This window comes from Arvicanthis niloticus, chromosome 15 (genome assembly GCF_011762505.2).
Source record: "Arvicanthis niloticus isolate mArvNil1 chromosome 15, mArvNil1.pat.X, whole genome shotgun sequence".
Classification (NCBI taxonomy): Eukaryota; Metazoa; Chordata; class Mammalia; order Rodentia; family Muridae; genus Arvicanthis; species Arvicanthis niloticus.
In genome coordinates this window covers 886313-1008940 of record NC_047672.1, presented here as the reverse complement: position 1 = coordinate 1008940, position 122628 = coordinate 886313, and the positions used below count along the sequence as shown (strand labels likewise).

Here is a 122628-nt window from a genome sequence, read left to right as displayed (position 1 = left end):
TGTTGTTGTTGTGTTAAGGGTTTTTTGTTTGTTTGTTTGTTCTTAGTTTTCGTTTTTCATTTTGTCATTGGGAAGAGAAAAGTAACTCTTACAACCTCTCTCCTACAAAGAGGGTGGGAGACTCAAGAGGCCAGGACTACCCTGTCAGCAAGGGCTGAAAAAGACAGACATGCCAACCTTGTGCAGAGGGTATAAGAAAAGTCAATCAGTGCCCATGGTTAAGAATCAGTGTGAGGGCTGGGGAAATGGCTCAGCAGTCAAGAGCACTGACTGCTCCTCCAGAGGTTCTGAGTTCAGTTCCCAGCAACCACATGGTGGCTCACAACCATCTATAGTGGAATCTGATGCCCTCTTCTGGTGTGTCTGAAGACAGCTACAATGCATTCATATAAATAAAATAAACAAATCTTTTAAAAAGAAAAAAAAAAGTCAGTGTGAGCCAGACCAGGTGAGAGCCCAAGGCTAGAACAACCCAGAACCCAAGACAGGCAGATGCAACGGAGCTGAGCTCAAAGGTTTCATATCACCTTTCTCTCCATTCTTCTGCCTTTTATCCCCACCTTCCTCAACAAAAGAAGTGTCTCTTTTATAGTGCTGAATAGCCAGAAAGGCTTCCTCAATCACTTCCAGCAAAGGCACCCATACAATTATGGAGGGGTAGAGATGCCCCGTAGAAGATGCTGGGGGTCATCCAGGGAGTGAAGCTGGAACCTGAGGTGAGAAGGGATTGCACCAAGAATGGATGGGAGGCCAGAGCCCAGGATGGACACTGAGGATCAGAGCAGGGTCAGCACCCAGGATGGACACTGAGGATCAGAGCAGGGTCAGCACCTAGGATGGACACTGAGGATCAGAGCAGGGTCAGCACCCAGGATGGACACTGAGGATCAGAACAGGGTCAGCACCCAGGATGGACACTGAGGATCAGGGCAGGGGCAGCACCCAGAATGGACACTGAGGATCAGAGCAGGGTCAGCACCCAGGATGAACACTGAGGATCAGGGCAGGGTCAGCACCCAATGGGCACAGGAGTGATTTTGTTGCTCTCCAAGGACCAAGCCCTGCTTTCCTGGACAGAGGTTGCCTCCAGAGACCCCCTGAGGACACCTCATGCCAAATCTCTAATGCTTGTCTCTATCAGGTTCCTTTGGGCTTAGGAGTGGGAGGTTGTATTTCAGGAATAGGAATCAGCAGCCTCCCTTGAGGTCACAGACGAAGGCATGTGGAGCTGACTTGGTGATGGAACCAGTGGCAGATGAGAAGGAGCTTAGGGTCCCGGCTCCAGTCCTGGTCTGGGATAAGTTATCTGTGTGTCCCTAGGCACAGCCTTTCCTTCTCTGGAACGTTTTTCCAGAATATGAGGCAATGGCTTGGACAGCGCTTCAACCTTGATGTCATTTCCACCCCCCCTCTCTCTGTCCGGAAAGAGCACTTCCCCTAGGTACTGACAGCAGGGTGCTATTTACAGCTGGCTGGCCGCGCCCTTGCTCCTCCCACACTGGGCTTCTCCTGGCTGGGGCCCAGCCCTGCCTGCACAGTTCAACTTTAGCGTGGCCTGCCTTGCTTCTTTGGCTCCCTCTCCTAGAAAGCAGCCATGCCCAGGGGAAGAAGCTCCCCTCCCTACAGGAGACACAATCTGGAGTGCCTCCCCTCTTCTCCTACCTGCCAGATCTGGAGATCTCAGACCTTCCCAACCCGGAGGACCCCTGGGTCATCACCACTGCTGTGCCGTGACATGGCTCTGCAAAACGCATTGTACACTGGGGATCTGGCAAGGCTGCAGGACCTGTTCCCCCCACACAGCACAGCCGACTTGCTGCTGGAGAGCCGGACAGCTGAGCCTCGCTGGAGCAGCCACCAGAGGGGTGAGATGACAGCTGGGGGTGGGAAAGCCTGAGATGGTAGCTGGGCTGACTGCCTCAGGAACAGAGGTCTCAGGGACTGAGGGCAAGTTGAAGTCCCTAGCTGCTGCTCACCATACCAAAACTTTTCCAACAACCTAGCCCTTGGCCCAAGATAGAAGTCATGTGGAGCCCAGAATAGCTCCTGTTAGACATCGTGGCCAGGTCGGGCTCCAGCAAGGGACATAGGACCTCTGCCCCCTCTGCTTATTGTTCTCTCCTTTCGTTCTCTCTGCCTGTAATCTCTTCCTCTTTCCTTCTGACACTATCCCTTTCCCCATATGCTCATGAGTTGGTTCCCAGAGGAGTGCAGGGACCAGGGAGAGCCTCAGGGTGACAGATACAGCCTCTGTGCCAGGCTGGTGGAGCAGCCTGACAGAGGGTCTGAGGAGCACCTTGAGTCTGGCCTGGGGCCTATCAGCATCCGCACGGCTTCAGGACCTGCCCTTGCCTTCTGGCAGGCAGTACTTGTTGGGGATGTGTGCTCTGTTTCTCAAATCCTCTCGGACTCCAGCACAGATCTGGCACCAGATTCCATCTTTGATACCAGCGACCCAGAGCGATGGAGAGATTACCGCTTCAACATCCGTGCTCTGAGTACGGGCTGGGGCATGGAAGGGTCTGAGTGGGAGAGGGGAGGGCTGCAGACCGAGCTCTGGGTCCCTTCATTCTGCCTCTGTCAGTGTCATCCCCTTGACTGGCAACTCTTTACTACGCCTTAGGATCTGAGGCCTCTGACCCTCTCTTCCTAGGACTCTGGTCTCTGACATATGAAGAGGAGCTGACTACTCCACTGCATGTGGCAGCCAGCCGTGGCCACACTGAAGTCCTTCGGTTGCTGCTGAGGCGTCGAGCAAAGCCAGACAGTGCCCCCGGGGGCCGCACTGCGTTGCATGAGGCCTGTACTGCAGGTCACGCTGCCTGTGTCCACGTGCTGTTGGTGGCTGGAGCAGACCCCAACACCCCTGACCAGGACGGCAAACGACCTTTGCATCTCTGCAGGGGGCCTGGTACCCTTGAGTGAGTGACCTGTTATCCTGAATCCACTCTCAAGGGGACAGGTTGGGCTGGTAGTGTCAATATGTAGTCACTTCCAAGACATCCACCTGGGTCCTGGGCAAGAAACTTCTGTTCCACTGGGGGATAGTGGGTAGCTGGGGCAGGGGCCCAGCCTCGTGGCCCTCACTGAGGGCTCTGGTCAGCTCCACAGTGGAAAAGATGTGTTGTTGTGCTGTTTTAATGCTTTCTGCACTCATTGATGTTACCTGCATGTGCTATAGTATGCTCCTACCCTCAGGGAGCCTGCTATCCTATAGCCCAGACTATAAAGGACTAAGTCCCAGTGTGTAGGGTAGCAGGTTGGATTCTGGTATCATCGGGGTGCATTCACATCCATGGGCTCAAAAACAGCTTAAGAATCAGGCCTGGTGATGAATGCTTGTAATACCAATATCTGAAAGATGGAGACGGGGGTTAGGAGTTAACGGTCATCCCTAGCTGCATAGTGGCTCAGTGATGGGATGCTTGCATAGTCTTCCCAGAGCCCAGGGTCCTATCCCAAGCACAGCACAACAGGAGAATGAACTTAAGCTCATTAAGAAACTGGTTGACACATGCATGTGTGTCTGTGATTGATCTTCTATAGGGAAATATTCCTTTGCATGCCCTAAGTTGTTATGACCAGTGATCCAGAGCCCCTGACATGATGAGACTCCAGTCACCACTTTGTGGTCACAAGAGAATCTGAGCAGAAGGGGCCTTGGAAACCCCAGGAACTCAGGCCTATCCTCTATGACTGCATGATATGATTTGCAGAAAGGGCAAGCCTTCCTTCTTGAGTCCCCTTCTAAGGACCTTGACCCCTTGTTAAACTCATTGTGAGCTCATCACAATGGGGTTTGTCATGTTACAGTTGAAGACATGTTCTATACCCGGGGCATACTGGTATACACCTATGATCCTACAGGGGTGTGAAGGCAGGAGGATCTGAGGTTCAAGGTCACCCCTGGCTACAGAGTGACTTTTAGGATAGTGTAGGCTTCGTAGCAAGTTTCAGGTCAAACCCTGTCTCAAAAACACAGAGACGGAGAGAAAGAGAGAAGAAATAAATCATGCCATGTAATTTAGAGTTTCCTGGAAGCCCTACTGAAAAACAAAAACAAAACAAACAGGCAATTGCAGTAAAATACATATAATACAAAACTTTCCATGCCAGGCACGGTGGTATAATACGTGTGCAGGGAACCAAACGAGGATCTTTCGAAAAAGCAGCCAGTGTTCTTTTGCTGAGCTCTGTTCTTGCAGCCCCCGTGACCTCTGAGATATGAGATTAATGAGAGTACCAGGGACTGAGGCTGGGTATCAGAAGAACATGTTCCAACCACATGGTAGCTGCTTGTGATTCATACTCTCGTGAGTCCCCTACAGAGGTGACTCAGGTCTGTGGGGCTTTGTTTTTTATTATTGTTTAGTTTATTTTATGTGTATGAATGTTTTGCCTCTGTGTGTGTGTGTGTGTGTGTGTGTGTGTGTGTGTGTGCATGCACATGCACACCTGGTTCCTAAGGCAGGTCAGGAAAAGGCTACAGGATCTCCCAGAACTGGAGTTTGAACGTTTGTAATCCATCATAATGTTGCTGTGTTTTGAACCTGCGTGCTCTAGGAGAACAGCCAGTGCTCTTAACTCCAGCCCCTCAGTTTGTTTTTAAGGCCACTGTGTTGGGGCTGAAGAGGTGGCTCAGCAGTTAAGAGCACTGATTGCTCTTACAGAACAGAGCTCAGTTCTCAGCACCCATATCAACTGCCTGTAACTCCAGCTTCAGGGGATCTAACAATGCCTCTAAACACATACACACACACACACACACACACACACACACACACACACACACAGAGAGAGAGAGAGAGAGAGAGAGAGAGAGAGAGAGAGAGAGAGAGAGAGAGATATTCTTAAAAGAATAAAAATCTTAAAGCCCAGAAAGCTGTCACCATCACCATGGGCTGTAATGGCTGTTGCCTGTAATCTCAGAACTTTGGAGGCAGGAGGAGTTCAGTAGTAGTTTGAGAGCAAGCACAGGGGATCCATTGTGGATTCTGCCTCTTGTTTATGGGAAAGCCCGGATAATAGGAGGATGTAGGACCATGGGTCCACAGAGCCCTCCGCGTGTTAGCTGTGCTCAGACCAGCAGCCATGCTGCACTGTTGCTCTCTGTCCTCACCCACTGTCTCTCCTGATTAGGTGTGCAGAATTGCTCCTGAAGTTTGGGGCACAAGTGGACAGTCGGTCTGAAGATGAAGAAGAGACCCCTTTGCACATAGCTGCCTGGCTTGGCCACGTGGAGCTAGCAGATCTGCTTCTGAGATGGGGTGCATGTCCTGATGTCCGCAATTCTGAAGGCTGGACACCATTGCTGGCTGCCTGTGATGTCCGCTGTCAATCCCCAATGGATGCCGAGGCCACCAGCAACCGCTGTTTTCAACTGTGCCGCTTGCTGCTGTCAGCGGGGGCAGATGCTGATGCCGCCAACCAGGACAAGCAGCGGCCCCTGCACCTGGCCTGCCGCCATGGCCACTCAGCTGTTGTACAGCTGCTCCTGTCCTGTGGCGTCAGCGCTAACGCCATGGACTATGGAGGACACACGCCTCTGCACTGTGCTCTGCTTGGTCCGACTACAGCGCTGGCCCACAGCCCTGAGCATGTGGTGCGAGATCTACTCAATCACGGTGCTGTCCGAGTCTGGCCAGGGGCACTCCCCAAGGTACAGGGGCTGTGGGGCAGGGTGAAGGCAATTACCTGTGTCCTGTGTGTTTGCATCTCAAAGCAGCTTGGGGCACTTGAACAGATAGATGGGTTTCTTCTTCCACGCAACAAGTGATCAAATGTAAGGGAAGGGATACAGCAGCGTGTAAACAGGTATGTGTGTGAGTACACATGTGTGTGAATGCACATAAGTAAAGTGGACACTGAGGGTACTGGGTCAGTTACAAAGGATCAGAGAAGGACAGAAGAGCCAGGACCAATGAGGGCAGCAGTGAGGTTTTAGGGGCCTTCTTCAGGCCCTGAGCTGAGGAAGGTAGAATTTGAAAAGATCTGCCCTGGACATGGACGAGCCTCCCTGAGGACAGAGCTTGAATCTGCTCCCCAAGGCTCAAGGGTTCTGAGCATCTGCGAAAGAATATAACCCTACTTTCTGAAAGTTTAGAACCCCTACCTCCCAACCCCCACTAGCTGTCACTACCCTCTGAAAATACTTTTGACTGTCATCTTCCTGTTTCAATCTTATATTCCCTGATATGCATTCAACTCGAGATGCTGGGCTAGGGTGTCCTGGGACCAGGGCCTTGTTCCACGCTGAGTCGAGCTACATTATAACATGGAGGCTTCTGGGCCTGGCATGGGGACAGTTGTTCTCCAAGGGGATATGTCAAAGCTAAATTGGCCTGGAAGGGTAATGGTTCTGGGCAGGTCCCTGCTAGCCCAGCCCCCTCCCCCAGCCATCCCTGTTATCCCTGCCTCTCCCCTTTACTCACAAACGTAGCAGCATCTGTCTGGATTCCTAAGCAAGACCAAATAATTAAACAGCCCGAGAGTTCGGCAGATTGGTCTCCCCTTTGGGAAAATACAAGAAAATCAACAATTAACACTAATTAATCTCCTATTAACACCAGATAATTAGGAGACGAGCAATTCCCTGTAATCTGACTGCGGTACTGACAGCTAATGATTTCCCCGCCAGGCAGGGCAGGAAGAGGACCTGGTACAGCAGATAGACATCCCAGAACCCCTGCCACCTCTACTCCTGAGCTAGCCTGCTCTGGCCTTTAGCTGTCTTGAGGGAAAGGGTCAGAGTAAAGGACACCGTTTCTCCCTTTCTTACAAACTCAGCCCCTCCAGCCTTGGCTAGAGTCCCAACCTCCCAGCAAGGACAACTACAAGACTCACCCATGTGGCAAGCCAGCCTCTGCAGTTCTCTAGAAACCCGATGCATTGGGCTTGATGCTGTAGAGACCAGATGGGGGTCGGACTTTGACACTTGTTCCCGTGGCTGACTGTAAGGGAGTCTCTGAAGGTCTTTGGCTCCCAAGTTCCTAGCAAAGCATAGCCTCTGCTGAAGGACATGGAAAGTTGTAGCATCACAGAGAGGGCCAGTGCCTACCAGACAGTGTACACCAGCAGGTTGTTCAGCCTGACCATAGCCTGTAAGCCTGGTGACCATGAAAAGAGTAGGCTCTGTCAGGCAGTGATGGTGCAGCGTTTAATCCCAGCACTAGGGAGGGAGAGGCAGGCAGATCTCTGAGTTCGAGGCCAGCCTGCTCTAGAGTGAGTTCCAGGACAGCCAGGGCAACACAGAGAAACCCTGTCTGGAAAACAAAACAAAAAATAAAAAAAATAAAAAACAAAACAACACAACAAAACAAAAGAAAAAAGAAAAAATAAACTTTAAGCTCTGATGCAGGGTACCTGTGTAAATTGCTTAATCGTCCTGTGCCTGTATCCTCATTTGTAAAACAGGGTTCCCTGCATCCTAGGGTTAGTGTAGGACATACAGTTCACACGTGTAACTTAGAACAGGCCGTGGCCTATGCACGGTGCTCAGGGTGTATTGGCTAGTGTTCTAGAATGAAGCCGATACATGAGAAAGCTCTTGCTAAGTTGTAAGGAACCACAGCAACAGAAGGAGCCTGGTAGAGGGCAAGGCTAGCTGGCATAGCCTCAGAGAGGGCCTAAGGACTGCCTGGGCTTCCTGGAAGTGGAACTTAGCACGAGGACTCCCTGGAGAGAGGGAAGAAACAGAGCAGGTATTTCCAGCAGAGGTGTAATGTAGTGCCCCTGGCAGGCTAGGCTGACCCAGCTCTGATCAGTACTGTGTAGAGACAGGGAAGGAAATGGAGGCACTGGGCACATAAGTTCTGGCTTCAGGAGCCCCCGTGCCAGGACGAGATCCTTCCACCTGCCCAACTACCCACTGCATTCTCCTGGGAAGCAGAGTTTTCCAGATGCTGGTGTGTGCAGTGGTGCCTATGATAGGATGGGTACAGGTTACATGTGGATACGCTCCCCAGGGATGTAGCACATAGCAGTTCCGTTGCCTCTGAGTGCTGGGATTAAAGGCATGCATAATTTTTTTTTAACTTAAAACATTCTCACATATGTGGGTATTCTGCCTTCAGGTATATCTGTGCAGCGTGTGCATGTCTGGTGTCTACAGAAGCCAGAAGAGGGCAGTGGATTCCCTGGGACTGTAGTTAATATTGTTGTGAGCCTCCATGTAGATGATGGGTCCGCTTCAAGACCAGCAAGTGCTCTTAACCACTGAGCCATCCTTCCAGTGAGGGCTTCTGTTTTTATGAGAAGAGTCTCACGAGGTCTCAGGTAGCTCAGATGAGCTATGATGGCTGATCTGAGATCTGTGGCACTTACAATGGACTCAGAGGCTCCAGGTATGCTAGGCTCTGCTATATCAGCTGTAGCCTTGGCTCCAGTTCTGATCTTCTTAATCTGCTAAGGATCCCACAGCCCAACCACTCTTTAGTCATCAGGAAAGCCCAGGACAGAGCCCTGGAGAGGCGAGTGGGAGGGCAGATATTGTGGTAGGCGGGGGTGAGGCGTTGTTGTGCTGGGCATGCCTGCTAGAGCTGGTGGTTTCTTACGTTCATTGTGTCTCAGCTTCCTTCCCTCATGAGTTGAGGACAATTGCAGTCTATAGAGATGAGGATTAAGGGTCTGCACCTGAGAAGTGCTAGGAAAAGAATCTGGCACAAGCTATGTGGACACTAGAAATACAGTTGTTGATTTTTTTTTGGCTCCCTTCCAATCAAGTACCACAGACCTGTGCTTACAGCCACACAAGACTTGCCCTCCCAGTGTTGAAGCCTGGAGCTAGAAATGGAGGTGCTGGCAAGATGGTTTCCTTCTGGAAGCTGTGCTATACACCTCTTTCCACATTGGATAGAGACCATCCTAATGACTGTCAATTTGGTTGAATCTGCAAACATCCTGTTTCCAGACTGAGCGTGATGATGCTTTCCTGTGATCCCAGCATATAAGTATTAAAGGTCATCCACACTGCTGGCTCACAGCAGCCTGTAAATCTGGCTCCATGGGAATCTGACCCCCTCTCCTGGCCTCTTCAGGCACCCACAAGCTAGTATACATGCAGACACATAGATACATCTTTAAACCCAGTGTTTGGGAGGACAGGTTGATCTCTGTGAGTTTGACGTCCTCTTTATTTATTTGTTGAGAAGGCCTGGAGAGATGGCTTGGGAGTTTAAAGCACTTGCTGCTCTTCCAGACCTAGGTTCCAGAGAACCATAGCAATGTGGGTGCCGGGACTCAAAAACCATCTCATAACCATCTCTAATTCCAGTTTCAGGAAATCTAACACCTTCTTCTGGCCTCCATGGGCACTGCACATGTATGGTGCACAGACATACATACAAGCAAAACTCTCATATACATAAATAAATGTAAATTTAAAAATCTTTAAAAATACATAAGCAAATGAATGAAATACAAAACAGAATCAAGTAAATAAAACCTCATTTTCAAATGAGATCTCACACATATCAGCTGTTGGATCTGCAGTATATTTAGGGGAGAAAGTTTACGGCTGCCACTCCAGTCATCCAGTCACCCCACATGGCTTGTCAGGATTTCCTAATAAACCTCTTCCTCTTGCAGGTGTTGGATCGCTGGTGCATGTCCCCACGGACCATCGAGGTCCTGATGAACACATACTGTGTAGTACAGCTTCCTGAGGAGGCCAAAGGCTTGGTGCCACCTGAGATTCTACAGGTCAGCGTCCAGGACCCTGAGCACATCACCCAGCTTGGCCCTGAGAGACAATATTCCTTGTGGGGCAGCCTTGTCTGTCCTCTATAGAAATAACTCAACAGCCCGCTCATATCTAGAAAAATATACCTTGGGAGTGAGTTTTGAGAGTTTGTATGAGACTCTTGGAGATGCTCCTAATGGTTACCTTCCTGGCCCTGTTAGAAGTGGGTGGCGGCTTCCTAAGGCTGTCCTCACCAGATCCTCTCCTCCTGTCTCCAGAAGCACCATCGATTCTACTCTTCCCTCTTTGCCTTGGTGAGGCAGCCCAGGTCGCTGCAGCACCTCTGCCGATGTGCGCTCCGCAGTCACCTGGAGGGCTGCCTGCCCCACGCACTGCCACGTCTTCCCCTGCCACTGCGCATGCTCCGCTACCTGCAGCTGGACTTTGAGGATCTTCTCTACTAGGTGAGCTCTGGTTTCTGGAGGCAGCTACTGTGCTCGGGGGCAAGCCTGCTAGCAGGAGGCAGGAGGGTTGGAGGATGGTTCTGGCCTGAACCAGCTGCTTCCATGGCCACAGGAGTTCCTTGATCCCTGTCTCTCCTTCCAGATGTGCACTGCCCTGTGAACAAAGCAGACTCCCCAAGGGGCACCTCTCAGCAATGAATGACTCAAGGCGGGTCATTCCCAGCACAAGGTCCATCTTCAAGTCAGGAGTGGATACCTTGATCCACACTTGAGAGAAGAGGCCACATCAGCATCCAGCTGGTAGTGATGCAGAGAGGGCACCTGTGCAAACCTGTGTGACCTGTGTCTGCATTGGAAATCTCTAGGCTGAAGCCCAGAGCAATGGTGCAGGTGTTATCTAATTCCTTGGGAGGCAGAGGCAGGAGGGTGGAGAGTGGCCAGATTGTGCTACATGGTGAGACTTTGTCTTTAAAAAAAAAAAAAGTCTACAGGTTGTGGGATTTGGTACTGTCTCCAACAAGCCTCCATCTGCCTTGATGTGACTCCCTCACACAGAATCAGGGTAGGTTACCCCTGCCTCACCTCTCCAGTATCCAGCAGCAGGTCCCAGGCCAGCCTGCCTCTCTCCTCACATACAATGGTTACTGGCCTCCGGAGTGAGAGCTTGTCAGAATAGGTCGCCTGAAGGGTAGGCAAGGCAGAGGTGTGTGTAAAGGGAAGCTGGCAGCCAGGGGCTGGAGATGGGAAAGCCTCTTGGATAGGGCACATAGATGTGGGAGAGAAAGTATGAGGGTGAGCGCCAGGGAGCCAGGTTTAGGAAAACAACCATTTTTACCTATTGCCTATGTCACCTGTAGGTGTGAGAACATCACTTGGTGCACATCTGGCCCTTGTTCTTTTTAATCTGCTTTATTTTTTTCTATATAAGAGTGTTTTACCTGAATATATGTGTGTGCATACTGTCATGCCTGGTGCCCATGCAGGCCAGAAAAGAGAGTAGAATCCCCTGGAACAAGAGTTACAGATGGTTGTGAGCTGCCATGTGGGTGCTGGAAACTGAACCTAGGTCCTTAGAAAGAGCAGCCAGTGCTCTTCTTCCAAACCATCACTTCAGCCCGGTTGATCTGCTTCTTTAAATGTAGCTTTGTGGTGGCAAGAGTGTGGAGCTGTCACCAGATCTGGGTTTTGCTCTCAACTCTGCCATTAGCTTGTTGTGGAGCAAAAGTCTTCTTCCTAGACTCACATTTTCTTGTCTGTAAGATGATAAAGTTGGGGCAGCACTGCTCACACTGCTGTTCCAGGATCCTACAAGGCAGAAGCTGCGACAGCCCCAGCAGCGGGCAGGGCAACCAGTATCCTACAAGCCCGAGTCCTGGGCAGCCAGCAGCGGACAGGGGTGGGGGTTGGGGGAAGGAGCGGGAGTCCAACTGCCGAGCACCAAGCAAGTGGGCTGTGGGCTGTGCTGTCAAAGGTTCCTGGACCAAGTTCCCAGGATTCAGAGGACTTTCCAGCTGGCTACAGGCATCCAGACTATGTGGGGCAGGGCTTGGAGTTAGGGCAAGTAGGCCGTAGAGGCAAGTGGACTAGAGGTCTGAACTTGGCTTTAACATAACCTTGGACAGACCTGCCAGCTTGGGCTTCAAGTGCAAGGACTGGAGAGAGACCTCTGGTATGACCAGAAGGCCTAAGGTTTTTCTGCACCCTTAGCCATGGAAAAGCCTGGCTGTCTGGTCCCTGCACCTCACAAGGATAAAGGTTGGGGTCAGAAGATACTGATGTACAGGGAACTCACGCAGAAGATGCTTCGCCATCCTAGGCGGGTCTCTCTGGAGATGCTGTCTCAGCCCTGAGGTAGAGTTCTTGAGGATGTCCTGAGTTCATTTATTTGCCCATACCTGTCTCCTGCGTACCAGGCTGGACAAGCGCGTGACTGCAGGGGACACCCTTCTGTCTCCCACTATGCTGAAAACACTAGGCACACAAGAAAAAGCTGCACACAGTAGTAAGTGCAGAGACAGATGAGAGCAGCGATTCAACGGCAATGGGGTTAGTTTGGATTTGGTGATAGGGAAACCTCTTTGAGGAGGTTGGCATTTAACCTGAGATCTGGATGACAAGGCGGGGCCAGCATGTAAGGAGAATGGGAAGAGAGGTGGAAGAGTGACTGGCCAGTGTCCCTCAGCCTGCTTAGCAGTGAGTGGCTGGGTAGAGGAGAAGCACAGAGAATCCACAAGGTCGATTGGAGGCTACAGCAGCCATCCTGAGATGAGGGGGATACAGGGGGACTAGGCTTGGAATTTCTTGGGTGGATGGAGAGTGCTTGCTGATGGACTGCTACCTGCCGGATCTGCCCTCACAGGGTTTTTTACTCTATTTTTTATTTTTATTTTTTGGCTTAAACAACTAGGTGGATGGAGGTACTAATTACTAAGGTAAGGAAGGTGAGGTGGAGAGGTCTGTGTTAGCCAGATTAACCTGTCAGACATCTTGAAGAAGATATGCTCAAAGGCCAGATGAACCAATAAGATTGAAGTACATAAATCTGAAACCCTTTTCAAGAGGACCTTATGGCCTGGGGCACGACTTTCTATGCATCCTGTTTACCGCTTTTGTATGTGCTTCTGTTTGATTCCTTTCCACACTGTTCATTTTGTGCTCCCTGACTGCTGCGATTAAGGAAGCCATGGTCCTGTCCTCAGAAAATTATCAATACAGCCAAGCAGCCGTCGCAGAACACATGTAAGCTAGTTAGAATACAAAGAGCAAAGTTCACGTATAAGGTAAGAGTGGCTGAGAAGGCTCCACAAAGGAATTGATACCTCAGAGGCGCCATATCTGGGGAATACTGGGTGTGGAACTCCTTTCCAAGGAGTCGAGAAGGGAAGACAGGAAGGTGGTGAGAAGGGTGCCTACCTTCATGCCTTGCCCCTTAAGTAAGCAGCATTAAGAAGGCCCTTCCTGGGGTTAGACATCCAGACACTTGCAAGCCAGGGAGCCTCCTCCCCAGCCTCCTGGCTGATGGTCCCGCGGGCCCAGAACCTCTCCCTGGTAATTGCTTTCCATAATGTGTTTGCTCCAAACCAATTTCACGCCTCCGTGAGGACTCCGCCCTGCACAGGAGGCGCGGACCTCCCTACTACCAACCTACAGCCTATGAACGAGTGGGCTCACACATACCACACACATTGAATACACCGAAAGTTGCACATGCCTACATACATGCACACTAAACTTCAAGACATTCGTGAACAATCCCCACTCTGAACCTCTCACTTACTGTGGAGTGAGAAGCTCTCTGAAGCTTGGACCTCTTGCCTGATTCCAGTTCCTTTGCCCTTGGCACCTCTCCCGACTAACGCCAGGGGGCTCTGCGGCACTCCATGCCTCCCTCACGTAACTGTAGTTGCGTTCTAGTGCCACCAGAGGGTACCCGCGGACAGAAGCCGACGAGGCCCACGGTGGGAGGACACTCCAGCCTGAGTGAGTCAAAGACGTGGACCTGCTGGCTTTAGAACACTTTGTCCATTCTTTGTGTCTAGATGTAACTGCCAGCACATGAAGGAGAGGCCAGAAAATGAAGCCTGACGTAGGACCAAGCAAAAAGAGTAGATCAAATGATTTATCCAGTTGTAAGGTGCATGCCGGGGGCGGGGGGGTAGTTATATCTATGAGTTTTAATCGGGTCTGGTTTACTGGTCTATATACAAGAATTAGACCAGCCAGGCCACGTAGTGAGGCCCTGTTTTTTGTTTTTTGTTTCTAAAACAGATAAGTAAACTATCACATTTAAGACTCTCTCTCTCTCCAACAAAGACATAAAAACAAAACCAAAAAGAAATTCCTATGCAGGAGCATTTCCCAAGGCCATGTGCCACAAGACTAGCCCAACTCAGAGTACACAGCTCCATTTATTTTATTGCTTATTTTTAATCTTTTAAGATTTATTTTTATGTGCATGAGTGTTTTGCCTACATATGCATATGAGTACCATGTTCATGCCTGGTGCCCAGGGGGGTCAGAAAGACGGATTCAGATTCCCTGAAACAGATATTACAGAAGGTTGAGAGCTACCACGAGCATGCTGGGAACCGAACCCATGTCCTCTGGAAAAGCAGCCAGAGCTCTTTAAGGGTAGAACCATCATTCTACCTCCTGGCTCCGTTTTAGGAAAAGCCAGCTACTAGACATTCAGAGATTCAGTAACAAAGTAACCATTTTCTGCTCTTTCAAATGTGATGGGCAATGGCATCTGTCCTTGGTCCTAAAGTGCTGCTGACTGAGAGAGGTGGGTCCTTGGGCAGGTGTGCCCTTCCTTTGTTCCCTGCAGGAGAACTGATTAATAGGAGGTAGCCTCGTATTCATGAAATACTTACCTCTTAACTAGTCAGAGTAGACAATATGCTCTCTCTCTCAAACACAGAGAAGTCAAACAGAGGCCATGGCCGTGTGGCTCAGGGAGGACCAAGACTTTTTCCAACTATTTTTTAATCCTCCCTCATTTACAGTGTGGTCTGAGTTTCACCCCAAATAAAAGGGCAAGGATAGAAAGTGGGCTGCAGCAGTCACCCCTGAACATGTGATACTAGCTACTGAATATCAAAGACAGAAGTAGGCACTCTTATGACCCCAGCAGGTCAGGGGGCTGATTGAAGATATAAATGGGTTACAGAGCTCAATATCTGGCACACACGCTGGGTCAGCACAGAGCCCCTGAGGTCTTGCTTAGTTCACTTGCGAGTGGGTTGCATGCTGGGATTTATTGGTACCAAAATATAAACCTCCACCTCCTTACCAACTTGAGTGGGGAGTTTACTGCTCTGAGTTTTAGTGCTATACACACTCTTGGCTTGAGGTAGATGACATACATTTTTGAGATCAGAAGGTCTTTACCCTTCAGACCCCGAGAGTGCATGATCCATTCTGTGCCACAGAGAATGGGTAGGCTTGTTTAAGTGTGCATGTACTACCAGAACTTTGGGACAGAGATATTTCGACATATATCCTTTTGAGCTTTTGAAATTTTGTTCCATGAAATGTTATTACCTATGCAAAAAAAATGAATGCAATTACTTTTAAAAATGGCTCTTCTCCGTGCGTTATTTGATTGGTGCGGAAGCTGTTCATACAGCTTTAATTGCAGTAATTGTAGCTCAAAGTTCCCTCCATAATTCATCAAGTCAATAAGCCTCTATTATGTATCCAACACTGTAAAGCCATCAAACCGAGCACTTGACCTCTTCCTTCTTAAGTACAATACACTTTTGAAATCTGGTCCTCATTATCAGTACCGTGGAAGGCTTGGTTAACTTAACAAAGGTTGCTCAGAAGATCTTTAGCCAAAGATGAACCCTAGTTGTTTATCGTGAGCTGTTGTTCCCAGACCTAAGATAAAGCCCCTGTGTTTTCTCTAAGGTGGCATCTCCCCAGTGTAGTCTCTTGTGTCCACTGGAAGAGTGTAGAGCCCAAAGTAGATCAGGACTGCACAGACATGACACCATCTTCTTTTCACTTCTCAGATGAATTCTGAAGGCAGGATCTCCCTCCTCCTCTCCTCCCACTGGTAGGGTCTCACTGTGTACCCCTGGCTGCCGTGGTCTCAGGTTCAGACTGGCCTAGAACTCCCTAGGTAGCTGAGGATAACCTTGAATTTCTGATCTTCCTGCTTCTGAATATCAACAGGAGCTACCATAAAACCAGCTCAAACCTTATCTTATTTAATCCCGCTTTGGTGCAACCCTGCTGACATCAGCGTGGCAATAGCTCTACTCACTAGCTAATACAATACCTCTGCTTGGGACAAATGTCAGAGACCCAGTAGTCCCTTCGGTCCAGCTCTGTCCTCTGTGGGAGCTCTGTAGGTTTTCCTCTGTATCTAAGTAGAACCACTCGCACTCCTTAACTGCACCCTGTTGACTTGCCTGGCTTTGCTATTGCTCGTTTTAACTGTTAGGCTCTTCCTGACCCCACCCGAATAGTTCTCTAGTCCAAAGGCTGCACTTTTGCTGGCTAGGCTTGCTCTCCATTTGCAAGTTTGAGCCCCTCTTCTTCCTTGTCTTGTTCTCACTCTCTGACCTGAGGTGCTTATGCAGCCAAAAGCCAATGACTTTTGCCTCTAGAGCGACAAGTCTGCTGCTGGGAATCAGAGGAGGGGGACAGTCAAGGCGGAATGGGGGAGGTGAGCAGTCATCTGCAATTAGCAGATAATTAGCGCTGCTGACCCTTGGGGCTCATCAGCGCTCCTGGGGCCAGCCCCCGGCAATCAGCCCGGGCAGGTCGAGAGTGTCAGGCCCGAGAATGAATAGGGCTCATCAGGCGCGCTGGAGCCAGGGAGCCAATCAGGGAAATTAATGGAGAGAGAGAGAGAGAGAGAGAGAGAGAGAGAGAGAGAGAGAGAGAGAGAGAGAGAGGAGAAAATAGATATATTGGGATAGAGAATCCAAAACAGAGAAATAGGAATTTAAAAGGAGGCTAAAAGAGAGGAAAGAGTGACAGAAAGAAAAAGAATGGAAAGGGCGAGAGAGAAGAGGTGGAGGGGGAAAGGTGAAGGAGGGGGAAGGGTAAGTACTTGGCATTGTGTGGGCACCCAGGAATTTCCGCAGAAGCGAGAAGTCGAAGATAAAGTAGAAATGAGGGAGAAGGAGCTAGAGCCAGTGCTTAGAGAATCTAGTCCCGGGAAGAGAGTGCGAAGGGACTGGGAAGACAGCAGGAAAGCGGTCGCCCACGAGTGGCCCCGGGCCCCGGGGCCCTGGGCGGAGAGCGCGCCCCCTGCTGCCCCGCGCCACTTCCCGGCTCCTAGGGATCGCCACTCCATGCGCCCCGAGTCACTCCTGGCGTCCCGCGCACCCCGCCCCGCCCTGCCGCACCCCTCTCTTCCTTCGAGCCGCGCCGAGCCCGGGCCGCGTGGGCTGAGCCGGGAGCAGGTCCGGCCGCGGGGAGGGGACCTGGCCAGCTGCCGCCGCCGCCTCCTCACCCGCTGCAAACTTTCACAAAGCGGCGGGTCCGGCCTCATCAATCTGCATTAATAATAGTTGGTTGGGCCGCGGGGGGCGGGCGGGGTCCCGGGCCGGCCGGGCCACTGGGAAGGAGCGGGGCGCGGGGCGCGGGAGCCGGGCGCGGCGGCGGGCGGAGGGAGCAAGTGAAGCGTAATTTGAGGAAGATGGATGAGTCCGGAGGGCGACACCCCCAGCCCGCCCGCCCGCCCCCTCCCTCCTTATGAGCGAGGGAGCGCGGCGCCGGAGCCACACTGCGCCGAGCCCGCGCCCCGCCGCCACCTCGGCCCGCGCGCCCGCAGCGAGCCCTGCGTGTCCGCGCGGGGCGCACGGCGGGGCCCGGGCAGCGCCATGCAGAGAGCGGCGGGCGGCGGCGCCCCCGGGGGCAGCAGCGGCAGCAGCGGCGGCCCCGGCGCCGCCGTCTCCATCGACTCGCTCATCGGGCCGCCGCCGCCACGCTCGGGCCACCTGCTCTACACCGGCTACCCCATGTTCATGCCCTACCGGCCGCTCGTGCTGCCGCAGGCGCTGGCCCCCGCGCCGCTGCCCGCCGGCCTGCCGCCGCTCGCCCCGCTCGCCTCGTTCGCGGGCCGCCTGAGCAACACCTTTTGCGCCGGGCTGGGCCAGGCGGTGCCCTCGATGGTGGCGCTGACCACTGCGCTGCCCAGCTTCGCAGAGCCCCCCGACGCCTACTACGGGCCCCCGGAGCTCGCCGCTGCCGCCGCCGCCTCCAACGCCTCGCGAAGCAACCCGGAGCCCGCGGCCCGGCGCACGGACGGAGCGCTGGATGCCGAGGAGCTGCTGCCCGCGCGCGAGAAAGTGACGGAGCCCCCGCCGCCCCCGCCCCCGCACTTCTCAGAGACTTTCCCGAGTCTGCCGGGTAAGTGCTGGGACCGACACGGGTTGGACCGTCAGGAAGTCCCACACCCGGGGCCGGTCCAAAACTCCCGCCATCTGCTTGGAGCCCTGGAATGCCGGACTCCAAATCGTACGCGGTGTTCAAGCCTGAACATCTTCAAGTCCCAAAGCCTTGCTCTGGCCCCGGAGCGCCGTTTCTCACGGCATTATAGTCCACAAGCCTTGCCCTGTCTCTTTTTCACAATCCCTTCGTTTTTCTCCTCTCAAGGGTCGTATTCGGGAGGGCCCCAGCAGGACCTTGGGGCGACAGCATGTTGGGGTAACTGTCGGTTTAGTGCGTGGGGATATGTTCTGAATCGACTCCTCAACACTCAAAGGGTGGGCATGGGCTTTATGGATGCAGGGCACAAGGAGGGCCTGGTGAGCCTGTGGCTTCACCTTAGTAGAGGTCGCTTTCGAATTCTCCTTTAAACTAGATCTAAACCTTGGAGAACCAGGTAGGGTGCTGGACCAGGGCTGGCCAGGACTGCAGATGTTAAAGGCTGGCAGAGTTGGGTGTGGCATAAAGACTTGGAGTTGAGAATTCTGCTAAGATTCAGCTGAGCCATCATTTAAGAGCCTTGGGTTCTCCCTGGGAGGATGCCTTCTCCACAGAGACAGGCTATAGTAAACAAACCCCCGATCAGACTCCACTCCCTTGAAGCCCTCTTGTCCTGACCTCAGTGTCTACCCTAAAGCTTTCTCCTAGCCAGGCAGAGCCAGGTGTGCTGAGATCAAGGCTTCTGCAATCTAGTGAGTTCTGATTAAGGAAAATAGCCCGTGCAAGGGTAGAGAGCTTAAACTTCCTTCGCACCAGGATGAGCCCACTTCTGCTCCACAGTTCATAGCACTTAGGTTGGGATGGAAAGGACTGGAAGGATTTGGGAGCTGGCCACAGCACCGGCAAGAAGAGGGTCCAAGAATCGTTGGTCAGGACAGGCAATTTCTGATGACAAGTCCCTGCCGTGAAACTGCCCTCAGCGGCGCTCACTCTTTCAGATGCCAGTGGCTGTCAAAACGCCTGCTTTCTATTTTTTAAATTTACTTCTGGACGTTTTGGCTGTGGGGAGTCATCTGTTAATTCCTTTCCCAAACTGGTTGCCTCAAGAGGACCAGAAGTCAGAGCTGCATCTCCTCAGGAGGACCTTAAGCAGAAGAGAGCTTTGGGAGATAGGGAACAGGGTCTTCAGGACCAGAGAGCAGAGCTTGGAGGATGGAAACCAGCAGGCGGCTCCGAGGAAGGATTGGAATAGTTCAGACACAGGGAAGAGAGCAGGGCTGGGCACTGAAGAGATGCTTTGGAGGCTCCAGGGTAGAGGCAGCTCCAGGCACACGTAAGAAAGCCTAGAGCTAGAGGGAGGTGGGAGAAACCACAGGTGGACCAGAACTGAGAGGGTGTGTCCTTACCACGGGAGCACGATCCTCATCCCCACACTGCCAGTGTCCCTCTCTTCTTTCTCTCTATGATGGAGGTTCTTTTCTGAAATAAACCCCACATGAGCACTTAAACCAAATATATGGACAGAGAGGAAAAGGACAGAAGAGAAACACTGAGAAAGAAGTAAGGAAAGATCTATGGTGGGGGATGGGGTCTGGAGATTTCGAATAGGGCATGGACTGTTTGTGGGAAGAGGAAGTCGGGCTGGGCTGAAGGAAAAGTGAGCAACATCACTGAAAAAAAAAGTGTGCGAGGACGAAGGGACGAGGAGTTCTGTCGTTTGAGAACTGGGAGAAAGCTAAAGGAAGATGCCGGGCCAGGATGAGTTTCTGTATCAGTTCTAAGGGTGGTTGGTGGCTGGAGACACAGAGACAGTGAGGAAGAACACATCTCCTGATCTAAAAAAATGTAATACACACACACAAACAGAGAGGTGTGTGTGTGTGTGTGTGTGTGTGTGTGTGTGTGTTTGTGTGTGTGCGTGTACTGCTGTTGAGCACAGAGAGAGGGCTTTGTTGGCACTATAATGGGAAAGAGACCTGGAAGCAGTTTTGTCATCTATGCGCTGAAGGTCATGCCCCACCCTGGGATGATCTATAGCAGCACCACTGTGGGTGCTACAGGAGCAGTGAGGAAGGCAGGTATCAGAGGAAATATCCGAGGCTCACAGGGGCGGGGTCCTGGCCTGTGACTTCTCCCTCAGTATGGCTGTCCCAGCCTTTGGACAACCACTTGCCTATCTTCCTAGGTGTGAGTTACTGAAATGTTAGGCATAAAATCTGTCCAGGTGATGAGAACGGCCACTGAGGGTGATGAGACATGGAGCCTTTATGGTGGATTGTCTTGGAGGCTGTGGGATTGGGCAGATCCCTGCTGTGTGTGATGAACCTCCACAGAACAGAGTCTGGGAGCAGTGCAGTCCTTAAGGTGACAGAGGAAAAGTTGCTTTCCTGGTAGGGGCAGGTGGGTGGCACTGGCTAGAATTATTGGTCACCCACACTTGTTGAATTGGAGAGCTGTGTATGGTGGCACCTGTAACCAGGATGTAGAGGCCGGCAGATGAGAAGGTCAAAGTCAACCATAGCTATGTATTATGTTGGAGGCCAGCCTGGGTTACTTAAAACCCCATTTTTAAAAAGAAAAGAAGAAAAAACTCATAGTGAAGATAGGCCAGTTTGGAGAATGAAAAAGTTCTATTCTTTGGGAATCACAGAAAAGTGTTTTCAATTAGTTAAGGATTAAGAAAGATGTCATTCTCTGAGAAGTGGGGAAGAAAGGGCCCTGAAATGCATTATAATTTGAGTGTAGGGGGGAAAGTTACCTTAGCAATGAAAAGAAGACCTAAGTGAAGAAGTGATGGATAGAAAAAGCACTGAGTGTGGTAGATTCGAGAGTTTGAGGCTTGGAGTGGGGGTGGGGCAATGTGACTTATGGGGCAGCCTTTTAATAGGAGGGGGGAAGACAAGAGGATTTGAATGGGTAGCGGGGATTAAATGGGTAAGCATTTTACTTCCCCAGCCTAGGGTAGGGTATTGAATTCTGTACATAGACAGTATACACACACACACACACACAGTACACACATGCATGCACAGCACACACATACACACACAGTACACACACGCATGCACAGCACACACACACAGTACACACAGGGCACGCACACAGACGCACACACACATGCACACACACACACACACACACACAGTACACACACAGTACACACACAGTACACACACAGTACATACACGAATGCACAGTACACACACGGCACACACATACGTACACACATACACACACACGCATGCACTGTACACACACACACACACACTAACCCACAGGCACATGCCAACAGAAGAACCCAAAGTAGTTCAGCTGACTACTAAAGATATCAAAGAAGCCATATATTACTATATATAGGTTACAGGTTTTCACTAGTCACATTAGAACAATAAAAGGATTCAAAGGGCAATAACAAACTTAATCAAATATGTCCAAAATACAGCTTCAGCGTTAATCTGTATGAACATTTAAAGGACATATTTCGTATCCTCTTTTTCTACTGTTTGAAACCCAGTGTGCTACTCTCCCCCCTCAGCTCTCCTCAGGCCAGCCATGTTTCAGGAGCTGATGGTGACCGTATCAACACATCCTGGGGGTCTGAAAGGACAGGCTCATGAAGGAGATGGAGGAAGGAGATGGGGAGGTAGATCCTCAGCAACCCAAGAAACACCCAGAAGACTACAGGGAGCTCCCAAGGACAAGAGCAGATTCAGCCCCAACTGGGAGGGTCTGAGGAAGTGTGGGAGCTCTGACTGAGCATAGTCAGTCACAGCTAACCTGTGGGCCAGATATGGCAGGGGTGTGCAGCACTCAGTTGATGACTAGAAAGGATGCTGTTTTCTGGGGAGTGCTGGGGCAGGGGGGAACAACTGTCTTTTGGGGAAAATGAGAGAATCTGGAGTGTTCCACTGGAAGGTTGGACGCCTGAAGGCTTAGACGGCAAGCGGGGGTGGGTACATAACCATTAGATGGGAGCTGAAAACACAAAGAGAACGGCTGTGACGGGACACCACGTTGGATGCTGAACAAATTAGAATTTTCGTAGCCGGGGTGGTGTAAAGGGTGTCAGATCGTGAGGGACCAGCCCGAGAGATGCCACTGTCATTAGCACCATCTTTTAAAAACTGAACAGGGAAGGATTTGTTAATTTCCGAAAGGAGATTGCAGTGATAATGTGGATCACAAAGGAGACCAGGAAACTTCAGAGGAGTGTGCTAGCCAAGGGCCGATTGCTCTAAGCCGAGCACCTGATTGTAGCTAGGGAGCATTTTTAGATGACCATTAATTAATTTCTGAATAGGTGCCCATTATGACTGTCACATATGATATTTACCTGTGAGAGGGGATGGGAAACACTGTGCTGTAGAGCTGCTCAAAACAAGATGGGAATGTTTTGGTTTAGGTGACAAAGACCCAGAGTGTATGTTCCTAGAACTTTCGAGAAGCTGCACCGATAGTGATTGTTCCGCTGGCTTTTTGCCTTGATTTGTTTTGTTTTTAAAAATGGTTTATCATTCTGTTTCCCAGGCTGGCCTTGCAGCAGTGCAGACTTCTGCCTGAGCCTCCCCCCACATGTGTTAGGACTCAGGCTGTGAACCACTGCGCTCAGCTTGCTCCGTCAACCTTTCACGTTTTATTTTATCTCTCTAAAATATTTTAATTTTTATTTGTAAATTATGTATATATGTGTGTACAAAAGCCAGAGGAGTGTTGGGTCCCCTGAGGCTGCAGTGACAGGTAGTTGTGAGACGTTTGACATGGGGGCCGGAGGAGAGCAGTCTGTGTTCCTAACCACTGAGCCATCTCTCCAGCTGTTTTTGGTTCTTATTTTGAGATAAGGTCTATGTATCCTAGGCTTGCTTCAAACTCACTGTGTGCAAGACATCTTGAATTTCTGATGGTATAGTCAGACAACTCTCCACTGACTCTTTTTTTCCTCCCTCCCTCTCTCCCTCTCTTTCTCTCTTTCCTTTTTGTTTTTTCAAGACAGAGTTTCTCTGTATAGCCCTGACTGTGCTCTGTAGACCAAGCTGGCCTCAAATTCGCAGAGATCTGCCTGCTTCTGCCTGCCTCATTCAGAGATTAAAGAAGTACACACCACCATAGCCTCCCCTCCCCTCCCCTCCCCTCCCCTCCCCTCCCCTCCCCTCCCCTCCCCTCCCCTCCCCTCCCCTCCCCTCTCCTCTCCTCTTCTCTTCTCTTCCCAAGACAGGATCTCTCCATGTCGCCCTGGCTAACCTGGAACCAGGCAGACCTCAGCTCATAGAGATCCTTCTGCCTCTGCCTCCTCAATGCTGGCAGTGATGTTGTCCCCATGGTCAGAACTCCATTGACTTTTAAAAGAAGACAAATGAGAGGTGGCATCAGCTCTTGCTATCAAGAGTTTTAGTCCTTGGGACCTACACGGTGAAAGGAGAGAACGCGCTCTCAAAAGCTGTCCTTTGTCATCTGTGCTCATGTCATCTGTGTTCATGTGCTCATGTACACACATGTCATCCATGCTCACACACACACGTCATCTGTGCTCATACACACACATGTCAGCTGTATTCATGCACACACATGTCATCCATGCTCATGTACACACCTGTCATCTGTATTCATGCACACACACGTCATCCATGCTCATGTACACACACGTCATCTATATTCATGCACACACATGTCATCCATGTTCATGTACACACCTGTCATCTGTATTCATGCACACACATGTCATCCATGCTCATGTACACACCTGTCATCTGTATTCATGCACACACATGTCATCCATGCTCATGTACACACCTGTCATCTGTATTCATGCACACACATGTCATCCATGCTCATGTACACACAAGTCATCTATATTCATGCACACACATGTCATCCATGCTCATGTACACACCTGTCATCTGTATTCATGCACACACATGTCATCCATGCTCATGTACACACATGTCATCTATGTATACACAGACACACTAAATAAACACTGTAATTGTAAAAATTAGAAAAGACGAATGGTGCATTAGCTTACTGTGTCTCAGGAACGTTTACTTGGCAGCTCTGACACAGGCTCCAGTCTCAGCTTTGTCACTATTTTGCTGTGTAACTTTTATGCTATGTTATCGTATGCCTAGTGTAGGCCATGTATGTTTGTCTCATGTAGACACTCTGGGAGAGCCACTGTCACATAACTTCTCTAGGTTTTACTTTCCTCACCTAGATCAAAAGTTTTCCTTGAGGTGCATGTGTGTGTGTGTTTGCATGAATCTATATGTAAGTACATGTGTGTGCATGTGTATGCACGTGCATGTGTGTGTGTGTGCATGTGCACATGTGTGTGTGTGTGTGTGTGTGTGTGTGTACATGCATCTGTGTTGTTTGGTTGGGGTTTTGTTTGTTTGTTTGTTTGTCTGTTTTTGAGACAGAAACTCATTATACTGGCCTGGAACTTGCTGCATAGTCCAGGCTGACCTTGAACTCACTTTCATCCACCTGCCTCTGGACTAAGGGTGTGTGCCACACCCAGCCAAAGGAGGGGCCTTTCAAGTTCCTTTCAGTTCCTAGACCAAGGGTTTAAAGTAGGGATCTGAACTCCAAGGATCTCCTGTCAGGAATCTGTCAATATGGGGGACTTAAACATCATGGCTCTAACTGACTCCTAACCAAAAATCAGCATGTCCTTTAATTTGTGATTGTGGAACAAAAAATCATGATTGTCGTAGCAATACAGGAAGTTTTTGTCTGGATAGAAACATATTTCATGACATTCTTTGGAGACTCTGCCTCAAGCAAAAAAAAAAACACAACATATTTACAACATAATGAAATAAAAATAAAACAGTTTTATTTTTAGTGACATGTATATGTGTGTGACTATGTGTGAGTATCTGCACATAAATAGGGCCTCTGAAGGTAGAAGAAGGATTTGGACGTTTTGGACCTGGAGTTATAGGCACTTGTGAGCTTCCACACGTGGCTATAGAAACTGAGCTCGGTCCTCACCAAGACCAGTAAACACTCTTAGCCCCAAGCCATCCCTCCAGCCCCCACCACTGTGTTTTTTAGTGTAAAAGCGTACCCTGCTTCATAGCTGAGAAGGGGCGGCCTTTATCCACTTTCCAGAGAGTTCGTGGTAAAGATCATTAAAGAACCAGGAAGGAGAGACAAATCTCAAAGTTCTGGCAGCCCTGGAGACGTTTGCTGGGGGATTGGAATGGCTCTGTGGTACATGGACTCGTGTGGAGATGAGCAGCTTCTGTGGTGGCACACACAAGTGTGGAGGTGTATATTACAGAAGATTAGGAAGAGAATTCCTTTCCTTCATTTGTTTCTTCCCCCCCCCCCCTTTTGGCTTTTAAGGACAAGGTTCTCTGTGTAGCCTTGACCATCCAGGAACTAACTTTGTAGATCAGGCTGGGCTTGAACTCAGAGATCTGCCTGTCTCTGCCTGGGATTAAAGGCATGAGCCAACACACTCCCAGTTTAGGAAGAAAATTTTTCCTCTCAGAGTAATTAACGGGCAGAAAGACTGTACCGGGAACAGTGGGAGGAACCAGCCAGACACTGAGGGAGGGATTCCAGGCTATTTTTGTTCTCGAACAAGTTTGATGTCAGCCTGGATTACATGAGACCCTGTGTCAAAAGAGATATGGCTCGAGAGGAGGGAGGAGAAGAAAGAGGATGAGGAAGAGGAGAAATAATAATCATAATAACAATAATAAAGGCTGGGCATGGTGCTGCATGCCGTTAATGCTAGCTCTCCAGAGGCATAGGCAGGTGGATCCTTGTGAGTTTGAGGCTAGGCTGGTTTACATAGAAAGTTCCAGGCCAGCCAGGACCATACAACGAGCCTGTGTCTCAATGCTGCTGCAGAAGAAGAAGAAGAAGAAGAAGGAGAAGGAGAAGGAGAAGGAGAAGGAGAAGGAGAAGGAGAAGGAGAAGGAGAAGGAGAAGGAGAAGGAGAAGGAGAAGGAGAAGGAGAAGGAGAAGGAGAAGGAGAAGGAGAAGGAGAAGGAGAAGGAGAAGGAGAAGGAGAAGGAGAAGGAGAAGGAGAAGGAGAAGGAGAAGGAGAAGGAGAAGGAGAAGGAGAAGGAGAAGGAGAAAAGAAGAAGAAGAAGAAGAAGAAGAAGAAGAAGAAGAAGAAGAAGAAGAAGAAGAAGAAGAAGAAGAAGAAGAAGAAGAAGAAGAAAGTATTTCAGTTGGAAAGAAGAGAGGATATAATAATATTATAAGCAAAGTGCTTTGTGTTGCATTAAAGACTGCTCTAAGAAGCTGCAGGCAAGGGCTCTCCCTCAAAGGTAATAGAAGAGTCGGGTCTTTTCCATGAGCTGACTTGACATTAGGAAATAGAAATCAGGTGTACAAAGAGAGAGACTTATGTGGGTATGCCTGTGTGCACAGCGGAGGGGCAGCCTGGGTTCCTGTTGCACAGGAGGGGCTGGTAGCCTTTGTCAAACTCTGAACATGTGGGAAGAGTTACCAGCTTGGAGGAATTTGGAGGCACTCTTGACTGTGGGGGCTGCTTGAGAAAAGGCAGGTTAAGGGAAGGAGGTGAACAGGTTGAATTCAGGTGTCCTCAGAAGTGACAGCCCCATGCTGGTCAAAGCTACCAAGTACAGTCTCACTGGCCACGGGGAGATAAGAATAGAAGGTGTCCTGTAATGGGAAAACATCTATATGTGAGTTAGAACCAGGCAGTGGGAACCGTGGGCACGAAGGCCACGAGCAGAAAGCAGAAAGCAAAGGGTCAGACAAACAGAAACGTTTCTGACCTGGGTAGCAGCAGCAGATTTCTGAACTGTGAGGCGCAGAAAAGAGGGATGAGAATTGGGGTTGTGCAAAGCTGGAACTTTCAGGGAGGCTGTGGGAAGAGACTGTGCAAAGCCCTGAGTGCCAGAATCCTGTGTATTATGCACAGGGGCACAGAACATTGAGATGTTGGCCACATCGCCTCTCTTCTTCATCAGTAAAATTAGGGCTTTGAATTAAGTTATTGTTAAGGTTATCTCCATCTGTACAAGTGTTTGGTTTTTTTCTTAATGTGCTTTGAGATTATTGTTTATTTGTTTGCTTGTTTATTTGTCTATTTATTTAAAAGATGAGGTGGGTCTCACAGTTTCAGACTGGCCCACAGCTCATAATTCTCCTGTCTTAGCCTCTCAATTAGCTAGGGTTAGAAGTGTGAGCTACAAAGCCTGGTTTACAACTCCACCTGATCCTTAAGGATATGTTTATTGGTGAGCTATTCTTTTCTTAAAGGGGGTGGGGAGGGTGGCTGGAGAGATGGCTCAGCTACTAAGAGCACTTGCAGCTCTTGCAGAGGACCTGGATTCAGTTCCCAGCATCCATGTGATGGCTCATGACTACCTGTAATTCTTCCAGATGACCTAATGCTACTTCTGATACCCATGGGCGTGTGTGTGTGTGTGTGTGTGTGTGTGTGTGTGTGTGTGTGTGTGTGTGTGTATGTGTGAGTGTGTGTGTGTGTGTGTGTGTGTTTGTGTGATATTTAATATATATTAAAGGTACCCTGAACAAGGAGTCTGAGAATTATGTACTTCCTAATGTGGAGTGGCCATGGAGAAGGCAGGGGCAGGCTGATATATATATATATATGCTGTGTACATATATGGTGCTGTGACATCAGGCCTGAGTTTGACTGGGGAGGTGGAACCAGGCTATGGCTGTGCAGTTGAAAACTGGATGTGGATTTCATGTGTTCCTGGTGTGGATGGAGGAGGGCAGCAAGAGCAGGGGATGCTAGCTGGGCTGTGGAGTCCATGCCTGGCCATTCTATGGTTGCCTGTCCAGTTTGTTCTTTATGTCAGATAACACTGGAATGTCATCTCTACACAGAGTGTTAGCAGAGACCAGGCAGGTTGTGCCTGGGAATGATGGGCTCAGAGCCAGTGTTGCTACTTCTCTGAGGAAGACAGTCAAGGCTAACCTGTAAAGCCCCAGTAGCCTTTACCAGGGAAATGAGGGGGCAGGGACAGTGGTGTTATCTCACAGGTACCAGGCAAACAGGACGACCCTCACGCTGAGTCTTGGATGTAAAGGAAGTATCACTGAAGGGCTACGGATGTAGCTCAGTCAGCAGATTGCTTGTCTAGCATGTATAAAGCCTGGATCCAGATCCCCAGAACCAGGTGTGGTGGTTCATGCTTTGAATCTAAGCACAGTGGAGATACAGACAGGAGGATTAGAAATTCAAGGTCATCCTTAACAAATAGTAAGCCTGAGGGTTTGAGGCCAGCCTAGAGCTATATGAAAACCTGTAGGGGTGGGTGGGGGTGCTGGAGAGGTGGCTCAGCAGTTAAGAGTACTAGGTTCACCCACATGATAGCTACAACCTTTAGTAACGACAATACCAGAGGATCCAGAACTGTCTTCTGGTCTCCGCAGGCACTAGACGTGCATGTAGTAAACAGATATTCATTGAGGCAAAACACCTATACACAGAAAAATAAATTAAAATTAATTAATTAAAAGGAAAGAATCATCACTGTCTTAGCTCTTAAATGGTAGCTTTCTATAACATTCTGTCGTGAGGGTTTACTAGGAGTGGCATAGAACGAGGTAACATTTTTTTTTCTGGGGTGATAGTAGACACAGTGGTTCGAGGACTTTGTAGGAGACAAGCAGAATGGAATATCACACTGACTCTAATACAGGTTCTAATTTGCCTTTGCCTTTCCTTGCTTTGTGGGGAGGGGACAGAGACTGGCTTTATAGGCCAGGCTGGCCCTGAGCCATGGTCTTCCTGCCTCAGCCTCCCAAGCACTGCAATTACAGATGCAAGCCATCGTGCCCACGCATGTGTGTGTCTTCCTCTCTTTTCTGTAGGCTTCCTAGCTGATCTCCCATTCTGGAATCTCGCTCCTGTGCCCGACTAGGACCTGATTCCTCCTCCTTTCCAGCCATTCCCTTTCATCAGAATTCCTATGCTCTTTCTTAGGTGTGTGTTTCAGTTTGGTGCTATTGATTGGATGACAGTAACTCATAGTCTGGTGAGTTATGGAGAGGTTTAAAGTCCAAATGAATTCCAGATGAGTGGCATGCTGAGGAACAGCTCCAGGATATGGGGCAGGGTTGTTTTGGATGGAATGTTGTAGGTGTGGGATGCAGGGCTCTTCTGTCTGTAGTCTGGTGATGTTGCTTCTTCTGAAAGCATCCTCTACCAAGCCCCACCCCACTTCACCCCACTCCTGCTCTTAGACAAGTTTTTTTCTGTGTAGCTCTGACTGTCCCAGAACTCACTCTGTAGACCAGGCTGGCCTCAAATTCAAAGATTTCTGCCTGCCTCTGCCTCCTGAGTGCTGAGATTAAAGGCTTGTGACAGCATTTATTTAACCACGCCCCACGGACTGCTTGTAATGATATCTCAACCTCAATTTTTAAAAAGATTTATTTATTCATTTATTACTTTATTATATGTATGTGTGCATGTGTGTGTGTGTGTGTTCCACGTGCCATCAGATCCCCTGGAACCAGAGTTGTGACTTGGGTGTGACACGTCCCTGGGCACAGGTACTCAGAACCACACATAGAGCCTCCAGAAGATCAGCAATGCCTTTTTTTTTTTTTTTTTTTTTTTTTTTTTTTTGGTTTTTCGAGACAGGGTTTCTCTGTGTAGTCCTGGCTGTCCTGGAACTCACTCTGTAGACCAGGCTGGCCTCGAACTCGGAAATCCGCCTGCCTCTGCCTCCCAAGTGCTGGGATTAAAGGCATGCGCCACCACCGCCCGGCTGCGCCACCACCGCCCGGCCAGCAATGCCCTTAACCACTGAGGTGTTGCTCTTTACAGATAGCCAGTGTTCTTAACTGTTGCTCCAATCCCCAAGCTCCCCTTCTTGACTTGTGTATTCCTGACTGGTTCTTAGTTCACTGTGTAGATAAACATGCTACCACGTGTAGCATGTTTAAATTCGGGGTTTGACGTACACTAGTCAAACTCTACTAAATAAGCTACAGCTCCAGTCCTCCCCACCCCACTGCCCCCCCCTTTTTTTGGTTGAGCCTAGCTTTTAAGGGCTGAGCCATTTCTCCAGCCCAGCCCCCCCCCCTTTTGAGACAGAGTCTTAACCTGTAGCTCAAGCTGGTTCTTAAACTCACCATCCTCCTGCCTCAGCTTCCTGGATGCAGGGATTACAAGTGTTTACTGTCATACCCATTTTTCTTTTTAAAAACTTACTTTTAATTGTGTGTGTCTTTCTATGCATGGGTATATGTGTGTGTGTGTGTGTGTGTGTGTATGTGGCTATGTGCATGTGTTTCTCTCTGTGTGAATTGTCTTAGTTAGGGTTCCCATTGCTGTAAAGAGACACCATGACCAAGGCAACTCTTATAAAGGACAATATTTAATTGGGGCTGGCTTACAGGTTCAGAGGTTCAGTCTATTATCATCAAGGTGGGAACATGGCAGTGTTCAGGCAGATATGGCACTGGAGGAGCTGAGAGTTCTACATCTTGTAGAAGATGCAGTCTACCAGGAAAAGACTGTCTTCCAGGCAGCTAGGAGGAGGGTCTCAAAGCCCACACCCACAGTGACACACTTCCTCCAACAGGGCTAGACCTATTCTAACAAGGCCACACCTCCTAATAGTGCCACTCCTTGGGCCAAGCATATTCAAACACATAAGTCTATGAGGACCAAACCTATTCAGTGTTCTTATCTCCTATATGAGTGTTTGTGTGTGTCTGCCTGTGGGTTTGTGAGTGCAGATGCCCACAGGGGGACCTCCCTGCACCTAGCCCTTGTGAGTCACCTGAACTCAGGTCTTCTGTCAGAGGTACCCTTAGCCCCTGAGCAACCCAATCAAACCTAGGAAATACATTTTCAAAGAAAAGGAAAGCTAACTGGTAAGATTTCATCACACAAGCTAGCAAGGGCAAGAACGATTTGGTGGGAATATTGCCCTAGGAATGTGAGGAGAACTCACCCGCTAAAAACAACTCTATGCTCTGTGACAGGCCCTCCTCTGTGGCAATTTCAGGAATCGTCTGTGAGTGCACTAAGTGTGATTTAGTAATTAAATTAGAGCCTTGTGTATGTGAAGGAAATCAGGCTTACATTTGAATTTGATAAGAAGGTTATTTAGGGCTGGAGAGGTGGCTCAGCAGTCAAGAGCACTGGCTGCTTTTTTTTTTTTTTTTTTACAAGACCTGGCTTCAATTTCTAGTACCCACACGGTGACTCACAACTGTCTGTAACTCCGTGCCTAAGGGATCTGGTGTTCTCTTCTGGTCTCTTTGGGCATCAGGCACACACTTGGTACAAAGACATGGTTGCAGACAAAACAGTCACACACATAAAAATAAACAAAAAATTTTTAAATGATTTTCTGCTGGGGGGAAATTGGGAAAGAGCTGTGACTTCAAGTGGGGTGGGGTGACGTTTTCTGGAAAGGCTGGGATGAGTACAGGGGATTTCAGAGACTAAGATGCAAGGACATGGTGCAACGTCCCTGGCTGTGGGATTTGGGAAAATCATTTAATCTCTCCCACAATTCCATTTTCTTTAACCGGAAACAAGATTAGCAACTCTGCGTCTGTGCTGATAGAGGAGAGTGGCTGTACTTCAGCAAGTGGCTCCACATAAAGAAAACACACGTGAAAAAGCCCAAGGTTACAAAAGGGCATTCTGGGTAGTGGTCATGTTAGAGTGCCCTGAAAGAAAGGTGGCTGGCTTTGAAAAGGCATGGCATCCTGATTTGCTTTCTGGTGTTGCTGTAAAGCATTCTGAACAAAAGCAATTTGGGGAGGAAAGGGTTTATATGGCTTATTTGTCCCAGTCCACAGTCTATCACCACGGGAGTGAGGACAAGAACTCAATCAAGAACTGAAGCAAAGGCCACAGAGGGATGCTGCTGGATGGCTTGCTCCTCATGTCTTTCTCAGCCTGCTTTCTTATAGAACCCAAGATGGCCTGCCCAAGAGTATCACTGCCTGAAGCGGTCTGGGTCCTCTCAATCAGTAACCAAAAAAATATCTTCAAAGACATACCCACCGGCCAATCTAATGAGGCCGGTCCCTCCATTAGATCCTCTCTTCTCAGATGATTCTAGCTTGTGTCAAGATAGAAGAATGAACTGGGGCTCATGGGGACACGGAACTACTCTGAGCTTGTCACAAAGCTGGGAGAGGCAGGATGAAAGTGACCTAGTGAAGGTCCCGTTTACGTGGAGCAAGGAACGCAGAGGGATAAGAAGACAATGCTGGGAGACACGGATGCTCCTTATGACAGTTCCAGAGAGACAGTGGTTTGCTGACCTTGTGCAACTCCAAGGGATGAGCAAAGAAAGAACTGAAAGGAGCCTGGTGAGTCACAAATGAGAGACAGTTCTGGCTTGCAAAGGGAGCGGTTCAGTCATGGCACCTGGCTGGCTAGGGATCTGAGGACTGGAAAGGACAGATGTCTTTGGAGGATGAGTGGCTAGGGAGAAGGAGGAGGAGGGATGGCCCTTGTCCTGGGAACAAGTAGAAGAGAGATAGACTCTTCCATGCAGACAGTGGCTTTCCCCTAAGCCGTAACACAGCCTTAGCTGGGACCAGAATGAATGGCTCAGTCCGAGGGTGTTCCTGGGAATAAGTTTGAAGGCTTATTCCTTCATCTTGTCATCCTTGCCAACTCCAGTGCAGGTTTCCCCTCTTTAGCAGGCAAGTCTGGGGCTGCCTAAGGCTGGCCTCAAACTCACCACCATCCAGCCTTGACACCCCCACCCTCCCGTGCTGGGATTTCAGGCATGCACCGCCATGGCCACCTTGACATTGTGTAGTCTGTCCACTGGGGAAAACCTCCCGTAGGTTGTGTGCAGCTGTTGAGCCCCTCTCTAGCCTGACTGAACCTTTTTTCCCATCTATTTTTGAGATCATAATATAATTACACCTTATCTCCCTTCCCTTTCCTCCCTCCCAACCCTCTCATATTCTCCCCTTGCTCTCAAATTCTTGACCTCTTTTTAAATTACTTGTTATGCGTGCATACATGTACAATCATACAGATTACTAAATACCCCTGCCTTGTCTGTATAACATTACACGTATGTGGGTTCTCAGGGCCCATTACTTGTTACTGTATAACCATAACTGTATACTGGCCTGCTCTTCTCCCATTCTCAGCGTTCCTTAGTTGCCTGTGGTCCTTTGCTTGGCTCCATGGGACTCTTCTGTCTCTGGAGTTGCTGCTTTTTCTGTGGGAAGCAGCCACTGTCCACATGTGGGTACACAGTGCTGTCCAAGTACGGTGTCTGGATTCAGTGGGGGCAGGAGGCAGCTCTCTCACATCAGCTCTCTGTATAACTATAGTTCAAGCTTTGTGATTTCCGGTTCCCAGGACGATAACTCCATGAGGAGCCATCCCATGAACTCTGCCTGTTTCCAACTCCAGCCAGAGACAGAGGCTTCTCCACAGGCTCGGACTCACAGGGAACCTCGTACACTCTGACACAGTCCTAACAGCCTCACACACAAGGTCACACACAAGGTAATAGGATCTGTAACAGAAGCTGATGCCCTCTTCTGGTGTGTCTGACAGCTACAGTTACTCATATACATAAAATAAATAAATAAATCTTTTTTTTAAAGGTGTTAATGGAAGCTGGCCATGCTAGCCCACACCTTTAATCCCAGCACTAAGGAGGCAGAGGCAGGCAGATCTCTGTGAGTCCAGCTTAGTCTACAGAGAAAGTACCAGGATAGCCTGGTCTACAGAGCAAGTATTTATAGCCCAGGGCTACTTAGAGAGACAAGGCCTCCAAAACAAAAACAAAAAAAAGCAACAGAACAAAAACTGATAAAGTATTCTCTAAATATTGAAAAAAAAAGCAACAAAACAATCAAAATAAAAAAAATTAAAACTGTTCAATGGCGTCCTGTGTTGTCAACTGCGTCCATTTTCAGCTGGAAATTGGCTTCTGTGGATGGCATCTATCTAGTCCAATTTCTCTAAATCAAACTTTGCAAATAAAAGGTTTATCAGAAAGGTTTGACAGCTAGGCATGGTAAACCCAACCCACGCATGCAATGCCTCAGGAGGTAGAAACAGGAGCTGCAAGCTCAAGGCCAGCCCAGCCTCCATTGTGAGCTCCAAGCACAGAAGGAGACCTGATCTTAACAAGCAACAGGCTTATTGCTTCTGCTAGTTTTCACTCATCAACAAAAGTGTGTTGTTGGGTTTTTTGTCTTGACTCTTTCACCATTAATATTCATTACAAACCAGATAAATGGAACCAGCTTACATTTCTCTTTTTCTTTTTAAAAGCAGGGTCTTATTTTACAGTCTGTGTGTCTCAGACTAGCCCTGAATTCATAAAGATCTGCCTGCTTCTGCTTCCCAAGACACAACACCCAACTGCATTTTCTTTCTTCCTCCCTTCCTTTCTTTTTTCTTTCTTTCTTATTTTTAAAAAGAGTTATTTGTTTTATTTTTGTGTGTGAGTGTTTTGCCTGCATGTGTGTGCGTGTACCATGTACATCTTTGGTGCCCAAGAAGGTCAAAAGAGGGTATTGGATCCCCTAGGACTGGGGTTATGGGTGGTTGTGATGAACCATCCCTCCAGCACTTCATTCTTAACTAAGTTATGTGGGAATGATGAGTAAGCTACGTGGGCTGCCTGCCTGCTTTTCTACCGTGAGTAGCTAAGTAGCTCATTCATTCCTGGTTGCTGACTCTGTCCCTGTTCTCAGTGTGCCCTCTTCTGGTGGAGCAAAAAGCAAGAGACAACACATGTCAGTACTAGGGGTCCAGTGGTACTGTTATATTCCCCACCCCCGTCTTATCTGTCTCTATGAAACCCAGCCTTTCACTGTCTGGTCCACACTTTCATTCTCTGCCACTTTTCTCTGGCTTCAGCCTCCTTTCTGTTGCCTGCATTTCCCTTTTCTTCTCCCCTCTTGTGGCTCTCCTCATTGTTCCAAAAGCTGTCCTTTGAGGCCGGTGGCTGTGTGTTCCTCTCAGTTGCCCCACCCCCATCCCAGTCTAGAGGTAGCTTATCAGAGTCTTCAATGTCAGATCATAAAGGCGCAGACAGAAACTCCTGCCCCTGCCAGTCAGTGTCCCACCGGGATCAAGAAACAGAGAGAGGCCATGAACCGTCACTCCATGTGTGGCTTTGAAAGCGGCTCTGAGGGTGGCCTGCTTGTGTGGGCTGGAGTTTCTGGGTCTGTCTGAAGACAGAGGGATGGATGAGATTATCTCAGGAGGGCTCTGCTAGACTGAGGAGCTGGGAGCCTCCTCTCAATCATCATCAATTTAGATTTATTGGACGCCCCCTGAGGGCTCAGCACTGTACTAAATGATTCCATCCTTCAAGTTCTGAAATCCAGTTTCTGCCTTTTTAACACTGTTTAAAACACGCCACTATTGAGCTACATTTTTGTTAACAAATTATGAATTGCTACAAAGTATGTTTTAAAAACTGAAACCACAGCACTTAGTAATGGTGTTGGGGATTTTCTTCACTTCTCTTAGCACCAGAAGATCCTGTGGCACTCCTCTGTGTGTGGGAAGGTCTGAGGCACACTGGACAGAGCATAGGGTGATATAACAAGAGAAGGGGGTCTGTTCTGGTGCTGGGAATGGCTAGAGTTGAAGCAGGTATCTAGGAAGAGACCAAGAAGGGAACCAAACCAATGGGGGGGGGGGGAGAATGCACGCACATGCTGGAAATAGCTGTTTTATTATGTTTATTATTATATTTATTAAGTGACTACTTTATAGGTAGTTTTTAAGATACCAAAGTCACATCTGTGAATAAGATATGACTAAAATTCATATTTTCATGAAGCTTATATTCTAATAGGAAGAGACATAGGGTTTTTTTAGATTTATTTATGTATTAATGTATGAGTGCTCTATCTGCATGTGTCAGAAGAGAGAATCACATCTCATCATAGATGGTTGTGGGCCACCATGAGGTGCTGAGAATTGAACTCAGGACCTCTGGAAGAGTAGCCAGTGCTCTTAACCACTGAGCTATCTCTCCAGCTGGAGACATAGTTTTAAAAAAATAAAGTGAATAACATTGATGTCACATGTGGCAGCAGACGAGTCTAAGAAGCATCTTAATTCCAAGAGGATGAGGGAAGAAGAACAGTCTCAAGGAACAGAAGAAGGATCAGATACTTGATCTCAAGGAGTAGGATGTTCCTGACAGAGAGAGGACTGAGAACAGGTGGGGACAGAAGTCAGGGAAACCTTTAGAAGGAGCCAGGTTGGTGAGGAGGTGGTGAGAAAGGGCCCAACTCTGGACAGATCTGAGAGGCAGATTTGGGGAGGGGGAGGTTGGATGGGATCATGAGAGGGAAAAATAATGTATGGTTTTATGTGGAGGTTGAAGATGGAGAAACATGGGGAAGGTAAAAGTAAGGTTGAGAGGTTGAGAAAGGTTGAGATTTCCATTTGGGACTTGAGAAGTCTGAATCTGTGGGAGTAAGAAAAATGTGAACAAGACACCTTAGCAAAAGGAAAAAGTGCATGGGCCGGGCAGTGGTGGTGCATGCCTTTAATCCCAGCACTTGGGAAACAGAGGCAGGTGGATTTCTGAGTTCAAGGCTAGCCTGGTCTACAGAGTGAGTTCCAGGACAGCCAGGGCTATACAGAGAAACCCTGTCTAAAAAAAACAGAAAGAAAAGAAAGAAAGAAAGAAAGAAAGAAAGAAAGAAAGAAAGAAAGAAAGAAAGAAAGGAAGGAAGGAAGAAAGAAAGAAAGAAAGAGTGCACAAATGAATGTCCTGAATCTCCAACAAAAGATTGATTGGTTTTATTCCATCATTTATGTATGAGTGCCTGCATGTATGTCTGTGCTCTATGTGCATGCAGTATCCATGAAGACCAGAAGAGGGCATTAGATCCCTTGGAACTATAGTTATAGATGGTTGTGAGCCACCTTGTTGATGGGTACTGGGAATAGAACCCCAATTCTCTGCAAGAGCAGTAAGTGTTCTTGACAGCTGAGCCATCTCTCCAGCCTCCAGGCCCTAAATTTTGCCATATCTGTGGCCAAGGTTGAGGTAAGGAAGGAAGTGTAGCTGAGGAGTGAGTGTAAGGCATATCATCCATGTCTGGACATCCCTGGGGTTTGGTGCTTTTTATAGACAGCATGAGGCACTTGAATAGCAAGCTGCTTATGGGAAGATAAGAGGCACTTTGGAGCCTGGCTGAGCTGCTGCAAGCTGGGGCAGGAGCAACATGAAGATGCTGACTGCAATGGTGGAGTCAGGGGACATGGCCTCAGAGGCAAAGCCTCCATGAATCCTGAGGAGAAGAAGCAGGCATGAAGGAACAGGTGTGGACTCACCGGGGGAAAACAGGTTGCTGACTACAGGCCTATTGGGAGGGGTTGCAATAAGCCATGACCATTCTCATCTGCCTGCCTGCCTGCCTGCTTGCCTGCCTGCCTGCTTGCCTGCCTGCCTGCCTGCCGGATACTGTGCCTCTGTACATGCCTTCTCTTACACACCATCCACTGCACCTGGGATCCAGTCTGCTCTGAGCCATGCTCTGAACATGCCTCTGTAGTGTAAGTGTGGGATGTGGAGGGGGGGTGCACTACTATTCTCTTGCAGTTGTGACTTCACTGAACTCCTAAGTTACAGTGTCCTTATGTTCTTCCTACTGAGTGGTGGACTGCCTTTTGGATTTCTGTTGTTTCCTTAGGCAGAAAACAAAGGAGTTCGTAAAACTCAAGCGCTGAAAAAAAATATTTAAAGGAAATTACTGTGTGTGTATGTGTGTGAGTTTGCTGTGTACACATGTGTGGTGTGTACACATGTGTAGTGTATGCAGGTGCTAGACTGCATGGGTTCATGTGGAAGATGTAGGTTGATGCCAGGATTTCTTCCTTAAATCGGTTCTTCATCTTATTGCTGTTTAATATATATTTTCCATTGTGTCTGTGTCTATGTGTGTCTGTGTGTATGTGTGCATGTGTGAAAGTGACAGCAAGGACAAGTTTTGAAAGTTGGTATTCTCTTCTCACCATGTGGATCTCCAGGATTGAACGCAAGTTGTCAGGCTTGGCAGCACCCATGATACCATCTCTCTGGCCAGATGATATCATCTGTCTGTCTGTCTGTCTATCTATCTATCTATCTATCTATCTATCTATCTATCTATCTATCTATCTATCTGAGCCAGGGTCTGTCGCTGAAACTAGAGCTTATTATTTTCAGCCAGACTGGTTAATTGGCGGGCCCCCAGGATCTGCCCGTTTCTGTCTTACATACATCTAGGGTTACAGTGGGTGCTACCACACCTGACCAACTGTGGCTCTGTATGTGGGTGCTGCAGATGTATACTGAGTCCCTCATGCTTGTATAGCAAGCATTTGCCTGCTGAGCCATCTCTCCAACCCTGAAAGCATTTGAAATGCCATGTGTGCAGTCACGACATCAGTGGATATGATAAAGCCAGCGATTGATTTACCTTTAGAACTGACTGTAGATTAAAATACTTACACTGTGGGATAACGGTCACCCACTAGGAGTCAAATGTCTTCCCACAGTCCCTTCTCTAGTTTCTTCTCATCACCTCTGCCTCTGCCTCCTGCCATTCCCTTCTGCCTTCCTATGGATTCTCAAGAAGCTTCCATTGGTGCTGTGCAAGCAGCCTTGGCCAGGAGGGCCTGAGCAGGAAAGAGATGATAGATAGTGTGCTAAAATCAAGAATGAGCAAGGGGACCAGGGGGCGAGTGGCAGGAGACGGTGTCGCCACAGATAAGGAGGTGGCAGTGCTGAGGACTTTCCCACTAGGGCGGTTTAATTAAGAACAGGAATCAGGTAGACAAGACTTGGGACCTAGATCTAGTATGGGTGTCTGAGAGACAGGGTCCCTCTTGCTCTTGGGCTATAGAGGACACAAAGGCTATGTGCAGCTCTTCCCAGCCAGCTCCCACATCCCTTCATCCTGGGACTGCAGGGCTGTTTTTGGAGGCCTGGTGTAAGAGCAACACTGAGCCTCAGCTAGGTACCATACTTAGTACGGCGGGGGGGGGGGGGTTTGGCGGGGGGGGGAGCACGCAATGGGGTGGTGGGAACGTTGGGGGGGTCGCTGTCATACATATTGCCTCCCTACTTTTCCTTTTGAAGTCTGTTGGTTAAAAACCTTTTTTTCCCATTCTTTTGTCTCTCCTAAACCTTTTCCCGCTGCCCACTGGATGTCTATCCTCTCCTGACCCATCTCTTCATCTCTGAATATGTTGTTTCCTATTGTCAATTGACCATTCTGACCATGCTTCCACGTGCCTTTTCCAAACCACCTTCTCTTTGCCCTTCCTTCTCCATCTATCGGTTCTCTACCCTACCCTCTCTTTAACCTCACAGCAGAGGGGAAGGTGTACAGCTCAGATGAAGAGAAGCTGGAGGCCCCAGCAGGAGATGCAGCAGGCAGCGAGCAGGAGGAAGAGGGCTCAGGTGGTGACAGCGAGGACAGCTTCCTGGACAGTTCTGCAGGGGGCGCAGGGGCTCTTCTGGGACCTAAACCGAAGCTAAAGGGGACTGGCGCTGAGGAGGGGACACCAGTGGCCACAGGGGTCACCACGCCTGGGGGAAAAAGCCGACGGCGGCGCACAGCCTTCACCAGCGAGCAGCTTTTGGAGCTGGAGAAGGAGTTCCACTGTAAGAAATACCTGAGTCTCACAGAGCGCTCCCAGATCGCCCACGCCCTCAAGCTGAGTGAGGTGCAGGTGAAGATCTGGTTTCAGAACCGCCGGGCCAAGTGGAAGCGCATCAAGGCTGGCAATGTGAGCAGTCGTTCTGGGGAGCCCGTCAGAAACCCCAAGATTGTAGTACCCATACCTGTGCACGTCAACAGGTTTGCTGTGCGCAGCCAGCACCAACAGATGGAGCAGGGAGCCCGGCCATGACCAAGCTCCCGGGGACCGGAAGTCAAAGGATCTGAACCTGTGCCTGCCCAAGTCTTACTGGGTGCCGCAGCCTAGGTAGACCCCGCTCTGGGAGAGGCCAGCGAGTTCCCGGGACCGCAGATGAGTGTTTGGTCTGAGACTGTTCTAGAGACCTCAGGACTAGGGGGTCTCAGAGATGCAGCGTTCATTCTGATCTGGGAGAGCTTCTGGAGCAGAAGCAGACTCCTGCGGTGGGGATATGAAGTGCCCAGGGCTCAAAGGGTTCTGTGGCTAAGGCCTGAGGGGGCAACTTCTGACAGAGGGGGAGGTCCTGGTGATACCAACCTGGGGCCATAGTACCTTATTTATTTTGTGTAAAGTTTGTATATATGGAACTATTTTGTCTTCGTCTGTCTGTATCCCAAAAGGGGACTGGGAAATTGTTTCCTTGAACCTCACCCTCTTTGTCCTGTTCCACTGCTTTGCTGCTCTTTAGCATAAAAACATGAAATGGAGCTGTCATGGCCAATATAGGGGTCAGCAGCTCCCTCTCACTCCTAAGCATCTCTCCACAGTGTACTCCCACACCGCCGGTTCCCACTGGGCTACTGTGTCCCCACTTCCTGTGAACAGGCAAACCCATGTGCTCCCGGTGTCTTCTCTTTGGGAGAGGTGACACACTTATCGGAGAGACACCCTTCAGTTTGCACTGAAGGGAGACCCCAGTTTAGCTTGAAGAACATGCAAGTCATCTATTTAGAAGATGCTGTCCTGTCAGTGATTAAGGCAGGACAGGAGGCTCACCCCACCACCCGAGCTAGACAAAGAGTTGCTTCCTTTTACAGGGGCACAGAGACTCTTCTCTGCCTTCCTCTATTTTATATGCCAGGGCCTGGGGCAGAGGCCCATTGCCTGTCTGTTCTTGCAACTTTAGCTGTGTTTTCTCCTGTCCATTACATTGTTAAGTCGGGCTCCCACCAGCCTCTTGCATTACAAAAAGAAAAAAAAAAAAAAAAAAAAAAAAAAAAAGAGAGAGAGAGAGAAAGAAAAAGAGGTCAAAAGAAGCCAGTGTCAGATAGCTAGGACCAGGGTGAGTCCAGTATGGTTCTGAAAGGGTGGAGGCAGAGATTGTGGGCAGATAAGGTAAACCTCACAAGCAGGGCTCTAAGTATCTGCAGAGACCTTAGGAAAAGAAGATTGTTACAGAACCCTACTTGCGGCTGCTATTGTGCTAACTACATTTTTGGGGAAGAAACAGGACTGTACGGGTTAGGGAGAAAGGTATAAAGATAAAGAAGCTATGGATAAAACAGTTACCAGAAAGGGAGGGGAAGCAAGCAAACCCACTCACATCCCTGACCTGCCTTACAGGCCACCCTCGCCACTGGTGAGCCAAGTGGCAAACTTGTCAACATCACATTCATTTAGCTGTTGAATGAATGCTTCATAAGAGACCAAGATGGTCCGTCCTTGGTAATTCGTTTCTCCCAAGCAACTCTATAGTGAGAATACAGACCTAGAATAGGCTGTGTCTCTCTGGTCAGGCTTGGGAATTTAACCTTGAAATACAGTGTAGGCCCAGACCATTCCTAGTCAGGGTTACCTCAGTCAACTCTCTGATCTATACAGGAGAAGCCAAGGTGGAGGCTAAGCTGTTACCTCTTCAGCAGAGCTCTCCAGGTTCTGAGAAGAGGGAGGCAAGCCGCAAGGCAGAAAACCCGGGGGCGTGGTCAGTGTCCAGGCTTTTTGTTTTCATTCAGCCCCAACAGTGCCAAGTAGAGGGAGCCAGCCCAAGCAACCTGTTTTTAGGGAGTCTGGGGCTAGTCTGTCCTGTACCTACACGGACTGCCCATGAAAAGGAGAATGTGGATAAAAAATAAAATAAAATCTGGTTTCCTCTCAAAGCGTTGATTATTAACTGATATGTGGGTGAGTGTCCAGGCCCAGCTCCGGCCTACCACACAGACACCTGTTTAAGGTGTATCAGAAAACAGGGGTCACTCAGCAAGGTGGTCCTAGGAACAGGAAACAGATCTAACACCAACTTAATATTCTCATCTTTCATAGAGTAAGAGAGGCATTTCCCTGGGTTTTCTTTCAAGAATAAAGAGGTACGGCATGAAGAGTGGGCGCCTGGGCTCTTTTCCCAGCTTAGCTCAGCAGGTTATGCTTAGAAGGCTGCTGGAGGTAGAGGTGGAGGTGGCTCTGGGGACCAGCGCCCTGCCCCTTCCAGCCTCCATCACTCTAGGGAAGCCTCCAAGTGCCACTGGCCAGGGCAGGGTGTAGCTGCCACACGGGACATTGCTGACAGCATGCATGGGAATTTTCAGAAGTGGGCAGGGGCGAGGGAAGGCTGCACACAGCAGGAAGCAGAATCTGTCTCCTGTCAGGCATCTTTGTCCTGTCATGCATCATCCCTACTGAGGAAGACTGGAGGTGGCTGAGAGCAGCCCAGGGGCACTGAGGCACAGAAGGAGTGACGAGGCCACACATACAGCCTGCTTTATTGGCTCATACACACACACCACGTATATACACGAACATAAATATTCCAATGTACAAATTTTACATGGGACTCATAGATTGGCCCCTTGTCTTTCATGTGGCACCCCCGTCCTATGTCGTTCCCCACCCACTGCAGGGAAGGCTGTGGGAGCTGTCATGAGGAGGCAGGGTTCTGGAGGAGGGAGAGGTCCTGCTCCCCTCTCCTCACAGGTACCTCCAAAGGGTTCTGTCCTTTAATGGCACCATAGGGCTGAGGGCTGAACAACACACCCTGCTCTGCTGCAGCTCAATCCCAAACCTCTTCGCCACCCCTGTACCCTTGTCACTCCCTTCTCTGTATACCCCTGCTTCTCTTTCTGTTCCCTGCAGGCCGTGGAGTCCTTCTGGTCCCTCTGCCCTCTTCCTGAGCTTCATAGGATGCTAGGGCTGCGGTGCAGTTCTGAGGAGGGGTTGGTCCCATTGGCAGGCTCTCTGTTAGGAGTGGGTGCTAACCCACAGCCCTCCCCGGGGCAACCATGCTGGATCAAGATGTCTGCACACTCCTGGCTGCCGGCACGGCGGGCATAGGCCAGTGGGGTCAGGCCTCGGGCATCACGGCTCCTCACGTCCACCCCGTACTGCAGGAGAAAGCACATCCACAGTTGGCATGATGTGGGAGGAAAGGCCTCAGCTATCAGGGAAGAGGAGAGGCAGCTTTTGAAGGCTGAGAAGGGGGAGAGCAGGACAGACCAGAAGTACCCAGACTCACCCAGATAAGCAGCTGTGTGAATACCACATTGGCCATGGCACTGGACAGGTGCAGGGCTGTCCTCCCATCACCGTCCCCGTATGTCTCGTTCACCTCCTCCTTGGACCCGTGGGCCAGCAGCATCACCAGCAGCCGCAGGTCGTCTTCCACCACAGCCCGGAGTAACTGCTGTCCTAGTGGCACATCTGAGCTTGGCAGTGGGGCCAAGAAGAGCTTCTGTTCATACTTGGCCCGAATCCAGCGTTCCTTCTCCTCCCTGTAAGTACAGGTCCATCAGGGCATGAGGCAAGGAAGGAAACAGTCCAAATTGTGTGTGTGTATATGTCAAAAGGCAGGAAGGAGGCAGGAAACAGGGAGGCCCCCCCTGCAATGATGAGAACCAAGGCAGAGAGGAGCCCCAGGGACTCCAGGGCCTTCAGAGGGACAGTGGATCACAGAAACTGGGCGGTATTGAGTAAAAGGACAGGGACATTGAAGGGACACCTCTGGGGCCAACAGGGACATAAGGGTATAGAGAGCAGGATTCCAAATGAGTCTGAGTGGCAGCTTATCAAGCCGTCTGAACTCTTTGCATTGGTGGCACTGGAACAAAGCAGGTGATGGCCTGTGAGGGGCCATGGCCACCCTATCTACCACCCATTCTCCCCATCTCATCATGCGGGCTTGGACGCAGGAGTGACACAGTGATATGGGTTCTGCGCATGCGTCTCCTGCTGGCCCCTGACCTGCGATAACAGCTCAGAAAAGGCCCTGCTGTTGTGAGGTGCCTGAGTGACAGGCACCAGCAGAGGAGGGATTCCCCAGGGTCTGACTGCCAAGCACAGCAACAGCCTTTTAACCCTTCTAATGCTGCTACTGCCACAGGTTCTCTCCACTCCCACAGTGGGGGGCTGTCTCCTTCCTGGGCAGCACTGGCTTACCTGCAGGCTTCGGGGCCTGGCTTCGAGTAGCCATCCAGAGCCCCCTCCCAGACACTGTTAGCTAAGGCATTGCCCATTGCAGTCATGACAGCTAGCAGTTCAGGTGGCCAGTCATCAAGGTCCAGGGAGCGGACTCTAGACAGGTGAGCTCCCAGGTGTCGGTGGATCCCTGAACACTCAATACACATCAGGGCACCCAGATTCAGGCTGGCCCAGTCTGGATCTAGGTGAACAGAGGGAGAAGGATACAGCAGGTGGCACCCAGAGAGGAAGTCATTTTAAAAGGCCACCCCTTCTGATACTGTCCACCTCCCGTTGCCACTTGAACCCTAGACACCCAGCTACCAGCTCCACTGGCCTTGTACTCACTGGGGGCTTCGCAGTCAATGCAGAAGCTGTTGCCACGGACCGTGCGGACAGCCTGCACAGCCAAGGCTGTGTTTTGGTTCCCCAGCCGAGTCTGCCATGAGGCCGGAGAGATAACGGTAATTTATCAGTCTCAAGCCCCCTCCACTGGCTTTCCCCCCTAGCCAGGCTCTCCAAGCAGGCTCTACCACCCGTGCCAACCTTGTCCTTGGCACTGCGACATCCTTGTAGGCTGGCGAGGATTTGGGCCTGCACACTCTGCACCCACAGCTCCCGCTCTTCTGCTGTTGAGGCCTCGAAGTGCCAGGTCTGACCAGTGAGGGACACCACTACAAACTCAAAGGACTCCTCTGCCTCTGGGGAGGGAAGTTACACTGTTAGGGCTCTTTGCCAGGAGCACACCCAGGGGCACACCACCGTCATGGCTCCATCCAGGAGCACACCCACAGGCACACCACTGTCATAGCTCCATCCAGGAACACACCCAGGGGCACACCACCGTCATAGCTCCATCCAGGAGCACACCCACAGGCACACCACTGTCATAGCTCCATCCAGAAACACACCCAGGGGCACACCACTGTCATGGCTCCATCCAGGAGCACACCCACAGGCACACCACTGTCATAGCTCCATCCAGGAACACACCCAGGGGCACACCACTGTCATAGTTCCATCCAGGAACACACCCAGGGGCACACCACTGTCATAGTTCCATCCAGGAGCACACCCAGGGGCACACCACTGTCATAGTTCCATCCAGGAACACACCCAGGGGCACACCACTGTCATGGCTCCATCCAGGAACACACCCAGGGGCACACCACTGCCATACTCCATCCAGGAGCACACCCAGGGGCACACCACTGCCATACTCCATCCAGGAGCACACCCAGGGGCACACCACTGCCATACTCCATCCAGGAGCACACCCAGGGGCACACCACTGCCATACTCCATCCAGGAGCACACCCAGGGGCACACCACTGCCATACTCCATCCAGGAGCACACCCAGGGGCACACCACTGTCATAGCTCCATCCAGGAACACACCCAGGGGCACACCACTGTCATAGTTCCATCCAGGAACACACCCAGGGGCACACCACTGTCATAGTTCCATCCAGGAACACACCCAGGGGCACACCACTGTCATAGTTCCATCCAGGAACACACCCAGGGGCACACCACTGTCATGGCTCCATCCAGGAACACACCCAGGGGCACACCACTGTCATAGCTCCATCCAGGAGCACACCCAGGGGCACACCACTGTCATAGTTCCATCCAGGAACACACCCAGGGGCACACCACTGTCATAGTTCCATCCAGGAACACACCCAGGGGCACACCACTGTCATAGTTCCATCCAGGAGCACACCCAGGGGCACACCACTGTCATGGCTCCATCCAGGAGCACACCCAGGGGCACACCACTGCCATACTCCATCCAGGAGCACACCCAGGGGCACACCACTGTCATGGCTCCATCCAGGAGCACACCCAGGGGCACACCACTGTCATAGTTCCATCTAGACCCTGCTTTGACTACACTCATCCTCCTCAAAAATGTGCAAGACCAACATGAGTCCCTGCCCTCCATTTCTAACCACCTGTGGAGCCAGGAAATGGTGGGTGCCGGGCTCGGCTTCCTCAACAGTACCAGGAATGGACACCATGAGGAGGCATCCTGGAGGAACATGAGCAAAATGTCTGGAGAAGGATGTGGCGGGTGCTAAAAGGCGCATGCTGGGCAAGGAGGCGGGTGCGAGCACCATCCGTATGTGTCAGCTGCAGCCTCCTCATTTTGCAGCTCATTAAACCCAATATTCTGGACGGCATCAGCACAGGGCTCCTGGGAGCTGGGCCCCTCCCCCACTGCCCTGGCATAGACAGGCAGGAAGGGCAAGTGGGTGGGGGAGAGATGTTTTCTCCAGGAACTGGAGGGTGGGAACCAACAGGAACCCAAGGACATCTGTAGTGACAAGCACAGGGGTCCGCACTGTGACCCCAGGAACTATGCTTGCCCACTGGACCCCCAGAGGCCACTGCTCCTGAACAATGCCAATGGGCAGTGTGACTTGTCGTTGGGGTTAAAGAGACACAGTGTTTTATGGCTCTAGGGTGAACCATGCATTCTGCAAGGGACATCCCTGATCCTAAGTTCTTGCTGCTTCTCCATCCCTGCAGCCTTTCACCTCAGTGATACCACACCCCTGGAAATCTTCTGCTGGGCTCTTAAGAAAATGCCTCTGCCTACATGTAAACTGGTAGCTCCTCTCCTTCTCCCCTTGTGTGAGCTCCTCTACCCCTTGGGTTCCTGGGTTCCTAGGCCACAGTGGGCTCTGGACCACATGACTTTGCATCACTGTCAGAGTTCACTTGACCCACACCCACACCCACACCCACACCCACAGCAGTAAGAACAGAGATGAGAAATTGCAAGATATATGGGGACCAAGAAAGCCCCTGGGGGAGGGGGAGACACTGGAAGAGTGATGTTCTGGTAACAGACACCAAGAGAAAGGCCAGAACATCTTGAGCTGGAACACCTTTGCTCCCAGAAGGCTACAGAGAGCACTGGCCAACCTTACCCTATCACAGTCCCTGCTCAGCAAGTCTTAGAAGAACTATGGTAGTGTCTTGCTGCCTGCCTTTCTTCAGAAATGACAGAAAGCTCAACTCAACAGGGACTGAGTAAGAAGAATCATGATCTCAGAGGGCTGTGAGTTACTTACGTCAGAAATCATTCATACAGAGCATTTCCTTGCCTACCACGGAAACAATTGTGCTTTTTAGGGTGCTATACCCAGGTCCCACTGCCCACCTCTGGGTCCCCCTAACCTTCAGCAGCACTGCTGGGGCCGTCTGGTCGGGGGGTCCCGGTGCTCTTTTTCCGGCGGTGCTTCTTCCGGTTGGAGTGGGGAGATGGGGGAGGCTCCAGCTTGGGGCTGGAACTGAGTGACTCAGCTGGGCCACTGGCTGGTGAGGGGAGAGGTGGACAAGTGTGGGAGGAGGGAGGAGAGCTGGGCACAGAGTATGAGGAAGGCCAGGGGCTGCCCAGGCCTCCCAGCCCCAAAGCTTCCTGCCCTGGAAGAGTGGGAAACTTGGCAGAGCAGGGTAAGGGCAGAGGGAGGCGAGAGCCTCTGCAACCGGAGGGGAGGAAGGCCTAGGGACTCACAGGGAGCTGAAGCCCCAGCAGCTCCGCACCAAATTTATCCTCAATCACACTCCCCGCTCCTCACAATTAATAGCAGAATTAGAAACAATCAGGGAGCTGCCTAATTACTGTCAATTAGAGCACGCTAATCAAGCTCCGCTCCCACACCCCGCCCGGCGCTCACCACTAAATGTCAAACTTCATTAGAGGCAGACACACTCCCTCCCTCCCTGACTAACTCCTTCCAGACTCAACAGAGGGGCTTCACCAGTGCCAGACAGGCCACAGGTCCATGACCTAAGGGAATGGCCCCTGGCCCCCAAGGTGCCCTCGGTGTCTTGGATGGGGACATGTAGTGGGTATATGTGTCTATGAGAGGACCCTGGGAGAAAATCAAAAGTATCCCTAAGTGTGTGTGTGGGGGAGGGAGCTCAGAGGGATGGGCAAACAGGACAGAAAGGGTCTATGGCCAAATTGTTATGGACTGGGGGGAGATAAGATTTGGGAAGAGCACAGCAAATGGCGCATGAGAGGTAGTTTCTGGCTCTTTGAACAGGACACACCCAATCAAGGGGGGACGAGACATGAAGAAAACCTTCCAGGCCAATCCTGAAGGGACTAGGGCCCTCTCCACTATGGGAGGCCAGTGATGCCCATACACGGCTCTCACACATGGCTGTACACTGTACTGCGTACAGCCTGTAGCCTATTCTACTCTCCCTGTCCTCCTGCCGAGAGGCTGATGAGCTGACTGCACAGGCGCCTGATGGGGATACAGCAGAGCCACCAGCAACCAGGAAGGAGGAGTTACAGAGGCAAACCTGTAATCCTGGCTGAGGGTCCAGACCTAGGCCTGGGGCCAGAGAAGCTGGTGATCTGCATGCTGAAGAAGGGACTGAGCCCGAGGTGTCCAGCCTGCATCACAGTACCCGGAACAAGCCCGAAGGATTCTGCTGGGCCCTCCCCATCAGTCTCCCAGGCTCCTGGGCATCTGGGCTCCCTCTCTCTGTTGCTTAAGCAGATGCCAGAAGAGGCTGAGCCGCCACTCACCAGGGTGCTGCATGCTGGCAGGCAGGGCAGCTGCCTCACTCCACTGGTCAGTGCTGGAAATCGAACAGGAGCGCTGGTGCAGCCCCTCAGGGCGTGAGCCAGCCCAGGCTGAGCTATGAGGGTGCTCAGAATGCAGGGATGCGCTGCTGGCTGAGTGGGAGGCACCTGGGGGAGGGGAAGGATCAGGCTGGGAGGAGGGGCAGGTGGGGGCTGCATAGAGGTAACAAGCTGAAGAGGTTGCAGGGCAGCCTGAGTTAACTCCAGCAGGAACAGAAAGGAGAGCCTGGTCTCCTGCAGAGTCCACATGGGAAGGAGATTTCTAGCCTTCACCATGAACATGAGAACCACACTCATCACTGTGACTGTGAGCTGGGAACGGCAGGGCCTTTGGGTGTCACGGCTGAGTGCCACTCCCCTCAATTCTACCCCACCTAGGTCCCTGCATCTAACATTTCAGTCCACATATGTCATTTGCTTTGCCTCAGCTTTGCTGCCATTCTGACGAGAAATAAGTGTATCAAATTCAAGTAATTATGTCTAATTAGTATTAGTAATTATCCTGTTGGGCTGGAGAAAATTAATCTTTCGTTTCCCATCAGGGAAGAATGGCAGAGCCAAGGAGAATCGAAGGCTTGAGGAGTCCAAGGCTGGGCACACGCAGCCCGCCATGGGCAAGGAGGAGAAACACTCAGCTTTCTCTGACCTCACTTAGGGCCCAGCCAGAGGCCTTCTGCATAAAGTCTGGAACGGCCATGGGCTCAGAGCCCGCATCACTTCCAGGGATGAGGAACCTTAACTTGTTTCACCTTCTTCAGTGTCCCTATGCAAGATAGGGTGGTGATGAGGCCAGGAAGAAAGAGCCACAGAGAGCCCAGGACAGGTAGGCCAAAGCCACATGGTTCTAGGCCTCCCAAGAAGCTCCACTGTGGAGATTGGTGAGCCAGCCAAAGCTGGAGGTCGGCAGAGGCAGGCAAGGGACAACGCTAAACAGGAGGCCTTGCAGCCCAGTGGGCAAGCGTGTGAGTCTGGATTTCTGGGTGCATAAAGGAAGCATGGGAGCTGAGGCAGCTGCAAGAGGGTAGGGAGGCCACATGATGCAAATGTCCTGAAGAGCAGCCTTCACAGCAGAGATGATGCCACCGTGTGTTTGCTGTAACACCGGCAATGACAGGACACAGGAAGTGCTGGTGACCTGCACATGGACCTGGTTTCAGCTCCCATGCTCAGGCCTCAAGCCCTCTCCTAGCTTGTCCAGCCCTCCCTAAACCTGTGAGGCTTCTTGCTTCTCCCCTTACTTCCTCCTAGTCCCTATGCTTCCTAGATTCCAGATAGAACTCCCCACCCTGCCCCTTGCCCCAACCAAAGGCATTCCTCCCCAAGCCCCCAACCCAAAACCCTGAGGGAGGGAAAGTGCTTTCCCTTTTCTTTGTTAATTCTCCCCTCATTACGCCTGCAATCCCACAATCAGTGTGCACTGTAATTGTCGAATTTGATGCTAATGATTAATGAATTAAACATGGAGCCATCAATTAGTCCTCCGAGGATAATTCTGCATAAAGCAGCGGATAATGTAATTACAGTAACAAAGATAATGAGATGTTAACATCGCCCGGTGAGCGAGAGACATGTGTGAGTGTGCATGAGGGTCGGTGTCAGCGTGCGGCAGCGGGAACTCATGCTTGGGAAGCATCATCCATGTGTTTCTATGTGTGGGTGCCGTAATTATAGGAGCAAGTTGCTGGGGCTCCCTCCCGCATGCCACTGTGGCAAACTAGGTGAAGGCTAGGTGGGCCCCGTGGGATGGGATAGCCAGAGGCATCTTGTTTCTCCCATTTTGGGGAGCTATCCCAGTTTTCCTCTCACTACCCATCTTCGAGGAAAGGTCTTCCTTTTTGGCCACCTTACTCCCTCCTGTGGTATCAGTACAAGAAACCCATGCTGAGGTTTCCACATAGGGCTGAGGTTGGCCACATAGGGATCCCTACACGGAACTCTGAAGAGCTCCTGTGGCTCAGCACCGAGGACAGCATCTGAGCCATTCTTGCCACGCAGGCCAGGCTCTCGACCGTCACCTCACAGGTGGACTGCCTCTCCCTTGGCCTGCTCCTTCCCACTGCCCACTAGAGCATTCCCAGGAACACCTCAAGAGCTCCACAGTCTCAGCTCAGGTGGTTTAAAGGAAGCAAGAGAATCAATCCCAGACTCCTCACGTATAGTAGGATTTTATAGACACATTATTGCACTGCTCCAGAGCTGTTGTTTCCTCATGAAAACAGGAGACTAATGTGTAGTGCTGCTGTGGCCCTGGTACCTGGTTCTGAGACATCGCAATGCTGGCACAGATCAACTGATGCAGCCAGACCCCTCTTGCACCTTCCCCCACACCTCCAGGCCACTCAGAATGACCAACCACATAAGGTACTTTGCCTCAAACAAGGAACACTCTTAGAGGTTGGGGACATAGCTCAGCAATGGAGTACTTGCTAGTATGCACAAGGCTCTGAGCTCAAATCCCACCAGTACCTACAATGAACAAGTTTTTACTTTTGGGTCTGTCCTGTCCAGTCCCTGGGACTCAAAATCCTTAGGCACATCCATGTTTACTCAGTGTGACACCTTCCCCACCTCCTTACATGTCCCTAGGCAAGGCGGCAATCACGGTAAAATCCACACTGCTATGAGTGGGCCTCTGCAGCAAGGCACAGGGTAAGCACTGGTAAGACACCTGTGTCCTGAGCAGAAGCTTCAGGGGCAGCGAGAGCTAACGTTGTAGGGCAACTGAGGACACTGAGCCCTCAAGAAGAGCCCAGGAGCCCAGGAGCCCAGGGCAAAGACACTTGCTGAGCGAGGGGAGAGAAAGTGGGCCAGGAGGATGAGCAGCAGGAGGACCTGGGGGCAGACAGTCTACCTTGAGAACACTCCTTACAAGGTAAAAGTACAGCAGGGGACCTGAAGATGGCTCAGTGATTAGGTCAGATTCTGAGCACCCACATCAGGTAATTCATAACTGCCTGTAAATCCAGCTCTAGGGGGATCTGATGCTTCTGGCCCCTACAAATACCTACAGTCATACACTCACACATACTCATACACACAGACACACACACACTCAACTCCACACTCATACACAGATCGCCCCCTCCAACATACACACACCAGACATAATAAAAGAATACAGCCATAGAAAAGCTGCCCAGACACAACTGTCAACCTATGATCCCTGACTATCCATTCTTCATGATGAGCAGAGGACAGTCCTGCCCTCTTGAACTGATGGGTTTAGATCCAGTGCTTTCTGTGCAGAGACCTTGCATGCACCAAGACCCTAGGTGGTTCCTTGATGACACCAGGTGACTGCCCCACTCCTGCAGTGAGCTGAGTTGTTGGCCTACCTTAGCTAAAACTGCAGGGAGATCATCCTAGAACCAGCAGCTGTCCCCACACCCTAGCCCCACCTGATAGCCAAGGTTACCTCACCAAACTCCACTAGGTCTGCATCTTGGCCATGACTCCTGGTGGAGAGGATCCCCAGGTGTGCCCTTGGCTAGTGAGCACATGTGAAGAAGCCCTGATGCCCAGGCTAAGAAGCAGCCTGTCCTGCTAGGCTCATGCACAGTCACTGCCCAGACTCCCAAAGCTTCCCACACTCTCCACCACAGCAGCCTCACCTGTGGCCCCACTCAGCTGTGTGTTACTCCGCTCCATGGCCACCCCGTTGGCACGGGGACTGGTGCCTGGGGCTGTAGCGGGTGTGGCTCGGGGCAGGCGCTTCCCTGGCACCTTCACCGTTGTCCGCAGGAGGTCAATCTCTTTGCCGTGGATGTTTTGCATGTAATCCTGAAGGTGTACAGATGATAGAAAATGCTTTAGGCTAGGCTCTCCTCACCAGCTTGTCTCCTTCACTGTCTGGGTCTCTTCCCTCTCTGCTAACTGTGAGGCAAGGGAAGGAGGATTTCGGGGGAGGCACTTAGTCTCTAAAAGCAGGTCTCTGAGGCTAACCAAATCTCCAAGTTTGGATTAGGCTCAAGTCTCCATGGTGCCCAAAGAGGTGGTATTCAGCTAGGAAGACAAGGTGAAGAGCAAACAAAGGCTCTGGAACCAAACACTTAGGCTCTAGGCCACTAGAGGAGATGGCTTAGGTGGTAAAGGGGGGGTTTGGGGAGAGTACCCATGTGGCTGAGGAGACCCAAGCTCCCAGGATGTTCCTATCACAAGCTACCATCCACACCTGGGTACCGACAATCAGCCCTTGGGACAGCCCCAGATAATAGTTTGTTGAATAGTTTACGGACCAGTCCTTGGTTCTCTTTGGTGGACTTGGTAGTGTATCAACACACAACGTGGATTTTTCTGTCACTGGAACCTGTCATCAGTAGACTGTCATTTGTCTGTCCCTGGGTTGTGTGTTAAGTACAATATATCTACATTCATTTTTCAGTATATTTCAAATCCCAACCAGCTGAGTGAGAAGTTTCCAGGCTCATCTCAAACTCACGGCAATCCTCCTGTCTGAGTCTCCAGAGTGTTCTTTGCCCTATGTTGGAGATGAAGAAACTGTGGCTTAGGAATGTTAATCTGCCCAAGGTCACAGTGGAGCTGGACCATGCCCAGGTTTGCAGACTCCCAAGGCTGTCCTTGAGAGGTGACATCCTCAGCCAGAACCCTGGACTTGCCTGCAAGTTACAGCCCCAAGTCTACAGAACCCTCTGTCCTGGCGGCTCCTAGTTAAAGTTGGACCTGACCTGAGCCTGGCTTTGACTACAGCTTCCTGCCTCTTCCCACATCTCATTGACTTCCATGGGTCATCAAGATCATTGATATTTCCAACCTCTCAGTCTCCATACTATTTGACAAAAATCCCTCCTTCGGTGTTATATAACTTTCTGAGACAAGGATCTAAGATTGTATTGATCAGACATAAAGTCAGATCTCTCATGAAAGCTCTTGAAAAATCTTGCATAAACTCTTTGCCTATACACAGACCCATGAAGCTTGAGCTTGTAGCCGTCTTGGTTTTTAAGGTGGACATGATACTTTCCCAGACAGACAACCTTTCAGAAGGCTCAGGCCCACTGGACGTCTGCTCCTTCACAAGCTGTGTTCAGGGAGGAGCTTCGATTACTGCCACCAGTGCTCCCAGTGTCGTGACTTGGACAGTCCCTCCCTGCTCTGTCTATTCCTGTGATGGGGCCTGGCTCAAGCCCACTTGCTCTGGGATTTTGTTCATCTTTTTGGATCCATAGAACGGTCTACTGAGAAATCAGAGAATATAGCTGTCCAGTCCGGGAAGACCCTGATAATTCTAGCCTCAAGGTTGTGCACGCACTGCAGTTCCCGGCCTCACCAGCACCTGACTGCACCAGGCCACCAGCACCATAAACAGCATGGGGTCTAGAGGCTGGCTGTGCAGTGAAGCCCACAGGCCCCTTGCTGCCCTCCCATGGATTGCCTCATCTGACCCTTCTCTGCCACACCAGGTGCTACTGCTGGTCCTTTGGTCCTTATTTTCATGTCCAGAAGTAACTACTGTCTCAAACTTTCTCTCTACCTCCATTCCAGAGTCTCTCTTGGCTTAACACGTTCTTATCTCTGGTTCCTGCTCATCTTCATCCTCAGTCCTTCATCCTGCACTGGATGCTCCAGACAAGTGTCAACAGCTGGCTGGGGCAAAGGCCCAGCTGTAGTCCCTTCCTGAGAGAGGGCTTGGGTTGCTCCAGTTCTCAAGGAGGTCACAGCAGTTATAAGAGTCTTTAGGCGCACTCAGGCTCTGAGATGGCCAAACTGATGTGCAGTATGAGAAAATGACCCTAGGCCAAGAACAAGAGCTGCACAGAGGGACTTTGTTCAGGGCCAAGAAGCTAGATGCTGCCTAGCAGAGAAAGAGGCTGTCAAACTTCTGCATCTGATTACACCATATCCTATGGGTCCAGCAGCATGACACCCTCAGAAGTTTGGGCCGAGTGTTGGGCCCGGGGGACACAGTGAGGAGCCTGGAGGAGTAGCAGCAGAACAGGGACCTCAGGCAGAGAGCAATAGTGTTTCCCTCCGTCAGCAGAACAGGGGAGCACGGTGGTGGCAGCGGCTGCTCAGGAGAGCGGTCACCACGGCTGCCTTTATTACCCACCATCAAACAGCAATTTCTTCCCCAGCCTCCTCGCTAATTACCCAGCCTGCGTTCTCATCTCGTTTTATTACTGGAATTAACAACGAGTTCAGAGCGTGGAAAGCTATTAAGATGTGTGATTAAGCCACATTCAATTAGTTTCTACAAACAATTTAATTGATGTTGCAGATAGAATTAACAGAAGGTGATTGTGTGAATGGCTCCGCTGGCTGCAAAATGGGGGAAGCTGTGGCAGGCTCTCTTGGGCCACGGAGAGTCGGGCGAGAGTCGGGCTTCAGGCTTGAAGCTTGTGGCTTGCCCACCAACTTTTGCTCCACATGCTGGGCCCAGCCACTTCCATTAGTAGGAAAGGCCCAGACACTGTGGTCCTGCCTCTTAGGTAAGACCTATGCCCTTCAGGAGAGTGAGATAGGCCCAAGTCTTGAGAGAGCCTCTGTGGGGACTAGAGACCCTTTCTCCCATTTGACCTTGCCTAAAGGGTTGAGAGATACCCCCTCCCCCCTTACTGTTAAGATTAAGATCCGAGCAACTCAGGAACCTTCAATTTTGCATGTTAGACTGCTAGGTCGCTAAAGCTCTTCTGAGGTTAGAGGAAGGTGGCAAACAGTAAACAGAGGTGAGCACCAGCAGCAGGAAAGGTCAGGCAGGCCACAGCTACAGACCAGGAGAAGGGGAAGGAAGGGCGCAGGGATGAACTGGGCCCCAGAACTGGGCCACAGCTCTCAGCTTCATGCTGTGTTTAACAGGAAGCTTTCAAGAGAGCCAGCAACTCTGATAAGAAGGAAAGGCCAGGCCGAATGCTCTGCCGGTGTGTCCTGACAGTCAATGAAAAGGCCCTGCTTTTCTGGCTGCCTGAGGAGCAGCTGATGATGGACCAGACTCCAGCTATTGGGTACAATGCTCACAGAATCCTCATAGAGCCCAAGGGGACCTAAAGGGCTAGAAAGTAAGAGGCTAGGAGATTGGGCTGTCACTGATGAAGGGTTTACCTTGCAAGGGCATCAGGACAGGTCTGGAAGTTCCTGGCACCCAGATCCTGTCACAGATCCCTGAAGCACACCACCACAAGTATGGAGAGGAACTCCCAGGAAACTCAGATGTCCAGCAAGGCCTCTGGTGGCTTCCCTAACTTACTCTCTGTTCTGACTTTTCTAGACAGTCTCAGAAGCAGGTGTTCTTAGCAAACATTGGCAAATGTGGGTAATGATGATGGACCCACATTTTGGCTCACTTATTCGCTGGGTAATCTTAACGTGCCACAGAACCACAAACCACTACTTTCTAGCTGCGGCTGTAGAGATAACATTCCCACTACTTTCCCTCTTTTCTTTTGGTTCCGAAACCAGAACCTAGCCTGATACAACTGAGCCCACCCTTCCAGGTTTGCATGCCTCGGCCCTTCACTCTCCAGTAGGAACAGCAAGAGAGATGGACCCTACACTTGGCCATAGTTGTACAAATAGAAAACCACTGCTGAGGATGTAGGCAGGGGGCCGAGACCACCCACACAGAGGAGTGGCAGGGGTCCTACTCAGCTAGTTTTCAAGTTCCTTGGTCCAGATGTAAACATGCAGAGAACATATGCAGCCTGCCTTTTGGTCATGAGAACTGACAGTGCTGTGTGCTTCTGGGAAGACACCTAGATCCCTTCTAAGAGACAACCCTGAGTCTACAGCACATATTCCTCCAGCCTCCCTAGTGCAGGGCTCAGGGTGAGGCATTGTATCTGCAGAGGGCACGGTGTTGGTCGGTCTAAGACACCTTCTATCTCTGTAGGCAGTGCCACCTGAGTAAGCCTACTGCCTTCTACCATCTTTTGAAGACACGGAAGAAGCCTGAGGGCTGTGTGCGAAGGAGGGTGGGTCAAGTCGAGAAGAGAGCCTGCTGGAGTGGATGGATGTGGGTCCTTCTGTCTCTCAGGCCTCACTACTACCTGGCATTCTAGCACAGGAACTAAGAGGATTAATTTAACCAGTGTTACATGAAGTAAGGGGAAAGGCCAGTACCCTGAGGAGTCAGAAAAGGGGAAGACCAGTAGGAAGCCCAAGCTGTAATGTGGCCTGAATGGAGACCTCCTAAGGCCTGCTCTGCCCAGGCCCATGTCCCTGCCAGGTCTCTTTGGAGGGTTGTCTGGGTAGCCTCGTAGGACAAGGTAATGGCCAGGAAATGAGACCCCTGGCACCAGTCAGGCACTCCCTCCCTGACACTGTGTGAAGATTTAAAGATGGGCTAGGGACCCTCTGAGGCTAGCCCAGAGGCTCTGGGAGGGGGTGGGGAGGGAGGTGGGGCTGGCCCACGTGCTGTGCTCGAGGGGCTTCACAGGAGAACTCATTAGCCCCACAGTGGGGTGGTGACAAAGATGGATTCTGGTGACAGCTGTGTGCTGGAGCCACGCAGTGAGGGAAGGAGATGGAAGGAGGGTAGGAAGAGCTGCCACAGGGGCCACATTACGATCCCTGGAACACCCATGTCGCCACTGCTGGGCCACAAGCTATGTGTTCTTCAGACCAGACCCTTCTACTCCTCCTTAGGCCAAACTCAACATCCTGGCTCCCTGTCATCGCTGGCCCAGGGGACTGGTGCTTCTCATTCCCATGGCCGGCTCTATTCAGCAACATCCCTGCCCTTGGCTACAGAAGTTCAATAGTTACATGGGAGATAGAGCCTGGCTGGCAAGGGTAGCCCAGCAGCACCAGCTGAGCAAAGCTGGTGGGTAGCTTGTTCTGCAGGAAAGCCAAAATCCAGTTTGTGTGCTCTTTCCAAACTACTAAAGCAAGGCACATTTTCAAAGGAAACCCCCTGATGTCACCACGAGTCTTCTGTCACAGTCCCTTCCTTATCCCTACCCTTCTGGACTCACGTGCAGGCTAGGGTGGTAAGTAAGCAACCCGTTGTCACACAGCGTCACATACTTCTTCTTCCACTCCTTGTTCAAGGATTTGCCGCTCCTTTTCAGCAGGATCCCCTAAGAACAGAGGTACAATTACAGATCAAGAGTCAGCAGCTGGGCAGTGGTGATGCACACCTTTAATCCCAGCACTTGGGAGGCAGAGGCAGGTGGATTTCTGAGTTCGAGGCCAACCTGGTCTACAGAGTGAGTTCCAGGACAGCCAGGGCTACACAGAGAAACCCTGTCTCGAAAAAGGAAGGAAGGAAGGAAGGAAGGAACGAAGGAAGGAAGAAAGTAAGCAAGCAAGCTGCAGGTCCCTGTGTCCCAGGGGCAGGGTTCCGACCAGAGAGCAGCCAAAGGTCTCTCTGATGCCTGGGACTTGAGCAGAGCCCAGGAGCCAGCCCAGCATAGAAAAGTCATGATGTGATCAGGTAACTCCTCACCCTGCTTTCTGCTGAAATCACTGCATCTGAGCAGAGGGGGAAGGGCCTACACTAGGAAGAGGAGGAGGACACATATTCCCACAGACTTCGCTCCCACTGGCCATCCAGTAGGAAGCAGTCTGAGCCACTGTCAAGCTAGAAGGCTCTATAAGAGAGGAGAGCTGGGAGAGGCTTCTGGTCTTCTCCCACCCGAGGGAGCTCCAGGCAGAAAAATCACATCCCAACAATGCTCCAGACCTTATCTAGGTACCAAGAAGTCCAAGTCTCCCATTTGGCCACCACATTTCCCATGTAAGCCAATGAGATGTCTCCCACCCACCCCCACTCCCAGTACCCAAATGGTTTATAAGCTCTCTACCATCAAGCTATATCCCCAGTTTTCTTTTTATAACAGGCTCTGCCAGACTGCCTAAGCTGGCTTCAAACTCACTCTCTAGTCCAGGTGAGCCTAGAACCGACTGTCTTCTTGCATTAACCTCCTGATTGGCTGAGATTATGAGTCTATACCACAGGCCTAGCATGATATGCTATTCAAATGTACAGGTCCAACAGGCCAGGACAAGAGCAGGACCTGTGAGCTCAGACACATTATGTGGGCTGTCTGTAATAATTCTCACCACCCAGCACAACACCTGGGCCGGAACAGATGCTCAGAAGTGTCTGTTGGAAAACCTGGAAAAAGTGCCCCCAAGACTGTGCTGTGTGGCTATCAGGAGATGAAGGCAGGGCATAGAACCTGATTGGCAATACCCCCACAGCCTGCCTTCCTTCTCTCTGGGAGAAACCAACTCCTCTATAGTCCTCTAAAGATAACCTCTGAATCACTCCAAGATCACAGCACAGGAGAAAAGGCAGGAACCTGAGCACTACAAATGGAACCCTGGTGGCTGGTCCCTCAAAGCCTCCAACTCAGTAGAGGCAGGGAGAGGCATGTGGTTATAGTCACAAACTGGGACTTGGTGGGAGGAGTTCTGAGAGACATTGCTGAGACAGGAGAAAAGTATATTCTGGGCTGTCCATGGGCATAAAGGGTGATAATGCCCATATGTGGAGGCAAAGCAGGCCCTGCCCTCAGCCAGCCAGTAAAATAGCCATGGAGGGGTGCCAATGAGCAGGCCAAGTTACCAGATTCAGTATACACTTCCCTTTGAGTCCTTCTTGACCTAGTGGATGATATGAAAACATGTGATTAAAGGGTGAGAATGGTGACACATGCCTGTAGCCCCAGGACTTGAGAGACTGAGGCAGCAGGCAAGTTAAAGGCCAGCTGGCCAGCCAGCCAGCCAGCCTAGATTACATAAAAGGCAAGTAAGGACTTACAAGTGATCTCACCCCTGGCCACTAGGGGGCGAACTGGAGCTGAGGAAAGGAAGCTCAACCAGGAAACAGCTTTAATTTCCAGCTCCCACTTCTGACACGTCCATATCCTTGACAACTCCCCTCCTTCCTCCTCCTCCTCCCCCGACCCCCAAGAAACCAATGCCATTGCAATAGATAAAGTAACATTTGTAACATCCAGGACATCCCCTGCTTCCTGATGGTGAGACCTTGCCTTCAAAAAGAGGTTCTGAAAACAGCCCTGGGCAAACAGCTCTACAGGCAAGCTGTAGAGGCAGAAGAGAGCCAAGCTACTCCTTCTCCCTGGCCCTTAGCAATGGCACCCAAGGACAAGTGGCCTCTGAGGACAGACAACCATCAGGAAGAAGAGGGAAGGAAGCCAGGTGGGACAGCTTTCTAGATGTTGGTCATCGTGAGGCTGTCATCTCACTCTGCCTCCAGCTCCAGGCCTCTCTCACACTTGTCACCAGTGGTAGGCAATACCTCTAAGCCCCAGGACCAGCTCCCCTTCATGCCACCAGCTGGCTAGATACATCAAAAAACCACAACAGCTCTCAGCCTGTCTGGACCAGAGCTGCCTGAAGACCACCGGACCTATTCAGGTCCTCCTCCACCCGGTTAGGGGGTCAGAAGTCAGAGTGCTGCGGAGGCAGCTCAGGAGCGAAGCCCTTTCTGCCCGACAAAACACTCCGCTCCCCTTCACTTAATGAGGTTCGTTAGCAAGGGGCGTAGGCGGGGCGTCCAGAGCTCGCCAGCAGGCTAGAGGGCGCAGAGCGACCCTGGCCCCCAGCCCTCTGCCCAGCCTTGCTGGCCCCACCCTCCAACCCCAGTTCCAAGGAGAGAAGCTGCGGGGTTCCCGCTCCCTCCCTGGCCGGCCGGCTGCGCGCTGCGGAGCAGGAAGCAATCTGGGGCGGAATGGGAGCGGTGCGGAGGCGACAGCCCCCAGAGGACCCGTTCCCGCCGCCGCCTCCCTCCCAGCTCCGCCAGCCGACTTAATTGCGGAGTCCGGATTGATTGGGAATGCAAATGGCAACTGAAAAGCAATCTCCACTCCCAGCAGGAGCTAGGGGGAGGGGAAGGTACCGAAATGGGGAGCACAGGACAAGGGGGCGGGAAAGGGGAGGAGCCATGAATGTGGCACAGTGATACCTAATGGCCCGGTGAGGTCACAAGAGTGCTGCTCCTCAACCTTCATGGGCGGAGCCTCCCTAATTGGCAGCCCCCCCCCCCCAAGGTGGACAAATCGAATCTCCAGCACAAATGACAGACACAGACCTGACAGCTACCAGAGCCTAGGAGGGGCCTTCCTGAGAAGCTCAGGGAATCTAACACCCAAGCAACTACCAGACTTCCAGGCTGCAAGTTGATAGGACACCCTTTCCCTTTTACTCTTGCGTGTGGGAGACTCAGAGAACAAATAATCCAGCCCCCAGCTATTGCAACCCCCAGACAGGAAAGCCAGTGGGAGCTGAGGCAAGCAAGTGTTCTCATTCACTCATCAAATGTGTTTGGGTGGGCCTAATAACAGTACCAACATGCTAAAGGCACCTGCCACCTCACCCCTACCTCCACTCAGGCTGAATCCACAGTGTACCAGCAACTGAAGGCCCTGGCCTCCTGGGATCACATTGCCACACAGAGGGACAGGAGGGAGAGGACTTTAACTGCTGCCATTCTGTGCTCTCAGACTTTTCAGGTGACTTCCTTCCCAGAGACTGTTCCAGTTGGAATGGTCCCTGGCAGACATAAATTCAATCAACAGACGGGTGAAGACAAGAAGGCAGGAGAAAGTAGTGGGTGTGCATGTGGCCCCTGGCCTACACTCTGAGCCCTCATTAGCTTCCTGGGATGATTTCTTCTAAATACACCTTCACAGAGCATCAGAACTCCCTAACCTTGACACACGAGGCAGACTCAGGGACTGGCCTGCTCCCAATGGCTCACACTGCCAACAGACCCACCAGTCCCTAGAAGGGTTAAACCTGCTCACAGGCCCTGGTCAAACCCAGCAACATATGCCTCTGCAGGCACCAGATACTGGGAAGACCTGTACCACACCAATACAAGAAGGGTCCATTTGGCACACTTAACTCCTGGCAAATGCCTTCTCCCCACACACTAACCCTGCACAGAGCTCCTGTGTGACAAATGTATTGTTGACCCATGGCACCTTCGTCTGCCTTATACCCTCCTTTCCAGCACAGAGATCCCTGTTAGGAGGCCTGGGTGACCTAGTGCTCTCAGGGAGCAACTCGGAGAAGCAGTAGCAGAGATCACGAGGTAACACCAAGACTAAATTTTCCTTTAGAAGTCACATGCTTTCTTGGTAAATACATCTCACCCCTGATCAAAACAGCTTCCATTCGCAGCAGACAGAGTGAACCACAGTGCAGCAGCACGGTGAACCACACCTAGTCAAAACAGAGAGAAGAAATGACAGTGGGGGAAAGGTAGAGGTGACCCAGCAAGCACTGGCTACTCTTCCAGAGGACCTGGCACCCCATGGCAGCTCACAACTGTCTCTAGTTTCAGAGGACCTGACATCCTTACACACACACATGCAGACAAAACTCTGATGGACATAACAGTAAATAAATAAATCTGTGTCTTTTGGATATAATGGATGCTGCGGAGGAGGAGAACCAGTTTTGTTCAGGGAACAACCCGGGTAGGCTACCTAAACCCAAGCAGTGAGCCTTAAACACACACACATGCACACATGCTCACACACACACACACACACACACACACACACACACACACACACACACACACGTATGTGTGCGTGGGCAGGTTTAAGGCTTCAACTGTCTGCAGTTCTAGAGAATATATATATCCCCTCTGCCATGGAGTGCCAGGTCCTCTGGAAGAGGCCAGTGCTCTTAATTGCTGGGCCACCTCTCTACTTTCCCACCACCATCATTTCTTCCCTCTGTTTTGACCAGGTGTGGTTCACTGTGCTGCTGCAAATGGCAGCTGCCTTGGTCAGGGGTGAGAGCATGTGTATATGTGACAGTACTTGGGAGTCAGTAGATAAGGAACAGAGATGTTCACAACGGTGAATCTGCATCAGTAAATCCCAGATGCCATCACCCCTAGTGCTGCCTTTTACTCTGGCTCTTTTTGCTTGGTTTGTGTTTTTGAGATACAGTCTTGCTATGCTATGGAACCTGATGCAGGATTCCTTAAACAACCAGAGTTGGCTCAAACTATAAATACTCCTGCCTCTGCCTCCAAAGTCCTGGGCTTACAGACATGTTCTACAATGTCCAGCCCCTATGTTACCCCACCCCCCACCCTTTTCCTTAGCTTAGAGTCCAAGAGGCCCTTTTTCCAGGTTGCACCAAAGAACCATCAGGTCTGGAAGCCAACTGAAGGTAGTAGGTGGCTCTCTGCTGCTCTCCAGTGGTAAGGAAGAGGGAAGGCAGCTGTCTAGGGACCAGGTTGTTGGACCTCAAGCTTCAGACCAGGATTATCTGTCCCTTGGTGGCCCGGGCTAAGGGGCAGAGTGCTGACCTGCTTGATGGGGATGGCCCGGCCGCTCCCAATGCTGTCCACTTTACACTCGGCAGCTTTCTTCTCCCTGTCCAGGTCAGCACCTTTTCGAGACTGAAAGAGAAAAGAACAGGCATGTTAGAAATCTGGGGCCTTTTTGGCGAGTACTGCCCGCATGTAGTTCTCCACCCTCCCGTTTTCCTCCCTCTCCTGGGCAGCCCTAACACTGGGTCCGGCCTGGGCGGCGGGTCGGGAAGGAACCGAGACACGAGTATTCCAATGGGTTTATTCTTACACACGGCACCATACAGAGCAGCACAGGTCACTGAGCCAGGCCCGCCCCTCACAAAGAGCAAGGACATGAAATACGAGGGCGCAATGAGTGCGCAGCCCAGGGTCTGGAGTTTGTTAAGTGAAGGAAGGGGCGAGGAGAGGTGGCCCGGTGGGGCTGAGGGCTGGCCAGGAGCACAGGGCACAACAACCAGGGATAGCAAAGTCCGGAAGTGAGCGGGCAGGTGCTCATTTGCGGCACAGACACCACATGGCACCGAGCGCGTCGGTGTGGCCCGAGGGGCACAGTGGATGGAGAGAGAGAGGAGAGAGGCCAGAAGAGGGCCTGCACCCTGCCAAGCTCCTGGGGCAGAGTCCACCCAAATGCGGATCCTAGGAAACGGGGAGGGGCCAAAAAGAGGGGGCAAGGCAAGCGCGGTGGCGGCGGCTTCCGGAGCAGGAGCAGGAACGGCAGAAGTCCATGCAGGAAGGAGCAGAGGAGGGGAGGGGCAGGAAAGCTCCCCCCAGGAGCAGCTGGGCCAGCGGGCTTGAGTGCCCCCGCCCCTCTGGGCCTCGTCGCTTTGGCCGGCCGGCGTGGGCCGAGCTCCCTTCTTCTCCATTCAGCGAGCCTGGCGCAGCATCCAGCCGGGCCTGGTCCCCCGGCAGCCCCCAGCGCGGGCTCCGGCGTTCCTAGCCTTCCCTGGGGGTAGGGTTAGTTACAAAGGTTCCTGTGGGTCTCTGGAGCGGGGAGCTCGGCGGCCGCTTCTCATCTGAGAGCAGTCCCAGGGCCCGGCCCGCCTCCGGCCCCGCACAGGGGGAATGTCCAGAGGTGCTGTGTATCACCACCTGGTCTTCTAATTTGGAAGGAGTTGGAAAGGCCTTTTTGTTGATGAAAAGTTGGAAACAGTGGCACATATCTGCAAATATCGAAAGAATAAAGATTTTGGCAAGTTATACTTAAGCCCCGCAAAAGTTGGTCAGCACTGGTGAGGGCAGAGACCCAGGCGCCTGGGGAGAGGCACAGCGGGATGAAGAGGAGGAGGATGTGAGGAGGAGGAGGAAGAGGAGGAGAGGAGAAGGAAAGGAGGAGGAGACGAGGAGAGGAGGGGGAGGAGGAGGAGGAGACGAGGAGAGGAGGAGGAGACCGCCAACTGCTGGGCATTTGTGGCCCAGCAGTCCATGTCAGCAGGGAATGTTCACCACTCTGCTGCCCGGGCCCCATCCCTCCTGTATTCCCCAGCTGTCAGGAGCCGAAGGCACAGGGTCCGGATAAAGGACTGCAACTACAACGTGGGAGAAAGCCCAGCAGGGGAGCAGAAAGAACTGGGCCAACCAGCTAAAGATTACATTAGTGTCCAGCACTCTACAGACATCACCTGCCTCCACACTCCTCCAGGCTAAAGCCCAAGGCTAAAGCCCTCTGCCCCTTTGGTCCCAGGAGGAGGGAGGATGGGATTGCTGTCACTGGGTCTCCAGACTGAATTGCTGGTCAGGATGAGTGTGATGAGGCCTACCCCAGCCAGGCTGGTAAGCCAAGGGGCTGCCAACTACCAGAAACCCCAGAAGCCCAGAGTGACATCTCTCCATGAAGGACGGGAACTGGAACCAGGGCAAGAGTGGCAACAAATGAATACATGGGAGTCATGAAGGGGAGACTGGGGATATCACAACCATGCCCAGCAAGGAGTCACCAGTCACAGAACAGGCAGCACACAACAGGATCCCCCTGGAGCAGGTGTGACTCCTCAAGGAGGGATTAAGGAAGGGTGACCCCAACAGCAGTGATGGGGTGAATTCCCAAGATACACCCATAGAGTTGACCATGCCTTGAGGCTGTCTCAGGGACAAAGGCGCAAGTGAGGTCACCATGGAAATGATGAAAAGAAAAAATAAGGTTGCCACTGTGAAGATGGAGAAAATGAAGGGCCTGGAGGGACGGCCGTGCTCTAAGCAGCAAGGGTTGTGGTGGGGCAAGGCAGCACAGCTGAAGCAGGCAGGCAGCAGAGTACACACGGAGGGAGCCCGAAGGTACTGTGGCAAGGAGGCCGAGCAGGGAGGCAGGGAGGCCCTGATGTTGAACCAGCCAGTAGGGGAAGATGGGAGGATGTTAAGAATGGAATCAAGGCAGTGGTGAGTGAGACATGAGGTTGATGTTGAGGGGAGTAGGCTGTGGAGGGCACCAATGAGGTCACTGTGACAGAGGCACCCAAGGGCTTTACAGCAGCAGTGACAGCAGCAGGTGTGCACATGAGCAGGCGGCCACCAAGGCTCTGCATATCTCAATGGATGGAACAGAACAGAAGGAGAAGCTGTGGGCCCAGGAGGACTGGAGCTGTGTAGTAGGCACAGTGCACCCCAGCAGCAGCAGCAGCCGTCAGCAGAAAGAGGCCAGTAAGCGCGCACATCAGGAACCAGCAGACAAAGGGATGCAGGGCAGAGGTATGTCAAGCAGGGCAGATGTGAGGATGGAGGATAGAGGCCCAGGGGCACTGGCTCTGTCTGGCAGGGTCCAGAAAGTCTAGCCTGGCCAGAGGGATACAGGCCCAGGCCAAGAGCCAAGCCTTGGCTCTCAGAAAGAGGTGTGAAGTGATGCAGAGGGACAGGCTGCTCACCCACCTTTTTTCTGCCCACAGCTCCTGGAACAGTCCAGCCAGAGCCCCACAGAAGGGCCACAACAGGAGCAGGGAGGGGCATGGTGTGCAAAAACTGGAATGGGGAGCAGCAAGCTCAGGGGCCAAATAGCTGAGGGGGTTGGCCCTGAGCAGGGAGGTTCAGTGGACCCCGGGTAGGGGCATGAGGTCGGTAGGGAAGGGCAAGGAGCTCACAAGGAGACAGGACAAACCTGAGCGGGAGGCACGAGGCAGCGTGGTGAAGCCCAGGAAAAGATGGCTAAGCCTTTGTTAAACCAATCACAGCGGTGGGTGGGAAGCATGAATGTTCCCCTCGGCAGTGGGGTAACGGAAAAAGAGCCGGAAGGAAGGCGGACTGGGAGGCCTGGCTGGGACTCTAGCTCGGCCAGCTAACCCTCTGTGTCGCCTTGGGCAAACAGCCTTCCGGCCTCCGGTTCATTAGCTGTTGAATCAAAGGGGGTCAGGGAAGTTAGGCCACCGAGTCCAAAGATCCCTTCAAGCTGATACAGAAACTCTAGGGCTTGGGAGGGAGGGAGGGAGGCTACAGGGGGTGAGCATATGCACAGGGGAAGGTCTGAGGGAAGCCCCGCCTGGGCTCAGAGGTATGGCCTGGAAGATGCTGTGGGTCCAATGAGGAACCTCTAGGAGCCCTATGTGTCTAAGTGTAAGAGAGACTGCATCCTTTTGACCTGGGGCTGCCTGCCCTCCTGCTCGGGAGCTCGGCGCAGTCCTGCCTGTGCAGCAGTGGCAGCTGGGCAGGGAGGAGGGTGGGCACGTACCGTGAAGATGTTAGAACGCCGCTTGGACTGCTTGCGGATGGGCGTGGGGGTGGAGGAGGCAGCGATGGTCTCGATGCGCAGCTCCCGCTGGCTGATGCTAGGGGTGGAGGGGACTGAGGATGAGTAGTCGCTGAAGGCGCTGCCGCCGCCGTTCGTGGCCTAAGAATAGAGAGGGCTGCTGAGAGTGACCCTGGGTGAGATGGGGGGGAAGAGGGGAGGGCGCGCACACAGCACAAGAGCTAGCAGAAGGGCCATAAAGGTGGTATCATGGGGACCTGGCATGTCCTGGAGGCCAAGAGAATCCAACAGTCACCATGAGGAGCTTTGCACCTTTGTTCCAGGGCTCTGGAAGGGACTGGATGGGGATGCGTCTGTGCCAACCTGCGAGCTAAGTCAGGAGCACAAGCTAACATTACACAGCAGGGACACAGTCTGAGAGTGAACAAATGATAATGGCATCATGGTCTGCATGTGGCCTGGTCACCCTTTCTGAATTCCCCAAATCAGGAGCAGGAGGTTGGGGGCTGGGCTCTGTGAGCTGGGGCTGGCTAGGCTCCGTGAGCTGGGCAATGTGAGGTTTGATTTGACAAAGTGCATGGCATAGAAGGCATCAGGAACAGCTTGAAGCATAGTGCAGAAAAGAGCAAAGGCTTCTGGGTACAATAAGCTGCAGATGGGGAATGGAAAAGGAAAAAGAGAAAACCAAAACACACTTATAGGATGGAGATAGAATATACACAAGTGTCTTCCCAAGACCAGAGAGATGGTGTGTGGAAATCAGGCCTCACTAGAGTGCCCCATCTCCAACATAAACTGGCCAAGGGACTGCATGCAACGCACCATGCCCTCAGCAGCCTCCCAAGAGTGGGCCCATTGCAAAGGGCCAGTTGGTGGAGTAGATGTACCACTTAAAGACATAAAGACCTCCTCTGCCCACTCCTTACCCCTCCTCCAACTTCCTTTCATTAAGGGATGGTGTAAGATTCCTTATGCCTTCTCACAAGTCCTAATACGGGTCCTGACACTGAAGCCAAAGGTCACTGGGAAGCATAGTGGCTGACCACGGACCACTGTGGATGACTGCGCTTGTAGCAAGGGACAGCGAAGAAGAACAGGAAGGGTGTGTGGCTACGGAACCAAACACTGGTCTATATGTCAGGGCCAAAAACTAACCCAGTAGCAGACCCAGATACAGACAAGTGTCCAAATGGTATGGTGAGTCCAAATTCAATGCAGGAGCTGGCTCAGAGTCTGCACATCCTAAGCAGAGCTAAAGGCCACACAACCTCATGAGGGTGTGCGGCCTTCTAATACAAAAGGCTGCCACAGGGCAGAGGACCAGGTTAGGTGCTTAGTGGCCTTGGGGCTGTCAACTACCTCCTTCTCTCTGGGAAGAAGACCCTGCACCTGCGACCAGCTGGTTGCCCATTAGAGAAGAAGGGGTCAGGCATGCTTACCAAGGGCAGTGGTGAGCACACTGAAAAGAGCAGCAGCATGGGAGACCATGTGACAGAGTTCATAAGAGCACGTGTTTGTGATATCTTAGCTATAGTAGTGAAGAGGGAAGACGGTGGAGTGAAGGGGACAGAAACCAGGACAAGGAGCAGTCACCACATGGAAAAGGCCAGACTGAAGCCAACCATGCAAGCAACAGAACTGGAGCCACAAGCAGGCTGGGAGTTAAGAGAGATGAGCAAAGGTGAGCCAAGGGCTACGATGCAGGCAAACTCCCAGGAGTACAGGGGGGCAACCACACCTGATTGATGTGCACAGCTGGGATGGAGGCAGCAGACACGGCTGAGTGGCTGGGTGAGTTGGGCAGGGACTTGCAGGGCCCGATGGCCAGCTGCTGCTTCTTCCGCAAGGCTACCACTTTCTGGGCCACTGCAGGGAATAGTAAAGTCAATTCAACTTGCTGGAGAGATGGGTTCCAAGTCCAGGGTGGTAGCTCCCCAAATAAACTTAAGCACATTAACTGCTTGCCACAGAGCCACCCTATACCCAGCTCTGGGGTCCTGAGTTACCATCTTGGAAGACTCGCTCCACATTGAGCCCATAGGTTGCACATGTTTCATAGTAGGTACAGCGCTTCAGGTCTGTGGACAGCTTGCGAGCCCTGCTGTCGTCAATGACCCGGGGATTGGCGGCACTGATGGCATCTGTTGGAAGATGGGAGAATCATTCAGCTGGCTGAAAAGCCATAGAGGGTTATGCTATGCACTGGTGGGCCAGCAGAGGCCCATGTGGGATGCACAGCATGGAGACCTCACATGCCTGGATTGTGATTCATCCTATTATTGTCTCTTTAAATGAAAACAAACCAATGACTTAATGAGTCTTCGCTCATACCCTGAAAACGAATGTGGACACAACTCAGTTTTGGGGCACATGCCTAATAATTCCAGATTTAGGAGGCTAAGACGAGGTCAGCCTGGGTTACAGAGCGAGACCATGTTTCAATAATAACAATGATGATGATGGTGGTGATGATGATGGTGATGATGATGAAAACTGTGGACACAATAATCATAGAGTGTGGGAATCATCCTGAGAAAAGCAAATTGAAGACCCTGTGTTTAAGGCCCATGGTAGTTAAGCGCCTATCACTGCTGGGCAGGAAGTGGGAGCTGTGGTCTTGTGGCCTACTATGAAGACTTCACTAATCCACCTCCATACCCTGTCATGCCGTATGCCCTGCCTCACCCTGTGTGCCCACCAGCACCATGGGCACCTCGCTGGCATTTCGGAAGCTGCAGAGGCGCAGGAAGTAGTTGTACACGGTCTGGAAGCTGATTTCATCCTCCAGGCTGAACACAAACACCACCGCATCCACCCAGGCAGCAAACTGGGGAGATAAACAGAGTCAGCACTCATTGGCCCTGATGAACTCGGACGCTAGGCAGGCAAGTCAGCAGGCGCATTACCTGGAGTTCAGGGGGGCCTCCTTCATCTCGGATCAGCAGCAGGTAACTCTGGCCATCCACCACAATCTCCTTCTTAAACCGTCCCCCTAGGACAGAGCAGAGGTCAAGACCAAATGCAGAGAAGAGGGAACATGGGGGTATGAACAGAAGCCCTGGGTTCCCAGGGGAACATGGGGGTGTGTGTGAGCAGAAGCCCCAGGTACCCAGGGGAGAAGGAAAGAGAATGGGCCAGGAGAGGAGCCAGGGCCCCATACAGACACAATAGTGGAGGAAGAGGCAACCTATGGCCAGCCTAGCCTGTGATGCTCACCTTCAGGGGACTCTTCCTGGACGTAGGTCCCTGTCAGATATCGGTGAACCAAGGCTGATTTCCCACTAGACAGGTTCCCCACTATGCCCTGCAGAAGAGGAATGGATAAAGCAGTGGTCAGAAGACAGGAAGAAAAGGTGAGACTGGGGCTTAAGAGGAAAGAAGGAACATGCAAGTTGAAAAGGTAGAAAGGGGCCCAGAAAAAGCCAAGGAGAGGGAGCCAGGCCACAGAGGAAAGGGTGGACGTCAGGAGAACCAATGTTCAGCCAGACACACAACCTAAAGCCAGGGCCCACCCAGCCACAGGACCTCTGGGCCTCCCACAGACCCCACTTACCACTTTAAGCTCCGGCACAGAGCGGCTAAGGGTCCACTCCTGGCTGTTCACAAATGAGTCTGCGAAGACAGAGCCATGCCATCAGGGCCACAGGGGTGTACACACACCTGCCCTAACCTTTACAACTGCCACCTACAATATTCCTCTTAGTCAAGGCCAGAGGAGATTACTGTCCTTCATAGGACCTTGACCCTCACCCCTAGCTCCCTAGAGAAAAGAGCAAAGATAGTCTTCAGGGCAGGACTGCGAGCTGAGGCTCATCCTGCCTGTACGGGTCTGTTGCCCCTCCTCGTCCTCCTCTTTATGGCCCACATGAGCTCACCTGGCTTGGTGCCTGGATGCCTCCCTCTCACCCAGATGAGAGACTACTCCAGAAGGTCTCAGACCAGACCCAAAATGGGCAGGGCCCTGGCAAGGGGGACCAGTCTCCTTCCTGCGAGTAGGAACAGCTCACCCTTGGCAGGGTGGGGCCACCTACCACATTCCTGAGCCAGGGCGAAGAGGGAGGAGCTTCACCTGGCCCTGTTCTGTAGAGGCAGGTCCAATGGGGCACACCTACCAGGCCCTGCCAAGCCTTCTCCCCAGCGCCTCTGCAAGAGACCAGCCTCCAGGCTCCCTTTCATTAGATCACACTCAGCACCAATGGCCCTCTAAACTCAGACAAGGTCCTTGGGAAGGAAGCCCCTTGCTGCTCAGTGCTGCTGACCTGACAGCCAGCACTCATCTCTTGTTCCCCAGCAAATTCTAGATGGCCTGGCCTAGGCTGAACTTTTTTCTGGGCAGTACTTGCTGTCCTGACCAGCTCCCACTCACTGGCTCGGCCCACAGATGTTTCACAGCGTTATCTCATTCAAGGCCACAATCAGTCCCTGACCTCAGCTGCAGAGGCAGCTAGGGAGAGAGGTGAGCCCCCAACTAAAAAAATCTCTAGTCTAGTTTAGCCCTCCTTTCCTGAGCAGCCATACTGTATAGAAAGAAGATGTATACAGAGAGCCACTGTAGAGAAAGAAGATGGTACTGGAACGCAGGTCCTTCAAGCCTCTTAGGATGCCACGCCAGGATGCTATAGGCAGTGCCATTGCCTGGAATCCTCTGTCACTGCCATCTCCTCTGGACACTTCCAACAACCCTAGGCATACCGACTGGTCGATAAGGGCACTCTGGCCAGACCTAGCTATTCCAGGCTATGCCCACCAACCAGTCTCTATCAGGTAGGTTTCCGACACGAAGTGTTTTCTGCCAGACTTCAATCAGAGGCCAGTACGACGGTGCACAGCGTTCCCCCTTACCGCTTGGCGCACCCAGGAGTCCTGGGGCTGCGGCTGCCCGGCGGCTCCACAGCGGCGCTGCGGGCGCGGGCTCCCTCCGGCGGAAGCGGCTGGTGAGCAGCTTCCAGAGGCTGGCGGCGGCGCGGGGGCGGCCGGGCTCCGGTGGCGCGCACGGGGTATCGGCGCCCAGCAAGTCTCGACGACTGGGGAAGGTACCCAGGGAGCTGGCGTCGCCGTCGCTACGGGTACGCGCGCGGGGTGGCCGGGCAAGGAGCCCGGACTCGGAGCGCCGGATCTCCTGGCCGCGGCGCAGACGGAAGCTAAAACTCTTCCTAAGCGCGGACAGCCCGCGCCGGGGACTCTCCGCGCTGCGGCCGCCACTACCACGGAACACCTGCCAGCGCTGGCTACTCCACAGCGACGCTCCCCGCAGGAAGCCGGAGCTCCCTGTGCGGCCAAGCCCTACGCCCGGCGCCTCCGTCGCCGCCAGCTCTAGACGGTTCACCTCCAGGAACGTCATGCTGGTGGGCCGCGGCCTGGATGCCCTCTCTCCAGGACCGCGGTTGCGCCGGACAGGCGCGGGGCTGAGCTCAGGGCTGGGCGGCGGTGAGCCGGGCTGTTCCGAGGGCGCAGGGCCCCGACGGCCGTGGCGCGGGCGCAAGAGACCGAGCAGCAGGCCGCGCGCGCCGGAGGGCGCTGACCCAGGAGTCACGGAGCACACGCTCCGTGGCCGCGCAGGCTGTTCACGCGCGGCACACAAGGCGGCCTGCAGGGCGGCGGCGGTCCGGTCGGCCGAGGCACTGTGCAGGTCCAGTGAGTCGCAGACGCTGAGGGCGCGGCGGCAGACGGCGGGCCGCTCCCCGCTGCAGCTTTCCCCCGGCGACCAGCCCCGCTCCATGCTCAGGGCCCACAGGCGAAGGCCAGGCCCATGGCGAGGGACGCGGGGCTGGGCCCAGGCCGGGGCCGTGGCCGGGGCGCACGGACCTCCGGCCTCTGGGCACCTGGTGCGGGCAGATAGAGTCCCTCGACTCCTACACTTAAGCCTGCAAGCCCAGACCTGGAAGGGCCTGGAGCCAGCCTAACCAGGAGAGGCGGCAAGTCTGGCCTGGAACACCCAGGAACGGTGGTGCAGGGCAGCCGACCTGCTGGGGCAGCCCCTGGGAGCCCTCAGAAAACAGGAAATTCCAGCCAGGGCTCCTCCTAAGACTGGGCAGGTAGGTGAGGAGTTGTCATTAAGAGCAGGCCAAATAAATAACAGTCCTCAAGCACACCCCACAAGAGACACCGTTTTTGCAGAAAACTGAACCATTTTCTTTCTCCAAAGAGGGAGGACCAAGACCAAGGATTACAGGGCCAGCTAGATTCCTTAGAAGCCCAAATTCTGAGCCAGGAGACAAGGAAATCTTATGCCTTCTCTGAGCTCCAGACTTCTGTCTGTAAACTGGAAAATTTAGCTTAGTGACCCTATTTTTAAAAAGTTCTACTCTGATGTCTTAAGACTGAGAGGTGCTTGATGCTACAACAGCTGCTGTTGATGACTGAGGAAGCCTTTTTCTTTGGAGATTATAAAATTCAGAAGACAGTGTTTTGCTTGGATTAGGCCAAAGGGCAACAAAAAAAAAAAAGCAGTCCCCTGGAGAAACTCCTGAGTCCCCTGCTACCAACCTAGGTCCTGGTGTCGCAGTGAGAGCATTTGTGGTACTCACCTACCTGAGCTGACACTGCAAACCAAAACACCCCTAATTTTAGCCAGTGTCTTTTTGGCATCAGGAGTGTGGGCTGCACACAATCCCCAGATAACCCAGGTTTAGCCCAGGATGTGGTAAAACTCAGTCTATGGCTGACCCTGCGCTGCCCTCATCAGTCCTGGTCCAGAGAGCAGCTTCTTCCAATAGCCACAGAAGACAACCACTGGCCCCAGAAACCGACTGGGAGAAACTAGCTTAGGTTAGTACTTGAGTGTCCCTGGAGACTGATCATCCTCCCAGGTTACCTCCACCCAGCCTAGCCCACTCCATGTCCCTTAAGGCTTCAGAATCCCATGGTCTTGGTGAGAACTAGGAGACTGGGGGAAAAAAAAAAAGCAGCACATTCCTGAGGGGGCTGGGGCTAGGGGAATGCCTGGGAAGGCAGGGCCTCTCCAATCAAGGTGCTCCTAGAAAAAAGAGCTGGAAACTTTCAAGTCCTGGGCTGGATCTCTCAGGTAGTCTGTTTTTTTTTCCCCCAGGACTAGTTATTAAGAGTGGAGAGAATGGTTGCTTCCTTGTAACAGGTAATAGTCAGTTCCAGGGTAGCCTTTCCCAGGATCTCAGGAAAGCCCAGGAACAAACAAAGCCCAGCACTCTTGACTTGCAATTTCTAATGTAAGTTAGCCGAAATTCTTGAGCTACACCTTAACACTGCCTATTTGGAGCTAGAGAAATGGCTCAGCAGTTAAGAGCCCTAAATGTTCCTCCAGAGAATGAGGAACTACCCACATGGTAGCTCACAATGGTCTGACACTCTCACACACAGAGACAAAGCACAATGTACATAAAAGTAAAAAAAAACAAAAACAAAAACAAAAAACAAAAAACAGAACTGCCAGGTCTGTGGGGGGCATTTTCTTGATCCACAGCCTGTTCAATCCCTGGGCAGATGGTCCTGGGAGCTACAAGAAGAATGGGCTGACAGAGAGGTCCAGATTAGAGTCAACTGAATTACAGGGGCTCACAGAGACTGAGGCAGCAAACACAGGCCCTCTGCATGTTATAGTTGTGTAGTCTGGTGTTCTTGTGGGACTCCCAACAGTGGGAGTCGGGGTGGGAGTCTCTGACTCTTTTGTCTCTGCTTGAGACCCTTTTCCTCGTACTGGGTTGCCTCATCCAGCCTTGATACTAGGGTTTGTGCCTAGTCTTGTTGTAACTTCTTATGCCTTTGTTCAGTTGATATTCCTGGGAGGTCTGCTCTGGTTTTTGAGTGGATCTGGATAAGAGGGGAAATGAATGAAGGGAGGGACTGGAAGGAGTGGATTGTGGGGAAACTAAAGTAGGGATGTGTGAGAAAATTAAAAAAAAAAAAAAAAAAAAAAAGGCCGAGCAAGCCACAAGGAGCAGACCGATAAGTAGCATGTGCCCTGCTTTAGTTCCTGCCCTGACTTCCTTTGATGATGGATTGGATTGTGATGTGCAAGTGTAAGCAAAGTAAGACTTCTCCTTTCCAGCTTGGTTATAGTCATGATGTTCATTACAGTAACAGAAACCCTGACTAAAACAGTTCCCTGCCTTCATCCATCTGTCCTGTCTATTCCATGAGTAGGAACTATTTATTATTCCACAAAAGAATAGGACTGCCCATTAGAGCCCAATGCACTCCCAGTGAAAATCCAAGCACAGGACAGTAGCTAAGAAGCCAGTGTTGGAGGACAAGGTGCCCAATGGGTTGCTTTAGCGGTGGGAGAACAGCTGCATGGGACAGGCGCTGGCTGTGTATGCACCCATACATGTGTCCTGAATGTTCTTGACAGCCACACTCTGTTCCCGATAGCCATCACCTACATCAACCTACAGTTGGCCTTGAAAGCTCTGTGCTCAAATTGTTCAAGAGGCTCAGAACCCCACAAAACCAGCCTCTCTCAGGGCAGCTGATTCTTAAGTGCCAGGCTGTGTCTCGTCTGTCTCACAGAGGTTGCCAGTATGGCTCTTTGGAAGTTTCTGAAGGATTAGTGATGAATCTCTCAGGTCCTGAGTATGCATTCTAGGTCAGGATGAACAACTGATTTCTTGGCCAGCCTGGGCCTCAGCCCCCTGCAGAGGCACAGGAACAGATAAGTCTTTAGGCAGAAAGAGAAGGACCCCGTGAGCAGGGATGAGACACACCTGGGAGAGAACACTGGTTCCTTAGCAGAAGGGGAAGAGCAGCTCTGCATAACTCCCACATGCTTCCACCTGGTCTCCAGTAACCTAGTACTTGCTATTGATGCACTGATAATCACAATGACTGCCACAACCCACATAATCCGAAAGAAATGGTGGCTGTCATTCTACAAAGGGCCAGCTTTTGCCTGGAGACCAAAGTTTACATGCACTTGGCTCCCCAAGAAATGGATGAGGCATTAGGTGTCTTCAGCACGGCCTGTATGGCCCAGAGCTCTCTTTGGCCACAAGGTGGCAGCAGAGCATCTTCCTGCATCAGGCAGGCTCTTGAGCTGGTCATACTCAGTTTTAAGTTGCAGAAGGCACACAATGCACACCCCGCTGAGGAAGATGGGGGGGGGGGACCTGATGTGTTTTGGGGTGCTCTTTCCTCAACACAGTTAACAGGTCAGGTGTTAGGGAATCAAGAAGCAAAGTTCTTAGGTTGGGGACACTGACTTCTAACAAATGGCAGCAAAAACTTACCTTGAAGTTCTATCTCCAAATTTCTTCTGCCTAGGCAAATGGCAGAACATCGGCCCCTAGGTGATCAAGTCAAAGAAGAGCATCCTCCTGCACCAGGGCCCTTGGGCTGGTCACATTCAGGGTCTGTTCCCACCACCTCCTGACCATTCTATCATCTTTCTCTCCCAAAAAAAGTTACTCTGTCCAATAACCACCTATGCCACCACATCAACTTCCTAATGGTCTCCTTACCCCATCTGCTACCACACTGACATCTATATTCATACCTATGAAGGTGTCTGTAACCTGTTAAAACCATGACCTTGTCACTGCCAACAGAATCTGCAGTCCATGACACTGTATCCATCCATGTCTCTGTGCCCCCGACCATGCTTGATCTCACTTACCTCCCCACCCCTTAACTATAGAGTATCTACCCATCCTTTGTCCTTTTGGTCACTTGGAACTCAGTGTAACTGTCCCTCCCTTCAGTGACCCCTGTCAATATCACCTAACTCTCTCCACTCTGAGATGCCTTCCTCACGTGCATCTTGCTTCCCAGCGGAACCTCACTAGAGTTCTGGCAACACATAAATTATGTACCAGGACTCTTCCCTAAGGAGACAGTTCCTGGTGGGGACAGTTGGCTGAGATTAGTAAGACACAATGCCATAGTCCACACAAACTCAATCAGAAGAGCACAACCTGGGTTCAAACTTACCCTCCAGCACTGTGATGGATAATACTATCAACTTGGCAGGACCTAAAACCACCCAGGAGTCCAAGCACCTCAGCGAGGAAGTCTCCAGGTGGAGTTAACGCAGGTGGAAAGACACGCCCTAAATGTGGGTGGTGCCATTCTACAGGCTGGATCCTGGACTAAGAGTAGAGCGCCAACAGTCGCTGTTCTTGCATCCTGACTACAGATGCTATGTGACCAACTATCCCACATTCCTGCTGCCTGCTTTCCCCACTATAATGAACAGTACAGTCAGTCAATCACAAGCCAAGAGAAATCTTTCCTTCCTGAAGTTGCTTTTTGGTCATAGAAACACCAAAAAGCAGCTAATATAGGCACCTCCTAGCTAGCTGTGTGGCCACATTACAACCTTACTAAACCTCAGATACGGTGTATAAAATAGGAAAAAAAAGAAAAAAAAACTTTTGCAGCTCAAGCTGTACACAGAACAACGATAGGATCTTGGAGCCTGGCGGGCAGCAGGTGAGCAGTAACCAGTGCAGGCCCTGCTGAGTAAGGAAAGGTGGTATAAACATGAGCGAACAAAACCAGTGCCACATGCCCAATAGGCTAGGTAGAAACTCAGGCCAAGGGCTGCAGTTCACATGTGCCAGGAGAGCTAAACCTAAACTGGTCCCCTCTACCTTCCAAGCTGGGGGCCCTGGAGATTTGAGGCCCTACATGTAGGTCTCAGACATAACATGTGAAAACAGCAGTGCTGTGTTTGTACTTAAGACTGCAGTGGGGTGGGCACCTGACCTGACAGTGTCCTTATAACCATACAGAGGAATGCTAACATAAATCTTCACAGTGGAACTAGGTGTAGCTTGGCTCTAGTGTTTGTTTAGCATGCACAGTGTAAACAAGCCACTTAAAGCATACCTGACAGAAGTCCTCAGAAGGCAGAAGATCAAGACCATTCTCAGCTACATAGAGAGTTGAGGCCAGCCTGGGTCACATAAGACCCTGTCTTTAAAAACAGAGACAGAAGGAGAAGATGGCCATCTATAAGCCAAGGAGAAGCCTGTGACAGATGTGCTCTGAGTACCTTCAGAAGCAGTGTGACCTCGTCAGACTTTAGCATTCTCAAAATAAGACAACAAATTGCTATCTGGCTCACGGTAGTTTGTTATGACTCGTTGCTCAAGGAAAGTACAAAGGAACCCTATAGAAAAAAACTCTGAGCTGAGGTAGGTTTTAGGAGGTCCCTAGGCCCCTGCAGCCTGGCAGGATTTCAACTCAAAAGCTACAGCCTAGGCTTTTGGAGGTGATAACTATGATGCTGAGAGGAAGTGAACTGTCTAAGGCTGCACAGCCTGTGAGTGCTAGAGCCCAGAACTTCAGATTCCTTGGACAAGCCTCAGGCTTCCGAGTATACACACACACACACACACACACACACACACACACACACATACACACACACACACACATACACACACACACACACACACACACACACATACACACACACACACACACACACATACACACACACACACACACATACACACACACACACACACACACACATACACACACACACACACACACACATACACACACACACACACACATACACACACACACACACACACACACACACATACACACACACACACACACACACACACTCGCTTCCACATGCACTCCAACAGACATACATGCTCACCCTGTAGATGACCAACCTGCTGGTTCCTCTTTATCCCAAATCCTCCTGATCCTGAAGGGAGTGATTTTGCAGCGACATCTCTCACCTATTTCTTTCTTTCATGTGTTTTTTTTAAAAAGGTCGCTTCCTTCAGAATTGAACATACAGCATCCAGATGTGGGCTCAAGCTTGTAATCCTAACCCTGAGCATCCTAGGCTGAGGCAGGACTGCCATGACTGTCTTTAAACAGGGCAGAAGTTGGGGGCTGGAGAGATGGCTCTGCAGTTAAGACCACTGACTGCTCTTCCAGAGGTCCTGAGTTCAATTCCCAGCAACCACATGGTGGCTCACAACCATCTGTAATGGGACCCGATGCCCTCTTCTGGTGTGTCTGAGGACAACGGACAACTACATTGTACTACTCATACACATAAAATAAATATTTCTTTAAAAAAAAAAAAATGGAAGTTTCACTTAGCTGAATGTGTTTCTGTTTCTCTTTTTTCTGGCAATGGGTATTGAACTGCAGTGGTTCTCAAACAATGGGTTACAACTCTTTGGGGAGTTAAATGAACCTTTCATGGGTACCCCGTAAGACCATCAGAAAACACATATTTACATTATGAGTCATAAAAGTAGCAAAATTGCAGTTATGAAGTAGCAATGAAAATAATTTTATGGTTGGGGGTCACCATACCACGAAGCCAAAGCATCAGGAAGGTTGAGAACACTAACCTAGGGCCTCATGCATCCTGGGCAAGGGATCTACCACTGAACTATCAGTCTCTCAACAGGTTTCTAAACCCTTCCTTTTATCATCTCTTCATTTTGTTCATAATTTTTGAACAGGGTAACAAGTTCCAAGCCAGCCATGGCTGTATGATTAAAAACCCTGTCTAAAAAAGTGAAGGGTTTGCAGGTGAAGCTGGAGCTCAGTTGGCAGACCATTTGTCTAGATGCACAAAGAATTGGGTTCAACCCTTAGCACCCCATAAACCCTCCATGATGGCATATACTTAAAATCCTAACACTTGAGAGGCAGGAGGATCAGTTCAGGTCACTCCCAGCTACACAGATATTATGGGACTTACTCAGTCATCTACCAGAAAGGTAGCATACCTTTGCTATAGGTGCACATAGCCATGCAGGAGTGCACAAGCGCACGCACACACACAAACACGCACGCACGCACCACAGAACTTTCCAGTTCTGCTCTGTGGACAGGGCATACAGTAGCTCTGTCTCCCTGGATGAATGTTTCTCTGATTGCTAGGAGAACATCTGTTCATGGTGACTGACTACATGAGTTTATTTTCCATGTCGCTCTCATCCTATTCTTTGCCTGCTTTTCTCTTGGGTTTTTCAAACCTGTTTCTTAACAACTTGCAGGAGCTCTCTGCAGAAGGGAGCATGTTAGCCGCTTATCCAATACACGTACACTGTGTGATGATAGATGTAATTATACCGACAGGCTTGTAAAGGATTAGAACATAAGAACACTACCAGCAGCCATCTGCCAGACAAGAGAGGTATTTGTTGAGGGAAGGGAGAAACAATCTATCCACTGACACCCAGCAGGATTACAGACACAAGGAAGGACCATCGAGGCACACTAATGCTATGAGGTAAGGACTGTATATACTTTATTTCCAGGGTGTGGATGTATCCCTCTACAACCTAGCTTACTAACACAGGACAGGAGGTGAGCTGTGGGTAGCTACTACCTCGCTGTCTCAAATGCTCTGCCATGATGACCAAGTAGCCTAAGGTCCTTTTTCTTTTTCAACTTCTCCATACTTCACTTCCCCACCTACAAAATGGAGTCAATAATACCCTGGGGAAATTATCTAAAACTCACAGTTAGGAGAATGACAGGTGTGGCAGGCAGTATCAGGACTACCACAAGTGCCAGACCAAAGTCCCTCTCTCATTGCTTTTCTGCCAGAGGTGGTAGAGCTGGTCCTGAAGCCCCAGCTCAGGATCCTGCAGCTCCTCCCCACCCACAGCAGGAGCTGTCAATCTTGCAGCACAAACACAAGCTGTTCTGGAGTGAGGGCACTTTCATGTGGTTTGTAACACATCCCAGCAGTGATTCTCACAGTCACATCCCTTAAAGACCTCTGGTGGTGCTTGTCCAAGCAGCAGGCTAGTGCTACAGCTACCCTGCCCCAGGGCCAGTAGGGGCCCAGCACCCATCCCCAGCCCTAACCCTGTGCCCGTGGGATTCTGAAAGCAATGTTTCTTTGACGGCCAGCTCATCATCACACTATACACGAGCCCATCTCCTGCTTACAGCAATAGGAAGAGTACTCACACTCACACAACCCACTTCGGCTGGCTTGTCACAGAAACAGACTGTACTGCTGTTCAAGTTTGGGGCACCTTGAAAGAAAAGGCTGTGGCACTGTTGTCCCCATATTTAAACCTTACCTTTGTCAGCCCTGTTTCCCTTATGGTCCTCTCCTCCTGGACTGTACCAGTCCACCACAGCTTCCCAGGCAGAAAGGGGTGGGGCAGTCAAGCAGAGTATCCAGGAAGTGATCCTCTGCCAAGCTCCCTGAGATGCTGTCCCCACCCTCCTGAATTTGGCCCTATGCTAGCCCTACTATAAGGAAGAGGTCAGTTTTTCTCCCTATCCTACTCCAAAAACCATCAAGGTCTATCGCTTAACAAGGCCCATGAGATGTATCCCCATCAGAAGGACTAAGATACTTCAAAGCAGATCTCACAGTTCAGAGAAAGGTAGATGCCAGCACATACTTGAGATAGCCCCGTGCTGTCCTCAGAGTTATGAGGGTGCATGTGTAACCAGGACTTGAGTCTGGGCCTGGTCTCTACTCCTCCTTCCCTGAACTGATGCCATGGATGGTCAGTCCCCTCCCCATCTGACACTCATATACTCAGAGGGTCTTTGTGGGCCGCACTGTCTCCACCCCACACAGAAAGATCAAACCATTCTGTAAGCTTCCTTCTTTCTCTTGATAGCTCCATGGTCACTTGAGCCCCTGACCTACAGCTCCTAGGTTCTTACTCATCTCTATGTAGCTAGGGAGAGACCAAACAAGGACAGGCTCCTGCTTCCTACAAGCTTTCCTCCCAGTACTACCCTAAGGCCTGGGCTGGCCTGAGCTCAAAAACAGAGATCTTGTTATTTCCAAGTCCCAATCCTGACCCCTTAGAGGACACTCAAGAGTACTATCTTTCCCTAGCTATCTGGTCCTGCCCGAGATGTCAAAAACTCACGAATGGCCAATCATGGCAGTGCATACCTTTAATTCCAACACTGGGGGGGGGGCAGGGGCAGACAGATCTCTGCAAGTCTGGTCTACATAGTGAGTTTCAAGACAGCCAGGGCTATGTAGAAACTTCGTCTCAAACAAAACAAAACAAAACAAAACCAAAAAACTGTATGACTGGCTATTCTGTCACTCTTACCACAGAGAGGGCATGAGTCAGAAGATCTGCTGCTTCAGCAGAGCACATAGACCACTGTAAATGGCCTCTCTGCCTACAGCCAATAGAGAAGAGTGATGTACAGGTTCTTGACCTGGTAGCTTGGAAAAAAACCCATGCTCACTGCCCTGGCTGCAGCTAGCCCAGGGGAGGCCTCTCCACTACTCCAGAGTGGTCCTGGCCTTTGATCTAGAAGGCCTCTCCTCAGCTGTGGCCCAGGGGCAGGCTCAGGAGATACAGGCTTTTCTGATTTAATGTAGAATCAGGAAGGTTCCTTGGCGGTTCAAGCACTCATCACATCAAGCAGGGTGCAAGGGGAGGAAGCTGGGTGTGGCCTGGGCAGCTCTGTCATAAGCACAGGGCTCAAGCCCTAGATCTAGAAGGCCTCTCCTTAGCTGTGGCCCAGGGGCAGGCTCAGGAGATACAGGCTTTTCTGATTTAATGTAGAATCAGGAAGGTTCCTTGGCGGTTCAAGCACTCATCACATCAAGCAGGGTGCAAGGGGAGGAAGCTGGGTGTGGCCTGGGCAGCTCTGTCATAGGCACAGGGCTCAAGCTCCATCAGGAAGTAACCAGACACAAGCACATAACACATGCCAGCTAGGAACAGCAGCAGTGCTCCAGTCACTGAGGATTAGAGTGGGGAAGGTTACTACTGTATTTGTGTCGTGGGCAAGGTGAACCTAGCTGGGTAAGGGGCTACCAGAAGGAGCAAAAATGTGTGGGACCCACTGCAAGCAAAATGTGCTAAGGCAATGTGTTAATGTGGGTGAGGGGCTGAGTGAGAAAACTGAAGGTGGATTTGGAGGTGCTCTGACGCTGGACAGCGCCAGGCTCCTTCTAACAGTGCACAGGAACTAAGGTGTGGCCGCTCAGAGAGAACTCCTCCCACGCATAAAAGGGCAGTGGCTTTCTGTTTCTGATAGGTTCTAAAGGCTCAGGTCCTACACAGAAGTGGATGCACCAAGAATCTTCTGGCCTGCTAGGTCTGGCAGGAAGCTGGCTCTAGACTCTGAGGATGTTAAATAGGCCCAGGACAGCATCTCCCCCCAACAGTGAAAAAGTAACGAGAATAAGTTCTTGTTTGTTTGTTTGTTTATTTTTGGTTTTTTGAGACAGGGTTTCTCTGTGTAGCCCTGGCTGTCCTGGAACTCACTCTGTAGACCAGGCTGTCCTCGAACTCAGAAATCCGCCTGCCTCTGCCTCCCAAGTGCTGGGATTAAAGGCGTGCGCCACCACTGCCTGGCGAGAATAAATTCTTAACAAGATGATCACTTCAAGTCTCGTCAACATGGACTGAAGAAGGCTTGGGATGTCATGTCAAGTGTCATACATGGCCAAGGACAACAGGATCCAACTCATTCACAGGCTCCCTATGAGATTCTGGGTTCCAGTATAGGCACAAGAGGACTCAACTACAGCATCTGCATTTACTGCTGCAGCATTCTGGGACACGCCTTGCCCTGGCTCAGTACTCTGTCCTTTATCACTGAGGCTGGGAAGGACCAGTGAGAGACAAGTCATACTTCTAGGCTTTCAGAAGATTGACAGTGTTAAACAAAAGTGGGAGGGGCAAGGGGAGTGGCAAGATGGCTCAGTAGAGGTAAAGGTGTTTGTAACCAAGTAGGATGACCTGAATGACATCCATAGTCCATATGATGGAGACAAAGAACTGACCCCCAAAGCTGTTCTCTTATTTCTGCACACACACACACAAATAAATAGGGCAAAAACTCCCTACTGGGTATATGTAATGTTTTTAAGTGGATGTATTTGTCATTTGTTACCTTGGAGGGTACTCAGTAAATAAATATTTATAGCTGGGGCATGGTAGCACCTGCTTGTAAAGCCAACCCTTGAAAGATCGAGGCAGGAAGGCTATGTGGGCTGTGTGGTTGAGGCCATTAACAGTAAGGTAGGGACACCCTGTGTTGTCCTTCCAACATAAAAGAAAGTAAAAATATTTATTAGGAGCTAGAAAATTAGCATAGTGGTTTTAAGAGCATTTGCTGCTCCCAGAAGTCCTGAGTCTCACACGGAGCAGCTCACAACTTCCTGTAATTCCAGGGAGTTCAATGTCCGTTTCTGGCCTCCATAAACACTTGCACACCGATGCACATCCATTCATATATTCTCAAGCCTACACAAAGACACCCAAAATAAAAGTAAAACACATCTTTAAAATTAAAAAAGAAACAGAAGCTAATTAAATGACTGAAAATGGACATTTATCGAAAAGGCATATTTATGTCTGCATTTTAAATTCAAGACTTTGAGAGGGTATATTAAAACAAAACACACATTTTCAATTCTCACAACCAAGTAGTATACGCTGTTGTATAGTTTACAAAGTCCATAGTACAGTAGTTTGAATAAGAAATGTTCCCAACTGGTGGTGCAGTTTGGGAAGGTTTAGGAGGTAGAGCCTTGCTGGAGACAGTGTGTCACTGGGGTGGGCTCTGACATCATCCAGCCCCTACTCCAGACCCTCCCTGCTCTGTGCCTGGGTTTGCAGATGTGAAGTGTGTCACTGGGGTGGGCTCTGACACCATCCAGCCTCTACTCCAGACCCTCCCTGCTCTGTGCCTGGGTTTGTAGATGTGAAGTGTGTCACTGGGGTGGGCTCTGACACCATCCAGCCCCTACTCCAGACCTTCCCTGCTCTGTGCCTGGGTTTGCAGATGTGAAGTGTGTCGCTGGGGTGGGCTCTGACACCATCCAGCCCCTACTCCAGACCCTCCCTGCTCTGTGCCTGGGTTTGCAGATGTGAGCTCCCAGCTTCCTGCAGCCATGCCTCCCACCATGATGGACTCTTATCCTCTGGATAAGCCCAAGTAAACTTTTCCATGTGCATGGTGTTCTATCACAGAAGTAGAAAAGTAACTAAGACATATTGTTTTCTTGTACCATGAAAGTCAGCCACATTATCTGCTGGGCACTCAGAACTAGGAATGTAGCTTATTAGGTAGAATATGTTTTTAGCATGCACAAAGCCTTGGGTTCAATCCCTAGTCCCACATAAACAAGGCATGGTGGTATACATCTGTGATCTCAGTACTTGGGAGGTAGAGGCAGGAGGATCAGATGTCAAGGTCATCCTCAGTCTTGAGGACAGCCTAAAAGGCCTTCCTGACATTACTAAATTAAGAAAAGCAAGTGCTGGGGCTGGAGAGATGGCTCAGTGGTTAAGAGCACAGGCTGCTCTTCCAGAGGCCCTGAGTTTGATTCCCAGCAACCACATGGTGGCTCACAACCATCTATAATGGGATCTGATGCCCTCTTCTGGCAGGCAGATGTACATACAGATAGAGCACTGATAGAAAGTTAATAAATTTCAAAAAGAAAGAAAGAAAGAAAGAAAGAAAGAAAGAAAGAAAGAAAAGTAAGTGCTGCAGGCACACACACGAGAGCCAGATTATCCATGGATCCTGGGTCTGCACCCATCAGTGGAAGCTTGTCCTCCCTGAACTACCCCTGAAAACTGCCTGGGGTAGTTTCATGGGGTAGCACATGGGGAGCATGAACCCTGAGAATCTCATTTGGTTCCCCCACTTGACACTCTTGCCAAGACGAGTGACCCGCTAGCCCAGGTTGCCACAGAGCCTCCTGGCTCCTCCTTCCCTCATCTATTTTTAATTACTTAAGCCTCATAACCTACACTATAAACCAATCACCCACATCTTATCAAAGATGAATCCAACAGAGAGGCTGAAGGAATCATCCATGGTCACTGCAGAGAACAGCGATGACATTCAAATCTGCTCAGTCTAGTTCCAGAACACAGTTCTAGTTATTTGTTCATTCATTTACATAAATTTATTTTGTGTACATGCACACACACATGCATATTCAAGTCACAGGACACACATGGAGGTCGGGGGCAACTTGCAAACATTGGTTCTATCATGTGGACCCCAAAGATTAAATTTGACTTGGGTTGTCAGGCTTGGTTGAGCCATCTGACTAACATTTACTTATTATTTGTGTGTGTGTGTGTGTGTGTGTGTGTGTGTGCGCCCGCGCGTGCGCGCGCACAGGTGTATATTCTTTCTTTTTCTCTTTCTTTCTTTCTTTCTTTCTTTCTTTCTTTCTTTCTTTCTTTCTTTCTGCTTTTTTGTTTGTTTGTTTCAAGACAGGGTTTCTCTGTAAAGCCTTGGCTGTCCTGGAACTCACTCTGTAGACCAGATTTTGAACTCAGAAATCTGCCTGCCTCTGCCTCCCAAGTGCTGGGATTAAAGGCTTGTGCCACCACTGCCCGGCTCAGGTGTATCTTCTTTGAGGGGCATCAGAGAGCAACTTTAAGGAGTTGGCTTCTACTGTGGGTTCTGAGGAGCAGAACCCTGCAGGCCCATGCAACAAGTGCTTTTAAACACTGAGCAGCCTCAGCAGGTCTGGAACACGGTTCTTAATTCCATTCCTTACAGGCTTTGACTACTTCTTCCAAAGTAGAAAGTCAAAAATAATCTTCAGAAAAGAGGCAAGCAGCAGGGCTTTGAGAGTGGAAAACAGACAAATCTTTGCAAGTCTCCTCAGAGTGACACTTGATGTCCCAGAAACGTTAAGGCCTTGAGGCCTTAAAGGCTTTGAGGCCTTACCTGGCAGGAGCACAGCAGGAAGACCTTAGGGGTCTAGATTCCCCTCACCCTTCATCTTGGCTTAGGTACAAATGCCACAGCTACATCAGATTCAAAAGCAAGAGGTAGGGGCTATGGGTGGTACCCACCTGTGCCAAGGAGTCGGGAACTGGGGAAAGAGAAAGTAACACTGTCAAACAAAGCAGCAGGCACCACTATGGTCAGGAACAGGGCCTCAGACACAACAGAGTCCATCCCTGTCGGCCCTGCTTAGAGCACAATGACAAAAACTGTGCAGGGTGGAGGGGGCGACTCGTGGAACACAGAAACAAATGATTAAGAAGAATCTATACTAAGAGAAATTAAACTTATTTTAAGCCTGAACAGATCCTGGAGTAATGAACAAAGGAACCTGCACAAAGGAGCAGAATTAAATCAAATGAGAATAAATGATGTTCTGTGTGTGTGTGTGTGTGTGTGCGCGCGTGCACGCGTGTGCGTGTATGCGTGTTATACACGCTGTGTTATGCCAAGAATGAAAGCCAGGACTCTATTTGATACACAAGTTTCCTACCCTCAGCCCAACAAAACCTTAATGATTCTTACTACTAAAGTCAATCAAGTAGCAAACCAAATAAGCCATAATCAAAGAAATGCAGGTGCAAAGAGGGAAAGGCATTTAATCTTTCTTTTGTTGTTTTTGTTCTCATCTGTCAGGGAAGTGGGTAGAAGCCCTAAAATGTGCAAACTCTGTATCTTACCATCTTCATCTGGGAAATCAGCCAAAGGAAGTGATCAGACAAATGCACAACTAGGTAATAAACAGTGCACTAACCTTACCGTCCACAGGATTCTGCACAGCTGTCTGGAATAATGACTACCATCAACATAGACTGGCTATGTACAGGCACCAGCTTAGCTCATGTACGATCCGTTGTCCTCAGCATGCCCAGACTAAGACATGTCAAATGGGTAAACTGAGGCAGAGAAGCTTCCCTTCCCCCACAGGCTCTATTCCACTGATGAGGTCCTTGTAAGCTCTAAAGTGAGACATCTAACAAGCCACAAGACACATAGAGTCCTCCTCAGTCCCATACTTGGCAGCTGGGAACTCTATCCTGAGAGCCAAGCCTGAAACGGTTCTAAATACTGTAACTGTACAGCTGTTAGGTGGACACACCCAAAATGACTCTGAAGGATAGGCACAGAGCCATGGAGTGAATGGGGCAGAAGTGCAGGCACAAGGACCCAGCGTCCTTACTCTCCACCCAAGGGGCTGCCAATTAACAAATGAATCTTGCTATAGTATCTGAACTCTGGCTCCCCTTCTCCCACTGCAGCATCTGCCACAAAACAAAAGCCAAGCACAGAAGCTGGGTAGGGTGGCTGAAGAGATGGCTCAGTGGTTAAGAGCACTTGTTGCAAAGGACTGGGGTTCAGTTCCCAGATCCCACAATACAGCTCATAATTGTCCGTAACTTCAGTTCCTATGGTACCAGGCATGCACACATTGTGCACATTCACTCATGCATATAAATAGGTATTTTTTTTAAGTGTAAAGCCAACATGTTGCACACCTACAATCCCAAAACTTGGGAAGGAAAAAACAGGAGAAACAGACGTTCAGGGTCATCCCCCATCACATATCAGGTTCCAGGCTAGCAGGATCACTGTGTGTCTCAAAGAAACACAGCATAAGGGTCTGAATTCAATCTCTAGCATCCACAGAGAAAGGCTGAGCATGGTAGCATGCACTGGTAATCATAACACTGGAGAGACAGACATAGACAGGAGAAGCCCTGGGACTTGCTGGCCAGCCAGATTAGCTGAGTCAGTGAGGCCAGGTTCAGTAAGAGACTCCATTTCAAAAACTGTCAGAGATGAACTGAGGAAGACATTCTGCGCTGACACCTTTACTCTGTGAGTGTACACACACTAACATGTACATGCACACATGCGCACAGAACTACAAAACCAAGCCAAACATTCTACCCTTGTTGTAAACACCAGCAGTACAAAACTCCACACAGTGGAAAGAGCCCAGAAGGAAGCATGGCAGAGTCTCCTAACAGCAACTCCAGGTAGGAAGGCAGGACAGACATGGTTAAATTTCCTTTGCTATATGAGTTGGGTATAACAAACACACACTTTCAGCACATAAGCATTTATTAAAATAAGATTTTTAAAAAGATTTTTGTGAGTATTTTACCTGTGTGCTGGACAGTTGCTCTGTGAATAACCTAAATTCACCTGAGGATCAGGAACCTCAATTGATAAAATGTCCCCATCAGATTGGCCTGGGGTTTAGCATGTGGCACATTTTTTTTTGATTCACAGTCCAGTGTAGGTGGTTCCAACCCTGGGCAGATGGTCCTGGGAGGTATAAGAAAGGTAGCTGAGGCCGTGGTGGCAGTGGTGGTGGTGGCAGTGGCTGTGCACACCTTTGTTTCCAGAAGAGGCAGGTGGATCTCTTAAATTTGAGGCCAGTCCGGTCTACAGAGCAAGCTTCAGGACAGCCAAGGTTACACAGAAAAACCCTGTCACGAAAACAAAAACAGGTGGGGGGTGGGGGTGGAAAAGAAAAGGCAGGTAAACGTAAGCACTGGAGGACACCAGAGAAGTCCTCTCTCCATGATCTCTGCTTCAGCTCCTACTTCCAGATTCCTGCCTTTGGTAACTGTTCTTACCTCCCTTCCAGATGGGATGGATATAAGCTGCACAATAAAATAAACCCTTTCCTCCCCAAGTTGCTTTGGTTTATCAGAGCAACAGAAACCTAACTAAAACAGCATGCACATATGTGTGTCATGCGCATGTCTGATGCCTTCAGGGAAACCAGATCACAGATACCAGAACTGTGAATGCTGGGAACTTAACCCAGTTCCTCTACAGGAGCACTGAGTGCTCTGAACTACTGAGACATTTCTTCAGCCCTTCAAATGGGACTTATTATGTATGTACTTTGAGATAGGGTCTCACTGTGAAGGTTTGGCTGGCTGAACTCCCTATGGGCTTGTAGCCATTAACTCTGGTTTGTTTCCCAACTAGTTTATAACTTAATTACACATTTATTCTATTCTAAGCTCTACTACGTGATTGGTTACCTCTCCTCAGTTTCATGCTACTGTCTCCTTCAGCATGGGGCAAATCTCCCTTGCCTAACTCTTTACCAGAATCAATCTATCTGTCTGTCTATCTATTTATCTATCTCTCCCTCTCTCCCTCTTTCTGTCTCTCTGCTGGAACTCCCTCCTATTTCCTACCTCAACTCTTTGGCCATAGGTTTTTTTTTATTGACATGCGATGCTTCCATACAGTTCACAAGAGATTCTCTCTACACAGGTTGGCCTCAAATTCACATAGATCTACCTGCCTCTGCCTCCCAAGTTCTGGAATTAAAGGTGTGCACCATTATGGTGACTAAAATAAGAATTTTTAAATGGTTTATTTATTTTTCTTATTTTTATGTGCATAAGAGTTTTGTCTACATGTATGTCTGTGTGAGGGTGTCAAGTCCCCTGGAAGAAGAGTGACAGAATGTTGTCAGCAGCCATGTGAGTGCTGGGAACTGAACCTGGGTCCTCTGGAGGAGCAGCCAGTGCTCTTAGCCACTGAGCCTTCTCTCCAGCCCTCACATGAATTTTTTTTTTTTTTTTTTTAAAGAACACATTCTATCATGTTTCTAGGACAAGCACCTCTTCATGTATGCTATTCTCCATGTACTTGGCTGAGCAGAAGTGATACCCTCAAGTGCCATGCTTCAGGTGGGGACTCAAGTAACCGGGACTACATCAGGGAAAAGGAGGCCTGACTCACTGTACACTATAATCTACAAGTTCAAACTCCAGGGCAGTCTGAATCTCAAATACTTCTCTTAGAGTCATCTATGTGGACAACCATGGGCTCACCTGGCCAAACCACCCAAGTGAGGAACAGGAACACCAGACCAAGGTCCTGGCTCTGTGGCTCATAGTCGGGCCATCTTATGTGCTAAATGAAAAGGACACTTTGGTAAAACCAGGGGGAGCTCTGCAATATTGAGGAAGCCTCTGTCTTGCCTTCAGGACATAGCTGAAAACCAAGGAGCATGGAGAGCTGGAAGGCAGCATAGCTGCCCATCTGTCTGCTCACACGGCCACATTGTCTGCTCATCTTCATGTCCTATGCACCCCAGGGCAAATCGCCAGGATTAAACTAATGTCAGAGAATGTGGCAATATAGGTTGATGTTCAAGTGATGAGGAGCAGGAAGGCATCTGTCTCCCCAAGAACCCATCTTCCCTAGTGATACTTGCCTAACAAGGTAGAGCTCTGCACCAAGGCCAACATAACATGTACTAACAGCTGGCCAAGGACTCAAAGGCACATGTCAAGGGGCCTACTCTCATGCAGGCCAGTCCATAATCTTGCCTGAACCCTCTCGGGCCGCCTGCAGAAGGAAGCACCAACTCCCAGGGTTTCTTGAGATCTTATTAGATGGAAATGAATAACTCGAGGACAGAGCATCAAAAATTCCTTTCCCAACTAACACAGACAACCACAACTGGACAACGTGCAGAGAGACTTTAGATCACTCAGTTCTAACAGGACGTCTGTATCAAAGCTCTTCCTCCAAGGCTCAGGGAGCGATGGACAGGCTGAGGCTGACTGGCTGTAGGAGACAGAGGCCATGCTGAGTCCAAGAGAACAGTGTCTTCCAAATGCACAGTTGAGCTCAGGGATGGGGAGTGGATACCCATGACCTGCATAGGTTCAAAGCATATGGGGTCCCAGTACTGAGAAGCAGAAGTGGACGTAGGCTCCCACCCCTAACTAAGAAGCCACCTACAACTGATATTCCCCAGCAAAAGAAAACTTCATTCTCTCCTACAGAGCGTATTAACCACACTTCAGGGCACGCCCCACACCCAGGAGTAGCTGGCCAGCACAAACAAACTCAATGCTATTTTTGTAGAGGTTTTGCCTCATTTTGTTTTTTGGGGGAAATTATTTTCTTATTGATCTTTTACTTGTACATTTTAGTTTCTGTTGTTGTATTGTGTTGTTCCTTGATTTTTTTTTAAAGCGGCAAGGAAAAGAACATAAAGTTGAGTGGGGAGGGAGGTGGGGAGGACTTGGGAAAAAATAGGAAAGGGGGTAAAATGTGATCAAAATATACAGTATGAAAAAAAGACTTTTTCAATTAACATATGTCCCTCACCAGGGAGGGGCCCTATGAACAGAGATTAGGCACAGAGACTCATACACTACATACCCTGACTGCCACATGTATGTTTTCAGACCACTCCTAACACAGTCCTGCCCCCTGTGGGTGGGAAACCTTCCAACCAGCACAACCAGCTCACATTGGGAAGTGACAGCAGGTGGTACTTAGGGGCACAGTCTGCTTCCCTGATGAGAGAGGTAAAAAAGGCACTGACCCTAGAGCCAATGAGGGAGCCATGAGGGAGGTTTTCCTGAGGTCATAGTCTGAAAGCATGGCCTCCACTTGTCCTTTCTAACTCTGAAGCAGGTCTCCCAGCTTTACCCTGGTTTCAGAAAAGCCAGTTTCATTACTATAACTCCAGGTGCCCTCTGATACCTCCTGCCTGCTGAGCCATCCACCAGGGTGGCTGGACCAGCCCTTACTGTGTCTCTTCTCCCTCCCTCCCCTTTGTTCTCCTGTGTTCTGAGGTCCCAGATGCAACTGGGCCACCTAGTAGGAGTTAAAGAGATGAATTGGGAACAAATACACTTTTTGCTGCCTACCAGTACCCCACACAGGTATCCTTTCTCAGAATTCCTAGAACCCTGTGTGAAAAGCCCTACATAAGCAGTCATGCCCCCAATAGGCCCTCTCCACTGAAATAGCTAACTGTACGAATCACAGAGTGACAGGCTCCAACCCATTCCTGACCTACAAGTTAGGGCTGCTGGGAAAGTCTAGCTTGGGCACTCACAAGACAGTCTCCTGTGGCAAGAATCCTGGCCAGGGTGGAGACTACCCTGAACAATCACTGAAGTCAGGAGTTCAGGGTCTTCCATGTCTTTTCCTTATGGCAAGAGAAATCTCAAAACAATGGGGAAATGCAGCCATTTCTGCTGGTCAGGCAGAGACTATGGCTGGAACCCTTTTCCTGCTGCTCCCTCTGGCTTCCCCAAAACACCTGGCCCCTTCTTGGCCTGAACCAAACAGGAAGAAGCCTGTATCTCTTCCTTCCAGTTCCTCTGGGATATCCCTTAACCGGCAGCCTGGATAGGAAGGCAGGCGGAATGGAAACTGCATGAATGAGGCTGAGAACAATCTAGGGAAAGCAGGATGTTCAAAGGAACTCCCCCCCTCTTAGGAAACACAAACCCCAGGGAAAAACAAAGGGGTTTCATGCAGCAGACAAGGCTGGGTTCCTGCATACACAATAGTAGCCATATGGCATGCACACATAGGCAACTGTCCACTTCCAGGCCCAGAACCCAAACCGGAAACTAAGCTGGACTGCAGGCCCCACTGCTCCCTTCCCCACAGATATACACCTGCTCAGCCCCACATAAAGAGACCCCTAGAGCTGCTCCCCCCCAACACCTTCTATGGGCTCCTGGACAGCCAGGTCTACCCTGAGTGTCCCTTCCCCCACTCACTGCCATCAACCGACTGTGCATTCTTCTTTCTAGGACACAGCCCCAGCCGCAACCAGGAGACTCACTTTTCCTTGGGAAGGAGAGAGGGTTCACACTGGTCCCTCCCATTTCTGAGGGTCAGTTTCCCACTGAGGCTGAATGAGTCAGAGGACAGAGGTCCTGCACATAATCTATCCTCCAGGCCCTGGTAGTGTTTCTTTCATTCCCTGGGGCTGAGTGCTGGGCAGGTGTTCTCTCTTGAGTAGGAAAGGAATTTCAGTGTTTTAAATGGTTCTGGGAGTCACCTTTTGATAAAATAGAGTAAGCCCTTCACCAGAGATTAACTGAAGGAAGGTGAAATGTTAGCCCCTTGCAGAAGGAAGCACAGTACCTTGAAGCACAGGCTCCTGGCAACTCTGTGTGTATGTAGCATCCTACATCTGCTGGGCTTAGGGGGTTCAGTCCAAACATATTTACCAAGATACTGTCATCACCCTTCTCTGGGCAAAGTGGGAACACTGCCTTGTAGAACAGGTCAATATGGTTAGGCAGATGGAGAATTCTACTGCAGGGAGCACACAGGGATGAACACTGGAGAAGGAGTCTGGTTGGTTAGGTTTAACCTTATTATTTTTTTTTTATTTTATTTTTTAGTTTGCCTACAGTGAAAAAGTTGGGTCGACAGAAGTGTGAAAGCCAGTAGGATGGGGGTTAAAAAAAAAAAGGTTCCCAGGAAAGGCCTGGGAGGGGAAGGTGAGAGAAGGCACTTGGAGGCGTTCCCAGAAAGAAGGAAAGAAGAGATGGGGACAGGGTGGGGACAGCAGAGCTGAGGGATGTTCGAGAATGGGGAACAGCTGGGTCAAGTCTGGTGACAATGATCATCAGACCCAGGATTTTCATGACGGTGATACAAAGCTTCCAGGCCAAGCAGATGGAATGGGGTACTTCCAAACCTCAGTGGGGAAGTTGGTCTGGGGGAGGGCTCTAGGAAGCCCTGCGTTCCATGTTGCACTTCGGACAGAGATCAAAACCAAACCAAGTACTTCCTGGGACCGTGACTTGCACAGAAGATGCCCAATCTAGTGTGTGAGTAGGGATGACTTAGGCTGCTAATGACACTAATAAACAGGAATTAGGTGTAGAGCCTGCTCAGCCTGTCTTCTCCCCACTCCTGAAAAGTCTCTGGACAGCTGATCCCCCAACACACACACACACACTCACTCTCTCTCTCTCTCTCTCTCTCTCTCTCTCTCTCTCTCTCTCTCTCCCTCCCTCCCTCCCTCCCTCCCTCCCTCTCTCTCTCCGGTGGCTGTCTAGTAAGTTGTTTCATCCTCCTAAAAAGACAGGGGAAATTATCTTGGGAGTTGATGAGGAACTTCATACTTCCTCTAGGAACAGGGAAGCTCAGAGAACAGTCTCTTTCTGTCTTCTGGCCTCACCCTCTTTAAGGAGTAAAAAAAAAAAAAAAAAAAAAACACCTCATCTCTTCTGAAAAACTTCATCTCTTCTGAAGACCCTGGGTTCACACAAATGCTACCTCCCAATCCCCAGCCACAGCAGTGACTCCAAGCCATTTACTCAAATATCCATGTTAATGAGTTTTTTTTCTGTCACCTAATTAGTTCACAGTGAACTCTGCCTTGAAAGGAAAGAGAAGAAAACAGGCTGGGAAAAGATCAAAAGGATGGCAGCTGGGAACCTTACAACAAAAGGGTCCAGATCTGAAGGTGGAGGGGGGCTCTACTTACAAAAGATCGGAGACTCATCAGCTCTGGGTACCTCAAAAAAGTAAGACAGGGCTGTTCAAGTACAGAGAGCACCAAAGCCTCACACAAGATGGGAACAGGATCTAAATTGAAGGTCCCAAATAGTGAGCATGCCCTTCCCAACTCCATGTCGGCAGCAACTGGCCTTGGCTCTCCCTGCATTGCCACTAAGGCAGAACCCACCACCTGCTGGTGGGCGTCCCCCTTCAAGCAGAGTTGGAAAAGGAAGCAGATGGACCAGGGCGAGGCCCATCTGTCCAAGCTTGCTAGAAGGTCAACACTGCCACTGGGGTGCCTGTTGCTACTGCCAGCCAGCCTGCACTACACCAAAGGTCGCAGGGCTTCTTGCTAGCAGTGTGCCTCCAATTAACATGCCCTTCAGCTATCAGAGTTCAGGGCCCAAGTGCCCACAGGAAGGAACAGTATTAGGAGCAGTGCATATGGCCTGGGGTTTAAGGTGCCCCTAGATCCGGGCCCGACCTCCCTGGAGGTCAGTCAGCATCCTGACAACCGCATGTATGCCTGGGGGTTAGAGGGCACTGGCAGCGCTGAGGGACCATCCAGCGCCTCCTACGCGGCCACAGCTCCACAGTTCTGCGCCCAGGCCAGGCCCGCTCCCGCCCGGCTGCAGAAGCGTGGGGGTGGGTGTGCGTCGGGAGAGGGCGCCGCGGGGAGCGCCACCCTCCAAAGCCTGCAGGAGAGGCCCAGGAAGGCTGCCATCCACTAACCCGAAGCTCTGATCTTCCACCCCTATTGCCGGGCTGGGCCAGGGCAGCAGCTAAGATTAGCTCAAGCATTAGCCCCACCTTCAAGACCCACCAAGGTCTTCCGTCGCACCCACCGGGCCAGACAGTGCATAGCCAGATGTGGCCCCAGGCCCTCCCGGTCCTTGGCGACTCAGCGCATCAGTCATTGGAGCGACAACCATTTCACATCTTAGGTCACGAAGAGAAAAAAAATACAAAACCAAACACCAAAAAAAAAAAAAAAAAACCAAAAAACAAAAAACAAAAAAGCGTGTCCACTGGTCCACTGGCACAGGACCGAACCCACCACCCCTAAAAAAAAGTGTTCCTGTATGAAACATGGAAAAACCTGGACCAAGGCTCTGCAGTGGGGATCAGCAAACCGTGAACCTCAGCTACATATGACCCCTGAGCGCCAGAGAGGGGCCTGGCTAGGGCCGTGGAGGCCCCCTCCGCCCCCCGCCACCGGCCAGCGCTGCAAAGGCCACCGCGCCTCAGCTCCCGCAGCACCCCGGCTCCGCTCACCCTCGATGGAGATGACGTGCTCCCGGATCTGGTTCTGCAGCGCCAAATCCTCGATTCGCTCAATAAGGTCGTAGATGGCGTAGATGTTGGGGTGTACCGACTCGAAGCGTTGGATCTCGGCCCGGATAGCGGCCGAGTTGGAGAGCGCGAACTGCTGGGGGGGGCCCGCCGGCCAGCTGCTGCGAGGGGCCGCCACCCCCGGCTCCGGGCCCCGCGCCGCCGAACTGCCCGCCGCCCCCCGCGCCGCCGCCACCGCCGCCGCCCCCCGGAGCCGCCAGGCTCTGCTGCTGCTGAGGACTCTGGCCCCCGCCCGCCTGGAAGTTCATGGCTCCGGAGGCGCGGGGCCTGAAGCGGGCCCAGCCAGGGCCTGGGGCGGCGCGGCGGCGGCGGCGGCGGCGGCGGCGGCGGCGAGCAGGCGCACGGGGCTGGCGGGACCCTAACTACGAGGCGCGCGGCGTAGGACTAGCGCATGAGGCCGGGAGCCGAAGCCAGAAGGCGCGGCCGCGCACGCTGGGGCCGCCGCCCGGCGTTTACCGGCGCTGAGATCCCGCCGCCTAGGAGCTGCCTCCAGCGGCAACAACAACGGGACCGGGAGCGCGCGGCCCGGGCCCTCCCCCCGCGTCATGCGCACGCACCGCCGCCCCCGCCGGCTCCGGCACACGCAGCCGAGCCCCCCTCCCAGCCGCCCCCACCCCTCCAGCGCGTCGCCTGCGCCCCCGCCCCTCTCTCGCTCGCCAGCGCCTCAGCCTCCACCCCCAAGAGCCGCGTGTTGGCCGCGGCGCGCGGCCCCACCCACCCGCGTAGGCTCTTCCGCCCGCTCGCCCGCCCCAAAGCTAGGCGTCTCGAGGGCCTCCCGCCTGGGGACACGACCACGCTGCCCCCATGTCCGGCCAGCTGTCATTTCTACCTCTCTACATCGCTCTAGGCCTGTGTGGAATCCTTGGGCCACTCGGAACAGTTCCCTGCGCCTGAGGGTGCTGATAAATGGGACTGATTGGCTCGCCCAGGCCCAGCGGCGCCACCCTTTTAGTGCTGCACCAACTCCACTGTCTCCAGGCCTCGAGGTCAGCCCTAGGGTTCATGCCAGGGTTCTCTTCCCTGGCTCTCTGCCCGGGTCTCCACTGCTGGCTGCACCGCAGAGACTGGGACAGGCTCCCCGTTCCTATTTCCAGTTCTCCCTGAGAGTTTCACCCAAAGGCCTCTGCAAGCTTGAAACAACAGTGTCCCAATTCTTACCTCCTAGTGACAGCCCTCTCCCAAAAGACCATCCCTACCATACTGAAGAGGGTCCATTGGTTCATTAAAGAAACTCACCAGAACCCACATGGGTCTCATAATTTTTCTTGTCCTATCCCCTTGTCTATCTTGTCCCATTCTAGGGCCAGAGATCGCCCTTCAATGTCCCAGTTCTGTATTCCTGTTATGAAGGTTGTCTTCAGCTGTGTTAACCCACCTCCCCAACACAGATCCTCAAACCTCCAGGAGGTAGCATGTGCAAGGGAATGACCCTGTGGAATAAATCTGCTAGAGGATGCCAGGTGTCATGATATACACATTATCCCTGCACAGGGGCCATAGAATAGGATTAGTTCAAGGACTGACCACTTGGGCTACATAGGAAGTTCAAAGGTAACCTGGGCTATACGAGACCGAGACCGGCTTTAAAAACCAAACCAGCCAAATATGAGCACAGCACATGCCTAAAGTCCCGGTGTTAGGAAGGCAGAGCCTAGATCACCAACCCTGTCTCAAAAATGAAAAGCAACACTGGGCGGTGGTGAGGTACACACCATTAACCCAAGCAAAGGCAGGGGCAGCAGTTCCATGAGTTCAAGACCAGCCTAGTCTCCAGTACAGCCAGAACTACACAGAAAAACAAAACCCTGTCTCGAGGGGAAAAAAAGTCATATTATGTCTGAAGTAATTATTATGCTATCCCAGGCATAAATGTTTCAAGGTTTCTATAACCCTCATCTAACTTTGATGTAAATTATGGTCTTTGTGGGTTTTGCCTTTTAACTCTGTACCCCTGAGATTGGACACCAACAGACTTAAGAGATGCAAACCAACTCTTGGTCTGACCATCAATAAAAACTTAAAACTTTAAGTTAACATAGTAGTCAATACTATCTTAAGTGGGTCATTTCACCATTGATATATGCCCTGCACCCCCTCTCTCTTTTGGTGCTAGGGTTGGACTGCAGGACCTTGTTAACCATGCTAGGCAAATGCTTTACACATAGTTATATTCATAGCTATGGCATGTGTATGGTGTTTTCCTTGTGTGTGTGTATGAGTATTATGTACAGACAAGTACCTGATGCCTGTGGAGGTCAGGATCCTCTGGAACTGGAGTTACAGATACTCTTGAGTTGCCATGTCACCAGTGTAATGAGAAATGAGCTTAAGTCCTCGAGGGGAACAGCCACTGCTCTTAATCGATGAGCCATCTTTCCAGCCCTCATGCCATCTATCTCACACTCATCTGTCTCCACTTCAAAGGGCAACCTGGACTTTTTCCCAAAATAAAATTGCCTATTATTTGACTTTTTACACACCTTCCTACATTTCTCTTGGTTTCCAAAAGACTAGGCATAAACCAATCAATTCCAGGACCTCTCAAACTATTGAATGATGAGAGAGCTTCTTCTGTACGACTTTAGGAATGTCTGTTCTGGTCTTAATCTGAAAACTGAAGTAGTTAAACAGAAAATATAGCTTTTCTCATAAAAATTATAGTTCTCTATTTTATAATTCTAAAACTAATATTAATACTCTGGCCAGGTGGTGGAGGTGCATGCTTTCAATCCCAGCACTCAGGAGGCAGAGCCAGATGGATCTCTGTGAGTTCGAGGCCAGCCTGTTCTACATCAAGAGTTCCAGGACAGTCAGGGCTACATATAGAAACCCTGTCTTGAAAAACAAAACAAAACTACAAACAAACAAACAAACAAACCCATAGCACCTCTGTTAGATGCTTGGATAGAATTGGCAGCAAGAAGTTCCCCAGAACTTCTTGAGGGAGAAAAGCCAGCAGCACATGCCTGCCTTAACATTCATTGATTGTCTGTCTACATATCTGTTCCTCTATTAGTGTATGTATCAGTGAGGGCAAGGAGAGAAAGCATTATATGTCCAGTATCTTGCACAATACATAGCATATAAAACATATATACTTTAATATAGCATAAATGAAAAAATATGAACAAACTAGAGACAAGTTAGTTCCTTACTTTATAAATTCAAACTGATGTGCCAAAGGCAATATTTGATCTGGTCTTAATCTGAAAACTGAAGTAGTTAAACAGAAGTGCCATCCATAGAAGACCAGAGTAGATTATTTTGAATTAAGGCTGGACTGGATGGGGCTGGAGAGATGTCTCAGGAGTTAAGAGCACTTGTTGTACCTGTTGTGGTTGCTGCTCTTGCAGAGGACTCTGATTTGGTTCCCAGCACCTACATGGCTCCTAAAAACTGCCTATCACTCTAGTACCAATGCCTTAGTCTGACCTCCAGAGGCACCAGGCATGAGTGTAGTATACTTACATATATTCAGGCAAACACCCATAAAAATATAATATACAATCCCCCCTTTTTAATAATTAGGGACTTGTTCTGCAAGTATAAGGACCTCAACTTGACTCCTCAGTATTCATGCAAAAGCCAGGCATGGAAGTCTCTGCCTGTAACCTTAGCATAGGGGAGCACAGACAAGTCCTGTATGTGTACACTCACATTTATGTATCTCTCACACACACATGCATGTGCAAACTCCCAAATAAAAACTTGTCTGTAAAATCTGGGATTCAAGATTTCTGCAGATACTGGAGTCAGAGGAATAAGGAAAAATCTACATAGATTAGCTGTCACAGAGCCATTGCTATATCCTTTATTTGGAAACACTTTTTTGGAGTTGGGGGGAATAAGATAGGGTCTCTCTAGGTGGCCAAAGGTAGTCTCAAACTCCTAATCTTCCCACCTCAACCTCCCAGTGCTGGGATTACAGGGCTATGCCACCATACTTAGCCAATTTCTCAGATTATGTTTTGGTGAAGCTAATGCATTAATACTAGGCAAACAAAACACAGTGACATATATTTTACAGAGCTGTCATACTTATTTAATAAAACACCAAGTTTCATCTTTCCAACTGACCTAGAAGAATTATGCTTGTTCAGAGATTAAGTAACCCACCAGAGATTATATAGCTGATGAGTCTAGGTGAGACCTCAGGATGTATGCTCTGTTCCAAAGTCTATGCCACCTTTACAATCGCATAGGGACACAGTGGAGGAGACGCCAGGGGAGGAGACAGCCGGGGTCCGGCACTCTCCCTAGCAAGTGGGGCAAGAAACCCACGCCTTCTCGGCTAGAGTCAATTTAGAAAGCCAAGCTAGTTTCTGACGTCCACTGTGACACAGGCTAGGCTGGGGTAGTGGCCACCTGGGCTCCCCAGAGCCTTCATCACTGCATCACCAACGCGGGTGCTCTGACGTGCTGCGGCTGACGTTGGTGTCAGAAGTGACAGATGCTCTAGCAGCTGGCGGCGGAGATAGAGTTTCTTGCAGCTGACCAAACCTCTGTAGACAAGCAGAACCCCAAGGGTCTTCCCCGTAGGCCCATCGACGATCTACGGGTACCGGGAACATCTGGTCCAGCCCGGCACGTGGGTCACAAGGAGGAGGGCGGGAACTAAACAGGGCGAACTACAATCCCCACAATGCTCCCGGGCCTCGGCAACAGGGAAGGAGAGGGAACTCAGGTGTTTGCGACCTCAGTGCCTTCGGCCCGGAAGTGCCCGAGGAGCCGAGATGGAGCTGGTGGAGCTGGGCGGTGAGTCGCTGTGCGTGGCCGCGCCCACCCGGTCGCCCCAGGCCACAGCTGGGCCCTGCTTGCTCCGCCCCGAGATCGCTGGTGCCCTCCAGTAGCTCTGGGGGGCGGGCAGATGGGAGGAGTGATGGAGCAGTCGGGGGTGGGGAGGGCTAAGTCTGGATTCTCCCCGAGGGATCAAGGGTCTGGAGGCCTCTGGGTTTGGCACCCAGGAGGCACTGAGTCGGACTGCTGCGGGGTGGGCTTTGGGTGGACCCGAGAAGGGGTTGAGCTGAGTAGGCAGCCGAGCTCCCTAGACTCCAGATTGGCCAAGGGCGGAGTTTGACGTTTGGTGTTGTCTAGGAAGCTTTGGGAAGCGGTCTGTGTTGTGGGTTGGGTTTGGGTAGATGGTAAGGGGGAGCTGAGGGGGCTACAGAGACCCTTTTGTCAGAGAAACTTAAGCGACAGGGCATCAGATGAGCTTTGCTATAAATAGCTGAAGGAATAAACTTTGCGATGAAGTGGACCAAAGAATAGGTAAGCTTTTGGGCGAAGTTTGATGAAGGTTAAATTTAAGGAGAGGGTTGCTTAGAAAAGCAAGGCCCTTTCTTGAATGTAGGGTTTGGGTGAATCGGGAGCTGAGTGAAAATCTAGAACCCAGATAGCAAAGTTAAGACTTGGAATCTAGTGATGGAAAGGGACATACCAAAAAGGCAAGTTTGGGACTACAGGATGCTAAATCCTAAGTGGGCAAGAACACAGAACAACTAGGACAGTTGAAGTTGGGGTGACTCCTGTCCAGAAAGCAGCCCCTCACCAGTTCTTTGTACCTCTCTAGCTCCTTAGCACCTCTGGCAACACAGGTGCCATGGCCTTGATTGAAGGCGTAGGCGATGAGGTGACTGTCCTTTTTGCGGTGCTTGCCTGCCTTCTGGTGCTGGCCCTTGCCTGGATCTCAACACATACCACTGAGAGTACAGACCCCCTATCACAGCCATCAGGGACCACAACACCAGCACAGCCCAGTGAAGCCATGGCAGCCACTGACAGCATCAGAGAGGAGGCCCCAGGGTCTGAGAGCCCCAGCCTGAGACACAGAGGTCCATCTGCACAACCAGAGCCTGACACAGGGGTCACAGCATCAACACCTCCAGACTCTCCACAGGAACCCCTTATGCTACGGTTGAAATTTCTCAATGACTCTGAGCAGGTGGCCAGGGCCTGGCCTCAGGACACCATTGGCTCCTTGAAAAGGTAAGCCGGGAAGAGGGTAATAACAAAATGCTAAAAATGGGGTGGGTAACTATAGAAGGGCCACCATATGAAGCTCTCCCTTATTTTCTGTTTGAGAAAACTGTCTCCTCACATTACACTCTATACCTGTTAACCTGTTCCAGCCTGTCCTGCCAGAGGCCAGGATTTGGGTGGTCAGGTGTAGGGCAGGGGTGAAAGTTGGGATTGGTCCTCTAAACAAAGGACCAGGATTGCCTGAGGCCTGCTCTCTTACCCAGGTCCCTCTCTCCTCAGGACCCAGTTTCCAGGCCGGGAACAGCAGGTTCGACTCATCTATCAAGGTCAACTTCTAGGAGACGACACCCAGACACTGGGCAGTCTCCACCTCCCCCCGAACTGCGTTCTCCACTGCCACGTGTCCACGAGAGTCGGTCCCCCACATCCTCCCTGCCCACCGGGGTCAGAGCCCGGCCCCTCCGGGCTGGAAATCGGCAGCCTTCTGTTGCCCCTGCTGCTTCTGCTGCTTCTCCTGCTCTGGTACTGCCAGATCCAGTACCGGCCCTTCTTTCCCCTGACCGCCACCTTGGGCCTGGCCGGCTTCACCCTGCTCCTCAGTCTCCTGGCCTTTGCCATGTATCGCCCGTAGTGCCTCCACGGGCTTTTGGCAGTGTAGCAGGCCCCTCTGGACCTCATTCCCCAAGGCACAAAGGGAGCTGCTGTCTGCCCAGGCCCACCTCACCCGCTGCCTGTCTTTTCCCACTACCCTGGAGCCCAGCCTTGCGCAGCAGAGGACTCCAGGTGTTAACGGAGGCCGCTCCATGTGATCTTCATAGTTCTGGGCCATCTCCTGGGGCTGCTGGCCCTCAGCCTTCGCTGCCAGTGGGTTCTTCTGGATCAGGCACTTGCTGTCGTTGCCTTGGCCCGGCACAGAGCCAGGTCACCCCAATGGGCCCATCTTAGTGTGCTGACAGAGGATCTAGATAGATCTCGTTTCAAAGAGCTGCCAAGGCTGAATTGGAAACTGGTGGACTGGGAGACGGGTGAAGGGGAATTGAGAGGAGCAGAGTTGTTTTCTGGAATTTGTGCAGATTAAAGAAACTGTGACGTTTTCGCACCTAGTGTGTCTGTATGGGACTTGAGGGTGGGGAGCCCTTGTCCTAGAAGAATGGGACCTGCCCTAGGTCCTGAGTGCGCAAGCTACCCCAGGGCTGGACAGCGGACCGCCGCTACCTGCGTCTTTCAGGACTAGCTCTGTGGCCCGCCCCCGCGACGCGCGCACTTCCCGGAAGCGGAGGGCGGGGCTCACGACTCCTGTGTTCGCAGCGCCTGCCGGGAGCCACGTCTCGGCAGCCCTGGCGCTGAGCTGCTATTGGCATCTGGGGGCGATCCGGGGGCTGCTGGGAAGATGGCGGACTCGGTGGCCCGCTGATGAGGAGGCCGCGGGGGGAGCCCGGCTCCCGGGCCCCGAGACCAACTGAGAGAGTGACCTACGCGGGGCCCAGGGAGTCATGTAGGGTGGCGCCTGCGGGGAGGACCTCGGGAGGGCGGCGGGAGCTGGTGTTAGTGGCGGTGGCCACGGGCTGCTAGCCTCCTGGGGCCTGGACAGGGTGTGGGGGCCCCTCCCGCCGACAGCATCAACTCCGCGCCTTGGCAGACGGCTCACTTGGGCTCGGCGCGCGCCCTGCGAGGTTGCGCAGTGTTCTCATTTCACTAGTGAGGAGACTTAGGCAGAGAGGCGAAGATATTAGTCCAAGGTCATTCAGCTGGTAAGTGGGAGCGCCCAGCATTGGACTCTCAGCACCGGCCCGCTGCGGAACCTGCATTCCACCCACCCCGCCGCCGCCTCCTGCGGGGAGGGGGAGGTGGTCGGCAGGGCTCGTCGTCGGGACCACCGGGTCTCCAGGCTGGGTGCGACCACTAGCCCTGTGAATGACCTCGGGCTTAACCTCTCCACCGCTCTGGGCCTAGTTTCTCCACCTGTGAAATGAGGTAATGCCAGCTCTGCGACTCCTCATCAGCGTGCACGGAGCATCGAAGGAGATGATGCATGTGAAATATGAATAGAGTTGCACTGAGCACACTTAAAGACTTAAGGTTTCTGTTTCAAGGAATGGGGGAAGAGGGGCAGGATGGGGAAGAATACCAGAGTAGTCACACGGGATTTTTTTTTTTTTTTTTTTTTTTTTTAACTTCAGGCCCTTTGGATGGGGAGTCAGGTAAGGACTAGATAGCATATTTCCCCTTGGAGGAAACCTCACCCGGTTTTCTGGGCCACCCCCTCAGGGACTCCACCACCCAGCTCCATGCTTCGAATCCTGCTCTCTGCCCAGACTTCCCCTGCTCGGCTGTCTGGTTTGCTGCTCATCCCGCCAGTACAGCCCTGTTGTTTGGGACCCAGCAAGTCCGGGAACCGGCCCTTTGGAGGAGGCCCTGTGCAAGGCCTTCAACGGCTTCTGGAACAGGCACGGAGCCCTGGGGAGCTGCTGCGATGGCTGAGCCAGAACCCCACCAAGGTGCGAGCGCATCACTACCCTGTGGCACTTCGTCGTCTGGGCCAGCTCTTGGTGTCTCAGCCTAGGTCCTCTCCTGTGGAGCAGGCCACACTGCAGGACTTGAGTCAGCTCATCATCCGAAACTGCCCCTCCTTTGACGTTCACACCATCCATGTGTGTCTACACCTTGCAGTCTTACTTGGTGAGGAGGGTATTGGAAGGTGTGGGTGTTTAGGGAAGAGTAGAGGAAGACAGAGTAGTAGAGGACTCAAGCCATTTGATAACTCCCAGATTACCATCCAGTGGTGACACCTCCCCAAACACACTTGATGATTTCTCTTTGTATCCATGGTGGATATCCAAGTCAAACAGCATCTTTCTAACTCCAGGGTACTAGGTTCTTTCTAATACAGTGCTCTAGGAAGCCACAGAGGCACAATTTGTTATACTTCGCACAAGATGACTTTTGTATAAGGCTTTCTCCACATACTGTTGATATATCATGTTCACATTATACCATATCACTCCACTAAAATAAGTATATTTTTCCATTCAAGAAACAATGACAAGGAATTTGGGGACTCATTCATTCCCCTTGGCAAGATAGCATACCCAAGCTACCTTACCAGGGTAGTCTTTGTCCCTCTCCCTCCCAGGCTTTCCATCAGATGGACCACTCCTGTGTGCCCTCGAGCAGGAGCGAAGGTCCCGTCTTCCTCCAAAACCACCTTTCCCACATCAGCCTGCCATCTATGGTGGTCAAAGGTTGGAAGCGGCCCTGAGCTGCCCCCGTCTCCTGCATTACCCTCGTCAGCATCTGATCAGAAGCCTGGCAGGTGCCGAGGGTTAAAAGCAAAAGGGAGGAGGCAAGGGATGAGATGAAGCCCCTGGGATGAACCACCTGCGCTAGAGTGCAATCTAGCCTGCAGGAGTCTTCCTTGAAGGCACAGTATGACAGGCTGTTCTTCACAGAGGCAAGGCCAGAAGAACTGACTCCTCATGTAATGGTGCTTCTGGCTCAGCACCTGGCCCGGCACCGGTTGCGGGAACCCCAGCTTCTGGAAGCTATTGCTCATTTCCTGGTGGTTCAGGAAGCACAGCTTAACAGCAAGGTGGGCTGGCCTCTCACCCTTCCTCTGAGTTGTCCTCAACGACTTGGTTAGGGCCAGCCACCTACCTAGCTTGTTTGGCTTCTGGAGCAAGCTAGGCTGTGTTCTTTACCCCAGGACATGTCTCATGCTCACTGGTTGTCCAATTCCCATAATCAGTAGAGTAGTATGTTTAGGGCCCTGAAGCTTTCCAAAGCTCCTACATAGCTGCCTAGTTCTCTAGTCCTGTGAGCCGTACCCCCACAGTTATGTTCTTACTATGGTATGTAGCTCAAGACACTGTTTAAGCTGTAGAACTTGGGGCATGTGCTGATACGGAGGGCATTCTGCCTTGAAAGCAGTTACTGACTGAACTAGGCTTCCCTGAGGTTGTACTTATCAAACATACCAGAGAGCTTGGCGTGGTGGCATGTACCTTTAATTCTGGCAGAGGCAGTATCAGGTGGTTCTCTGGGTTTGAGGCCAGACTGGTCTGCATAGCAAGTACCAGGTTAGCTTTAGAGACATAGAAAGACCCTGTCTCAAATGGGAGAAAAAAAGACAGAGCAGTGTTTCCTGCTGGATAATGCTGCCTTTTTCTGCAGGTGGTACAGAAGTTGGTCCTGCCCTTTGGGAGGTTGAACTACTTGCCCCTGGAGCAGCAGTTTATGCCCTGTCTTGAGAGAATCCTGGCTCGGGAAGCAGGGGTGGCACCCTTGGCCACAGTCAACATTTTGATGTCACTGTGCCAGCTGCAGTGCTTGCCCTTCAGAGCCCTGCAGTTTGTCTTCTCCCCCAGTTTCATCAACCACATCAATGGTATGCACACAGAGTGGCTGGTGGGGCCAAGGGCTGTAGGACCAGGGTATGCCCAGGTGTCAGCCGCCCAGTGTCCCCCAGTCCCTGCTTCCCCACAGGCACCCCTCCTTCTCTGATTGTGCGACGCTACCTCTCTCTACTCGACACGGCTGTGGAGCTTGAACTCCCAGGATACCAAGGCCCCCGTCTTCCCCAAAGGCAGAGAGTGCCCATCTTCCCACAGCCTCTCATCACTGACCGTGCCCGCTGCAAATACAGGTGGGCTAGGGGAGGGGCAGGCGCAGAGTAGGAAATCCAGAGCCAGTGTTTCCTAACAGAAAAATATCTTTCCTCTACCACTGTCCTTTCCTTTTAGTCACAAGGACATGGTAGCTGAAGGGCTGCGCCAGCTGTTAGGGGAAGAAAAATACCGTCAGGATCTGACTGTACCTCCGGGCTACTGCACAGGTGAGGTGTGGATGGGTGTGGATGGTCAACAGCCTAAAGCTGTAGTCAGGCTAAGGCTTATCTGTCCTGCAGACTTTCTGCTCTGTGTGGGTAGTTCTGGTGCTGTGCTTCCTATGAGGACACAAGACCCCTTCCTGCCCTACCCGCCACGGTCCTGCCAACAGGACCAGGCTAACTTTAACTCCACAACCCAAGATCCTACCCAAAGGTAAGGAAAACAGAACAGGGCTGGGGAGCCTTGGCTGCTGGTCCAACAGCAGCCTGAGCCAAGTCCCCTGCTCTCCAGGGTTGTGCTGATGCTTCGAGAACGCTGGCATTTCTGCCGCGATGGCAGGGTGCTCCTGGGCTCTCGGGCCCTGAGGGAGCGGCACCTGGGCCTAATGGGCTACCAACTCCTGCCGGTGAGGAATTCTGTCCCACCCCACCCATGTGTGTTCTTCTAGCAAACCCACTGCAACCTGTCTTCTCTCCACAGCTGCCATTTGAAGAACTGGAGTCTCAGAGAGGCCTGCCCCAGCTCAAGAGCTACCTGAGGCAGAAGCTTCAGGCCTTAGGTCTTCGCTGGGGACCTGAGGGTGGGTGAGGGAGTACACACGGGGTTTAGGATGGATCCCCTATGGGGAGGAGGGTGGACAATTTGCACTTTGGCTCCCTGTTATTTTTTCATTAAAATCCCTTCCTGATGATGAATCTCGTTTCTGGGATAAGGAACAGGGCTGGGCCACAACCTCTTTCCATTCATGACCCCCAAAGACACAAGACCAAGCCTGGGGTGGGGTTGAAGCACTTTACTGCAGGGTGGGGAGAAGGGGCTTTAAATTATTCACTTAAATAAAAATGAGGAGGGGCAGGAGGGGACCCCAGCCCCCAGCCCCATCCCCTGCCCCTTAGTCCCTCTGCTGTGCCTCAGGACAGCAGCTACACAGGCATGGGCCCCCTGCCCCTGAGCCCCTCTGCTGTGCCTCTTCAGCAGCTACACGGGCATGGGCATCTCGTTGTACTCATCCACACCTTCACACTCGTCAAACACTGGCTCTGCCTCATTAGCATCCAGCTGTGAGGAGGAAGGAAGGAAGGGTTGACCTTTGTGGAATCATGGGAGAGACTGGAAGGAGAGAGAGGAGGGCGAGGGTGCTTACACATTTCATTTCTCGCTCAGTGAAGATTCGGGTAAGTACCACCATTCGCAAAGGCACTGTGAGGATGAGGATGAAGGGGAAGGCCAGGGAAGCAGCTGTGGACATGACCGCCCAAAGCAGGGCCAGGCAGAGCAACTGCAAGGCAGTGAACAGGTGCATCCGCATGGTCCGGACCTGGAGACAGAGATGAGGTGAGCCTAGACATACATCCCAGCCAGCCAGGAGGACGAGTGTCCTTCCCCTCCTCTGGGAGATGAAGTACTATAAGGATTTCCAGGGCTCTTGTATGCAGGGAGGAGGCAAACAGGCTGGCCGAGGTTGTCCTTCAGTACAGGAACTAACCTTCTTGACATAGGTAACATCTGGGTGGTGTTTGGGCGGCATGAGTAGCAGGTGCAACCGCTCGTAGAATTGGATCCCATTAAGGGAAGTAACTCCCATGTATAAGAAAATGCCAAAGAGCACAGCCAGGGGGATCTGCCGCAGTAGGTCCCCAATGACCATGGAGAGGCCTGGGAAAGGAGAAGAAATAGTTGGTCCCCTCCAACTGGTAAACCTGAGGACCTTCCATGGAAGGTGAGGTTCAAAGTTATAGGCAGCATACCCACAAGCAGGGCCACCAGCAGCCCTGTCACCCGCTGTTCCTTGACTTCCTGAATCTTGGGTTTGTCCCCAGGTGCCACAGCCTTGCTCATGACAGTGAGTGCGTTGGCATGAGTGACAGAGCGAACAGTGGCAGCAGCCAACCAAGGCAGGCCAAAGAGGGCACAGATGCCACCCATGGCTACAATGAGCAACAGATCGAGATGGAAGCCAGAGCCCTTCTGCAGCATCCTCTCTTTCTTGGAGATGATCAGCCTGGGAGGAGGGAGGCATTGTGAAACCCAGGCTACTCACAGCATGGGAGATCGTATCATTCCAGCTTGGCGCTGCTGGTTCTGGTCGTTTCTGTCCATCCCCCTGGGACTGGACCCCCATCACAGAACTGAACTCATGTCCTTAGCCTGTGCCTTCAGGACTTCTTCTGGCAAGCCCTGCTAGGCTAGCCTGCAATGCCTGTGCCCTGTCCAACCCCAGCTAACATCAGTGACATTTGTACCTGGAAAAGAAGCTAGTCAGCCTGGCATTTAGGGTCCCCTGAGGTCACTGCCTAATGGTGATAGGTCCCATATCCCTGAGTCTAACTGAGGGCCCTGCTCCCTTAGCTAGGATGGCTCACGTGGTGATCTGTGTCTCCATGAAGATGAGGATGAACACCAGAACCGCAGGCAGCAGACTGGCCACCATCATCCACACAGGGAAGGGGGTCTTTTCTCCAAGGGGGTTGATGACCCAGCCCCGCTTGTCTGGGGCTGTCACTGAGAATCCACTGGGCACACTCAGCTTCTGCAAGGCAGAGACAGTGTGCTGTTACATGGACTGTACTTGGTGGAACACCAGAATTGTGGGGGTGGAAACAGCCCAGGGCGGCAGCACCTCTCTGCCACTTGTGCAATGCCTTACCTGAGTATAGGTGTCCTCAATACTGTAATCCACAAGCACCATGATGAGGATCGCGATGGGTACCCCAAAGTCCCCAATTACCCGCCGGATCTAAGAGGGCAAGCACCATGCTCAGAGGCCTTCTATCCCATGCACTTCCCCGATACTTCCAAGCCATCCCCTTCCTGTCTTCAGATCCTCCTCTAGTCTGCAAAACCACATACCCGTCCAGGGAAGAACCGGCTGTTCTTGAATTTGCGCAGGAAGAAGGCGATGAAGAAAGTGCCAGCCATTAGTACCAGCGATAGCAAGGCTGTGTTGGGCTGGCCCCGGGGCCTCTCCTGCCCAGACTGCCCAAATGTGCTACTGTTGTCTGGTACCAGTGTGGTTGCTTCCCATGTCATATTGTTACTGATGCTGTCTGCCTCTGAGTCGTTGGAGACTGAGCAGCCATGGAGGGGATGCTCCTGGAAGATCTGGAAAGGAGTCACACAGGACCATGGGCTGAGCTGGGGCCAGGCTGGATGTTGGCAGGCTAGAGGGGGAGTTTGGTGGAGGCCAGCCTGCCTTCTACAAGCTTGTCTTACTAGGTTAAGAAAACGACTTAGTACTTGCTTCAGCAGCACATGTACTAAAATTGGATACAGAGATCAGAATGCAAGGGATGATATGCAACTCTCCAGTGTTCCATATTTTTAAAAACTTGACCCAGTCTATTTTAACACTAAATCGTTATCTCAAAAAAAAAAAAAAAGTTACCCTCACAAATTCACATGCACAGGGTCCTACCATAGATATACAAAGTGTGACATGTATATGTGGGAACTACTGTCACTTAGTCCATTGGTTTTTGCAACAACATTACTTTTTTCTTTTACTTTATTAAATATATTTAGTGTGTGAGTGTATGAATGCATGTATACACAGAGGTGTATGTGTGTGTGGTAGGGGGAGGCATGCATGTGCCACTCACGGCACCCACTGTGGAGGTCGCAATGACTTTTGGGAATAGTTCCCTAATAGTTCCCCTACTATTAGGTGAGCCCCAAGGATCAAATTCAAGTCATAAGGCTTGCTGGCAAGTAACTTCACCCAGTGGGTCATCTTACTGGCCCTCTACCAATATTTCATTTTCCCTTTTTGAGACAAGGTCTCTCTGCAGCCCCAGCTGGCCTGGAATTCACTATGTAGACTAGGCTGGTCTCAAAATCAGCAATCTAACGGTCTCTGCATCCTCTGCTGGAGTGCTGGGATAAAAGGTGTACTACTGCACCCAGCCCCAACATTTCAATTTTTTCTGGAGCTAAGAACCAAACACAGGCTCTTGCACTTGCTAGGGCAGCAGCACTTTACCACTGAGATAAAACCCTAGTCCCTATTATGGCATTCTGAGAAGAAACCATCTTCATCTTCACTGGCCAAAGGTGGCATGGACCATGTCCTAAGCAGCTTCTTAAATGTCCATATTTATGGATGGCAATGTTTCTCATACATGTTTCACATACATGCCTGTTCAGATTTTTAAAAACACCAAATATTTTCATAGTAATTTACATGTAGATGTCTAGAAAACATTCAGAGACTTTGTGAAACCAACTGTTCAGCCTCATGTTGAGCAAGCATGACATATAATAAAGAATTTGAGGCTGAAAATTAAATCAAAGCAAAAGACCTAGTCGAGACTAGAGGTATAAGAAGCACAAGGCTACCTGGGATAGAGAGAGGGTGGGAGTGGGAGCGATCCAGAGCCAAGGCTGGGCTCCAAAGGCTGAGGAAAGCCATGAGCATGGAGGACTGGGACTCCTGAGCTGCTTGTGTGTCGGATATTCACACTGGGTGTGCCACTTCTGGGCCTTCATTTATTACATTCTTGGATTCTAATGAAAGTGTATGTTATCCTTATTATTAAAAATATGTGAATTTGGGGCTGGAGAAATGACTCAGCAGTTAAGATCACTGAGTGCTCTTTAGAGGTCCTGAGTTCAATTCACAGCAACCACATAGTGGCTCACAACCATCTGTAATGGGATCTGACACCCTCTTCTGGTGTGTCTGAAGACAGCAACAGTGCACTCATACACATAAAATAAATAAAATAAATCTTTAAGAAAAAAAAAAACCTGGGAGTTTTTGAAAAGGTTGATCTGATGATGTTCAGTGTTGGTGATGATAAGGCCATGGGAAAGATAGGGGTGGGGCCGGCAGGCCACCTGTAGCCCTGTATCTCATCTCTGCTACACTCCCAATGGGCTTCCTGTTTTATCCACCTCCTCCAACCCTCTCTTGACTCCATCTTACTCTGTGCTCATGAACAGACTCCAGGGGATGTCAGAATTAGCCTGGCCTGTAGTCCAGAAGGAAGAACCAAGATTCAAGACATATAGAGACATAAAAAAAGCAAGGGCAATGGAAGCCAGCAAAATGGCTCAGTGGGTAAAGGCGCTTGATGTCCATCAAAAGGTAAAAGAGTGAGCCAACTCCCTTGGGTTGTCTTCTGAACTCCACATGGGCACTGTGACAGAGCTGTGTGTGTGCACACACAGATAATAAATGGAATTGAATCAGAACATTTTCCCCTAAGGACGAGACAGGATGCCCCAGGTTCCTTTGTACCCCATGCATGCCCACCTTGATAAGCTTATAGAAGGTCTCGTAGATGAAGATGAGCGATATGAGGAAGGCAAAGATCTCCTGGGTGAATCGGGAGACAAAGCGGACCAGGAAGCTCCCCTCCAGAGCCACCATGAGCAGGGCCAGGAACACCAGCCAGAAGCCAATCCACACTCGGCCCACCAAGTACTCCAACTGGTTGCTACTGCAGAACTGAGCAGGAAAGGTGGGAAGCCCTTAGGAGTGCCAGGAACCATGTCTGAGAAGGACGGTCAAGCGGGATAGAAAGAGCTCTTACCGAGAAGAAGGCCTCCTCAAAGACCAGCAGAGGCCCAGAGAAGCCAATCACGAGCAGTGGCTGAGCCCCCAACAGGCAGAAGATCACTCCCTGAAGCGCTGTGGACATGATCAGCTCTGATACCCCTATCAGGTCCTGTGTCTTCTCCCCTGGAGGGAGAGGAGCAAGCTCAGCATAGGCGGCCAGGCCTGTGTACAACTGCCACTCCTGCTAAAACCTCTCCTTACCCAGTAGCCCCCCAAAGGTGATGGCAGGAGACAGGGCGGCAAAGTAGATGAAAATAACAGCGGCCAGGCACTGGGGGTCAAGTGCATCACGGAAGTCACTCAGGTAGTGGGGATAGCGTCGCCTCACGTCACGGATCAGCCCACCAAAGGGCCGGCCTGTCCTCCGAAGGGGATCATCTTCAGCTGCACCTGCCACCTCTACCATCTGTAGGAGTGCTGCAACCCAGGCCTCCGTCAGGGCGCCTGTGGCACCCTCCCATCCACCCCATCAGGCCTTCCTCCATGAATGCAGACCATAGGACTACAGTCAGAGTCAGGTCAGGTGCCTACAGGCTGTCCACAAGCTCCCTCCTTCAGGTAGCAAGACCTGTCCCATGCCTACTTGTACAGGCGTACCCTTATCTTGGGCAGACTTGGGCTCTAGCCCAGCACCAGGAGGCAGCAGGCGGCCCTGCTCCTCTCGCTTCTTTAGCATCTGGCGTTGGAAATGGGCGACAGAACGAAGCAGCTCCTCGCCCTGCACTTCTGAAGGCGGCAGCACAACACTGCAGTCCAGGAAGGCATTGATAGCAGTCAGCAAGTCGTCTCGTTCATCTGCCAGGTAGGCTGCCTCGTGGAATTGCTGCCCGAGCAGACAGGGATCAAGGAGTGTACTAGAGGGGGGCAGAGGCTGAGAACTGGGGCTGTACAAGGTTAGTGGCTGGGGCAGGGTTACAGGAGAAGGTTGAAGGAGAAGCAGCTGACCTTGTCAGACATGAGGGTGGAGATGGATCGGCCGATCTCATGGTAGTCCATGTTGGCACTGCTGGGGCCCAGCAGCAAGAAGAGGAAACGCACAGGCACAGGCACCTCTAGTACTGCATCCAGCTCCACAGCCTCCCTCAGGCGCACGAAAGCCATGGTAGGTCGGGAGAGGAACTCCACACAGCCTAGGGATGTGGAGCCACTATGGGCAAGAGCAGGTGGCAGGACCCCTCCATTTTCCAAGTCCTGGATGGCCCAAAAGCCCAGCTTCTAACACCCCCTATCTTCTCCTCACATACCCACGAGGACCACTGTAGCCTCCGCATTCTCAGGGATCTTCTCCAGCAGCTTCAGCTCGTGCTTGGACTTGGAGCGGGTAATACCTGTAGGTGGAGCTGGGGGTGGTAGCTCACGCTGGGGTTTAGGGTGGGAGGAACAGGACAGAACTCAGTCCAGGCAGCACCTCCCACACGCCCTAGCTGCATTTCCACACTGGGTTTGCTCAGACCCTCCCGCCAACCCCTAGGCAGGACCCATTCCCCTTCACCTCTCTATCCACCTCCAGTCGGGTCTCAGGAACACCACCAATGAGAGGCTCAGTGACATGAGGATCACTCTCGGTCCCCTGGGCATGGTGATGCCCCAGTAGAGAGCCTAGAGAGCCTGCTGAGATGTTGCGGGGGAAGGAGAACTCTTTCTCGTCACTTGGGTGGCTAGTGGACAGAGGACAATGAGCATCAGGAAAGGCCACAGTGGGGCTAGGGCCAGGCAAGCAGGATGTGACTGGGTTCTCCTGGCCTGAAAGCCATACCTGTGCTTCAGAAGAAGGGCTCGTAGCACATTGGCTCTATCTTCTGCTTTGATCTGGTCAGAGATGACCATCTGCTCGACCACCTGATGGGCCACCCCAGGCAGGGTCTGCTGATCCAGGTCTAAGAGCACAGCTCCTGCCATAAGGTGGTAGAGAGAACTTGTCAGCCCAGAACCATAGCAACAGTAGGGAGCAGATAGGAGGGAGAGTGGGGATAGGCTGGACAGCCAGGTGGTGTAGGTCAGGGCCTGGACTTGAGTGCCAGCTCTGCTCCTAAAGCCTCTGCCAATTTATCTTTTTGACCTCTTTGTCCCCATCCTTTTCCCCTCCTAGGAATACTACACGAGGCTGACTGAGACTACCATAATTTAGTTATCTGATGCTCTATCCCAGCTTGGGTTACCCATGGCACCACTCTAGCTATGTCCTCTTTGATGTTAGAAAGTTATTCCTGGTGCTAACTCACAGTGCTGCCTCCCCATGCTGTCCCCAAGGTCCTAGATCTCCCTCATGTTCCAGCTGGCCTATAGCCTTGTCTACATGGCAACCTGGAATCAACCGAAAGCTCCCAGACTTCCTGCTTCATTTCTGCAAGCCCAGTGGAGGCTTGCTGGTCACTCAAAGACATATAGAAATGAAACTCCTGGCAAAAGCTACCAGACACTTATCTGGCAAGGTCAACTTTCCAGAACAAAGAACTAAGGAATAGATAGACTCAAGTGCTCTGAGCAGCCAAAACAGCCTAAGAGATAAAACTCTCCCTCTGGTGTTTCACCCAAAGCCCAGAAACCTCACTTGCAGCCTGTTTGCTTTCTGTTTGGAAACAATTCCAACAGCAGAGATCTCAGTCCTCAGCTGCTTAGAAACAACCTTTCAAAGAACAACTGAGAGTGATTGCCCAACAGGAAGGAGGAAGCAAGTCCACTGGAGTCCCGCACCTGTGGTGTTTTTTCAGTGAAGTTGAGACAGTCTTACAGGTTAGGTAATATTCCCAGCCCCTCTAAATGTTAATGCAGAGGCTGGGTGTGGTAGTACATGCCAGTAATTCCAGGACTCAGGAGGTAAAGGCAGATGGATAAGGAGTTCAAGGTGAGTACCAGCTACACAGTGAGTTCAAAGTTAGTATGGGGCATTTGAAACATATCTCTAAAACAAGGTGTGCCAGGAATTTCAGGCATTTTCCATAAAAATTTCTGCTCTCAAGTCATTTTAGCACCTAAAAAGAAAAGCTTCAGTTATGGAGCTAGAAGCAAAGAGTTCTTGTAGCAGGTAAATTGAAGTGTACCATGGGCCAGTGTCCTGCGGAGCTCCAGGAGGCTACGGAAGGACAGTGAGGCCACGTGAGGCTTCCCCCAGCGCTCGGTCTCCTCTTCCACGTCCTCCTCAAATTTTATCCAGCGGGCTGTCTCCCGCCACTGAGGCTCCTGGTTCTTGTCCAACAGCAACTCATTCAGTTCCACAAACACCTTGGGACGAGATGAGAAAGTGCTGCAGGAAACAGTACCAGAGGATGCTGGGAATCTACCACCGGAGAAGCAGCATCAGAAGGGGCAGGTGCATGAGCCATGACAGTGCACAGGCATGCATGACTGATTAATCAGACGTGAATTTCCCTCATCTGCAAAACGGCAATGATGGCCACCTCCAAGGCAGATAGAGGTCTGAGCCAAGTCTGTGAGCAGGACTCAAGGAGCCAAGTGGAGTCACCATGCAAGGAAGCCCTAGGTTTCTGAAGACCTACACAGGACTGACAAGACTAGCAGCAGCTGAGTGGTGGAGAATTTCTGTAGTCCCAGCCCCTGGGACACCATGGCAAAAGAGGACTGAGGCAGAACTGCCTTGAGTCTGTGGCCAGTCTGGGTTCCATAGTGAATTCCAAGACAGTCTAGACTACAAAGTGAGACCCTCATCTCTCTCTCTCAGCCTCCCTCTCTGAAAAACTGCAAATAAGAATGCCAGGGGACAGCCACTTCTCTAGGACAGTGCCGGGGGGTGGCAGGAAAGGACTTGCTGAGGGTCAGAACAGGCTCTAGCTGGGCAGTGGCCAGCTGGGTGGTGTAGGTACAACATGACCTTGGACTGGACACTCAGCACAGGTGCAATTTCCTATAGTGCTATTATACTTCAATAAAAACATTAAAAGAAAAAAACCATACTATGTCAAAGTTCAGAGCCCTACACTCTAAGATGGGCAGTGTCCCTAAATAACAAAGTAACCTTGGCCAAGCAACAGAGCTGGTTTATGGCTGATACCACCTGGCCTAGCACCTTCACCAGCTGTTGGAAGGGTCAACAGAGCAGGGAGGTTGGGCTTTGAAAATGAAGTGTTACATGGAGGGAGCCTGAAGGTTCTTTTGTATTTCCTCCTGTGGACCACTTACTGTAGCTGACCAGCAGATGGCCATGGTACACATCTCACTGAAGGCTCAGACCTGAAGCACAGTACCATTCATGCGATCACACTGCCCTAAGGATGCAGTGGGCAGCCATCCCTAGTTGAGGCCACTCTGGGGCTCCATGTCACTACTGGTCTGCACGGTGGAAGGGGAGGAGATGGAAGACATGAAGTAGACAGCTGTACCTCATGGGGCTTATGGGGGGCCCGTGGTCGTGCCCGAGGTGTGGGGCCAGGCTCTCGACCTTCCCGGGTAGCCTGTGTAGACCCTTTGGCATTCTTCCTCACCAAGTGTCGCCGTACCCCAGGAACATCCTCAAATCGGTGACCTGGAGTCAAAGCAGAGAACCAGGATCAGTTTCTTACTTCTCTTATCCCGTGCCCTACCAATGATGAGATTGCCGTAGGCCCCAGCAGCACTCACTTTTCATGAGGTCAAGGTCAGCTGTGGCCAGTGTCTGAGCCTCACTTTCATCAGTAGGGACCCTGGGCAACAGTGCCTGCTCCACCCCTGTCATACTGCCAATTCGTCTTCTCTCCTGAAGGTTGTAACTTCGATGTCCAGGCTGGGCTTTGGTCAAGGGACGCCCTGCAGCACCTCCGTCGTCACCTCCAGCTGTGCCGCTGGCCACCGCCACCATCTCCTCCACCAGAGTTCTGCAGACAGAACAGCCATGAGCCCCCAAAGTCAGCTTCCTTCCTAGGCAGAAAACCACATGTACCTCGGCCGGCCTGGCTTCCACTCTTGGAAGGCGGGCGATAGAAAGACTGAGGATTCTGTCAGCCCACAGTCTGTGTCTGAAGCTCAGCTCTAGCATTTCATGGCTGTACAGCAGTTCCACAAGGCTCATCTGAACAGAAACCTTCCTCACAATATGGCCAAAGGCCGGCACCGCTTGGTGTTTTAGAAGGTGAGATCTAACTTAGTATTTACCAACATTCATTCATTCCCTTGCCCCTTTAACTGGGAAATGAGCTTTGAAACCGCAGCAGATACCCTACCAATGCTTTGCCCCTCAGAGACACTCCAGCAAACTCCTATTCTCTGCCAACACCAGCATCCACTCAGCCCATGGCCTTGCTGTGCCAGTCTTGTCTGCTTCTTTCCTTCCTCAGTGTCAGGCTTTCCCTGTGGCTCCCACCTGTTCCCCTGGCAGCCTGGCACGCAGTTAGCCTATGCACTTGCTCTCTAGAGGGACACCATGCCCTTTATTTCCATAGCACATCACACTGCCTGGTACCCAGAAAACAACAGGTCCGTGATAGTTGTAACCTTGAGGTTTCATTCAAAGTCATTTCCTCCTGGAAGCCTTCTCTGGCTACTGCCCCCAAACTCCTATCTATTACTGACTCTGCCGGAGCTGGATCACTGGATGTAGTGGTGTGCAACTACCACCTCATGTGGTAACATCTGCTTTTCAAATGGGTGTACTGGCAACTCCCAAAAACAAGAGGGGGCTCCAGCAGGTACTTTGTCCTTGTTCCAGTGCCTAAGCCAGTGCTGAGGAAGGGGGCGGCTTAGATTACTAAGCCACCCTGTAATCCTTATCAAGGCCAGTGAGCCCCATTCTGTCATGCTGTGCCCTCCTCAGCATCCACACAGCCCATGGCCTTGCTGTATGTGAGGCCTCACATGTAAGAGGCAGGCCTGGTTAGCCCAGGCCCCTGCCATCCTTCACACCTCCTCCCTGCTCTAGTGAGGGGATGTCTACTTGGGACACTGTGAGTACAGTGTACTTACCCTGTCTGTGCCCCTTTACTGGCCCGGGGAGCTGCCTCCTGGTGAGACGTCTGTGTAGGGGGAGATGGGCTGGTTCTCTCTGCCTTCCTCTCTGTACCTTCATCCTCTTGGAGAAAGAACTGCAACAGGTACAACAGGAACCCACATGGAAAGGTAAGGCCAGGCCAGGACCCTGCAGACAGCTCCCCTCCGAGGGGCCTAGGTACTACTTACCTGAACTGCAGAGGGTGTAGTGGCAGGAGATGGTTGTTGTGGGGGAGCTCTGAACCCTTCAGCTTCACCGGCTTCATCCTCATCTTCCTCCCCTTCCTCAATAGTGGGGGTCTCTCCAGTGGGAGAGGCTCCAGGGCGCCTCCGAGGTTTCCGTCCTGGGCCCTGGGGAGTCTTGCGACGGCGGGCATCAGGAGGCAGGTGGGTGGAGAGTGGATGATGGATATGGTGGGAGGACTGGCGGTGGTCTGCAGGAAGGAGGGGCTTGACTGCAGGCAAGCCCAGCCTTCTCTCTCCCACTATTACCCAGCCCATTCTCTGTTGGATTCATCAGCCTCCCTTCCCCTGTCTGCCTCCTCACATTCAAAGTCTTCCTCTCCATAGCTTCGACCTGGCTCGTCTCCTCCTCGGGATCCAGCCTCCTGGAGGATCTCCTCAAACCGCTCCACACCTAAGGTACGAAGTTCATCTTCCTCTTGCTCAGGGAATGCAGGTGTTCCGGGGCTCAGGCTCTCTGGCTCTGGCTGTGAGAGGGAAGCGTGAAGGGAACACATGGGGTTCACTGGGAATTGTACCCAAAAGCCCTGACCTGTCCAACACTTGAGATCCAGTAATACCAGCAACCTATAATCTCTAACACACAAACTAAGTCTCCATGTACAGCAACATGCAGGGACCTAATCCCACATCCTAAGCAACTATGATCTCCAATGCCAGGGACCTAGCTCCCCAGCACTTACCCCCCTTGTGTGTACAGTCAGGCCCAGTCAACCCAGGGCAGGCCCACACTAGAAGACACCACAGAATTCTCTAGCCCTTCCATAACCAGGCAGAATGTGAACTCCCCTGGTACTGTGGCAGAAGAAATTCCTTTGGCTGGAGGATAACTGCTGAGCCTTAAAAGTAACTTCTGAAGGCATCTATGCTAACTGCCCCAGAGTAGATCTGAGTCAAATCTATCCCTGCCTGGACAGGAATGTATGCTCTTGCTTGCCCAGAAAGCCCCCATCCCCTTCCATAGCAGCACAAATGCCCACCCCGGCAGGCAGCACTACCCTTCGCTCACAGCCAGCCAGCCAGCCCCGCCCCTCACCCCACCCCCACTCCCCCCCACCTGAGTCATCCTGCGGGAGTGCAGCAGCTGACAGCACCAGCGAGGCCAGTGCTGGCCAGAACTGCAGGAAAGCTCAGCCTGGCTATCCGACCAGCAGCATTGGTCCAGCCCCCTGCCCCCCCCCCCCCCCAGCAGGTTTCAGCTCCAGGCGCCACCACCAAATATTTGCTCAAGAGCTCCAGGACCTGAAGGGCATCAGGACCTCCAAAGGCCAGGGTATGCCGTCCCTTCTGCTACAGCAGCTTCTACACCAGCTGCTACAGCAAGGAAGAGCCAGGGAGGAGGAGGATCAATCTTGGGGAGACATGCAGGGGTAGAAGTGGGGAACAGAAAAAAACCACCTAGGGCAGGCACGGACAGGGACTGGAGAAGGGAGGTCCTGCCTAGCCCATCTCTCTGCAGCTCCAGCAGACTATCCCAAGCACTTGCCCCATTCCCACTAGAAGCAGCTGGACAGGAAGGAGCCGGCAGTGAGGAAGCAGCTGAGGAGCTAGCAAGGCACCAGCTCCTGAGGAGCTTGTGGGGAGGGGGAATGGGTCATCTCCTCCAACCTGAGGTCGTAGGAGGAAGTCCATGGCGGCAGGGGTGAACCTAGAAGAAGGGGGAGGGCACTAGCTAGTGTCCCTTCCCAGTCACGTGCCCCAATGGGCCACAGTGACCAATATAATGCGGCTGATTGTGCCACCGGAGTTAATCATTAGACTTCTTAGGAAAATCAGAAGAGGGCCATGTGGGGTAGTGGCCACACTGGGGAGGGGGGAGGGCAGGCCTGGATAGCACGTGGGCCAGGGGCGGGGCCAATCACTGCCGGCAAGCTCTAACTAGAGTTTTGGTGTGCATGTGTAGACCTCCTTGGGGGCCTATGCAGTTAAGACCCAATCAAAGTTAACAGGGTTAAAAGCCAGGTCCTCAAACTCCTCCAACTGCAGCTAAACTGTGCTCAACTCCTCAAACAAATAGAGGTCACCTGTCCCTCCCCTTCCCCATTTCAGCATCCTCACACACTCTGCAAAGTCAGGGTGTGGATGGCTGTGCTTCCCAATCCAGCACAGCCTTCTTTTGTAGTTTCTTCCCCCCACCAACTCCCACTGGAGCCTCGGCCAGAGCACCAATTTCTCTGGGCCAGCTCACCTGCAGGCAGGGCTTACCGTGTGCAAAGAATCTGCGCCCGAGGCGGGGCGCCTGGGGGCGCTGCTCATGGCCAAATCTTAGCCCTTCTCGCTGTCGCTTCGGCTTTCAGGGCAACAAGGTGGAGGCATAACCTAAGTAGGGGAAAGGGCTAGTCACCATCAGTGAAGAGCAGCCCAGCCCGCAGCCCAGCTTGAGGAAGGAAAGGGGCCTCAGTTGTCTGCCGCTTCGGTGTCTCCGACCGTACAAGATCTTTCTAGACTACAAAGGGCCTCACAGTGGCCCCTTAGAGGTAGCAAGAACAAAGAGCAAAGTATGTATAGAAAGAGAAGACCAGAGTTGGACTGCACAAAGTCTGGCACAAAGACAGCTGAGACAACAGACAGAAAGGGAAGAGGCACATGAGGCAGGAAGGAGTCAAGGCCTAGCCCTGGAAAGAAAGTCTTAGAGATGAGGGAGGGAATGATAAAGAACAGAAAGATTGGGAGTAAAGCTCCAGACAGGAACAGGAACCAGGGCCCCCTGGAGGTGAGCCTGAGACCGAGACCAGAAAGGGGTGTGGTAGGGAGTGAGACACCCCACAGAGCAAGAGGGGTGTGGAGGCCAGGGCGGCTGGCTTCCCAAACAGAAAGGAGAGGGACTAGAAAGAACTTTGGAGAGAACCCAGAATGGAAAGCAGGGGGCCTGCAGGTACAGAGTGGCTGCCCCCACAAGGCAGGCAGGCCAGCAGCACTGCCACCCCTAGACATAAGACAGAAACAGGCTCCCCAGCACAGAACAGGAACCCAGCTCCACTCACTCAGTAGGAAGAACAGAGGAGCTGGACAGCAGACTTATAATGGGGGAGGGGCACGTGACATCGTCAGGGGGGTGGGCACAAAAACCCTGAGGGGGCAGTCTCTATTCCTTCCCTCTCTAGCCCTGGGCCAGGAAAATCTGAGTGGCAGGACAGCCCTCCTGACAATGACTGTAGGTTGTGAGCTGTGATGGGGGTAGAGGGAACCCAACCAGTGCAAACTGGGGTGCCATGTAGTGAGGGCACCACCCAATGCTCTCTAAAGGTAACAATACTAAGCTGCCCAAGACCTGCTGGGGATGTGAGGTTGCCTGATTTATGGCTACCTTGGCAATGAGATGGGCTAGTATAGGATCAAATAATAGAGGTGTGTGGGGGGGGATCAGCCCAGGGTGGGGAGTCTGGGCCACACATTCTGGCAAAAACTCCAACTCAGCTGACTGCTCTTTCCACCTCCCCCCTAAGCAGGCCTTAAGCCAGTGTGGGGGAGAGGTGTCAGGGAGGGAACCTGGTCTAGGAGGGGTATTGGGAATCTGTGTTCACCACCTGCAGGTGCTCACTCCCACCTCCAGGCTTTGCCCTCAGTGTGTTCCACCACCAAGCCCTCCTCCCTCTACCCATTCCCCCCCCCCCCCCCGCCGCTGTCGTAGAATACAAAGCAGCCTCTGTCCAGGGCATCGGTACCGATAATCCTAGTGGGGGCACATTCCCCGGACCAGCCCCGACGGGCCCGAAGGATTAGCATCTCTCCCCCAGCCCAAGGGATTAGCACTTCGGACCCCCACTTGGGCATTAACCATTCCCCAAGTGAATTCGTACATTCCACAGCTCTTGGCTGTGGGGCTGGTGGGGGCGGAGAGAGTTTGATTAAATAGACCCAGATTTGAGGCATCGCTCTCTCCACACCCAAGCAAAGAGCTCCCTACAGAGAAGGCAGCCCCCTAGGACTCAAACTTCAGGCTCGTCCCCCCGCACCTTTCTGTCTGACCTCTTGTCCTAACTTGACCCGCCAACCCTTTTCACGGCTCCACCTCTCAATCCCGAGATCCGGGGGGGTTGCGGTCCCAGGCAACCCGCAAACTGGCGAGTTTCTGGGGCAGAGGGTCGTCTGGAACCCTCCCGGGAGTGGGAGAGCAAGCTGAAGGCAGCAGCTCCCTGAGACTACCTACTCCTGGTGACAGGGGGCGCGGCACCTTGGCTTTAGGTAACTCTTAAGAGGCGGAC

The 122628-nt window shown here is 51.4% G+C and overlaps 6 protein-coding genes across 21 annotated transcripts in view; 4 read left to right on the top strand and 2 right to left on the bottom strand.

Annotated features, from left to right (window-relative positions):
* Positions 1–1524: 1524 nt before the first annotated feature.
* On the top strand, positions 1525–15200 carry Asb10 (ankyrin repeat and SOCS box containing 10). 2 transcript variants are annotated; one of them, XM_034519385.2, is made up of 6 exons: positions 1525–1865; positions 2654–2921; positions 5140–5659; positions 9586–9699; positions 9958–10143; positions 10286–15200. In XM_034519385.2, the coding sequence occupies exons 1-5, from the start codon at positions 1595–1597 to the stop codon at positions 10141–10143; spliced, it is 1359 nt and encodes a 452-aa protein (XP_034375276.1). In that variant the 5' UTR covers positions 1525–1594; the 3' UTR covers positions 10286–15200. The 2 variants fall into 2 exon arrangements, with proteins under 2 accessions (XP_034375276.1, XP_034375275.1); XM_034519384.2 differs by lacking the exon at positions 1525–1865 and adding an exon at positions 1907–2498.
* Positions 15201–17468: 2268 nt separating this feature from the next.
* Gbx1 (gastrulation brain homeobox 1) lies at positions 17469–40203 on the top strand. The gene is made up of 2 exons (XM_034519734.2): positions 17469–18012; positions 39339–40203. The coding sequence occupies exons 1-2, from the start codon at positions 17484–17486 to the stop codon at positions 39878–39880; spliced, it is 1071 nt and encodes a 356-aa protein (XP_034375625.2). The 5' UTR covers positions 17469–17483; the 3' UTR covers positions 39881–40203.
* Positions 40204–42345: 2142 nt separating this feature from the next.
* Positions 42346–72377, bottom strand: Agap3 (ArfGAP with GTPase domain, ankyrin repeat and PH domain 3). Of its 5 annotated transcripts, XM_076913248.1 has the most exons (18): positions 71438–72329; positions 70149–70207; positions 69812–69899; positions 69502–69587; positions 69281–69422; positions 68602–68736; positions 68334–68461; positions 66578–66736; positions 62920–63012; positions 57593–57697; positions 52277–52445; positions 48609–48773; positions 47243–47380; positions 44600–44754; positions 44402–44492; positions 44033–44255; positions 43113–43368; positions 42346–42981 (listed from the first exon to the last, which is right to left on the bottom strand). In XM_076913248.1, exons 1-18 carry the CDS (start codon positions 72312–72314, stop codon positions 42775–42777), a joined length of 3276 nt encoding a protein of 1091 aa, XP_076769363.1. In that variant the 5' UTR covers positions 72315–72329; the 3' UTR covers positions 42346–42774. The 5 variants fall into 5 exon arrangements, with proteins under 5 accessions (XP_076769363.1, XP_076769364.1, XP_076769366.1 ...); XM_076913249.1 differs by lacking the exons at positions 47243–47380; positions 48609–48773; XM_076913251.1 differs by lacking the exons at positions 68334–68461; positions 68602–68736; positions 69281–69422; ... (2 more) ...; positions 70149–70207; positions 71438–72329 and adding an exon at positions 66011–66240 and having other exon boundaries at positions 66578–66721.
* Positions 72378–100497: 28120 nt separating this feature from the next.
* On the top strand, positions 100498–102977 carry Tmub1 (transmembrane and ubiquitin like domain containing 1). 3 transcript variants are annotated; one of them, XM_034519712.2, is made up of 3 exons: positions 100498–100654; positions 101469–101884; positions 102158–102977. In XM_034519712.2, the coding sequence occupies exons 2-3, from the start codon at positions 101499–101501 to the stop codon at positions 102507–102509; spliced, it is 738 nt and encodes a 245-aa protein (XP_034375603.1). In that variant the 5' UTR covers positions 100498–100654; positions 101469–101498; the 3' UTR covers positions 102510–102977. The 3 variants fall into 3 exon arrangements, with proteins under 3 accessions (XP_034375603.1, XP_076769353.1, XP_034375601.1); XM_076913238.1 differs by lacking the exon at positions 100498–100654 and adding an exon at positions 100804–100889; XM_034519710.2 differs by lacking the exon at positions 100498–100654 and adding an exon at positions 100896–101167.
* Positions 102978–103174: 197 nt separating this feature from the next.
* Positions 103175–110238, top strand: Fastk (Fas activated serine/threonine kinase). Of its 5 annotated transcripts, XM_076913235.1 has the most exons (13): positions 103447–103629; positions 103832–103957; positions 104059–104079; positions 104194–104557; positions 105012–105191; positions 105328–105467; positions 106049–106262; positions 106361–106520; positions 106618–106709; positions 106782–106917; positions 106996–107110; positions 107185–107284; positions 108525–110238. In XM_076913235.1, the coding sequence occupies exons 3-13, from the start codon at positions 104068–104070 to the stop codon at positions 108563–108565; spliced, it is 1554 nt and encodes a 517-aa protein (XP_076769350.1). In that variant the 5' UTR covers positions 103447–103629; positions 103832–103957; positions 104059–104067; the 3' UTR covers positions 108566–110238. The 5 variants fall into 5 exon arrangements, with proteins under 5 accessions (XP_034375598.1, XP_076769348.1, XP_034375600.2 ...); XM_034519709.2 differs by lacking the exons at positions 103447–103629; positions 103832–103957 and adding an exon at positions 103223–103373; XM_076913234.1 differs by having other exon boundaries at positions 103447–103957.
* The window catches only part of Slc4a2 (solute carrier family 4 member 2), a 17038-nt gene continuing 1892 nt past the window's right edge, over positions 107483–122628 (bottom strand). For 2 of the 5 annotated variants that reach the window (XM_034519704.2, XM_034519703.2), the window contains exons 2-23: positions 120629–120742; positions 118728–118890; positions 118370–118614; positions 118157–118275; positions 116840–117072; positions 116602–116744; positions 115306–115486; positions 114021–114156; positions 113757–113922; positions 113509–113623; positions 113210–113394; positions 112862–113087; positions 112466–112681; positions 112239–112387; positions 111959–112153; positions 109555–109806; positions 109352–109441; positions 109068–109234; positions 108453–108706; positions 108191–108360; positions 107849–108022; positions 107483–107763 (exon numbers count right to left, since the gene is read on the bottom strand). In XM_034519704.2, coding sequence (XP_034375595.1) covers positions 107683–107763; positions 107849–108022; positions 108191–108360; positions 108453–108706; positions 109068–109234; positions 109352–109441; positions 109555–109806; positions 111959–112153; positions 112239–112387; positions 112466–112681; positions 112862–113087; positions 113210–113394; positions 113509–113623; positions 113757–113922; positions 114021–114156; positions 115306–115486; positions 116602–116744; positions 116840–117072; positions 118157–118275; positions 118370–118614; positions 118728–118890; positions 120629–120679 — 3711 coding nt within the window. In that variant the 5' untranslated portion in view covers positions 120680–120742 and the 3' untranslated portion in view covers positions 107483–107682. Of the gene's footprint in view, positions 107764–107848; positions 108023–108190; positions 108361–108452; positions 108707–109067; positions 109235–109351; positions 109442–109554; positions 109807–111958; positions 112154–112238; positions 112388–112465; positions 112682–112861; positions 113088–113209; positions 113395–113508; positions 113624–113756; positions 113923–114020; positions 114157–115305; positions 115487–116601; positions 116745–116839; positions 117073–118156; positions 118276–118369; positions 118615–118727; positions 118891–119480; positions 119599–120031; positions 120150–120628; positions 120743–122628 lie in introns of those variants that run through there. The other 3 variants (XM_034519705.2, XM_076913230.1, XM_034519706.2) reach the window with 3 other exon arrangements.

Coding starts and splice junctions, on each gene's coding strand:
- Asb10 (XM_034519384.2), top strand. CDS start 2,183: ATGCTCATGAGTTGGTTCCCAGAGGAGTGCAGGGACCAGGGAGAGCCT. Junction 2,922..5,139: donor AGGGGGCCTGGTACCCTTGA/GTGAGTGACCTG, acceptor TCTCCTGATTAG/GTGTGCAGAATTGCTCCTGA. Junction 9,700..9,957: donor TGCCACCTGAGATTCTACAG/GTCAGCGTCCAG, acceptor TCCTGTCTCCAG/AAGCACCATCGATTCTACTC.
- Gbx1 (XM_034519734.2), top strand. CDS start 17,484: ATGCAGAGAGCGGCGGGCGGCGGCGCCCCCGGGGGCAGCAGCGGCAGC. Junction 18,013..39,338: donor GACTTTCCCGAGTCTGCCGG/GTAAGTGCTGGG, acceptor TTAACCTCACAG/CAGAGGGGAAGGTGTACAGC.
- Agap3 (XM_076913248.1), bottom strand. CDS start 72,314: ATGGAGCGGGGCTGGTCGCCGGGGGAAAGCTGCAGCGGGGAGCGGCCC. Junction 66,737..68,333: donor CAGCTGTGCACATCAATCAG/GTGTGGTTGCCC, acceptor CTCTATTCTTAG/GCCACGAACGGCGGCGGCAG. Junction 42,982..43,112: donor TCACACAGCTGCTTATCTGG/GTGAGTCTGGGT, acceptor TTTCTCCTGCAG/TACGGGGTGGACGTGAGGAG.
- Tmub1 (XM_034519712.2), top strand. CDS start 101,499: ATGGCCTTGATTGAAGGCGTAGGCGATGAGGTGACTGTCCTTTTTGCG. Junction 101,885..102,157: donor ACCATTGGCTCCTTGAAAAG/GTAAGCCGGGAA, acceptor CTCTCTCCTCAG/GACCCAGTTTCCAGGCCGGG.
- Fastk (XM_076913233.1), top strand. CDS start 103,292: ATGAGGAGGCCGCGGGGGGAGCCCGGCTCCCGGGCCCCGAGACCAACT. Junction 103,374..104,146: donor CGCGGGGCCCAGGGAGTCAT/GTAGGGTGGCGC, acceptor CCACCCCCTCAG/GGACTCCACCACCCAGCTCC. Junction 106,521..106,617: donor CGTGCCCGCTGCAAATACAG/GTGGGCTAGGGG, acceptor CTTTCCTTTTAG/TCACAAGGACATGGTAGCTG.